Consider the following 144,179-nt stretch of genomic DNA (forward strand, 5'->3'; position numbering starts at 1 on the left):
GCAGCTCAGACGCCCGTCTCCACGCTATCATCAGGGTCTGATGGAGGAGATAGCTTTCACTGAGCTATCTGCAGTCGTGCGTGGCAATATGGGTGGAGTTGAGGAGGAGGAGGGTGGAGGGGTGTGTTCAAGGATGGCTAGACAGTTTGCAATCTGCTGTGAGAAACAGACAAGAAATATTCTATCAGCTGGTGTGCAGAAGACAGAATGGCACCAGCAAAGAGTCGGCCAGGCACAAAGCTGTCCAGAGGCGTAGGTCAACAATGTAGTCACCCGGCCTCCGGTGACATGCTATAACTCTGTCTCCATCATCAAGGTCAGGTTATTGTTTGTGTTGTCTGGGCTGAATCATGGCCAGTGCCACTACTTGTTGGTAGTGGACAAGCAGGTTTGGGTGGAGCCTGAGGCTTATGGCTTCTATCAGCTTTAGCCCACAGGCAAAGGCATGTTTATGAGGAAGGTAAATATGAGGTGCTCTAATTATTTAATTTTTTCTCTATTTTCTTAACCTCTGTCAATACCAAGGACTAGTTTGAGTACATATTATATTAGTCATTCATATATAATTGTCAGTGATATGTTATTTCAAAAAAACTGGTAGGAGACCCCGGGGAAGACCGAGGACACGCTGGAGGGATTATATCTCCCGGCTGGCCTTGGAACGCCTCGGGATCCCCCAGAATGAGCTGGAAAGTGTTGCGGGTGAGATGGAAGCCTGGGTCGGCCTGCTGAACCTGCTGCCACCGCGACCCGACCCCGGATAAGCGGCTGATAATGGATGGATGGATGGATGGATGTTATTTCAAAAAAACTAAAAACTAAAAAGGAACAGGTGAAATATGGAAAGGTGTGATGTATTCCGTCAGTCAGTTTCTAGACTGTGACATTTTCTTTGCCACACCAACCTAGGACAGGAAATAAACTTCCCAGCTGAATAGCTTCCCACTGAGACAGACTATTAACTGTGACTGATGAGATGTCTGAGTATGTTCAGGCACAGTGTTAAAATGCTGTGAATCAGCTAATTGCACTGATAATTATAATGGAGAATCAGAGAATGTCGTAAACCAACAGCGCCGTGTTCGTGCTTGGCAGAGCTGTAGGAATGCCAGCATGGGTTCACAATGAAAGAAAGGAAAACTCACAAAATTGTGATCATCTTTGTCGAGAGAGGTGACAAATACTGCCAGAAAGTGATTTCAATCTTTTTTTTCCATACATTTAGAGGTTGTCTTACTAGACATTATATATAGACTTCTAATGGGACTACTTTCAATGTATGACTACTTGTAATCCTTGTTTTGGTGTATACCTTTAGTTAGCGGTCCTCTATATGATTTTCAGAGCAGTAATTTAACAGCAAACAACTATTTGGTATAGTAATGTCTACCTGAGCAGAGAATGAAGTCACTCTTCCTCTCTGTTTGTTGCATTCTGAGCATCTTTGTGCTTTGTTTACGTGGCCACGCCTGCCTTTTAGCGCATGTTAGTGCATGTGAGTGTTAGCAGTTACAGCTGGTAACGCCATCCTTGTCTCGGAAGCTTCACCCTCCGGTTCCCCCTCAGGTAAACACTCTTAGCTCTGTCAGCATTGTTGCCATTGTTTTCAATGTTAGCGCTGTTTGCACTGTTAGAGCTGTTAGCACCGTTAGCTGCGAGCCGCCGACTCAGCCTCAGAGTTCAGAGCTGTGTGGAGGCAATTGATATGCTCAGAATTTTGTGTTGATGTCCATTACCTTACAAATACATCCAGAGCTTCCATAATAGAGTGTAGCTTTCTTCATTTACTATTTTATAGTTATGATCAAAAGCATACCATCAACCCCCCCTGTGAGGTTTACAAGTTCTTGAAGAATTCCAATGTCACTACACATATCTCATAACTTGACATTGAAGTGTTACTGCAGGAATCATTTGCATTTCCCATTGCATTTACATGAAAAATTAAACTATGCACACAATTCTGAATTCTGACTTGAAGCTTATGTATCAACAAAAAGACGCAGGACTGCTAAACTATAAGCACAATTATGTTATTTTCACTCAGATAGAAAGTCTAAATTATGCAGAACTGAAATATTGTGGATTGCCACAAACTAGCTCTATTTAAATGGCAAGCCAATTGTAATAACACCAACAGATTGGATATTCCACCCCATCATTTTACGTTTTTTTTATTATTAATCTCTCGTGACTATTAATTCCACCTTTGCCACTCCAAAACCACACACACATGGATGCTTTCACCTTTCACTACACTGTATAATTGAATGCATTATTGTAAGAGGATACTTTGTTGCTCTTCTGCCCCCCGACACGCATATTCTCATTGTCTCTCGGTGACAGTGGAAACAACACTGTTTGAGACATGTTTTATCAGTGGCAGGTTGTAGTGTGAGGCAGAGAAAGAAGAAAAACTTCCTTGTGAAAGTAGGAATGCAAAGTATTCCCCACAATGCCACACTACTGCAATTACTCCAGCATCTGGTGCCGGGCCAAGACAATGAGATGACAGCTTGTGGTGTTGAGGGGGAGAGCAGTTCAACTCCCATCACTCCTCTGTGTACTGTGGGCCCGCAGGAGACCTATCCACACAGTAACTTAGTTTCTCAGACCTCTACATGCCAGCCTGCTGTGTCCAAAAATCCACCTGGAATTCAGATCAATTGGTTTCAAAACATCATAACCTAATAAAAACGTGCCTTTCATTGCTATGGTTTGTTTTGAGCGACAGAGAGAAATGTCTTGCATGTCTGTGTTTCGTGTGAAGTGGGCATGTGCACATGAATGTGTCAGTATAAATGAACTGCTACAGCCGGATTGTCTCCCAGATATCCTCTCTCTCTCTCTCTCTCTCTCTCTCTCTCTCTCTCTCTCTCTCTCTCTCTCTCTTTCTCTGTTCTTTCTGCTCACCTTGCCAACTGATAGTTTTCACTCTCGCTTGGCAATTAACGGACACAGTCCTCCTCTATGAAAAGAGACAGAAAAGAAAAGAGGTGAGATTAGCCAGACTGGAGGGAGTGAGGGATGTGGGAAGGGAAGGGAGCTTGCTGCTGCCAGAGTGTCTGCCTCCCCAGGCCTTGTCCACTGCCGCCAAGGGCCGCCTGCCCTCCCGCCGCTGTTATCAGCTGGCTCAGCAGCGGCAAAGAAACGGCTAAACAAGGCACTGTTTATCTGTGCAGACTGTATTCACTGCACATCCCAGCTGCTGGGCTGCGGCACCACTCAAATCTGCTCGGCTCTGCAAAGAAAAGGCTGGCAGACCTGCTCTCAACAACAGTCTGCATGGAGGTGCCGCGGGTGCAGATCAATAGGCGACATATCCCAGCTCTGTCCGACGCTGCAGAACCAACAGCCCCACCTCTCCACCCCACACCTCCCCCAAAACCATCTCTTATCCACATCCACATGTCTGATTCAGAGAGACACATATGTGTCTCTCTGAATCAGACATGTTGCGCCACATCTATCTGGTGGTGCATTGCTTAAGAATGAGCTGAGCTTACCCTCAATTAAAATTAATGTGGCGGATTCTCTGCCACTGATTCAGCAGAATGTTGATTTTCATGGTTATCAATCACATCATTGATCAGATAAACAGATGAGCAGAAAATATTGCATCCTTTGAAAATTAATTGAAGTCAATCTGCCATTTGAATGGTGTACCATGATCCAGCATGGTAGTTTTGTTTGAAAATAGTGTAACATGGCTGAAGATGATTTATTTCAGACCTCACTTGGTAATTAAAACCATATTAAATACATACTTTCGGATTGCTAATGTAATGCATTGTCTACCAATTGATTTCAGAATGTATTGTCACATAAATAACCTAGATTTAAGGAAATTCATAATACAGTTAAACTATTTCTTTTTTAGATGCTCTGCCCGAACAAGTATCTCTGGCATAAATATAATTTGCCATTCTTTAACATAGAAAAGTGTTCCTACCAGTAGCAGAGGTGCTGGCCTGTAGCTGGCCCAGCACCCAGTGTAACATCAGGTAAACTGGTGCACTCTGCAGACATGCTGGAGTTAATCCTGATTTTTCAGAAACCATTAGTCTCACAGTACAGTGTCTAGGGCTGGCCCAGTGGGCTGGTCAGATATGCTGCATCTGTAAGCACTCTCACACACAAACACACAAAACTGTCCCACTCTTATCTGCGGGCCGAGGAGCCCTGACTCCAGCCTGTGCAGACAGTGCTATCTAACTGGGCCGTGTCTCTATATACACAAGGAAGTCACCCACTCCTCATGAAGAAATGAAATCTGTTTCAGACATCCTGGCCCTGAGCTAGGAAAAAAGGGAGAAACATATTTTGAAAGGCTACTTCAGCTTGATACTATAGTCACACACAAGCCTTTGTTGAAAATACAAAAACAAAACACTTTTGGCTTTAGGTATTTGAACAAATCCTTCTAATTCCTCTGAGCATGTTTAAGACAATGTCTTTGTTGTGGCTTATGGCACCTTGGCCTCTGTCCCAGGTCATTTATCTATAAAGCGTGATACGAACAGTTGCATTTACTTCAGACTTTTCCAAAGATGAGCTGGGTTAGCCTTTTCAAATGATTCTTCATAGCAGGGAAAGACATTGAAGTCCCTGTGTAGCGGTTGTGCTGCTGTTCAAGACTGAGACGGGCAGACTGACAGATAAGCAGAGCAGACAGCACAGTGCTGGAGGCGAGATGTCAGGAGTCAAAGGTCACAGGGAAGTGAGGATGGCTGACCTCTCAACAGGGCAAACTGTGGTGTTGACTTAACGTTGCCCAGACTCTGACGTGGTTCTCGCCCTCCCTTTTCGCTGACCTGTCCCAAGCGCTCACCACAGGAAAGATCAGCAAGATTCCCCGCAATAGCCCGCTGCGAGACCCAACACAGCGGGAGTTCTTCGACACTGATACCCCCGGGTTCCTTAGTGGCCGAATATGCTTATCAACACCACTTGATGAAACACGTGTTTTGGATTCCTGGAGAGTGTTTGGTGTTTCCATGTCAGTCAGCCTCATTACTGCAGGAGGTGTCACAGCTCCATTGCTATTAATTAAAAACCGATCAAAAATTCATCCTTTTGGCTATGATGGAGGAAAGAGACCACTAGTTTTGCGGTGGTGTATTTATTTACAAATAACAAAAAAAGTCTAACTTGAATATTTATCAGAACAGTCTGTAAAGTAAATATGTACTAAAAGGACAAGATCATATATTTTCATTAAGCACTTAGTCAAACTCAGTAAACATATGGCAGGATGAGAACTAGACACATGATTCAATTGGGGATTTTAGTTAGTTAGTGTTTACAAAGCAGACAAAACAGTTTAAGAGCCTTGGTGCATGACAAATTGATGATTATTCAAAATATTACTCACATTAGTGGTTTTTATGGTAATGAATCATTTTGTCGTTTAGTGCTATGCTTAGTATTAGTAGGCCTGGGCCTGTTCCCTGCCTCTGGTTAGATGTTACAGAGGCCCTTCACACACACACTTCAATCAGAATTCAGTGTAGAGGACAGGACGCCACAGATGGTGACAGGATGGCTGTCTGAAACCTGGACAAGATGCCGTCTATTATGTTGCCTGACTGAAACCATTGAGAGAATGTGTTGTGGGTTAATGTGCAGCTATCATCTTGTTTTTGGTAGATCATATAAATGGATCATGCTGACAGTGTTTGCACGCAAGTTCGATGTTGACTGAAAAAAAAACACTGTAGGAGTTATGCTGGTCTGCTATACCTGCAGACAAAATATTTAAAAAAAGATCATATAGGTGCATTTACCACGTTAGTAATAATCACATCTGTGGGGTTAATGCATGTTGGTTGATGTTTAAAGGTGCTAAACGTGAAATTGTTGCAACACAGTCTGAATGTCGAATATATTTTAATTAACAAAACAACCTCCAATACCTGCAGACTTTGAGCACTGTTGCTGCATAGACACCATTAATCACATTAATACTGATCATCCAGTTGCCTCCAGCGATAGCACCATGAAACCACAGCTGCCTCGCATCCCACACAGACTATTTCATCCTAAAACTTAACATAACTTCATCAAGGTCGGTCCTCTTACTTTGTGTCAGGCTGGTATCACTCAACATACTCAGTGCTTAAGTGTTAGCATTGCACCAGAGGAAAATATCTTCCTGAGACAAATTATTGTTTTTGTGTTCTCATCACACCAACGCCATTTAATGTGGATTATCAAATAAATCCTTCAGCAAAGCACTACTTTTTTTCTAAATTCTGTTTTTGATGGTTCAAGCCCAAGAGAATGTAAGATATGTATTCACATAACCAGTCAAATAAGCACTATGATGCGCTGTGTTTCCTATCTCTGCCTTTTTAGACTTACCAGACGTTTATTATTGACAGTGCTCTTAATCATTTCTCTCTGGATGTGGCCTGAGTGACGCAGCGGGTGTCTCTGGATCAGGCTACAGAGAGGAGGTGGAGGGCTTATGTTTACCACTGGTTTGGGAAATACTGGGCTGCAATCACTGGGAGAAAAGGTGGTTCTAATCTTTCTCTTTCTCTGTGTATCTCTCTCGTTCTTCTCCGCTCATTCTGCCTATTTTGCTTTCTCTCTGTAGGATGTAGAATCATCTCCCTCTCAAAAAGCCAAAGCTTTCCCTTGTCAGCTGTCGTGTGACTTGTTTCGAGTTTAGAAACAAAATGTCAACATTTTAAAGAGAGAAATGGACTTAAAGAAAGAAGTAAAGAGGAAAGAGGGTTCTGTGCAGAACTCGGCTCCAAGTTACTCATGAAACAACATCTGCAGCCGCACACCAGGCCAATGATAATGTTGTGTTTAAGCGATTATTGCTGTTTTCACAAGTGTCAATTTGAGATTATGATGTACTGCTCTTAACTATGAGTAACTATGTAGTAACTATGTTGTAAAAATAATCTGCTGTTATTTGCTGTTCTGCAGGGTCAGCATTGTGTGGACCACCGAACATGATGAAGTCCCTCCAGGGGCATATAACCACATATGTCTGGCAGCTGTCATTGTATGGTAAAAAGTTACATTCATACCATACTAAACCCACAGACAAAGATGGTGGATTAGTGGCTTCCAGGTTCTAGGGCCGGTTTAAAAGCTGTCCTTCATGCCGAATGATTGGAAAAATGCGTGGAAGAAGAAATCAGAGCGGCAGCAGTGAAGGAGGAATAAGAGTAGGGGAGAGAGAGGTAAAGGGATTGCGGTGGAAGGATTGCCCTAGAGAGGAAAGAGAGGGGGAATGCAGGATTAGAGGCTAAGAGCAGTGTGGAGAAAGGGATCAGAGACGGGGGGAGTGAAAAGAAAGAAAGAGACATAGCAGAGGGGAAGGCGTCTGTGCCCGCCAGCAGGCGATGGCTGTCAGTGGCAGGGCCTCTCTCCCAGCACCAGGGGCTCCAGGGCTGTGGCCACATAATGAAGGCTTGTTTGAGTTCACATTCAAACATCACAGAGTGCGCCTGGAAAAACAGTGCCCCACGGGCTACTTTTATTAACCCGGCTAGGATTCCCAGCCTTCAAACCTTTGCCAAAAGGCTTCCTTGCTTCTCATCCAGACACACACACACTGTCTGTCGGGTAAAAACGTTGTCATGTTTAACATGGAACCTACAGCAGTTTGGTTGTGACCCTGATGGCGAAGGAGACTCTTCTCTGTCTACTGGCTGTGAGAAAATTAGAAAAGCTCTTTTCACAAGCAAAGTTAATTTAGGATGGGAGTGTTGCACAAGATACGGTTTTGTGCAATTACACTTTTGGCTGTTTCTATCTCATGCAGAAGCTCATCCGACCGCTCTGCTGTTTGTCTTTTCCCTCTATACCTCTCTGTCATAACACACACACACAGGCCTGCTGAATGATGGCCCCGTGAGGTTCACTGGGGAGGATATTTGATAATAGGATTTGAAGCATGCTTGCAACAGATAGTAGTTTTGTGGTGAAGGAAAGAAGTATGTGATACTGCTTCTGTATGTAAATACAGAAGCCGTTTGTGACAACCAGATGCTTCTGGTTCTACTTTTTTGACAATAAGAGTAGACTACGTGTTTTTGGGAATAACAGTGGTGATCTTTACTCTGTCACAAGTATTTGGGCTTGTATTTGAAAACCACGGCTTTGTTTCTTTGACTTTTAATATTCATTTTGAATAATATTTCTCTCAGTCGGACACAGTAAAAAACACAACAAAAGAAATAGGAAGGTTTTGTTGTTAATTATTAACTTTGGAGTTGAGCTGTAATGCCATTTGGAATGCAGCATGGGATAGAAGTCCCCTACTTTTTTTCCCCAGGGCCCATCAGTCCTCTGGACTTGCACAAATCCCCTTAAAACCCCTGGAGTCACTGAGGGTGTATCAGGCCTCTGGATCTGCTGTGTGCAGGGCTGGGTGACGGGCTGTGGTCCGGAGCCAGCCAGGGGGAGAGGACAGCTACTGTGAGGGCGCCTGGAGAGCTGGGAGTCACTCAGCCACAGAAACCCTGTGTTTGTGTATGGAGCGCTGTGCTCTTATCTCCCGCCTGTACTGACGCCACACTCTTCCTGTTTCAAATCTTTACTGCTGATTTTCTCTTCATTTTTGACTCAGTCCCAGCCAGTTCTGTTGTTTTTGGTGTTCTTGTTCTTTTCAATGGAGATTAGATAGAGCTGCTGTGGCGACAGAGGAGACAGAAGCATTGCTGGTTTGAATGTACTTAACTGTGATAAGCAACAAACTGTTAACCTGTTTAAATGCTTTTAAACAATGTATCAATTACAATAAATCCCACAAAAAGCATCCACTCTGTTGTCTAATTTAATTTAGGAAAAAGAGAATCCCACATAAAGTTCAATGAACATGAAACACGTGTTACAGTTTTGCAATTACATTACAAAACCCTGTATCTGCACAACTACAATATATACAGCGGATCAAAGTACAACACGGAAGTAGCTCTGCAACATGTTCAGGAGAACACACTATTGCCTTCTTACTTCTTACTTGTTAAACATCAAGACTTGGTGAGTTGCCCTGAGCTTCAAACTATGACATCATTGTCTTCAAAGGAAGTTAAGTTTAGGCAAAAAAAACTATATTTGACACATTTTAACATTAAATTGTCTCATGACTCGCGTGACTACAGAGTCACATTTTTAACGACTGACTTGACAAAATAAGTCAAGGTTGACCTTTATTTTGAAACAGAACACAAACAAAAGTCTCCTGGGTGAAAGTCCTGTGTTTGTTTGACCCATCCCACCTGCCTTCTAAAGATATTGACTATATTACACCACATCAGTGGGTGTCCAATATTGACATGGGTAGGTTGACATTGAAGTTAGTTAAAAAGCCCGATGCGTTGCATACAAAAGGGTGTACCCTGTGTGAAACTTGACCAGTATTTGACGAGCAGGTAGTTTAATTAACATAGACAATCCACTCTGTATATATTGCCGATTCCTCTGTTCACTTCTAATGTTTAAAGATATAATGCTTGATGTGATTCAAAAATGTTATCATGTACGTAAGAAAAGATGTAGCAGACCTTCAGTTTGTAGAAAATCAAAACAGGTTATATTACATAATTGCCATTGAAAACAAGTATAGCAACTGTGGGAGGTGTCGATCGTTCTTCTCCTGCTTTACGAAATCAAATACAGCCATCTAAAATACATAAACACTGAAAGAGCTGCCTAACAGTCCCCTACTTGGTATTTGCAAGCGTCACCACCAGTCTTCCTCTCCGCTGTCTGGCCTGCCCAGCTGCCTGGATGGCCGATTTTGATGGCGCCAAGCACTCTGCAACTCTGCCGTAATCAGGAACAGCGAGGGGCAGTCTCTATCACAGAGAGTTTCTTTCCCTTTCCTTTGTTTTCCACAGATTTCCTTCCTCGTTTTCTTAGATATTCTCTCCCCACTGATGTAAGTCCAAACAGAGGCCTATTTAGAAAGTAAACAGATGAATGAGGGGAGGTTCTGAGCCTGGCGTCCATGGAGTCAGGCGCAGAGCGGAGACGTCTCGCTCCACCCGCCCTGTTCTGACACAGCCTGTAAATATACAGCATGACAAATGGCATGGCTCTGCGGCAGTCCCCCAACCAATCTCTGGCAAGCAGGCCTGATGCCGGAGAGACTAGCCGACAGGCCGTGTCTGATTCACTGTCACAAGAGACACATTGTTTATAGGACAGAGAGACACTGTAATACAAACACTAATACTCCTCGAGTGGGTGACACATTGGGAAAACCCTTGGTTTGTGGCTCCAGTGTTGCCCTCAAGGAGAACATTGCCACGAGAAGTTTGTTGCAACTCCTCATTGAAACGTGTGTTTTATACTGTCCCCAATCTTTTCCTGGCTCTCTCAAGATCTCTCCAGAGACCCGACTCTGGTTACACTAGGCACAGCTTGGCTGTTCATGTTTGGCTTCCACCAACATGTGTCTGTGTTTGAATATGATTGGGATCATGTTTTTTCACCATAAGCAAATTTATTTGCATGCTTCTCACTTCTTGGAATTATATTTTCTCAGGGGAAATCCCTCTGAGACCTCATATTAACAGATCGGCTATTCTTCCTTTATGTTTGTCTCACTTTTGGCAATAACCTTGGCTACCATGTCGGGCCAAGTTATGTGATAACCCCGAATAACTAAGTGAAAGGCCATACATAGGGAAAGTATTGAGATGTTGAGGGATCTGAACTGTTTTGGACTCAAGGTTTAGAGAAAGGAATGTCTTTGAGAAGGAGGGGGAGGGAAATAGTGTGGAGGCCCCTAGGGGAAAAAGCCCCGTTTGACCTCTAAGGATAGACCTGCGAACTGAAATGGCCACACTCTTTCCGGCTATGCTTTCTACCAGGATGTCCTTCCCTTCTCCAGGCCCACATCTACTGAAGCACCAGAGACGTGGAGCCACAGTGGGCCACCTATTGTGAGCGAGGGCTTACTAGCTGAGGTCACACAGGGAATCTGTGAGCGCCAGACTGGCAGGCGATTCACAGTTTCCTCCAAGATAGGAGATCAAGTAAATCAGAGTTAGGAGTTGTTGCCTTTAAGAGTCCTAATGACCACTGCTCCTTTCCCCACAGCACACAGCTATGTCTGGTGTGGAGCATTATGAAGATGGTATTTTGTGCTATCATCCGTTTTTCATCGACTGGCTCTCCTTTCAGCAAACATGATATCATCCTAGTATCATGGCTAACTTAATGCAGCCAGTATTAGTGTTGTGTTATGTAGCATTAGCATATAGACTGGAGCTCCATTAGTCATGCTGTGGACTTATGCCCCACATGGATACTGTGTTACCTCTTAAGAGGATCCATTTTTCACAGGCTGCTGAGGGCTTTAAAGACAAGAGACAAACCAATTGATTTTAATTTGTTGGCAGTGCCAGGGGATCCTGTTGGAATAGACACATGGAGATTCATCTCCCAAAGCACTAGTAATGACAAGACTGTAATGACAACTATGATCGGACAGAGCTGCTGCTGCTGGGACACTAGGAAACTGCTTAATTCTGACCACATTATATAGTATTATCCATATCCATAGATAAAACCTACATGAAGCCGGAAACAAACTATAAAACCTTCAGACGCCTTCTTAAAAAAATCACACATTTAATATTTGGAATTTGCAGTTTGCAATCATCTCACTACAGATTTACATCTTACCAGCTCAAATAACAGGATCATGCTTTGATTATTTAATTATTCGACACAGAAAATCAAACATATTTCAGGTTGAGGCAAGACACTAGACTAGTATGAAAGTTGTGGTGAAATGAATCCAATCTCTCAATTAACAACCCTGGATATCTGAGCACATCACAATAAACCACTGTCAGTGATGGCTACATGATTTTAACAAGCTGTAAAGACAAGACCTTTACTTTACTTCTCAGCAGAGGACTTAATTTAGAATAAATTCCATATACATATTATATCATATTTTTCCTCAAAGCATTTATTGTATGTTTCTTGCAATAATACTATACTTGTTATTAATTTGCCCTGGGACGTAGAATCACTTATCTGTAATGTGTAACTGTCCCGCAGGTACGTCAGGAATTTTCAAACTGTCAGTTTGCGTTTTCAACCATGTGTTCATTCTTAAGCTTAAAGGAATCACCAGGATCCTTCGTTAGCTTCCTCTGACACTGCCTCACTCTGAGGTTTGCACAGGTCCAGCTAGGATGCACTGGAGCTGTCTTCTTTTCAGTTCATGATTCAATGCCTCCTGGTCTCCTCTCTTATTGATTTACTTCATGAGGCCCGGCTGCGGAAGTGTAGCATCAGAAACGGTAATTACCTTTCATGTGTAGGGCCAAACAAGTGACTCTTACAAGTGACTCTTCAGTGAAGAACCACAGCCAGGGTAGTGCCTGGTCAGAGGGGAAAGTGTGCCCTCTGTGCACAAGTCAATCATCTTTGGGGAAAGACAGGCTTAAATCATGGCATCCAAAGAGAGATAGTGCAGGCTACATAATGAAAACAAGCTGCCTAATCCAGTTTACCGAATATTTGAGCTACATGTGGAAAATGGTGTGCAAGTATGGAACTGTCTGAATGTATCTGCCCCGTAAGGCTGCAGACGTTCACTGTGTCTTAGGTCACCAGCCAGGTCTGGGAGCTACATAGTGTGTGTCTCCTCTGGCCACAGCAGAGAGACAGAGCAGGTCTTACACTGTTATTGATAGTGAATTGGCCATAATCATTATCAGCTCTGTGGTACTGAGTGGCTCCCACTCTGTACAGGCGGCTCCATGTCTGACCTGTCTGTGGTGTGGCAAGGCTCTGCTCAGTGGGAGAACTAAATGGTGAGGCTTGGGGTCACTCAGTGTCTGCCGCCTCCCTTGAATCTGAATGCCATTAACAGCAATGGCTCTGATGACATGTTCTTCCTGAACTGGCCTTGCCTGCGCTGCTTTGCTTCAGCTAGAGGTGCATGTGGCCCCTGTTCTTCAGGCCCTTGTCTATTTTGGGAGGTCATTTGGAGCCGGACACTCCGTCTCCCCAACGCAGCCTGTCTCCTGATACTGCTATCAACTGCCGGCTTTTAACAGGGAGCCATGGCAATTTACTAGAGTGACGCCAAGCAAAGCTGTTATCAGGACCCCAACGCCAGATTAGCTGGTGGGTCTTCTAATGAGCATCCTTGAACAGGGAAATGGAGGGGGGGGGGGACTCACAGGGCGCAATAATAACACTATTATTCATGGTCCCGACAGAACAGGAAATACTCAGCAAAATGATCCATCTCATTCATTTGTTAAGTTTTTTTTCTTTGCTGCCTATGTAGAAGAATGATTACAGTTTTGGCAAAAATGTCCTTACTTCTCAATAAAACTAATATTTCTTCCTTTAGAATTACACAATCCATAATGTGTTTTTTTTCGACCTACCGTAAGAAATAATCCTGAGTTGCAGCTTTGTTTACATGCGTCCACAGCCAAAGTGGGTAAATACAAACGCTAGTTGAGAGACATAATCTCAAACTACAAGAATGTTCCATTTACTTTAGAAACGAATTGACAAAATGAAATAAATGGAAAAGCTATGCTAGAGCAAAGGTCACAGAGTATTACACCGTCAGCATTGGAGAAGGTGTGTTTTCCATTTTTGAGAGGAGCCACTGCTTGAGCTAAAAGACATGTGTCAATGGAGCTAAAAACTATGTTAAAAATAACCTTTAAACAGATATAAAGAAAGGCAGGTCTGACTAGGAGAAATAGTAAAACTCTTCCACAACTGAACTCTCCCAACGCTTCTTTTTGGTCCGCTGAGTTTGACAGTCAGATCTGGAGTGAATGACTCAACTCGCAAAACTAGTCTCTGCCGTTCAGTGTGGCGACTGAGTTTTAAACTGGACTCTGTGGCCTGCCCAACCCTGGTCTCTGTAAATTAAGTTAAAAATCATAAAACATGTCTGTGCAGGGGTGATGTCATACTTGGCATAGTGTTTCACTGTGGATTTTAGGAGGTTTAGATTTACTAGCATTTGGGAAACCTTAAAAAGTACAGTTGTTCACACTAAGTGCCTGTGCTCTCTGTACTGTTTCCCCAGCCCCCTCCGGATTTCATGCAATAAACTGCCACTGTTGAAGTTTGAAGAGGATTTAAGTTTGTTGTTCTCAAAACATCGTGCTTCCTTTTGTCAAGCTTAAACATGCATGGAAATATTGAGCGTATGAATATAAATGTTCTCGAGCATTTGCATGTGAATGTGTCAATGTGGGTGTGTTATATCTTCCTGAAGTGTGAAAATCTGCTAGCTGCCAGTTTGCTTTGGCTCGAGTACTCCTCTCTTGGAACAGTATTTTCATTTTTACTCTGCTCTATGGAGAGCCACGGGCTGGCCAACATGAAATTTATGAATGCATTAGGCACATTTAGACAGCTCAAACGAACTGAGTGCAAGTATGCAGCTAATTATAATTCTGTGGTAGTTATGTTTTATAATTGCAGTCAGCTCTTCTTTACTGTAGGCAAATTGCAGCACCATATAAAAAATATATAACATCAGCTATGGTTTAATACATTTCAGTGTGTGTGTGCAGTTAAGTGTTGGCTTGATGGAAGCTGCTTACAACAGGAAAGTCCCCTTTGGATAGGTCGGACCCGTGGGGCAAGATGGCGCCCACACATAAGAACCTGTGGCACCACTTGGAGATGACAGCCGGTGATTATGTTGCAAATTGACATAAAAGCATCCAACCAAATGGAGATTTTCCAAAACAATAATAAGAAGGGTGGGGGTTGTATTGGATCGAGACAGGGTGTGGCTTTCACCACAGGGCTTGTTACCTTTGCTCTTACGCACACCTATTTGGCAGCATGAAGGAATGTGATGGTGATTAAGATGAAATCACACATTGGAGACAATGCAATGAAATGTGTTTTAGTGTATAAAATGCAGTCTGACTACATCATTAAAAAATACTCCTCAGCTCCAAAGCTCTGCTGACATTCCCTGTTTAAGGAAGCCAAGTCAACGGGTAGAGGAGTGGGGGGGATGCGGACTATGGACAGGATTGTGTGCTGATCATGTTATGCTCATGTGGCTGGTCGTGACTCCATCCCCAGACTTTAATCTAAGTTTGTGTTTGTAGTCTTTGAGGTGTGGATTAGTGGGAGTGTTGAGTCAGGCCCAGGCGATGGCCCAGGAGGTCAGCCCGGAGAGAGGCCCACGTAAGCAGGCTCCAGTGCTGCTGAATGGGCCGATAATGGCCTGGATCAGAAGGAATGTGTTCATGGAGCCTTGCTACCGACAGCCGGCCCCTGGGGACACAAATTACTCTGACTGATACAAAAAGAAGATGACAAAAACACTGCCTCAGGCTCTGTCTCCCCGGACTCCTTGTCTCCAACACAGCTAAATGAATCAAATTGCCTCCAATTAAAGATTTAACTATGCTTCTTTCCCCTTGGCTCTTGCATTTTCTCTCAACTTTCAAGATATGAAACACTTTCCACTCTGGAGCAAAAAACAAACAATAGGTAAGCTTTTCAATGTTTACACAAGTATTATTGGAGTGTACATGTTGTATGCAACTGTTATATCACATGTTTTGTGCAAAGAAATGGTTATACGCCTTGGGAATTCTGGAAAGCAAATTTGAGCGAAACCGCACCTCTTTTACGTGCCTTTAACTCTTAAAACTGCCACTCACTCATAGTTTGAGCAATTTGGAAATTTTAATCACATTTCAATCTCAACAAAGCCTTGATCCTCAAGAGCCGTGTCAGTCAAGGGTCACTCTTGCCTCACACACTTTGATTATGTGTATTTCATTAGTTTTCCTTAGATTTCATTGAACTATTTATGTTGTTTGTCAGTTTATTCATAGAAAGTAAGAAAAGAGACCAAATCTCACCCGTGCGTTGCTTGAAAGAGACATTAAAATTATAATGTAAAATAAAACCGTTAACACAGTTGATAAATTGGGGAGCCAGAGAGCTGAGATCACATCCAAATAAACTACTAATTAATTAAGCCCATATTTCATAACCACAAATTGGCTCTGGGGTTGAGCATGTTCTGTTGTATGCCGGTTCCCTTAACCAAATGGAGCAGATGCACAGCTTCCATCACTGGTTAATGCTTGAAATGACAATGTTGACTATTTAACATCAGTTTCTTTATTGTAACTGCAGCATCACAATAGATAGTATGATATATTTCAACTGTCACATTTATTTTTGATCACATACTTGTGTATCAGACATTAAGTAACAATGCTAATGAGGTTTCAGCACTAATAATCAACTGCTACACAGAGCTAGTTTGTTCTTGATGTTGTCTTTGTCTGACCTGAGATTTACACTTAGGAAATGTAAAAATACATATATTTCTACTGGATTTGTAAGTGCAACAGTTTCTTTATTGTATCTCTCCGCCATGTTTAATGTGAGTTCCTTGCCCACTTTGTCTGAGCTGGACTGTTGGGAGCTGGGCTGGCGTGACCAGCGCATTATTACCCAGGGGTCTCCAGGGGTGCATGGGCCTGGACCTTCACAGGCAGAGGGGCAGGCCAGGGGACAGGCCTGTGTGAACAGCTGTGCCCTGTTTTAGATCTGCGTACTCAGTTACCTCTTACTCTTTGAAGAAGTCTTTCCTTACACACTTTCACACATGCAGCACACATTAGTAGAGTAGAGCTCGGATAGGACTCTAGGATGAAAAGTTCAAATGCCTAAACTTGATTTCTCAATTTAAAAAAGAGCCAGATGGGTTTTGGTGGCTTTTTTTGCACTTTTACAAATGAGGGATTTTCAAAGGTTCTTCAAAAAGAGCTTTGTTGAATCATTTGTGTCTGAAAAACTCCTTGAAAATGTGTCTCTTCGCTGCAACAGGAACAAATTGTGAATCCATATAGCGAACACTCGTCCAATTTAAAACCATAAAGTTCTTTGTAGAACGACAAATTGTTCTATATATAAACCATAGTGGTAGAATGAAACTCAAGATTTGGCATGTTGTGGTTATGTGGCATGCGCTGTAACCACTCGGCTCGCAGGGTGCTCAGGCAGCTCTGTTTTATTATGTGACAGTGCAATCAAATGCACGTCAGAAATCATATAAAGAGCATCAACTCTGTCTGAAGGCCACAAAATATTTCCTTTTTCAGAACTTCTGACAGCTCATCTTGAGTTCTGTGTATTTGATGATTCAGCAATTAAGTGGTGTCTGTTGTGCCAGTAAACGTGATTAATGATTCAGCAAAGTTTGTTGCTGAATTTTGTTTTAGATCAGACTATTATCATCGTCAATCAAGAGAGGTGCGACACAACAAGCCAAAACACGCTGATCAGCATGTCTCAACGAGTATATCGGGCATCTCCATCAGCCCTACCGTACTTAAACAAGCAGATTTACACAATTTAATAAGCAAGTTTGACAAGTTTATTTGTATAGCACATTTCAACAAGGCATTTCAAAGTGCTTCACATAAAACCATTTAAAAAAATCAAAACATAATGCAAAAGAAAACAAGATTTAAACAAAATTAAGAACATTCATTAAAACATTAAAAACAGTCAGTAAAAGGAAGGTGTAGTTATTGTATAATGGCCAATAATACATGTGGTTGTTAAAAAGGAGGAGTCAACAGATAGTTATAAAATGATTTGGATATACTTTTCCATTGAAAGTGATGAATGATTTCCATTTTCCATTACACGTCATCCACTCTTTTACAATGAGCACTACAGTACAAACTTTGCTTTGTTAGATCACTAACATTATAAAGCAGCCATTTGTTCAGGACCCTATACACAATCAGACCTACAATAATAACACATTGAAAGATAGGTTGCAACAGCAGCCTAGATACCTCCAAATTTACTAAGTGCATCCTTTCTTGTATTTTATTTTGTATTCTTTAAGAGAGCTAAATGTGTCTTTTTTTGGTTACCTCATCAGATATCCCTTCACTTTAATATTTATTCCAGAGAGTAAAACCAGATCTTGAGCAATTGTTCTGCAATCTGAAACCTAACATGGAGGTGTTAACTACCCTCCTCTTCCTGAATGATATTGTGTTGATTTACACCTGTAGATAATCTTATCCGGTGCTGAACCCCACACAAATATAGGCTAAAGCAGGATACATCACATTAAAAAGGTCATAATGAAGGTCAAAATGTTCTTGTGATTTTCACAAATGTACCCAGTTTATGCTGGTGTTCCTATGTAAAGCAATAAGTGTTGGAAAAAGGTTGATTTGTGTTGAGAAAGGAATACATTACATAAAGCTTGGATGGTTTGTCAGAAACGTTTTGCAGGGCGTCATATTCTGTTTTGACAATTTAGCTTTTAAGAGTCACTTTGACTATTTGTCAACCTATTCGCACAGTCAACTCACTGTAACAGTGACCGAGTCGAGACCCTCTGACCCCTTGTCACTGGATCATCCGTATGTAACTTATGCCACACCAGATTCAAAGCATCTAATATGTCTGCATGCTCCTGATGCTTTCAGACATTTGGCTCACGTGAAATCAGTTCCAGCAGCGGGAATAGCAGAGCAGAGCGCCTCTGTGACTTAGGAGCCGGCTGCGTTTTCCTTTGACTTAATTGAAAATTGCATGTCAATGATTTAAATGAAGCGGTGCTCTGTAATAACAGTTTTCTTTTCCTTGTCTGACATGTGATTGAGTTACAAAGGGGAATGCGTTTGCAACAGGTGCCTCTAACACAGTGCAGGCATGAGGGCCTCCATGTCCACCCTCAGTAACCTCCCTCTGCCCCAAAGCCTGAAGGCTGCCAGGGAAACCTGATTCCATTTCAGACACTGGCAAACGCTGCTGCTGCAGAGTCTCCACCGGTGCAACCCTGAAAGCTTCAGAGATGTCCTAAAGTGTGTGTGTGTGTGTGTGTGTGTGTGTGTGTGTGTGTGTGTGTGTGTGTGTGTGTGTGTGTGTGTGTTTCAGAACATCCGATATGATTCACATTATATATTTTAAAGCTTGTTGGTAATATGATCATGATTTTACTTTTTGGGTAACACATTCAATGACAATTATTGTAGCAGTTCAAGTTTAATATTTAGAGCTTCAATGAGTGTGTCATTTTAAAATTGCTTAAAATAATTTAAGGAATTACCTGTCTGAAATGAGTCTTATGGAGGTGGAACAATAACTTTGGCACATCATCAACAATTAAATAATTATATTTAAATCATGACAATATAGTTTTTTTACCGCCGACCTTCAAAGTAGTTTTCAGCCAATCAGCATTGCATACTCTTGCACTATTACTTCTTGGATCATGTTAATACATACTGGGCCATGGCATTGCATCACTGATTTCAAATCCAGGATATTTTAACTCTTACAAGGCCAAATTAAATGAAGCTGTTGACACTATTGTCCTATATGTTTAATGACAAAAGATAGGTAAGAATGTGACGAATATAAAAAAAAACAATTCTGTTTGTCTTCTGCAAAAATATACCAATAGCATTGAGTGCATGTTTGCCGACAATAGAGTCTGCTGTTTACCGTTTACCCTGATGGGACAAGAAACAGGAGATAAGGTGCAGACAGACTTCTGGAGACGTCAGTGAGGAAGAATTCATCTGTTGTGTCTCAAGTCTACACGAAGACCGCTCTGAAAGTGTGAAAGGCCAGAATTGTAATTTCTATATTTTGTCACCTAAAGCAGACTAGCTTTTGTCTGTTTGGTACTGTGCTGTTCCCATCATGTCACAGCATTACCATCAACTTCACAAAGGCCTTGTCAGGTTCTTCTCCTCCTTCAATACACACTTATAGTTTTGATAAACTTACTCACTTGTTTTTCTTTTGCTACTTTCTGCTACCTTCATGCTCCATGGCACTGAACAGCCATGCAGAACAAAAGTTGGTGATTCAAAACTAAACTACCAGGTCAACCTGTATGTTAGACAGAGCCGCGGCATTTTCTGTTTTATTTTTCACTGTAGTTAAGTGACAATCTATCCTGGTTATTTCTTTAATTCATGGTTTATCAAACAATGACTGTGGGACCCAAATATGGCAACACATTTTTGCATTATAGCTGCTGAGTGCATATTTACACAACTGACTATAAATAATGATTGGACAATTTTGGAGAACGTAAACCTATATTTTCTTCCAATTTGAAGTTCCCTCACCACTGCAGTCCTTGTCACCACTACTGTGTTACCCTGGGAGGATGTATCAGGTGGTGCAGTGGTCAGCAACTTCTGTGTTTGCATGTTCTCGACTGTGGGTTTTCTCCAACTTCTCCAGCTTCCTCGCACAGTCCAAAGACATGCAGGTTAGGTTCATTGGTGACTCTAAATTGCCTGTAGTTTTGAATATAAGCGTGGTTGTATGTCTCTTTGTGTCCGCCTTGTGATTGTGGGAGTGCGCTGCCTCGCCCAGAGTCAGCTGATCATCTCCAGCCCTCCTTGACCCTGTAAAGGATAAGCAGCTACAGATGATGTAAACAATCATGCTACCACCTTAATAAACATGCAGTTTGTTGTTCCCAGCAGCTTCTATACAGATGATTGCAGTCAACTTGGGAAGTTCTCAGTCGTGCCCAACTGATCAATCAATCGGACCGATATCAACAAATGTGCCACATGTATGTGTGAGATATTTGGGAGGTGTCTCCATTAGTTTGTCCATAAAAGAGAACTAGCAAGTGTATTTCTATAAAAAAAAAAAAAAAGTAAATGTATGATATGTAAATACAAAAGAAGAAGAATATCAGCCGATCAGATATTTCAAACACTCTAACTATATTGGACAAATTCAATTTGAAAGAGTAGTCAAATTTGTTGTGTTGTCTGGAAATGTTTTTTATAATAGCGTTGCTGTAGTTTGGTTTATTCACTTTGTCTAATTACATTTTCGGGCTCACACAAATTATGATCACTTTATTAATCTGATTCCTTTTAGGAAGTTACTTTACATGATATCTATATTGCCCTCCTGGTGTTGTAATAGTGGTGACTGTGGTCACTGTCCTACTTGAACATACTTTATATTTTCAGTTTGAGACCCCTGTCAATTGTGAGGTTAGCACAAGTCATGTACACTGCAAATACCCACAGTATAGTAACTTTTAAATGTTCAACTGGAAGCTAATGTCCCAGGTCTTTTATTTTGGAAAAGTCCTTCACTGAATTCACTGTATCTGAAATTGTATTGTTTTGTTTAATTTTTCTAAAGGCTGATCACTATACCATTCATAATCCTCATAAAAAAGTCCAAACTCTAATTTTACAAGTATCCACATCATATAATTTACCATTGATGCCCATGTTCCCTTATCCCCATTAAAATAAAATAAGAATGAACTGTGACTTTTTAGTGGGGCTATAAAAAAAGACACCAACACTCACGGATGAAAGTTTCTTAGTTGCTGTTTTTTTCTACTCATAACAATCACATCCTGCCGGCAGCGCAGATGTAAATAAGTTTTCGTAACTTTAACTTAAAACCTAGAGGTGGGTGTTTCGCCTTTAAGAGTTAAGAAACTTGAAACCTTGTTTGCGCAACAATCAGTGCAGCTCACAGCCGCCAAAGTGTCTAGACTAGCACATGATGGTAGTCAGCCAATGGCTCCACCGCTCTCCTCGGGGGCCCCGCGTGTGTGTGCGTGTGCGTGTGTGTGCGTGTGTGTGTGTGTGTGTGTGTGTGTGTGCGTGTGTGTGTGTGTGTGTGTGTGTGTGTGTGTGTGTGAGGAAGCGGGGAAAAAAAGAAAAAGCGAGAGAAACGGGGAGAAAGAAAGAGATCTGGGCTGCAGTTTGGTTTAGATCTGAGTACAGAAGCAGGAGCGCGACTCAGCCCCGGATTGTTCCTCTTCATGTAATTTCTCCTCGCGTGGATATTTTGCTGGGATTGTAAAAAAAAAAAAAAAAAAAAAAAAAAGCCCCCTGACAAGAAGACGACAAGGATCCTGATTTTTTTAGTGCATTTTCCTTGGGATTAAATCGCCTCGAAGTACCTCATGCTATTCGTGCCGGTGTAGAAAGTAGATCTGAGCTTGTTAAAAGTCCGAAACTGTTTCAGGCTGCGAGTTGCCGTCTTTGGCTGAAGGCTTCTTTCTGGCTTTGCATTATGTTTCCAAGTATATTATGTTATGTTATTATGTATTCTACCTTTTCCATGCGTTCGTAACAAACACATAAACAGTCAATTCCGCAGCGATCCTGGATAATAAGTCACACTTTCACCCGCTTGGTAATTTACAGCACAATCGGCTAAATGAATGCATTTTGATCGGAATGTTGCAGTGCATTTATTGCGCGATTCTGTTGTTGTAAATGCAACAAAATAGCCTTCCCTCTCATGTTGCGGGTTTGCCACAAATGCTCGTCAATTGGCTGTGCATGCATTGCACGGCATTTCACAGACATTAATGTTTTGCAACGACCGTAGAAGTATCTGTGATATTCGGATATCCGTACAAGAATAAAACCCTCATATCGATTTTCAAGTTGTCGTATGTTCAGGACGAAACGCTCAGGTCTTGTGCGGCGACTCTGGAGAAGCCGTTTGATCCCAGATAAAGAAGGGGAAGATGGAAATGGCACAACTAGTGAGGGCTGTAGGGACGATCTGTTCGGATACAACCCAGAGAAGATTCCCAAAAGGGAGCTCGCACCGATGACCCCTAGCGGGTCTCTTGTAGGGGACATAGGGGATGTGTGCACCCGGAGCCCCGTGGAGAGCAGCGGCGTGGGGGTCACGTCGGACCAAGATGGGGGTGCAGTGTGCGTCCAGGAGCAGGGGAGCCCCCGCTCCATACAGGACAGAGAATACAGGACAGTGACGTGCTGCTTATTCCAAGACCGGGACCACTCCGAGCTCAGGGGTCCAGAGACGGCTCATGGTGCCGCGGATCCAGGCTCGTGTCACTTCGTGCTGAGGAACCTTGGACCGCGGGATAGCGGCTCTCCTGAGGCGCAGGAGGCGATGCCGCGCACGGTGTTGGAGCAAGAACTGAAATCAGCCACATACTCTCTTTTAAAAAGGCTCAAGGAACGGGCGCTGGATGCCTTACTAGAGGCAGTGGAGTCCAGAGGAGGGATGCCGAGCGACTGTGTTATGATTCCCCGGACAGAGCTGAGGTTGGGCGGCCATGTGGCATCCCCACAGCTGCTCGTGTGTAAACTGTACCGCTGGTCCGACCTCCAGCACCCTGCCCAGCTCAAACCGCTCTGTGAGTGTAAGAGCTTTGGGGCTCTGGACAGTCCAGCAGTGTGCTGCAACCCCTATCACTACAGCCGGCTCTGTGGGCCAGGTAAGCACCTCACAGGCCTAGCTGGATGCCGCCACCAGGTAGTCCATTCAGACATCTGGGTCCATGTTGTTTGTTTTGTAGACTACCATCTTTACTTGTGGAAATGCCTATGTTCTGTAAACATACAAGTAAATGCTGCAGATACATAACAGTCAGGCCTATTTTGTTCATTTGCCAAATTATGTAACAAAAAACTGACTAAAAAGGTCATATTGATAGTTTTATAGCATAATCTAACTTTTCAAGATCGTAAAACTCTAAAGGGCTTGAAATATGCTCAGAGAAGAAGCCTTCCCAATCACCATGGTGTATTTGTGTGGTTGTGTTAGGCTTTCTTTCATATGGAGGGATAGAGAAAGGCTGGCCGTTTGATTAAATAGTTAATCATTACTCAAGTCATCCAAACGGCAAGGTGAACAATAATAAGATCCTTTAGAGCTGGGGCACATTTCACAAAACATAAATGAGTCAACTTTTATGCCAGTTTGATGTTATTGTTATGGCATTCTGATGTTATCTTGATTAAGTTTAGTATATTCAGCAACAATACCAAAACCATTGAAAAATATAGATTTGTTTTAATATGTTTGTCACTTTTTAAAGATTTGAGTTGCCTTGAAAGTCGTATTTGAACAGTTTGGTGTACACCAGAGCATCGCTCATACTAGCCTGCACAATCTGGGCCTTTCGATAAAGGATACTGTTAATATGGCTGCTGTCCGTACAGCTATTCTAGCATCAAGTCTTTAATGAATTCCATACAAACAGAAAGTACATGACATGTTTAATGCGTCAGTGCGATTGTCACGAAATACGCCTTTGGTTCTTACCTGTTTCTCGCAGGGCTTTTGAACAGGTAGGCTGAACTATCAACAGTGTATGACATGACAGGAAAGACTCACTCAGGGCTTTGAACCTGGTGGCTGAGATCAGTTTTGTTGTTGTGGTCGAGGATTGAGCTTCCCAATCAATGAGCTATCTATGGCAGAACTTCCCTGACCTATATTAAACAGATTCAGGTTTGGCAGGGGGCAAGTCTGTGATTTGGCAAACCTTAAACGCTGGGCCACTCGACCCCACTGACTCCAGAGAGGGAGAGGGGCACATACCCCATATTGGGACTAAGGCTCGTAGTAGACATATCTCACATGCGCTCATGCGTGGCCCGATGGAGCTGGTATTTCTTTCATACTATTCAAGAAGGGGGGGCTTTGAATCAAGACCTTAAACAGTGGATTTTACAGTGTGTGGAAATGAGGAAGCAAGAAATTTGGAATTATGTGGGACTAACATTCAATACATGAAATGTGTTTTAATCTAAAAATATTTTAATCCTTTGTAAAACACAACTCAATGCTTATATACAAGTAGTACTGAAGCATTTGACAACAATGTTAAATCTACCTGGGTTTGATTCTAGAATAATATGAAAGTAAACTACTTCTGTTATGGTCTTATGTAAACGTTTGTAAGGATAAAAACAATGTATAATGTGTTGCAGAGAGCTTGGATTGAAGTGGGCAAAAACTTTTTCCTTTTATTTAGCCAGGCATTATGCTTTTCGAGTGAGATCAGTTTCAAGTTGCGCACTAAAAGCCCTTTTGTCCTAAGGAGGTCCCCTCATGCTATTTAGGTGAAGGAGTGGTGATAATATACAGTTTGCATACTACTGGCGCCAGACTGACTAGCTGTGTATCTGAGTGACTGAGTTCAGATCCCAGCAATTACTGCCGCCACTCTTAAAGGACCCGCTGCTATTATGCTTCTCTCCTTCCCCTTTTCTCTGTAGGCGAGGTCACAGTGTGCTCGCAAAGTTTTCTTTCCTTTGTGCTTTCTTTCTTGTGCAAGTTATTCTCTCCATTTCTCCTCTTTTTATTGGATTTACATCTATGTGTTAAGTTAAGTTAAAAAGCAGAGATTTAATTTGATTCATCAAACTACTAACTCAAAGTTATAGTTAGTTAGTCTTTTTGCTAGTAGTATTCTGCTGGCTTTATTAGCTTTTTAATGACCTTATTAGCTTTTTATTGACCGTGTCTGTAGTGCAGACACAAAGCTGTGAGAGTTGAGATGTAGTTTGGTTTCTACTTTCAAATGGAAGTGAAAATATTGCAATAGTTGTAATAGGAAACAATTACAGTCATTATACTAACCAGCTTGGTCAGCCACTTTACATCAGAGGACTTTAACTTGTCAACCCTCAATTAATTTTTACAATATATTAATCAAAGTATGTGAACAGTGCTTGATACATTCTCTTCTTAGATCCTGAAACAGTTTTACCATTCTTTCTTATAAACAGCATTTCTTCCCTTTATTATCTTATTGACATGCATTGTTTTGTGTTACAGAGTCACCCCCACCTCCTTATTCGAGGCTTTCCCCTAATGAAGAACACAAGCCACTGGGTGAGTGACACACCTGAAGCTTAATGTTTCATCCTTATTGTTTCATCTGAATTATACTGTTAACATTGATCCTCAGATTTATGACTTGCAACCAGGTAGTTGTACAACGCTTTGATCTAGTGTGTTTTTCATTCATAATTACAGATATTAAGAACCGGCAAAGGACACAGACAGTCTTTTGTCCATGCCCTGGTTTAACAGGAAGAAAAATAAAAAAGGCAAAGTGGAACATGTTAATGGTTCTAATTGGGTAGTTACTGGCACACTGCATGGTAGTTTTAAGATGGAACCAAGGCCAGCATGTGGCATGATGTCAGCATGTCAGCCAGAGCCAATGTGGGTAGTATGTACTGGGGGCTGATGGGACTTTGGAGCCTGGCAGCTAGCTGGGCCTGCAAGCTGGATTACAGCTGAGGTTTCGGAGGGGGGTGTCATCAGGTAAAGGCCTGCTGGTGAAGTTGCCAGGTTATCCACTATGGGGTGAAGCCCAACGTGGTGATAATTGTTGGAATTTAATGCAAAATAAGAAAAAAATACCCAGAGGTAGCAATTTAATCTCTCGTGCTGATGGTGAGTGACAGATCAGACTAGCCGCAGATGCATAATTTCTGTTTTGTGTCCCCACAGATCTGTCAGACTCCACATTGTCTTACACTGAAACTGAGGCAGCCAGCTCACCAAATAACACACCAGGAGAATTCTCAGGTGGGTGTGTTTCTCCAACTTTCCCCAGTCTCCAAATAAGGAGTTTATATCAGAAATGTCTGATTAAAAATAATAATGATTACCATAAAGTTGTCCCAGAGGAGCCACTCTGTAAATACTGAAGTAGTTAGTCAAACAAGTTCATGTGTTTTTCTGTTGTGATGTACATTTTGTAAGAGGAGGGGGCATTTATTTTTTGGTTGGCACAGTATACATACTGTTTAGCTTTGGGTGGTCAAATGCTGTTTGCAGCAGAAGTATGGTTTGACACACACACACACACACACACACACACACACACACACACACACACACACACACACACACACACACACACACACATACATACACACACACACACACACACACACACACACATATATAAGTAAGTCATCAAACAGAAAATATAAACATCACTTGAAAAGGAGCTTCCCCTTTGCCATGTGAAAATATTATGTTGAGCACTATGTTTGATTAAAAGAGATGTCTGATGATGAAATCATCCACGTGATAAAGATCATTAGAACATGGATTATGGGCTTTGCTCTTTCCCTGAAGTATGATTTAAGTTGATAGATCGAGTATTAAAGCTCATAAGACAGATGTTCATTTGTAAGAGATAAGTGTCTTCCATGCTGATGTATTTGTATGTCTGCATATGACTTTAAATCAAAATAATACAGTCAATGAATCATCATATTATCACGAGAATAATACAAATAGCTACCATAACTTTGTTTAGTGCTGCATTATCCTAAAATGGTAACAAAATAAATATATGATTAGTTTAAAAAAGAAAAGAAAAATTAGGTATAATTCTTTCAGATTGCAATATAACAGTTCAGTACTCTCCTCTGCATAGCCTTTGAGTGTAACTGGATGAATATGCAAACTCATGAAAGTAATTTCATTTTGATGTTGCACTTTATTCCTTCTCATTAAGGGTTATTACAAATAGTTGGAGCTTTAAAGATAAAGGTTTCATTGTAAGTGGTGCAGAGGTTCAGTGGGGCGTGTGCGTTGGCCACAGAGCCGGCCTCCCCTCCTCTGTTTTTCTTTCAGAAATATTTGAGTGGGATCAAACTGTAATAAGATCCAAGCTCACTCAGAAACACACACAAGCACACATAGTTGTGCACATGCATGTGCGCATACACTCACACATACAACTCTACCAAGCCTGGCTGTAAGTGGGCTGCAGGGAGGGGTGGGTTCAGGGAAATGGAGTTTCTCCTGTGAATGGGGCCACACCAAAGGAAGCGAGTAGAAACAGTCCTGTCCTCTGATTTGAAATGAAACACTCCTTTCTCATGGCAGAGTGTAAGCATGCCTCCCCCTTCATACTAGGTCCGCAGCGAGCATGTAAAGTATCATGTCGATGGGGAGTCAGAGCCCTCATTTTGGGACTTGCAGGGAACAACATTTCCTGTTCAAGGGTCTGCCCTGGCTCAGAGGCCTGGAAACTGAGCAGTTGACATGGCTACCTGGTAGTGAAGTATTCAGCCAGCAAGGGCCCCCTCCTCCCCAGTACACATGCTGTCACCACCTCAGCATGGCTCGGCGACACTCCCTGAGTCAACAAATGAGGGGCTTGTCAGAGCGCGCACCACAATTCCTCAGAGACTGTGGTGAGGAGGGAGGATCGAGACCTGCTAGGCTTTGGTTTCTTCCAACTGTGTCGCTGCTCGTAAAGGCCGGGCCGGATCATGCTGCTTTGACTGGGACACACTCTGCCACTTGGACTTGGGAAGCAGAATGACCAGTGCTCTGCAGGGTGGTAGTTATTCGTGCTGCAAGCTAAATTGTATCGCCAGTGTGTCTCTGATTATGTTGCATTTCGACCGAATTATGGTTCTTTGGTTTGAGATACAAAAGAGTGTCCTTGTTGGGTGAAACAAACCATCTGTATCTTCTCAGTAAAACATATCTTGAATCAAGTATTTGCCAAGCATATTCCATCATAAGACCAAGAGCCCGAAGGCGTCCTTATGAAGCTCACTTAGTTCTGCTTTAACACGTAGGCATGTAATGCATATTGTCAAGTTATCCTGTGTTGACCTAGAGATGACTTTCTCTGTGAATCCCCCTGCACTTGGGTAGAGAGAGTGTATGTGTGTAACCAGAGTTGCATGGGATCCAGACTCCACCCCTCATGCAGGAACAAGTAAACATCTTAAAAAGCAAGTCTGGGGGGCACTTGGTGGATGGGTTGGGTGTAGTCAAATAATCAACACTTTACAACCCGAGGCTACAGAAATACCCACTGAGCATTCCTCTTTTATCAGATAAGCTTGTTCTTCCATATCCATCAACAAAATGAATATATATTCAGTGGAATTCAAAAAGTAATTCTTCCTCTGCTTTAGATTATTTAGTGCCACGTGAATATCAGATATGTCCTTGAATCAATACTTTATATATACAAATGAATGTTAGAGTTGCATTTAACTGCAGATACATTTATCTCATCCCTCTGGCTGATTCTTGCAGTTGTTAAAATGCTAAGATGTTCTTACTCAGGCATTCTTCAAAAGCTTCCCCCCATGTGCACATTATTGTATTACTTCTTAGTGTCACACCTCCAGTTACTGTGTGGTCATAGGCATTTGAACCATTCACAGTGTTTTATTTAAACATGGCTTTGTGGGGGAGAGACAGCCCCACCAGGCGCTCCGTGATATCTGTTTACGTCATGAGCAGACCCAGCTTGCATGCACCGTATACCTTAGCCCTGTGTGTGTGAGGGAATGTGCCTTTGCTGGTGCTACCCTCCCAGCCTGCCCGCACACCTGTTTCCTCACTGCCTGGGCCTTGTCGTGTGGACCTCAGAGTGAAGCCCTTTGAAGCAGGTCTCATTGCTTCCTGTATGACTGTCTGAGAGGGTGTTTTTCCCCTACACATTGAAACTATTATGTCAATCACATTGTCTCTGACATTAGGGGCTCTTTATGTTTGTCACTTCGTTTTAATGCTGCTCTCAATGTGAGGAGGCATGCCAAGATGTCTGCGTTGCTACTTAAGAATTTCAGTCATTGAGGATATGGTCATTTAAAGAGCAATAAGTGTCACCGTGTGTAGTGATTATCATATTCATAATGTGTATGTGCAATGGATGACGCAGGCCATCCTCTTCGCCGGATTAAGGCTGTTGTAAAATAATGGCTCCAGTTTGCCTACATTCTTCAGTCATCAGAGGTTGTGTCCTTAATCCACCCAATGGAATTTGTCAGCATAACACTGTGTGTACATACTCCTGTTGGTGTTAAAGTTGAGATCACCAATGTAAATGGAGGGGCTCCCTCAGATTTCCTGGGTGACCCAAAGGTGAACAAAAGACATGCGGAGTGACCTGAGTAATCATACTTTTCTTTTATTATCCTATTTTTTTCTCCTTCTCCTTCCTGAGAGGGTAGGAAAGTTGGACCGGAGGAGCGGAAAGATTGAAAGTTGTTAGACGTGGATAACACAGGCTGCTGTTGCGCTTACTGGAGGGAAGAGGGCAGGTAGTCAGGGTTCCCACACAGTAATCATACAGTGCCCTCCTCCGTCTGCCTGCCTGTCTCGGCAGGAAAGGCCAGCGCTGTCTCTCTGGATGTCTCGTCTGCAGACAGGCACTGTGTCAGGTCCACTTTGGTATTGACTGATTCTTCCAGGCAGAACAAAGCAGTTAGTAGATAGATGGGAAGGGCCTCATGTGAGTCACGCAACAGATTTATCAAGGAATTCACAGTGTTCAATGCGGAGGTGCTGGGACTGCGAAAACACATGTGTAAAGCTTCTGTATATACTGTATATTAAGTATTTATTTCTTCCTCAGGGTCCTCATATAAGTCCAGAGGCATACTGACATAAATTCACACACATGAGAAAAGCTAATTACATTGTGCAGTCAATACTAATCACAGCCTGTCCGTCTATGTCAGGAAGAGGCGCTAAGGATCAAACTATTCACTCTGTCTGTGCCAGCGACAGTGGAAATGCATGGAATAATAAATGCATGGTCTAATCAAGGCACGCGATGCCTCTCTTGGTTAAAGTAGATTTGACTGGACCTCTTCTAGTTGATCTGACTTTGAAGGCAAATTTTTCCACTTCTGCTCGGATCCAATTAAAAATAATATCTTCTGCATGCATCTGAAAACATTTGGGATAAATTGCACCTCTAATTTGGCTGTGGCTTAGAGGGAGTGCGGGTCGTGATCTCAATCAGAAGATCAGCGGTTCCACCAGGCCGCATGTCAAAGTGTCCTTGGGCGAGATACTGAATCCAAAATTGCGCCCAAAAGGTGTGCCATCTGTGTGTGAATGTGAATTAGTTTCGATCCTGATGAGCAAGTGGGATCTTGTATCGCAGCCTCTGCCATCAGTGTGAATGTCTGCGTGAATGTAGTCATGTAGCGTAAAGCACTTTGAGTGGTCGGACGACTAGAAAGGCACTATATAAATGAATTGTCTCGTTCTGGTTTTTCGTATTAGATCATCTATTCTGTTCATTAAAGTGGCCTTTGTATTTTATTGATGGCTCTTCTAAGTTGTGTCCTATTTGTTCTCCCCTGTGATGATGCTGGGTGACATAATGTAGTGCGCTGTGCAGATACAGTAATAATTTCCCACTGTGCAGACATCTAGTTGTCTTTATGTCGCAGCTGTACACTGACTCTGCACTGCTCAGACAGAGGTATGGCCCGACGGAGTGACAACTGCATCAGCATGCTAGCGATGTCCCCCTCCCCAACTTGAGGCATGATCCCCCTGCTCAGTCCCACTGACCCCAGAGTGAAGCAGCCTGGGCTCATCTCCCCCTGCAGCCTGGCACATGGCCTCAGATTTCCACCGCAGCCCTGAGCCTTCCCAGCGCCTGGCCGCCCACACTCCCTCAGGAGCCCCAATGCTCCAGGATACGGGATGTGGAAATAATGTGACTCGAGTGCTTCCACCCTGCCTCCCGAAATCAGGTTTTGCGGATTGTTTATTTGAGGGGAAGGAGGCCTCAGACAAACATCCTGTTTTAAAAAGCTGCCTGGGTTTTGTAGCAATGCAAGGCGGTGAATTGCCCCTTTGACAGGCGGAGACTGAGGAATGTTGAAGAGAAGGCCAGCATCTCGGGGGGGTATGAGGGGGCTCTCCTCACCCGTTCGTCATGTCCAGTTTGCAGAGTCCATTTTTAAGCTGGGGGCGGAGGGTTGTAGCTATACATCCTTGTGCTCTATTCTCTCTGTAGTGGTGTAGGGCCTGTACCTTCAGTCCTCGTCTCAAGTATCCGTTCCTGTCCTGGGAGGCTGGCTTCCGTTTCCCCTTACGTAACACACATACACAGAGAAAAGAGCCATTAATAAGTGTGATAAAGCCAATTTTTATTTTCCCTTTCTCAGCATTGTTAGACTGGTGGGTCAGAAATCCATTTCAACTTGTTTTGTCAGGGATTATGACATTGATGATCCTCAGATTCCTCTATGATCTAGATGAACTATTGGATCACTCATATAACATGTTTGTTGTTTGTTGTGTATAGAACGGTGTTGCGTGTTTGTATTTGTGTGACTGCAGTGTAGTTTGTTTCCTATCTGTCAAATTGCAACAAGATTTTCTGGCCATTTGATTTGGATCTTTTACTTTGTGTTTTCCCGCTTTTTAGTTATGACTTTAAGATGTGAACCAAGTCAAGATTAACAGCATTTCCAATAAACCTTTCCATAGTCTCATAGAGAAATCTCCTGAGTGTGTGACATCTGTATCAAGCAGCAGAAAATGAGCTTGAAGCAAGCATTCTAAATTGTCACACAGATGGAGAGTGGAGGTTGGAGTTGCCATTGTGTTGGGATTCCTTCACACAAAATTTGCTCTAAGAGTGGATTTTCAGTCAGAACTGGCAACACAGGTCCTAGAAGTGGTGAGGTAATGTGACCTCTATGTGCAGAGTGAAAGCCATGCTAATCTAAAGCAGTCCTTGGCGAGGCCTGAAACCCCTTACATGTCAACAGAAACTTGCCTGCTGAGCTTAATATTTATCTGTCTCTGCCTGGCAAGCCAGATTGGTGCCAGTGCTGCTGGGTGTTTGACTAACTTCTGAAGGGCTCACAGATAAAGATAAATCTATAGCCTCATACGTGACTATGAGTCTAAGCTCACAGTGCTGCGCTTGTCATTTGAATTTGCAGAGTGTACTGTGCTCAGGATAAGATGAACTATGTTTCATTTTAGGGCTTACCACACAGATAGAAATGACTGTTGGCAGAAATAACAGGAGGTGTGCTCAGGCTATAATTTCTGCCCCATACTCTACCTTAGCAAACAAAGTGAGTGAGCTAATCTTGTCGTGTGCTCAGGGAGGGCTGCTGTTACCATCTTCTCTTCCTTCACACCGCAGCGCAGCAGCAGCCTCCACCAATAGCTCCATTCATTCAGCTCAGGGCACAGAGTTACAGCAACAAATAAAGAGCGTGCGATGCCATTAAAAATGTATGGTATGTCCAACTGTTAGTTTAGTGTTTTAGTGTGCCTCTTCTCAAGGCTGAGAGGAGGAACAATACTCCATTTGAGCTGGCCACTGTAAATGTGCTAGCCTGGCAAGCAGTGGTGAAGGAGGTGCCAGTTGTGGATGCTGTTTTTATTTTCTGACCATTTTACCCACAATTATAAATCCAGACACTAGCCTTGGCCAGCTAGGATTTAGGCCTGTGGTCTGATTGCTGGCGAAAATAGATTTAAGATTTTTTTTTTCCTTCCTCCCAAGAGGAGCATTGACAGTTGTGTCTGAACCTATGGTGTCAGTATTTTTAAAACTCAGAATAGCCAGCGCATTCTTTGAGCCTCCAGAATGCTGTGTGTGGATTAACTGTAGGGGCCCATGTCATCCGACATCTCTACACAAACCTTTTACAGCCGGAGGGAAAGGATAGGAGGTCATTGTTGATGCGTTGAGGAGTAAACTCCCAGTGTATCAAGGCCTGTTCATTTTCTCTCTGCTGCATCTGTGCAAACTGAGAGGAGGAGATTAGATTTTTTGTTGTTATCTTTCTTTATCTTGAACTTGATCTGCTGGAGCTATATCTTCATTCCACTCCCTTGTCCTATGTGGGGCCAAGTTTGATAGACATCATTTGGAGCCTTTGAACTTGTTCCAGAAAGATGATTTAAATTTAAATTTGAGCAGAAAAAGTTTATTTTGAGTGCCGGTCCAGCAAAACACTCCTGATGATATAATGTGTACAATGGCTTAGTGCCCTGTTCTGACCAGGGCTTCCTGAGCATGTTCAAGTATGTATGTCCTCATGTTCTAAACAAAGCACAACTTAACAAGGCACATTGCAGTTTGAAATAAAGTTTTTGCAAGTAGTAGTTATTACAAGTCATAAACATGCTTATTTGAAAATTCTCAGTGATTTTCTTCCCCAGGGAAATGTTGTAATGTGTGCTTTACTTATCTTATATTTGTGTGCATTTCTGACGTCTTTGCTGTGTGGCTCAGCTTGTGCAGTCGGGCTGTCGCATTTCAGGGTACGGTTTAGATTAGAGGTCTGGCTGTAGCTTCCCCCTCTTCCCCTCTCTGTGACTGCCAGCACATAATTTACTTAATGAAATCCTGCCATTGCCTTTTGCTTCAAGATTTTTTGCAGATGTTGAAAGGGAAGGACTATGTGAATTATTGGAAATGTTCACTCCTGCATTTTTAATGAATGTCTTGCTTGTTGTGAACGGGCTGCCTTGTCGGAGATGGGGGAAACAGTTGTCTTTGTTTGGGGAGCTGGTGTCTGGATGCCCGTGGTGGAGCAGTGTGAGTTACAGCCCAGCAAGTGTTGTGATTGAAACAGAAACTCTGGTGCCACATTATCCTGACAGAACACATTCTCCTCACAGACTCTGATCCACTGGGCCGATCAATAGGAAACCATTGTTTGAACGGCAACTCTGTCCATTATAGCTGGTTCACCTCCCTGCCCGTTGGAAACAAAATACCTAGCTTTCGCCTTAAATTAGTCAGACTAATCTAACTCGTAATAATAGAGTCCCTTGTTATTGTTCATTTAAAACCAAGCTTTCAGCATATCTTGACTATATAGGCCAGCTAAAGTCAGTTCCCTCCCTCGGTGTAGGATCTTGCTTTTCGACTCTGAAGAAAAGTATTAATCAAATAAAAGTGTGTATGTAAAAGTGTCAGACCACACAGCCAACACTTCCCCTCTCATGTGACGTGGGATTTGGTGGGAATTTTTCCCCAAACAAGACACAGGAGAAAGAAACCAACCTTCTTAAAGCCCCCCCACCCTCCACAGTCCTAACCAGAGTAGGAAGTTAGGAGGCATAGCGAGGGGAGGAGGGGGAGTTTCAGGAATGTGCAGGGTCTCCTCTACTCAAACGCTCCAGCCTTCTTGGCTCGAACCTCACTCACAAACAAACAAACGCACACACACACAAACAGATAGGTTGTATGAGGAGGTGAAAGGGCACAGCCACCCAGCAGGATGTTCGCTGACTGTTTTGCTTTCTGTGCTCTCTCAGACTCCTCTGGGCTTTAACGCCGCCTGTAGATGACATTTACAAACATTCTCCACAGTTTTCACAGAGTTTTTACATGCCCTAGAGGACTCTCTTAGGCCTCACTTGCATCACCATCACCATCACCACTTGTGCTCTGTGTCTCTCACACTTCCTAGCTTTGGAGAAAACTTTGAGGAAATGAGCAGCACATTTTCTTCCCTCTTAAAAAAAAGTCTTCTCCCCTCAAACCAGTGGTCTCTTACTCACGCGCCCAGACGGCTCCTCCACATTAGCCTCCTTAGCTTCCTGTGCTTTTTACACCCTCTGTTGTTTATTGATTTGATTTATGGATTCTGTTAGTTATCTGCTATCAAGGGTACAGCACTTTTCCTCCCTCATGGGGTCATCCAGAAACAGAAACAGAGGGAAAGTGGAGAGGAAGTGGATGACAATGTAAAGCATTCCCATTGTGACCAGCCGGGCTTGGTGACTGGATTCAGTTTCTTAGGCTCCCACAGTGTTTTCTCCCAGCACATATCTCTTCCTCTCTTTCACGCTCTGTCTCTCTCTCTCTCTCTCTCAGCAGAGAAAGGCCAGACCTCAGGGAGAAAAATCCATAGACGTATAAGAGCAGCTCCAGTTAGCGTGTCTGTCTGATAAAGCCGACTTTGATGGCAGCGATAGCCCAGACGCCAGCATAAATGTGGCCTGCTCAGAGGTTGGAGTTGGCCAGTAGGAATTTCTGTCTACAGAATTAAAGCCATACCATACTCTGAACAGGAGGAGGCTTTTGCTTTATTCAACTTTGTTGTTTTAGTCGTAAAAGAAAGTAGGGGGTGCACAGGAATGCGCAATTTTTCCCCCTAAATTTTCACACACACACACACACACACACACACACACACACACACACACACACACACACACACACACACACAGTACTCTTGCCCCCCTCCTCACCACCAGCCCCCAGCCTCAGTTGATTGGTAGAGTCTAATAGCTGGAGGGGAATCTAATCCTTGGCACAGGATGAGAGACCCCCCCCCCACACACACCTCGCTGCTCTCCTCCCCTCAACTGCACTGCTTAAAGGGACTCGCAACAGTGTTTTCTTTTTCTTTCTTCCTCCTCAGCAAAGTTTTAGAGCAATGTCCCTATCCCGCTCTGGATTAGTATAATGGAGGTGGCCCTGGAGCTTGGTGGGGAGATGTTAGCACGGAGGGGAAGCTGTTGTTTGTCTGCTGTCCCTGACACTCGGCCTCCCATTCATCTCACTCCAAAGCTGCGGAGCTGTGTTTACCCCGGAGCAGCTCTTTTCTGCTTCTCCCGCCCCCGTCCTTTTCATGCTGTCTCTAAGAGCATTACTGGATGATCATCAAGGATTGCCATTGAAACTCTCAGGCCCCCATTTTTGTGTACTTAGTAGTAAGTATCCAGACTCGCCCTCGAGTGCAAGGAACTCATAGTTGGGCAATCTGCTTTTTTCCTATAATATGTAACCTACTGGAAAAGACTTGGGCAAGTTGTGTTTACCACAGGCATATTTAAGGCTTGTGTTAATGGCATGTTGGTTTTCTCTCATAACAGAGGAAAACAAAATTAATAGTAATAATCGTGAACAGTATTTGTCGTTGCTTTGGCCTGTGTCAATCGTAGTAGCTTAATATTATCATCTGTGGTGTACATTTATTCAAGTACTGTGCAAAAGTACAACTTTCAGGTACGTGTACTGTAAAACAATATTTTTCCATTTCATGCAACTTTTTAGTTACTAGTTACTTTTCAGATTAAGATTTCACTTCCACAATATTTGAGGATCTAATAAAAGATTATGCACTGGTATAGATTAAACCCAACATTGTAAAATATAATTCAAATTAGCTTCACCTCATGAACTAAAATAGTAAAAAGCTACTTTTATACAAATGTATCAGTAATAGTGATCCAAATAATATCATAGTATAACGCTCACATTTTGCCAAAAAATCTTACATACATTGACTGAAGTGACATTTTTGTTGCATGATTTTACGTAAATGATCTAAATTCTTCCTTCATCGCTGATTATCTTCATGCACTTTCACTTTCTATGCAGATTAATTATTTATGCTGAACCTAAACCGAAAGCTGAAATTTAAGTCTGTTTTGTAGACATTTGAGCGCGTTGCTGTTTGCTTTCTGAGTTCCAGTGAACTGATAAACGTCTGTGTTTGTTATCAGACCTGATGTCCTGCTTTTGATGCTCCGAATTCCTCCAATCAGACAGGGAAACAGAAAAATCAACATTTTCACATGGTTTCCATGGAGCTCATGCCTTGTTGTGGAAATCAAGCTCTGCACACCAAATGCTTTCTGTAGTTGGAGAAGCGTTCGTTAAAAAACTCTGTTTCCTGTGTGACTTTACTAAGACGTGTAGTACGTGCAGATTCAGGCGACCAAGGTTACTTTCAATTCACAGAACGTGTGAGAGGGCTTGTTACATTTTGAGTGTCGTAATCTGTTGACTTATTTCTTGACCCTTAAGGGAAAGCCAAAAAGAGACTTATCATCATTTACTTATCATATTGCTAACTGCTTTATTCCATGAAGCCGTTTGGTCCACAGATCTATGTATCTTCATTTTTTGGTTATGTAAGGCGTCAGATTTGATTAACTCCTTCTCCCGTTCAGCAGGAACTGGAAGTGCAACGGCCATACTGTGGCTGTCTCCATTGACTCGGAGACTGACACTAAGAGGAGAGGCTTTTGAGAATAAAATAACAATAATAACATACGCTACTATTCTAATGGGTAAACGAAGCTGTTAAAAGGTGGCAGGGTTAAATGGATGCAGAGCAGCAGTAATTGCTCCCAGCCCATCAGGCTCCGCCCTGAGCAGACTCTCTGAAAGCCCAACATGGAGTTGCAGAGAGTTGGATGCTTTTGCTGTGGTCGGAGGGGAGGAAGACACACGCCCTTCCTTCACCGCCTTTTAGGTTTGGTCATATAATGATAATTAAAGCTGGCCTCATGCTCTCATATATCAATTTGGAAAAAGTAGATAAACATATTCAGACACATCCGTAGAAACAAGGCTTCCTTCAAAATTGAAAAGACTGAGCATTTGACGCAGGGCAAGCAGTGGAGGCCATAGTTGCCGTGGTGATATTGTCCAAACAGTCTGCCGATGGTGATAGATCTGCTCTGTTAAAAAAGGTCCCGATGAGTTCTTTTCTCAGAGCCTTCATCTCAGCACTACCACTTAGCCAAAACACACAAGTTCAGGACAAAAACACAAACACGATGGCTGATGTTCATCTCTGTCCAAGCAGACACGTGTGCGCACAGGCACACATAGACGCTTAACACAACAGAGCAACAGGAAAAGGCCTGGCTCGTGGTGTGCTCATTGTCTTCTCTCAGGCTTAGCATTTGAGACATTTCTAACCTTTGTCCTGCTCATTCCTCTTTTGGGCCTTACTGACTACCTTTGTTCCAGGCTACGTGTGAAAACTAGACACTATTGACCAAATTGCTTTGGCTTTATTCTTCCCATCTAAAAAGGAGGAGACGGTAGCCATTTGGTCTTTTGTGTTTGCGTGCACAGTTCAAAGTACGTTTACCTTGATGTGTGGGCTCCATTTGATTTGAGACAATAGAGAGCCGTAAACAAGTTGAGGCTAAGGTCTTTGTGTGGCCGCGCCGCGCTGAAGTAAAAGCTGAGCTGAGTGGAGGAGCTGGAGTGTGGAATTCACTAATGGCACATGCATGTTGGGGCCCCTGAAGAGAGGGGGTCATTTCAGCCATCAGTGTGTGCGCAAACACACAGAGAGCCTGTCTGCAGCTTCCCCCACCCACACACATCCCCACTCACTCACTCTTTTCCTCCCCCTCCACAACACAGTGAGCCTTGAACCAGCAGCCGTTTTGTCTGTGCAAGTCTGGTCAACGTTTTTGCTAATCTTTGTATAAACTTTACCAGTGTGGGTCACTCAGCAGAAAGGTTTAGTTGGGTGGGAGGTGAGCGAGGCATTTGTTGCTGTGTGGATCTGCGATGCTACACCTTAAAGGCGTTTGTTAATGGGGCGGGCGGTCATTAAGCCCTGAGAGCAGAGAGACTGAAAGGAATGAGGCCACAGGCCCAGGCTTTAAATCCTCTGTGCCAATAGACCCTCTGAAGCAAAATAATGGCATCACTCTGTGTGTGAGTTAATGGGAGCTGATAGCATGAAGGCTGGGGGGTCAGCGGGTCACGGGCTTGTGCTAAGTTGTCAGGGAGCTGAATGCCGTCCCTGGGCCCACAGCAGGGGGAAGAGCTGGGTGAAGGGGGAGGGGGACCCCCTGCCTGGCCCTCTCCCGTCACCCCCACTCTTGTGGAATGTGAGGAAGACGAGGAAAGAGGAGAAAGAGGCACCCTCATTCTGGAGAAGTAAAGGGTGAAGAGACGGATGTGAGATCATGGGACTCTCTGTGCTTTTTCTTCCTCTTCCACCCGCCCCTCTCCTCGTACCACAGATTTTATGAGCGGTATAACTGTATGACAGCTTTGAGCAGTGTGGACTGAAGCAGCCTCTGAAAGCAGTCAACAGTGGTGTGTGCCTGTTCACTATAGTGAAGATAGAAGTCCACCCAGGGAGCAGTAACTCACTTTGGAGTGCTGAGGGCTGTCACTGGAAAGAGTTCACAGACTGCAGCCATGAAAACTGAATTAGCAAGCTGATTTACTGGACAGAGATGTTTAAGAATGAGGTGCCAACTTTGTTCCACTGCAAAAAGAAAACAGAATTTTTGTCTTCAGTAGTGTTTATTAAAATGCGCACAGGCAAAACACTGACTTTTCAAAAAGCAGACTTTTTATCCAGCCCAAACACACTACTGCAGGGGGTTATTTGCTCATTTTCAGTGGAAACACTGAGTCTAATCCTAAATTATTTTTGAGTAAGCATAATCTGTTTGGAAAGTGCATGTGTGAGAAGCAGTGACTGCCTCTGTGCTGCGTGGTCAGTGTTTAATCCTCACAGTGCCCTCTTGAGGCAGAGGAGGAAACTGCAGGTCTTCAGTTGGACTGACTTCACTACACTCCACCCCCAGGATATGTATAGTAGCCTGCGTGCGTGCATGCGTGCGTGCGTTGGACGGATGTGAATGCAGTGGTATTTATACAAGGCTTAGATTTCAATACAGTGCCTCCTTCAGTATTTATAGTGTGGCCATCTGCTCTGAACAATAAAAAGAGATAGTTAATCCCCTAAAACTTCAGCCTTCGTTTTTACTAGGCCTGTTTGCTTTTGTTTATGTTTCGTTTAATGACTGTCCCTGTCTCTTCTAGATGCCAGTATGTCGCCTGACGCCCCGAAGCAGAGCCACTGGTGTAATGTGGCGTACTGGGAGCACCGCACACGCGTGGGTCGCCTCTACACAGTGTACGAGCACTCAGTCAGCATCTTCTATGATCTACCTCAGGGCACGGGCTTCTGCCTGGGCCAGCTCAACCTGGAACACCGCAGCAGTACAGTTCAGCGCACGCAAGGCAAAATCGGCTACGGCATCCTACTCAGCAAAGAGCCGGACGGTGTTTGGGCGTATAACCGCAGTGAGCACCCCATATTTGTCAACTCCCCAACCCTGGACGTGCCTAACAGCAGAACTCTGGTGGTGCGGAAGGTGATGCCAGGCTACTCCATCAAGGTGTTTGACTATGAGCGTTCGTGTCTCCTGAGGCACACCATGGAGGTTGACCTCTTGGATGGACCCTATGACCCCAACAGTGTGCGCATCAGCTTTGCTAAGGGCTGGGGCCCCTGCTACTCAAGACAGTTCATCACCTCCTGTCCCTGCTGGCTGGAGATCCTCCTCAACAACCATAGATAACACAGACGGACCCCACAAACTATCCCAAATATCATCTACCTAGATTTAATATAAAGTTTTATATATTATATGAAATATATATTATACTTGTAAATACGGAGTCATTTTTACAATGTAATTATTTATGTATGGTGCAATGTGTATATGGACAAGAGGAAAAAAAACGGAAATGCACTTTGGCTTATATATATTATATATATAAATATATATAAAGATAAAGAATCTTTCAATACCAACTTGAGAAATTATACAGCAAAATTAGGATGAGCCTGGATTCGGTGTATAGTTTTCATATACTATTAATATCCAGACAAAAAGCTAACACCATTCACACATTGATAATAAAGGATTCGCATAATAATGATCTTTGTTTGGTCTGCATCATTAGCTCTTTGATTACCACACTGTCAATAGTCCTGATTTATTTTCATGATATCTGAACAAGTGTATTGATATCTTAAGGTCGGCAGTAGACTTAACCCCTACCTGTTGGGATTTGTCTAAAATGCCAACCATCCCATACGTCGGTACATCTTGTAATCATGTATTATACTGAAATAAGGTATATGTCCTTGTGTGGCATTTGACGTTTAGACCAAGGGTAAGGATCCTCTTTTCCCAATTAGCCAAGGAGCAAATAATGTAAAGAGGTGAACTTGTACTCACCTTTGCCAAGCAGAAAATGAGCTGTCATTTTACAGATTATTCAGAATGGTCATTGAGGAGAGGAGTGTGATGTCTCCACTAGTGGGTAAAAAAAAACAAAGTCGTTAACTGATTACATTTGTATTTCAGTAGCATCTATAGCATCATGTTCATAGCTAGCTTTTAAGACCAGCAAACTCAACTGATCCACATGTCCTTGAGGTCCCAAGGAGCCCCCGTATTGAGGACCAAGAAGAGATGGTGCAGTAGTGGACAGTGTAGGAGGAAATGATTAAACTACTTGGTCTCACCAGTTGGGTGATCGCTGCGAAGGTGTTTGTACTTCAGCACATTATCATTGGCCCGTGGTCGCAGGTCCCCGCAGCCAGCTCGTCTCACAATGGACGTTGTTATAACTGACCGGGGGATGCAGCACCCTGAATCCGCCACAGTGATACTGGAATGTGTGCAGAGAAACCAAGTTTTACAAGCCTACTGGAATCTTAAATACTTCAGCCAAGGTGGATGTGGTTTAGCTGGCTTCCTTCATAATTGCTGGTGTAGGGTTGTCAGATTGGCGGTGGTGGTAGTGAAGGGGGGTGGGGGGTTCAGAGATCTCTGCCAACATTCAGCAATAGAGGCATTCAGTAACACTCTGATTTAATGAGTGCTGAACTGTGCAGTTACAAGGAAATAGGTTTTTTAAAGTGGGCTCTAAAAGACATCAAGACTGTTAGATGAGCTTTTTTTGAAGTTTTAAAGGAATGTACTTTCAGCAGAGAGACACAATGTACAGAGGGGCTTTTTTTGTGACAGGTTGTCATATTTTGTGTTGAAAATACTACTTTCCAATCGTGCTCTGCTGAGTGCAGCGTCTATGTCCTTCTCCTCCTCCATAAAGGCTCAGACAGCCTCCTCCAGGCCTGCTGAATGTCTGGAGCCAAGACTGTGTAGAGTTCAAACAGCAGAGAGGAGTGGCTCCACTCCGCCTCTGTCTCTGCCTCCGCTCTCTTCCCTACAACTGGGGGCCATTATCCTGCTCCTTTGTGTCTCTGTTATGGGAAAAGGGCCCACATCACCACTGGAGAGGAACTGGCAGACAATTATATGGGGTGGCGAGGAGCTAAGACACATAGTGGGCAGATTACACAAGCCACCACAGAGGGTATGAGAGGGGGCCTAATTAGACAGAGCTGGGGAGGGGCAAAGCGACAACACACATCTACATCTACTAAAGCTGCATCTCTTGAGAGGCGCCTGCTCTGCTCCAGAGCTGGCATAGTTGTGGCAGGAGGACTTTGACTCTCAGCAAGATGAAGGAGAGAAAGGAAAAGCCATGTAAGCAACTTGGTGTGCTCCATGAGCTCAGGAATGGTATTGATTAGCAGGCTGCAGCCCTCAATAGTTTTCTGGAGAAGTCTGTGTTTCTCTCAGCCGCAAAACATAATAGCCGCCATTTTGTTCCTTTTTTTATTTTTATTCACTGAGCTGTAGTTGCAGCGCTGCATTGATTAGAAATGGATGTTCGCGAAAAAACAACTTAGTGGCTACTTTTCACAACAGCACAAACACAAAGTGCTGTCTTTACAGAGATGCTACTTGTGGATATATCTGAATTTGTGTTTCTGTGCACAGATGAGTCTCTCCGAGCATTGTATGTGGACAACTGCTTTTTAAAGCTCTGAGTTTCGAAACCCTGTTATTATGGCTTCTGTCCTGCCAAAGCCTCAGTACATTCCTCTGACTGTAGATTCTTGTCTGTAAGCCTCTCCTAAAGCCTAGTTCTTCATGTTCACAGTCGGCTACAAAGGACTACGGTCTGATAATTACAATCAAGTTAATAAGCTCATCGGTTCCCTTTTAACAAAAGGTGAGCACACCTGCAAAAGCATCCCTTGGTTCAATGTGAGAATAAATGGATGTGATAATGTCAACCAAAAGAGATTTCCCCCTTTCCTGTTTTGCTCATAAGATACCAGAGAGTTAAAACCGACACACAAGTCAGTGTGGAAGAGTTAGGAGGTCATTTGAGCCGGACAAATGTGGAACTACCGCAGCTTGCTACTATTCACTCTGTTTGATGACCCTGTTCTGCACATCTGGCCCCAGTAAAAAAACAGTGAGGTAATAGCACCTTTTGAAACGAAAGGAGATTACACAGAGCGCCCGAAACACTTCCATCTCTCTCTCTCTCATGAACACCAGCCTATGGAAGTCTTCTCACCTTTGCTGAGGGTGTTAATTACGGCTCCTTGCAGCTGCCATGCTCGCCACTTACTGGGCCTGCTGACACTTGCCAGTGCACAGGGGATCCACGCTCTCAGAGGGGATTATGGGCCGGCACGCAGAGCAAGCCAAGAAAGGGAGACTTTTCCTTTTGGGTGTTTTTCCACTTTAATAGGCTGAATGCAAGAGACGGATGAGAAGCGACGTGAGTGATGTGTCTTTGCTTTGTGGTTGCATGTGTCTTTGCCTGCACAGGTGTGTGTTTTGTCTATACAGCCGTCACAAGCACTTTGTTAATGCTTTGCTATGCCGATAAATCTTGCTTCCTAAGTGCCATTTTGGTTTTGTATCTCCCCGATGACAAACCGTGATTATGCTACTGTGCTGCAGGCCTCTAACTTAGCCTGGAAGAGACCACTGAGTAAGCATTTAGGCGTTTTTTCAGAGGCCAAAAGCAGCCTGGTCCTGATGCTCCTCCTCTTGATGCTCTCCCACCCTCCCTTCAGTAATTACAGGGTGCACAGGGGCCTCTCTGACGTACGAAAAGGATTTATTTTAGTGAGTTTCCACAGAGGTTAAAATAATGCCACAGTGTGAGCACACACACACACACACACACACACACACACACACACACACACACACACACACACACACACACACACACACACCCTCAGGCTAAATTCTGACAGCATTTATCAACAGCCTATTGCTGCCTCCCCTTGTCCAACTCAAATCATGAGAGCACAGTGGTCCTTATTGTCACATCCAGTGACGACGCTGTTTTAGGGATGTTTTAATTATCTGAATGATCTGAATAAGCATGTTCAATTAAAAACAAACAAAAAAGTCACGTAACTTCAAGATGTTCCGTGGAAAATGTTGTCAATTGGCATTTGTTTGCATTCTGCTTCGAAAGAGTAAATGGCTGAAGCGTTAAAGTATAGAGTGAAGTCTCACTCTACTTTAACACACTCACCCTGACTTAACAGAGGCGTCTCTTTTTTAAGTGCACACAAGCATGACGCCGGTCAATTTCTCAAGCTAAACTAGGATGTTTTTCCCCCTTAAAATCTGAATTCCTCTTTCAGTTAACCTGTGCCAAGGGACATGGCTTAATTCACTGACAGAAAAGCTAGAATTGCATTCTTAAATATTTTAAGTTTTCTTTCTTCTCTTTCTGCATTTGTAATTTCTCTAGTGAGAAGAAAAGATGTATTTGCTGAGTTCTCTGTGGTATTGTCTGAAAAATATCTATAATTTATACAGTCCTTTAATAGAGTTGCCTTATGGGCTATAATCAAGTCCTTCCCGCTCCTTCATTCTCAAATGTGAGGCAATAGCACATGAATGCAGTCTGCTGCAGCGCTGCTGGTTGTGGTTGTGCCTGCCTGTGGGTTTTTTTTTTCTTTTAAAGTGACTCATTGAGAGAACCAATCACAAATCAGTTTTACACTTTCTGCTAAGTAATACAAAATACATTCACTTAACACTGAGTCTCACATGTTTTGAGAAGTAATCCTATATATTAAAGTATGCCATGCTCGTTGATCGTGCCAAGAACTCAACAATTTATTTCCACAGGCCCAGTTTGTCCTTTTAGAAGTCTGACAGTTTCTTCTTTTTTTTCCGAGGGGCTGTAAAAGAGAAGACCATGGAACGCAGCCCCCTTTTTTTCTACAGGGCTCCTAATATGTTCCATATTGTGAGTTTAAATGGGGTGGATTCAGGAAATGCAGTCACACTGCTTTGCCTTCCAAGCTTCCAGTCTGAGGTTTGGCCTGCAGTGCCGGTGGTTCTGTGGACTGGGGCTGATTGGGCGGTTGGAGCAGTCGAGGCGGTTAGGTTTAGCCATGTGGGCTTTCTTCCTCCTCTCCTCAGGAGCTGAGATGTCCACGTCGCTGGTTCTGTTTGGTTGTGTTTTTCTGCCTGCAGTCGAGCCCCATCTCATTCTGGCCCACTCACACTTTGTTTGCCCACTGCAACTTTCTTTATTATGCAGAATTTCTTAAAGGAATAGATTAGGATTATGTAAAAATTCTTGCCAACAGTTAGATGACAAGCTACAACCAGTTAGCTTAGCTAAGCATAAAGACGGAAAAAAGACTGTCTGAAGACTGTCTGAAGACTGTCTGAAGAAATATAATCCTCCGACCAGCACCTCAAAAGCTCACAATTTGACACGTTATAGCTCCTGAAGTACATTCAGTGTGAGGTTGCCATGCAGCAGAAATAGTCCAGCATATAACCTCTCGAAACTTGTGTTTACACTTAGTTTATTTGTAACAAAATGTAACGTGTTAGGCAGGCTTTGTTCCTTTGGACAGAGCCAGACTAGCTGTTACCCCTGTTTCCAGTATTTATGCTAAACTAAGCTAATGGCTGCTGGACGTAGCTTCATATTGAATATACAGACATCACAGTTGTATCCATTTTCTGTCTGTAAGAAAACAAATAAGCATCTTTCCTAAAATTTGAAACTATTTCTTTAAACTTTTCTTTCTACTTTAAACCAGTCTCCAGTGTGTTGTGAGATCTTCATTAAAACGGTGCCGGCACTTTAAACCAGCCCTTCAGTTGTTGGAGATGACTTTATGTAGCAGTTTAAGTACTCTGCTGGGCAGTGTGAGGCCCAGCTATGAGCGCGTATCTCTGAGAAGAGTGAAGATGAGTGAGGAGGCTCAAATTCCAGCACAGAGGTCAGGTTTCGCATTCCTGGGGCACACACCACCGCCTGTCTCCACACTGACATACCTGCTGAGTGTATGAGTGCCAGCGAGGGGCTAGGAATGTGTGTGTGTGTGTGTGTGTGTGTGTGTGTGTGTGTGTGTGTGTGTGTGTGTGTGTGTACACATGCACGTGGTGGACTGTGTATTTTTTTCTCATTTAAACTAAATGTGTCAAAATGAACATATTGCATTCCATTGCAGATCAGCAAACGTACACACAAACATATCAAAGCAAACAATGGAGTGAGCTGTGGAAGGGGAAAAAGCACACAGATGTAGAGAGTTGGCTCACCAAATCAAACCAAGCACTCATTACTCCGCGCAAGCCATTCCCAATCAGCTCAGAGGGTGGGTGGGAGTCCAAACGAGCATTAAAAAAAGCAGGGCTCCTTCTAGTCTCAGTTGAACAGAGCGGATGCCCTTGAAACTCCAGGAATCCAGAGAGAGGAAACCGCTGCAGCTTTTAGCTGCTCGCGGTGCCTCCTGGGCTGCTGTGCTGCAGCATTTTATTTCAATGTAAAAGCCTTGCTAAACAAAACTGACTTGTCATTTTGTTCTGATTTTAATGAAAAGAGGGATATGAATACCAATCCAGCCGCATACAATGGTTTTCATTAACTTAACAATAGTGTTTATTTCACAGTCTCTGAACTGGGGCCCCATGAGGGAAAGTGAATCACTAATTAGATTTAAGTGCTGCTTTCTTTTTCACAAATATACATTGTAAGACAGCTTTGGTATAAACCTCAGAGTTCAGAGCTTCATGGATTGTTTCTTCATCCTCAGGCTTTAGCTGTAAGGACACATTTTTTCAATAATCAAACTACAAAATATGCACTGAAGCTTAGATAAGACCAACCCTGTGTAAAGGTTTTATGGGTTATGACATCGTCTTGGATGTTAAAAGCAGAATTTATGATGCTATCTCAATACAAAATGTATGTCAGTCTTGGCAACCCCAGAGCAGTGAAACTTTACACTCAATACTCACCTCTTTGCCAATACACTAATTTATTAGTTGTTTCATGGTAACAATATAGTACATTTGTATTGCGTTTGAATTTTAAACTCATGTTTGAGTTTGTCCAGGATGAGGGTTATCAAACAACAAAGTAGACTTCATCAAACTTCACAGAAATACAGAAACTTGGCCCAGAGGATGGACGTTCGATCGCGATTTGCGGTGCTTTAGCGGGTTCCCTTGAGAACAGAAGCATCGCCAGAGGGCTTCCCAGTCATCAAGAGCAGCCAGTGTTAATAACATGTCGTATTCCTCGAGGGCTGTGCAACATGATCTTCATCTAACATTCCTGGGCTTTTGTTTGTCTCCATTTCCATTGCGCTCCAGACACTACTGCTTCACTCGTCCCGTGCCATCCCATATGAGGCTGTTTAACATCTTAATATGCTGCTGTCTTTCATCTGGCTCCTGTTAAAGCCTTAACAGAAAGATTGTGAATGCTAACTACTGTCAGCACCTGGCTGTAAGAGAGCAGAGAAGAGGTGGAGAGAGGGAGAGGAGCAGACAGGAGACAGACGGGGGAATGGAGGATTTAGCAAAGTGTGGAGAGAGTGCGCATTGACTCAGCGGTGGAAGGAGTATTCAGATCATTTACCTATAAAAAAAAAGTCAAATAACATTTTAAAATACTCTGTTACAAGAGCAAGTATTCCATTCAAACCTGTGGGAAATTTTCTGAAATGACCTGGCAATTTAAACAAAATTATCTGAGGAGTTGGAAAATAAATCACTCTTTGGTAGAAGTTGTGAACTAACATCTGAATGGGCTCACATGGCTCGGAACCAATGGTTCAATCTATTAAATACACTGACGATATCATATACGATTGCTGTGTGTTTTTGAAACCTTTATCTGAAAAGAATCTTGGAACTACAACAGCTGTCAAATACATATATTGGAGTACAAAGCAGAATAAAACAGATATAGACAGATTGAGTATAAATACCTCATATTGTACTGTTATCATAAGTCCAGTATTGCGTAAATGTAATCTTCGCCACTTCATGTGCTGTGAGTCTTTTGTGAGTCAGTGCAGCATGTGGCTGCCTCTCCACCCCTACATGGATGTTTATGTTCCTCCTGCTGTAATTCATCATCGAGATCAAATATTTGAATGTATGACATGCGTTCATTTTCTGACAACTCTTCCGTCTGTGCTGCCATCTTTAACGGCTGCTACCTGTTAAGATGAAGGCTTGCTTGCTTTGTTATCGCTGCTGCTCTTGTCAGCTTGTTGCTGTGCACGATAGCACGGTTCGCACAGATTCCTCTGCAGATTTATGTGAACGCCCATCCCCTCGCCTGTGGCAGCAAGTACGCGTGGCGGCAGCCTGTCAGAGCTGACGGGTCTGATGATGTTCTTACAACCATTAACATGGCAAAGAATCGCTAATAGAAATGAGCCCCCAGCTACAAGAGCCAGGTCAGCTGCAGTACAGTAGGCCCCGCTGTATCAAACAACCGGGGATTTTGTTGTCTTTAGGATGCTAACATGCAGCACACAGACCAACGCAATCACTGAGCACATGTACTCTCTCCACTGGCATTCCTCTAATTGCTTCTGTCTTTTTTTCCTTTGGCCTGTATGAACAAAATGAAGCAATCCAGGGGAATTTATATAAATGCTGTAATAACTGCCCACAGGGCTATTCAAAATCAGGATTATAGCAGGCGCCTTGCAAGCAGAAAGAAAAAGAAAATCCTCATTACACTTGCTTCTGCTTTCTTCCTGAATGGCCGGCATGCTGCAGCTTGTCACTTCAGCTCGGAAAGTGTTCAGACTTATCTGCTTCGCCGTCGTTCATTCCTCCCGTGCCCCAGAACAGGCTGCTGATTGAAGGAGGCCTGCATCTGTCTGAATTACATGTTTGTGAGGGATGTAATGAAATTCATATTCGCATGTCCCACAGGGCTCTGGTGTGAAAGATCAGTTCTTCTCCAGGAATCCAAAGCAACAGTCTTGAACTCTCCTGCCAAGCTCTCACTGTCAGGTAGAGGGTAAAAACTGGTTTATTTTTACTGGCATGCACACGTTTTGGGGCACAACCAGGCATCTGCTAGTATTTCAGGTCTTTGGCACGGCCTCAGTCGGTGAGGTACAGTATCAGGGGATTTCTTCCCTCTGGCGATGGCTCCAGTCCAGGCTAAGAGGCCTGTCCACGTCTAAAGAGAGGCCCCCTGTGTCAATGTGATTGCTGTGTGAGAACACAAGAGAATAGGCAGGTGGTTGTTATAGCAAGACAAACTAGAGACTAAGGCTGATCACACTTACTACATGAGGAGTCAAAGAGCTGTTTTATTTTGTTTTGACTGGACAAATATTTGTGAGTCCATTATGAGGTTACACCTACAGACATGGGTTTAGGAGACAGTAGGAGTTTGTTTTCATCCTTTTCATCTTTCCCTCACGGCTCCCCCTCTTCCCTCCCTACTCTAACGCCCCCCCTCAGCAGAGTTTTTAATATCAAAGTACGCTGTCTGACAGGGGTAAGTCTCAAACAAGGGCTCTTTTGTTGGGTCTCTCTCCAACCGGCCAGGAACGACAAGAACTTGTCAACCTTTGTTCAGTTAGAAAAGAAGATGAAGAGAGGGGGAAAAGCGTCGGGACAGAATTGGCTCTTCTACAATGTACAAGAGATTATTTTGGCGTCTGGCATTGGGTATGAAACTGAATAACTTAATTTCAGCTTATTACGAAGCAGACATACTGTAGATATGAAAACACTATTCATTTTTTAGATTCTCCATATATTTAATATCATCACAGTATAACAGAGACACAATTTCTCCGTCTCTGTGGGAGAAGGGGACGGCTGTTGTGACTTTGCCAGAAAACAGAACGACAACTACAGCCAGGATGAATATAATTATTTGTCAGTAATCAGTTTGCCTAGTATTTACCCTAATGTCTTGTCATCTGATACTGAGGCTATATATGTATACCCAGCAGTGGTGGAGAGTAAAGTATAAAAGAATTGCATCCTTACATGTTGTTGGCGAACAAGGCATTATGCTTTTGTTGTAGCCTGTCAGTAGCTGGTAGAGCTGAAAGAGGCGCAGAAGTCTAGTTTTCTCTCAGACCACTAGAATTACAATATACTAAAAGGTTATTATGGATTTCTTTTGCCCAATGATGCCAAAAATAAACTGCCTATAATCCAGCTTTAAATACAGGATCTGTTTAATTCCACCTTATTGGCGACCTCGTCCTACTTCTGAATTAACCAAAGAATTTGGTGCCATTGCTTTGGAAAAAATGAAATGCCTTCGGCTCATGTGATAGCACAGTACTTGTATGCTTCTGTTTGCGATGGGAAAGACCTCGTAGCGGCTTTGATGAGCCGCCTGCAGATCGTCATGCTGATTTAAGAACTGATATTTAGTCTGTTCCCACAGATGAAGTCACGTCTGTGAGGGTGATCATTTGATCTGGAGGCTGAATTGGTGCATTCTTTTAAGTCACTCTATCTGATCATTGGCCTGCCATGTCACCACACCAGAATGCATTGAGCTCATGTTAGTAACATGGGTCCTGTGAGAATTGTTATGAGCTGGATATCAGTGCTATTCTTGCATGGAACACACCTTCAAACAAACCAGGATTTGCACTGAGCCATGATGTTCTTCCCATGTTATGTGTAAACTTAGTTTGACCTCTGTCCACAAAGAACGTCCCTAAGAGTTGTGGTTCAGGTTGTAGGTATGAAAATGTATGTTTACAGTGAGCTGTAATGTACACCAGCGGAGAAGGAGGAGGGAGTGCTTGTGGCTGGTGGCCAGCTGAGGCCCCAGATGTGCAGCGTTGTTTGGGCCGTGTCCTGTGTTGTAAGTGTGTAGTGTGGAGTCAGCTACCGGACACACACTGAGGGATCTGGGCAGCAGATGACGGCTCGCTGTTCCCAGCATGTAAGATAAACTGGTCGCTATTAAGGATTTACAATATGAAAATGTTAACAAAAAGAAATCCTTGGTTACTGAGAAAGGAAAACGTGTGCGTGAAGAAAACATACAGTAAAACGATAATGTGGGACATTAACTGCCCTTATTTTGAAATGAGTAACATATTGATTTGAACTTCCATTTGATAAGGTTAAGTCCAATATCATTTCATTTTCTAATGAATATATTTGCATGTGATTTTATGATGAACATGGTTGTTTTCTTAAGAGGATCAGATAGATAGCTTTGTTGGAGAGAAATGTAGTCACACTATGACTATTTTACCCCATAATGATCGTGTACAAGGGCAAGTAAATGTATCATGTGCCACCCACATTAATTATTTATTGGGGACACTATCATTCATTTGGAGTTGTGATGAATTTAAGTCCAATATTCAATCTCTCTTAGCTCGGTTTCTGACCCCACCAACTCCTGAGGGAAATAGATTTCTCATTAGCAACGAAATTCTCCACCATGTTCACCAGCTGGTTGCTGACTTTGTCCGCCTGCTGTTTGGTGCTGAGCAGGTTGTGCAAAGTGTTTATCTTTATTTTTCTAGCATGCTCCTTCTAATGTCTTTTTGTCAGCAAAAAGGAATTCATCTCTAGTTGTCTCCTTTGTAGTGGTCGATCCTCTTTTGACATCTTGTAAAGAGCCCTTCACTAAGGCTTTGATCCTGATAGTCAGTTAATATCTGTAATATTGTGACTGTTACACTGTTCTATGTATCTCCTCTTTCACTATTTTCAGGTTTTCCTTTTCTGTCTCCCACAGCATGAATCTGAGTTTGTCCTCCTCTTGCCTTGGTTTTCCCTTTTTCCATGCAATCATCGAGATGGCTATCTCTTCCCACACTGACATGTGAACAGAGAGAAGCAGCAGCAGAGGTAATGCTTGTCTACCTTCCCACCAACTTGTTTGCGTTCCACCTTACGCTGTGCACGGTGAATGAGACCTTACTATTTTGAGACACTTTAGGAGGGAAAATACTCCACCCAGAAGTTATGTAATTCAAAATCATTTTAAAAAATGGCATATTTCCTTTGTGGGCTTTTCAAGAATGGCCAACGCTCCTCAAGGCCCACGTGTGGAGTCCATGAAGGGTTTGTTGGACAGGCACGAGAACACACAGCTCGGGGAGAGAGTGGAAGTGTTCTGTCATGGTTGAACATGGACGTCTGGTGGTGATTAGAGACCATTTGTTTCTGTCAGAGCACAAAGCTTCAGCCTTCTCTCCGCATGATAGATGAATTAGTGGAAGTGAACTGGATAAAAGGAAAAAAGAGGGACACACTCATCAATGAAATACTTTGACACTGAGACGTTCGGTGATTACCTGCACTGGAATGTGTTTGTGCGATCGGCCAGATCAAATTTAAGAAAATCTGTTTCTCCTGCCTGTGTGTGTGTTCTGTGCTCTCACGGACCAAATTTTCCATTCGCATTTCAAGCCCTTGTATCCAAACTTGTCCTCTTCTCATTCTACCCCCTTGTTGTTTCCTTCGCTCTCACGCACACTCACACGCATGCACTCACGCACATACATAATAAACATACTAGTTGATGACCTGGCTAATGCTTGTTCCTTGTCTAAAGAGCAGAGATAAAGACAGAGAGGAAAGTGGCGAGTGGTGCAGTAGAACCCCCCCCCCCCCCCTCCCTCCCTCCCTCCCCCTCCTGTCCTCCCCAAGGGGATCGGATGTTCTCAGCCGTTATAAGCAAGCAAAGCCAGCGGCCGGCAGACCGTCTGGCTCCAGAGCAGCCCGGGCACACAGACAATGCCAGACCTTCTGTCATGAGGTTTGCTTTCACTGAGGTCAGCTAAACAAGCCTCTAGGCCCTAAACACAGCCATGTGTACACGCACACGTCCATCCTCGCACACACAAATGCACATCTGAACACACTCAAGATAATTTACTTCATTTCTTACCTCGGTAACCGTGTCACTCTCTTGTTTGTGTTGTCTGTGCCTGTGTCTTCCCTACATTCGACGACCTTGCTCTCCTTCTCAAAATCAAGCCGCCGTTTGACCGGCTCACTGTGCCAACATCGACATGCTGAATGTTGTATCAGTTGAATTTACACTGTACGTTACTTCACATTTATCACAACGTCACCAGCAACTGTCAGAGTGAGCTGCAGTAACTGATATTAAACCTTGTGGCATGTATCAGTTGAGAGTACATTTTGCTAGTATTGATGGTGTCTTGTCGACCCCATTAACATATATGTAGACGCCAACTATTACGATATCATGCAATCCAGTGGTGAAATGTAATAAAGTGAGTATTCATTTTTCATACTTCTACTGGACAGCATTTTAGAAGGAAATGAAGTACTCCACTGCATGTACAGTTATTACTTTTTATGATTTTAAAAGCAACAACAAAATAAAAAAAATATTTAGCAAAATATAAAACGATGCCCCGTTATATAATATTAGCTTCAATTGCCACCAGCTACAACATACATATACTGCTTACATAGTAATACAGTATTTATAATCCAAAATTACTGAGAGTCACTTTTTTTCAAAAGAACAAAACTGCTGTTTAAATCATAGATCATTTCCATATTTATGGAATAGTTGTATTGGATTAGATACATTCTTATCTGGGTACTCAGTGCAAGTGAGCTATGATATGTGGAAAACCAATGCCAGTCTTTCTCAAATGATCTAAAAACATTTAGGGTTATACATGCTAACATACTAGGCCTCCTTTCTCCTGGTATGCATAATGTTATATTGCAGTATCAAAATATATCATGTCTGACCGTATCATTAATATCCTGTATCATCTTGTTTCAGCTCTTCATTGACATCCTAATATGTTTCCACTTAGTGAAATATTATAACCTATACTCCATATTTTGTATGACTGCACTGTTCCATCATATGGACATATTCTAGATGTTTTTAGGCAATTTATACATATATTCCCCAAATTCTGTAAGACCGATTTGGTATCTGTATAAACTTCCGGTAAAATTGTAACATAAAGTTAAGTGCAAGCAACTTTGTTGCAACTGTGTTTGTAGTAGTGCCCTCCTTTCTGTGAGAAGGGATAGCCGGACAGGAGAGAATGGATGCTGGATGGATCTGGTCTCTTGAGTTTGGGGATGCGCCAAACTGCCTGCACTCAGGAGAGCAGAGTAACTTTTGTGAGTGAGTTATTCCAGCTGAGGCTTCTTTGTAGCCTGCTGCAGCTGTTTTTGATTTCACAGTCCAACCCCCTCCTCTCTCCCAGCTAGCATCTCCCCCTTCAAACTCCCTCCCTCCATTACCACCCCTGTACCACCTCACTGATACTCACTCACGTTTACTCTCATGTTAAAATAGCGGCACACACCACAACAGGTGTTTACACTCGCTCGCCTGTCCACACAGGTTTCAGGGTGATTTATGAGGGACGAGAGGAAATTAAGCATGAAGGATTACATTGTGTTTAAGACACTGGTAGGACCTGCAGAGTGTGTGGTGTAAGAGGCGGCTGGCCTGCAAATGTGAGTTCTCCTATAGACTGGTTCACCCTTGACAATTCGGAGTACTGAACACTTAAACACTTAGAAACACACAGTGACATGCACCTTTTTAAAAGGAAGAGACAATGAAGCAATGAAGCACACAAAGATGTTTGTGATGTCAAGTAAGACATTCTAATATAAAGATGATGTTATATTTTATTTGGAGAAAGAAAACTGCTTGGCAATTATTTAGTGAATTAAAAGAATGTCTGGATTTTTATCAGACTTTTTCTATCTCTTGTACTTTTTGGGCTTCCAATCCAAGTTTCTCGTCTGTGAAAGGCACTCAGGCATCTCAGAGCAAGAACAAAAACTGTAGCAATTAACAATGCACAAGGCTGATAATGTGTGTAGTCGATAAAGAACACTGAACATAAGACAACATGATTGGACCAAGAGGAACAAACAACCCTGTCACACTAGGCTGCTGTCTCTAGTAAAGTAAATAACAGCTTCATGCTCTAAAATGTTACCTTTTTATCCTCCCTCCCCTTTTATTGCTCCCACCCTGCTTTCTTGTCCATCCTTGACTCCTATACCTCCTTCTCTTCCTTCTCACCCACCGCTGTTTTTATCACTCTCTCTCTCTCTCTCTCTCTCTCTCTCTCTCTCTCTCTCTCTCTCTCTCTCTCTCTCTCTGAATGAGCTGCCCTTGGATTACTGGGGCTTTTGGAGGTCTATCAGAAACATGTGTGGAGGGTTGGAGAAGGCTGATGGGAAGTCCTTCGTCAAGCGGCTCACCCTCATTTCTACCAAAGAGCCTAAGCCAGTGGGGAAGAAAAACTCTCAGCGAGTTCAAAGACAGAAACCTATTGGCTTTTTACAGGATATTATTTCCATTGAATGGATAAACAGGAAAAAACGTCTCACCCGAAAACCACTCTATAAAATACAGGAGCCAGTTGGAAACCTGGATCATTCACCCTCTTCTCAGGCGTTCAGGCTTTTAGTCTATTACTCTCCTGCCCTCTGTCTCTGTCTGACGACTCTTTATGTGTTTGACTACTATAATACGATATAATAACATAATGTTGGGATTATCATATGTGATCATGAATGATTTTATTAAAACATCCCAGTGAATGTCAGAAAAAGATGCAACATAATCAGGATGTCATTGTGCAGTCTGCTGATTGTAAACGTCTCATCAGATCAATGTCAATAAGTGACAATAATAGAGGCAGCCAATGAAGGAAATCACACTTTAAATTCACTTTTTTGGAAATGATTCAAACACGTGCTACATTGCCACCTTGTGGACTCTTATTGTATTGAGGGCACAAACTTGCAATACGATTGTTTGGGTCTCGAATGCCAGTTCTGGTGTAGCAAAAGTGACTGGAAGCTGTCAACCTTGTTCTCGTAATATTTCTGCAAGTAATTTCAGGAACTGCAGATTAAACATGTCGCAAAATAACTGCATTTGTATTTATCCATTTCTGCTTCAGTTGACAGTGTGCAAACAGTGAGGTCATATGCAACAAAGATTAAAGGTCTAACCAAAGAACTCCATCACTTCTCGTCTATGTGGTGTAAATTCATCAGTTACTGTAAGTGTGCAATAAAAGTGTAAAACCAAGTCTTTGTGCTCAGGAGCAATCACAGAGGAATGCTGCTGAAACAGGAAAATGTCTTCCCGGTCTCTCATACAGCTACCGAGCAGAGACTGTGTTCCCTGAGAATAGGCCAGAGAGGGAATGGAAAAATCCACGGCATTTAGGTAAAGCCATGTCATAAAGGCAGCACTAATGAGCCGGAGGTTTTAAGAGAGGGAGAGGAGGAGGAGGCGGGAGGAAATGGTTTACATATGGATTTGAAAGAGCACAGGCATCACAGCTATGTTGTGTATTTAATGAAGCAAAGTAATCCTGGTGCACATGTCTCTCTCCCTGCTGCTGCTGCTGCTCGACCACTTTTCTTCTGCATTCTCTTCTGTTTTTGAAACTTTTACACACATGCATTTGTTGGAAAAAAGTAGGTTAGTTAATATTCTGGATTTTTTGGGTCATTTTGTTGGCATTCAAAATGTTCCTTTCTTGTATACAATTAGACTGTATCTCCCTTTCCTCAGCACTCAAACAAATATGTTGTGTATCGAATGGATTGACCAGAGGCAACGTGAAAATGCATAATAGATAAGTAGACGATTGCTGAGGACTACAAAAAGACTGATTGTTTTCTTTTCCTGAGGCCACATTAAATCATCTTCTTAGCAACATTAAACTTTGATCCCATTACAAGGACAACACTATCGTTGTTTTATTTAGTGATGGTACTGTAGTACAGAGAAGAAGACTAAACCCATAGACATTATAGATGTTTCAAGATGTTTTAGAATAACCTTCAAAGTTTTAATCTTTTGGTGAACTTGCCAATCTCCTTAAATCCGATATATGACATTCATTATATTCGAAGACCATACTAGTGGATTTGATTGTAATAGGTCATTCACTGCAGGTCTCATATTTTGTAAATCTGTTAAAATCTTAGATTTGTTGCAAACTGCATTCGTTGTGTCGATCACAATGAACACAGCAGCCCTTAAGTCATTCAATTTAGTTGAATTATTGTTGAAAGTGTAGTATTTTCAAATCGATCTGCACTTAAACTGCATTAACGTGAAAGTATAATGTAACATTGAGACAATGTAACTGTTTAGACGTTTTTGTTGATTTGATTGTATTACCATATTTCAACCTTTTTAAAAGATACAAATAAAACTCCTTCAAACTAAATATTTAAATTGAATGGACTTTTTTTGTTTGTTCATTTCACAGTAACTTTATAACCTCTTGTGAATGTCTTAAACTTTATTGTACACCCAGACAGTGGAAAGATGATCTCATAAAAAATATCTTCTCAGGCTTGATCAAGATCAAGTGACTTAAGTGTTGTTTTTGTGTAATTACATTTTACTGGCACCCCCTCCATGTCACAGACATTCTTCACTTTGACCACTGAATTAAAACTGAAGAGGTGATTTGGTTGTGTGTGGGAGTTTTTTTAAAGACATTATTTTATGTGACACATTAAGGCAGTTTGGTCTTAATCCCCCCCTTCAGACTTAATCCCCTTTTATCCTCCACATCTGTGACTTCTCATATGCCGTTGTTGAGTCCAAGACATAGTCCAAATGTCCATTTGACAAAAAAAGGAAAGAAGAAAAACCATTATTGCCTCAGCTGTGGCCTTATATCCAACCCGTATTGTCATGTCACTGCCCTTGCTACATCACTCTCATTAAGGCCCTGTGGTTCAAACCCCATCTGGATTGAATAGTGGATGGACACAATTGGGTTGGCTACAGCAAAGGACACAGATGATGCAAACAAGGGTTACCTAAACACAACAGCTGAGGGACAGGACGGGTCTCTCCTGTCATCGCCCAATTCTGAAGAATGTGTTTATCTACTTCCCTAAAGCATGGCCTCCTGTTGCAGGTCATTCTGCTCAGAAATGACAGCCGGAAGGTTGGTCGCTTGTTGAAGGTCACAATATTAGGAATATGGGTTGGAAATGTAAAATGCATCTCTGCAACAATATCTGCAGTATTATACAGATGCATGTCAGTATATACACCACTTTCCTTATGAAACAAATACTTCTCTCTGAATATTTCAATATATTTCTTGGAAGATCAGAAAATCATAGAAAAATACACAATAAAAATAAAAGGTTTGATGCTTATTGAATATCCCAGAATCAGTCATTTTAGTGAGGTTTCAAACAACTAACCTGCCTAACCTGCCATGTATAACTGAAAAACAGCATTTCTAAAAATGTTTTGCAAAGATTACAATTGTTAATACACTCTTACTAATGAAAACCCATTTTCAGGATACAGTAAGAGAGATCAGAAAGTTTACAATTGCTCACATACTAATACTAATGAGAACACATTTTAGAGAGACACCAAAAATAGTGATGAGTCCAATAAGAGCTCTCCATTGCCTGCAGCTCTCTGAAATAAGCAAGTTTTAATGTTCAAGAGTAATGCTTAATTATCCATACATGGCCATTTACAAGCATATTGCCACAGGGCTCCGGCTTCACAACATTCCCCAATCTAATAGAAGATAGCATTATTGCGTGCAGTCAGAATTATTCACTGCATTACCCACGATTCATAGCATGTATTAACGCAAGCAATTTCATGCATATGGATACAGTGAGTCTTAGCAGGGGAGCTCCTGATTGCTCTGAAACTAATTTCACAATCATTAGTTTTGGTGGTGGTGTGAGTGACAGAGTGTATTTAGATCTCAGAAATGACAAGTTCCACAAGCTTTGGTGAGAAGTTGTAAAAATAAAAGCCTGATCAGTGTGAAGCTCTGTGTTTAAATTGTGCAGTGACTGTTCTGCAATCTGCTTTGATCTGCTTTCTTTTCCAGATACAACAAAGAACAAACAAATGATAAATAATCAGAATTATCTTTATCACTTATGATATTAATGTCCACCCATAAAAAAGTCAGAGAAGAGGAGATCCTTTGTAAATTCAGGGCCAAGTGCTTTAGGTTCAGGCCAACAGAATTTTAGCCTGGAGGTGAAATTAATGAATCATGGCTAAGTGCTGCATTCCATCCATATGTAAGATGAGGAGATATTTTGCAAAGCCTCTAAATCAACTTAATGCTGTTATGGGCCATTGTTCACAATAAACATGTAAATTGTGTTTATGGAATAGCGTATTAATTTAATGGCACTGATTCACAAATAAATTATAATCACAGTGAGTCCTTACAAATGCAAACACACACACACACACACACACACACACACACACACACACACACACACACACACACACACACACACACACACACACACACACACACACACACACACACACAAAGAGAATGTATTTTTTCACATAGTCCAAACTAAGAAAATATATTTTCATTTTATAATCAGACTTTTTCACATTTTGACTTGACTGGAAAAATCCGAGGTGTTACTGATACCATTATTGAGTTTGTTCTATTCAAGTGTCCTAATACACTTTTTTTTTACTCCATCACTGGTTTCTTTGAAGATTTAGATAAATAATGCTAAACATAAACTATCAACAAATCAAATATTATATATTATTATAGATTGGGATGTAGATAAATCTACAGTAAAGTAAAGTGATGCATCAATAACGAGAATGTAATACTATTATCATGAAATGATCTATTCTGTATAATGAATCACTTTAATGGTACTAAAAGGCCTATTGAAGATAATCTTCCTTTAGATATTTAATTGGCTGATTGGTAGACAGACAGACATACAGACATGATATAATAGAATAGAATAGATGTAGATAGCTAGCTAGCCAGCTAGCTAGCTAACTAGATAGACAGACACACAGACAGACAGACAGACAGACAGACAGACAGATAGATCGATAGATAGATAGATAGATAGATAGATAGATAGATAGATAGATAGATAGATAGATAGATAGATAGATAGATAGATATGAAGGAAGGAAGGAAAGAAGGAAGGAAGGAAGGAAGGAAGGAAGGATCTAATCAAATCTAAAAAGGAAGGAAGGAACCAGTCTGGTGTCTTGGTGTATGAAATTATGTAGTAATAGCGTTTAGCCACTAGGTGGTGTGTGTGTGATATGTTATCTATCTTGCAGATACTTGTATTTTAGCCAGTGTAACATCTTATGAATGTCAATCATGGATTGATGTGATGAATCAAACCTACATGCCACAGATTTACTTGTACCTTTGCTAAGTATATCAATTATGTTCTAGATAATAATGTAAAATCAGTGCAGAAGAACACTAAATGTTATATTCTTAAGGCCCTGTTTCTAATAAGGCAACCTTCATAAAAGGTTTAAGTCACAACTAATGACATTGTTATTGGTTAATAAATAATTTACTAATGCTTTATAGATCCTTTAGAAGTAAATCATATAGAAAACGGTTGTTGTGAAAAATCAATTTGGTTAATGATGAGCATTGTCTTGTAATAATACATTTGGAGATGTTGGGAATCCATTAATAAAATGTAATATTACATTGATTCTCACTCTCTAATAAGCGGCCTTATCAGCATTTGTAAATGTTACTGTTTTAAATAAATCCATCAGCCACAACCAATATATGCAGGTGAGAAGAATAAGGGAGCACACATGCAGGCACTGAGACAAACACAAGAGAAAAAAAGAGGATGACGTGAAAGTGTATCGCATCCATGGGTCTGAAGCCAGAGGGAAGAGGTTTTGAGGGTGCTTTGGTTCAAGCTATGGAGGGAGAAAGGAGGGAGGTCACTCGTACCACAGATGTGGAGGTGCCACTGTCTGGGGAGAGATTGATGGCTGCGAGCAAGAGATAACAGCTTGCAGTGTGAAGGGAGATTAAAAAGGAGGCAGAGATTGCAGGGAGAACCGGACCCCACCTGTTTGGGACTACAGAACAGCCACGTCTGATTCTCACACACTGCAATTAGCTGCTGAGGCAATTACAGGTTTGTGGAGCTTCGATTTTTTTTAATCATACAATTGTGTAAGCTATTATTTATCCTACAAAAATGACATGACAGCAGAACTCTAACTGGATGAATACTTGCATCAAATTCTTAATCAATTTAAAGCATTATATAAGAATGTAGTGGTCTTATAACACTTAAAATGTCACTACAATTTGCCCATATGGACACACAAAAGGTATACTTACTCTAATTGCTACTCCATCCTTCTCTAAGTATTGTTGTGACAGCAGCCCAGCCGATCAGGCCCCTGCACCTCATCCTGCTTGTTTCCCACGTAGCCCCTGAGTGGTCAATCACAATGCCATTGTTATCCATCAGATTGTCTGCAGTCATTACTTATTCACAGCCGTCGTGCCTTTTGTCCAAAATTATTCTTCACTCTTTCCCTAAGACCTTCTCCTGCCTGCTGCGGCCCATCTGCCCCCGTGTCTGACACGTACACAAGCCGCCCACCCCCCCCTCTCTCGCTCTCTCTCACACACACACACACACACACACACACACACACACACACACATACACACACACACACACACACACACACACATACACACACACACACACACACACGCAGAAACTCTTCACGCCAGCTGTCCAGCTCGTGTCCCCCGGCAGTAAAAGGTGCCAGCCATGAAGCAGAGTACACAGGAAAGACAGCTCTCCAGCCTTTTTCCAATACCAAATACACTTTTAACATTACCATTTTAGCATTAATCTTATTTGAACAGTATATGATCAAGATAAACCCTACTTGGTTAAGAGTTATATGCAACAACTTAGACCCTGCACTGTCAGTTGACTGACAAACGCAGTATGTTTTATTTATACATATGCATGACATCAATAAAGTGCATTAAGTTGAATTGAACACCTACAATGCTGCCTATACTTGTAAGCCCTTCAGTGTTCATCTATGAATATGACTAATTAGACTGACTGATTAGGGCATACTTTTGGACACACATACCACCTGACTGTTCAACAAAGAGCCATGAAGTGTCCTTTAATATTATTTGTAGGTGCCACTGCCAAGATAGCTATACTATTTATTTAAGGAGGAAGTAGGAGCCCATGCCAAATACTTGGTTAAAAATAGACAGCAGTCATTGATGGAGGTTATAAATAGAGAGAAGGAAAGGGGGCTGGTTCTAGATGGGGATATTTATAGCACAGGCACACTGCTGTTTACTGGAGGCAGCAGCCATGGGGTGCCCTTATAATAACACCATTAAACCCCAAATAGGCTACAACTGAATGCAAAGTCACCTCCCTCGTCCATTTCTGGAAAGATGCATCAGTGGTGAAATCAAATCACTTTTATGAGGGGATGAAAGGGATTACTCTTAAGGGGTCTTCTATTCATGGACACAGTAAATGCAAGTGTTGGATCACTTTTCGGTGATGGCATATCTCTGATTACAACATTTTTTCCATCTATTGCTTTTTGAGTTTGACTTAAGTTTAATTGATGCATACAACAGGGTTTGAATCATTGACACTGAAAACCCGCCAGCATAATGAAAACCGAGTTAAGAAGACACATTCTCTTTTGGAGGCTCATTCCTGCTACTCTTCATCTCTTCCTGCATTGGTGTACTCATCTCTTCCGATAAAACTGTCCAGCCACTCTTCCAACCTGATTGTCCTCGCTACACTTAGAATCTGGATTCAATTTCGTCGTCACTTTAAATTCCAAACCGTTTCCTCTATGGGTCCGATTAGTAAAAATCATCTATTCTCACCGTCTGTAGTGGATAAAACTTTTTCACAGTGGGCAAAAAAAGGACGGATGTGCTTCAGGGATCTTTATGACGATGACCACTTCTCTAGCTTTGACTCTCTTTGTAAGAGATATGACCTGGACCGTTCAAATCTTTTCAGATATTTTCAGGTCCGCCACTTTGTAAGGAAGCACTTCCAGTCATACACTGTAACAAGATTACTGTAGAATTTACAGTAAATTGCTGACAGCAATTAGCAAGTAAGTAGCTGCATTATATTTTACAGTATGCTTACTGCAAAATTAATCATAGTACCTATGGAAAACTGTAGTCATTTTTACAGTAATAATCCAGTACCGTCATTGTTATAACAGAACTATATACTAATACTGTACTTGTCATCACAGTAACCATGTACAGTTTACAGCAAATCCTAGATTACTGCAACATGCATCACTGCATTCATTTTAATACTGTAAATGAATACTGTAAAATAATTACATACTGTAAAATGAAGACACAGTTTTTTTTCAACAAGTCATTTATTTTAATATTTCAACATTTAAAAAAAAACATTTACATTTTGTTTTTAGTTTGTAAAAAAAATTGTTTTGTAAACAACAACATTTTTTATGGTATTCTTGAACATACAACATTTTAAATGTTCCTTTTTCTTAAAGTTACTATGATAATTTAAACACGTTTTAAGGTAATTTGACAGTAAACAGTAAAATTCAAGGACTGGAAGCAATAAAATATGCAGGTCAATGGGGAAATGTATAAAAACAATTTGAACTGAAACAAGTAATTGTAGTACAATAAAAAGTCCATGACTGACTTTACTGTATTGAACTGAATCCTCTTCCTGGACGGTCGTCTTCTCCATGAACTGGAGTCTCTTCATGAACTGGAATCTCTTCCTGGGTAGCAGTCCTCTTCCCTGCAGTGGAAGGACAGAGAGGCATTGGTTACCGATTCCCATTCGAAATACCACAATATGTTTCTACTATGACGATGTCAGCCTATGTGGTGTTTGTCTGGTACTGGGATCTTACCAACATGATGAGCCTTGAGGCTCAGTAGAGACACCTGGGCCTCAACATCAGCCTGGTGGAGGTTTCCTGCAACACAAAATAAACAAACAATAGTACCGTCCGTATTTATTAGGAGAGACATGAAATAATATCTATTATTAAGAATATTTATTTATCAAATAAAGGTGTATTTAGGGGGAACAACTTTCTATATGGGGCTGTGAACAAGTGTTTGTGTGTGTGTGTGTGTGTGTGTGCGTGCGTGCGTGTGTGAGAGAGAGAGGGGGGATATGATCAGCAATTGTATATGTTCAAATGTCTAGTGTGGAGGATATCATAAGGTTTTGAGGCAATCAGATGTAAAACACAATATGTATGATTGATTAAAGTTGCATATCGGTCGGATTAGACCCGAACACGACAGGAGGGTTAAGCTAGCAGCAACATATCAACGTTATACCAGCTGGTGCAGTCTGCCCTGTTGAGTTAGCTCAGAAAACACACGCCATGTTGTGCTGTGTAAAAGTCTGACCTGTTGGGTAGTTCTGGTTCACCTTCAGTGGTGCTCGGTAACGTTAGCAAGAGAGAACAGAGTCAAAACTTCTCCATGGAGCTAGCCTTAGCTAACGCGCAGCAACACACACACACATATACGACGACGGCGTCACACATAAACGATTCTAATTAATTTACACGTTACACTAAACGCATGCCATGTATCAACTATATGAAGCCAAATGATTTAACGTTATATCACAATATAAAGTGCAAATACTATATTTTGGTAATATTAGTAACACTAACGTTAGCTTACTAGTGCAGTAAAGTGTCCCTGCTTCCCTCTTAAAGTCATGTAGCGTTACACGTGACTTTACTTGAGAAGACTGTGCTGTCATTGTGCTGTAATTAATGTACAGTTGCAAATAGCTGGCAAAAAGGAAATATGAAGGAATAATAATGAGCTTTGTTACCTTGCTGTTGCTGAAGTTGAAGTGAGGACTCTGGTCAGAAATGTTGTAGCTCTTGCTCCAAAATGTTGAGAAGCCTCTCCTTCCTCTCCTCATCAGAGAAGCAAGTGTCCATCGGCACACAACGTTATAGTCGACTGTCATCTTTTGTGTAACACAACGGAGGAAATACAATGTCACTTCCCCCCTCTGTCTGAGTGACAGCTAAACCTAACGTCTGTGTTGAAAATAATGTTAAAACGAATTATGGTGTATTCCTGCTCAAAATTGCTGTATTGTGATTCACAGCAACAGTTATTACTGTATTGTGAGTTACAGCAACATTTATGTACAGTAAGATTCACCAGGAAATGAATTTTGACCATGATGCATTGCAGATCTACAGTAACATGCTGTATAGGAGTTATACAGTAAGAATATGGCCAGTATACAGTAATATTACTGTGAAAACTACAGAAACTTGTTACAGTGTACCCTGACCTCCTTTGCAAAACACTTTGGGAAAGCCTACTAGACACGCATCCAACTCAGAAGGGGCTGATCTCTAAAGTTTATAACCAGATCATAACGACAATAGATACCTTTTCTACAATCAAAGCCAAATGGGAAAGTGAGTTGAATGCAAACTTGACAGAGAATTGGTGGGTGGGTGTACTGAGGAGGGTGAACACATCCACGTCCTGTGCCAGACTTGGTCTTATTCAGTTCAAGGTGGTCCATAGGATGCACTTTAGTAATAGCAGACTAGCTAAAATGTTCCCAGACCATGATGCAGCATGTAACCGTTGTGACTATCCTCAAGTAGATTTACCACACATGTTTTGGGCATGTCCTAAACTTGAACAGTTCTGGTGCTATGTTTTTAATATCTTATCTATAGTTTTAGGGATCAAGCTACAACCGTGCCCTCTTCTGGCAATCTTTGGTACCCCTGCCAAACCTATCCTATATAGTACCAAAGACAATTATATCATTGCTTTTACTACTCTTCTGGCTCGTCGCAGAATACTGCTTGCTTGGAAGTCTCCAGGTCCACCATCTCAGTCTGCCTGGTTTAAGGATGTAATGTTTTTCCTGAGTCTTGAAATGTTATGGTTGTTATGTGTTATGTGTTATGGTTAATTATTTTTCCTTATTTTAAATTGTTTAATTTATTGTTATTTTTTATTTATTAGTTGTATTTCTTCTCATTTCTCACTTTACGTTGTCTGTTTACTCTACCTTCCTGTCACTTCATGCAGTACTACTGCAAACAGAACAACACACACTAAAAAAAAAAAAAAAAAATCTTGTTCGCTGATCCCTGTCGCTATATTGTGCACATTCTCTAATAAAGTATATTACAAAACAAGAAGACACATTCTTATTAGAAAATGTAAACATAGGCCTACTGCATCTGAATTGATAATAATACATTTTTTTTTACCAAAACCCAGTGGCGTAAATGTAGTTCAGAGAATGCTTGTATAACTGCATTATAGTTTAGTTGATTTACTGTTCAATTGTTTGACCCTGAATTTGAAAAGCCTTAAAGTCTTGACAATTAGTTGTTTTTACCCGTAGTTAACGATGTTTAAACTAGTGGTGGCATTGTATTGTGTAGATAAAATAGAGTTTTGTGTTCTTGACACACAGCTGATGCAGGTGGAAGACAGACCAGCTGACTGAGGAGCAGGAGGAGGGGCAGGAAAGCAGCCGGGCTGGCGGAGGAGCTGCTCCGGAGTTAACCTGCGACGCGAGCCGCCGCCGCTGCTTCAGTCCCCGGCAGCGACCAGCCACTCTTCTGTCCGGGAGTTTATCTCGCTAAGCTAACTAGCTAACTTAGTTGTTTTCATAGCAACGGCAACACTGTAATGTTAGCAATTCTGGAAATTAAATCGGTGTACTGTCGCAAGTAGCTAGCCGGTGAGCTGATTTTTAAAACATGTCTATATTGCCGTTCACACCTCCAATCGTGAAGAGGCTTCTCGGCTGGAAGAAGGGAGAGCAGAACGGGCAGGAGGAGAAATGGTGCGAGAAGGCGGTCAAAAGTCTCGTGAAGAAGTTGAAGAAGACGGGACAGTTGGACGAGTTGGAGAAAGCCATCACAACACAAAACGTGAACACGAAATGCATCAACATCCCCAGGTAACGACATGCACCGCGAACCGGGCTGCCTCGGGAGTTCGCTCATGTTAAAATGCGTAAGGCTGACGGCAGCTAACGGGAGCTAAGTAGCTTGCTAGTTAATTGAGCTAATATTATAAGTGCCTTACTTCAGCGAAGCACTTTTCTCTGTTATTTTTTTTTTTCGTTAACAGCGACGGATTCATTACCAAATCCATTGGTGGGGATGTGACATATGTGATATCATGCATGGGGTTTTTAATTGCATTTGTAGTTAGCTTTAGCGGCTACATTTAATGCAGTCCTACATGGTGAAGCTAACGTTAACGAGCAAACTGCTTTTCAGCTAACATATTTATTATGTTGTGTAAATATTCAACAGACAGTTGGCATTGTATCACTCTCAAATACCGAAAACGCTCCATGGCAAACTATGTTATGTTTAAGGTGGTGGAGTTAGTGTTGTGAATGTAAGTTAATACATTTTGTTGCGATTCTGCCCATCAACACATACACATGTAAGCAGATTGTGTCACACAGTGGTAGTTGGCACAGCTAGCAGGACCGGGTAGACCAGCGCGCACCTATACAATTTAAGCAGCATCGTTGTGTAGTTAGCGTTTCTGCAATGCCTGAGCAACTTTTTAAAGGAATGTCTCAGCACGTTTCACCTGCTGACACGGTAGCCGCCTGCGGTACATTCAGTGCTGCATAAACAAGTGTCCACAGTTCACACGTGTGATGGAGAGCAGAAGGGGTGGTGTAGGGAAACGACCTTCTGACTCACAAGGGATGTTTAGACTACAGTGTGTGTACTCTGGGAGAGCTGGATAAGGGCTCGGTTTGGGATCCCCATACATCGAGACCAGTAACGTTGCTGCTATATGAGGTCGTGTTTTCTGGGGTGTGCTGCAGAGCTGTGCACCATACTGTTGTATTCTCAGTAGTCTGAATGAGTCACAAATGTCGATCAAATGTTTTCACTTGGGTGGATGTTGAACCAAAGTAGTGTGCAGTTCAGGCACCTCACCCTTTCCCATTTTCTTTTAGATTTTGTTTTGTGTCTCTCTACCCTTTGGCCCTACATAGAGTGAATAAGGCAAGCACAGATCACGGATCTGCTGGTGATGGGCAGTGTAAAAGAAGCGAGAATATATCCTCAGTGACTTCTTTAATTGTTAAGCATCCTTTTTACATTTTTTTTTTTTCTTCCCCAAGGAATATTAAATCATCAAATTAAACTGAGAGTCCCTCATCATGGTGTGTGGATGTTAACCTACATTAAAAAGCTGTTCTCAGTTCTTGGGAACTCCGGGCTCTAGGGAGGTCGTGGGCCACTGTTTGGATTGTGGTTCAATATCTGTGGGTTTAGAGACTGTAGGTTTACAGAATAACAGCTGTCTTACTATCTGTTGGGGATGCAGAGATTCAGTGTGTGTGGTATGCATAGTGAAAATGCTAGGCTACCAAGATCCCCTCTAAACAGGGTTGTTACCATTCTTCATGTGCTTCTACATATGTAGGCACTGGGCAGTACACACTTATTTATTGTGTAACGCCATGGAAAGTGCTGGCTGATGTTAGTACTGAGACCAAACTCTTAAATTGTTGTTTCTTCTGGGGAATAAGAGTGTTGCCTTGACTACGGATAATATTATGAACCAGACATGATGGAGTTTGATGTTCCGACATATGTAGAATGTACGCAACAAGTATAAAGCAGAACTAGTGGTTATTTCCATGGTGGATGGCGGAAACGGTAACTGTTTTTACGGAGATAAGCCATACGCCCTTTCAGGCGCGAGTAACATTCACGGTGCGTTTGGTGTGCACGCAGTATTATTGTTGAGCGAGTAAACTGACGCGAGTAAACTGACGCGAGTAAACTGACGCGAGTAACGCGTTGCGAATATTCACAACCCATTTGGCGTGAACGCAGCATTACACTTCACAGTAACATATTCTTTTTGTGCCTCGGTCACACGGCTCTCTTATTACATTACATTTCATTTAGCTGATGCTTTTATCCAAAGCGACTTACAATAAGTGCATTCAACCATGAGTACAAACTCAGAACAACAAGAATCAAGAAAGTACAATTTCTTCAATAAAGTCAAACTACAAAGTGCTCTCAGTAAGTGCCATTTAAGTTAACTTCATAGGTTCACATCTAACATGTGATACACATGTTAGATCTCGGAGATAAGCCCTGATACAGGACTATCCAATTAACCAGCTCTCCTTCAATGGGTCCGAATCTCCGATTTGGAGATCTGTTTAAGCTGGTGGTCGAGAAAACTCGCCTGGCTTGCTCACTGCTGACGTCAACCCCGCTTACACTCCCAACTTCACTAGACCGGGAGGCCCTCTTGGCCGAATGCAATGCAGCTATCAGTCGAGACTGTTAATGACAGCTTTCTTCTAATGGACCTAGGCTGTTGGTCAGGTGTCAGGATAGGTTTTGGTAGCTAGAAAATATATCGGCTTCCAGGGACTGTTTGTGTACTACAAACTAGATTAACTATTAAGAACTCTTATTGTTGTTAGGGACACAGTAGTACTTAGCTTTTTAAAACCATGGATACACTTCACTACGTTTCTATGATAAACTCTCAGGACTACTTGCTTTAAATGCAGTTTAGATATTTATTGCAAGATTATTAGCAGGGGCATAGCAATAGCTTAATTGTTTACTTCACTTGATTACATTACAGACTGATCATAACGTTAATCTCCTACTGAGCCGAGGCTGGGTGAAAAGTTCTTTTGGTGGAATAAATCCCTTTTGGTGGTTTAGGAGGAAATGACCTGCCTGGCCTTGGCGGGACACCCAACTCCTCCTGCTGGGACGAAGAAGTCCCTTCATAATTAAACCCCCACTTCGCGTGTTTGATCTACAATAGACAACGTTGCCTTACATCACTTAGACCAAAGACTTTGTAGCTAGCCTTTTGTTTGTTTTCCAAAATTAGTTTCTGGAGTTTAGGGTCATTATGAGATGGTTCAGCCAGCTGAGTTTCCTAACCAGTTCTATTCTGTCGGTAGGACTAAGGGATAGGTTGGTATAAAATATGTTCAGTCATGCTTTTATTATTTTGATAACAGTAATTGAAAAATCATTAAAAGGCATGTACGTATCAGTAACAAGGAAATATATTGAAGGTCGTATCTTATCATTTGACAGAGCATAGAGCAAAGCAACTTGTTGATTGACGAAATTAAAGCTGCATATACCACTACAGTCTTTTTGGTGGTGTCTTTCAGATCTTTAGATGGCCGTCTCCAGGTCTCCCACAGAAAAGGTCTTCCTCATGTCATCTACTGTCGCTTGTGGCGCTGGCCAGACCTGCAGTCCCACCATGAGCTGAGAGCTGTTGACCACTGTGAATTTGCCTTCCACACCAAGAAGGATGAAGTCTGCGTCAACCCCTACCACTACCAGAGGGTGGAGACGCCAAGTGAGTTTCGTTAATTGCTACGTGATCCAAATTACTGTATTTAGAATAATGCTTTTGCCACACTTTATACTGAACTGGTCATTTAATGAAAGCATCTGTGTGTCTCCAGTTTTGCCTCCTGTCCTGGTACCACGGCATACAGATATCCCTGCTGAGTTTCCACCTTTGGATGACTACAGTCCATCAATCCCTGAGAACACTAACTTTCCTGCTGGCATTGAGCCCCAGAGTAACTATATTCCTGGTGAGAAACTTGGGGAACTTGACTGTATGAAAATGCTGGGTGAATTTATATTCCTGCCTCCAATGTTCGAGATTGGCCTTGATTTCACTTTCTTTTGAAAAAGCTGTAAAGCATTAATTAATTTACAAAAACTTGTTTCAGCAATTGAAAACATGTCAAACCTTTTGAAGTGATGAAATTAGGAGTGTGTTTGTGTCTGTATGTTCTAGAAACTCCACCACCAGGGTATCTGAGTGAGGATGGTGAGACAAATGATCACCAGCTCAACCACAGCATGGACACAGGTAAGTCACATAAAAGTGCACACAATTAAAGCCCATACTAATCTAATTATGCCTTATCTGGATCATGAATCAAACTTCTATTACCGTTCTATTTCAGGTTCACCCAGCTTGTCACCCAATCCTGTGTCACCCGCAAACAGTAATCTTGGTAAGCAAAACTAAAGGGGTGAATTTGACTTACAGAGAATATAATTTATAATGTGCACTTATCTGGTTGGTAGTAATGACATTATGTAAGGTATAATACTGCCTCACTTTTCCCCACCAAACTGGCATATGGTATCAAATTACATCTGTCATTAATGAACTATTTTACACATTTTTCTGGTGTGTGTGTATATATATATATATATATATATATATATATGAAAATCACTTCCTTGTTTACTCATTCACTTGCGCTCTAATAGGAGGATAGCTTTAATCTGCAGCAGCACTGTATTATACATGTTATCTGTATAATTGATCTCTTTTGTCTTTGCTGATGGACATGAACAAATCCATTCAATTAATACAACCCAATATCACAAATTTGTTAGAAGGGGTTTTACAACCGCGTGTGCGTATGAGAGAGACAGATGCAGAGAGACAGACGCAGAGAGGCAGAGAGACGGGCGCAGAGAGACAGATACAGAGAGACAGATGAGTAACATACAGGAGCAGTGTCCTATGTCTGTGAGGGTCTGCCTTAGGGCAGTAACGGAGTAAGTGTGGCATGAATGGAGTCTTTGTCTTTGGTCTGTCCTTGTGTGGAAAGGCCAGTAACAGACAGCTCAAGGTAATGCAATAATGATAATAATATCCGGTTGCCAGGTTATTCTATCTATGTGGAAAGCCACCAGGAGGTCATTGTTAAAACAATAAATATGTACCGGTACGTCATGTCTTGGCCATTCCTGGCTGGGGCCATGAGGGTTGTGGGAAAGAACTTTTGAAGATAAATCAAAGGGAAACTTTATCGGCGGAGTGCATCATCATAATCAAATGGTTGTTTGAGACAACAAAGCGGTACCTGCTCCCATGATTTTCTTAATGCTTTTCTAATTGGCCAAACCAAAACTTGGATCTCAGCTAATGTCTCTCCATCTAACCCCCACCCTGTGCTCACACAGACTTACAACCTGTGACATACTGCGAGTCTGCCTTCTGGTGCTCGATCTCCTACTATGAGCTGAACCAACGTGTAGGAGAGACCTTCCATGCCTCCCAGCCCTCCCTCACTGTAGACGGATTCACAGACCCATCCAACTCTGAACGCTTCTGTTTGGGCTTGCTGTCCAATGTCAACCGCAACTCTGCAGTAGAGCTCACACGCAGACACATAGGTACTCGTTTAATTTCACAGAGGCCTCATAAGCTCTGATCTAACTTGAACTTTTATATTTGCACTTGACATAATCAGCAGGTAGCTGAGTGCCAATCTTCTCTTTACCCTTTCCAGGACGGGGCGTGAGGTTGTACTACATTGGAGGAGAGGTGTTCGCAGAGTGTCTCAGTGACAGTGCCATCTTTGTCCAGAGTCCTAACTGCAACCAGCGCTATGGCTGGCATCCTGCCACTGTCTGCAAAATACCTCCAGGTTAGCATGAGAGGATACCCACAAACACATGATGCCATCAGGGGCAAAATGACCAGCACATAACTGACATCTAACGCTCTATTGATACTGAAATCTATTTTGTTCTCAGTGCTACTCCGGATAATAATACATCTCTTTTTGCAGGCTGCAACCTAAAGATCTTCAACAACCAGGAGTTTGCTGCTTTGCTGGCCCAGTCAGTCAACCAGGGCTTTGAGGCCGTTTACCAACTCACCAGAATGTGCACCATTCGCATGAGTTTTGTCAAGGGTTGGGGAGCCGAGTACAGGTAAATTAATACATTTCAAACAAACTAAGACAATTAGAATCCTATCACAAGTATATTAATGCATTATATTTGTTTCTGACATGGACATGTTATTGACTGAATTTGTGTTTATATCAATAACAGTTTAAGGCTTAAAAGTGACAACAAGTATATGGCATTGGAGGTCAACAACTTCATAGTCAAATGATTGTGCTAGTGTAAGTTACGAAGATATATAAGATATATATATATATATATATATATATATATATATATATATATATATATATATACATATACGTATACGTCTCTACGTACCACTATATATATATATATGTATATATATACGTATATATATACGTATATATATATATATATATATATATATATATATATATATATATATATATATATATATATATATATATATATATATATATATATATATATATGAATATATATATACACATATATATATGTGTGTATATATATATATATATATATATATATATATATGTATATATATATATATATGTATATGTATATATATATATATGAATATATATATACACATATATATATGTGTGTATATATATATATATATATATATATATATATGTATATATATATATATATGTATATGTATATATATATATATATGTATATATATATATATATGTATATGTATATATATATGTATATGTATATATATATATATATGTATATATATATATATATATATATATATATATATATATATATATATATATATATATATATATATATATGTGTATATATATATTCATTCATTCTAGTCTGAGCAAAGGCAGCAATGGAACATTAATCTGTTTACAGCCAAGACCAGACATGCTGTCTACCTTTTACTTATTTGTGTACAAAGCATCAATTGTTAAGTGTTCAAGTAGCTGCTTATATTTCAGCTTTTCGAGGTGCTGCTGTTGCCTTGGTCCCAGTCGGTTTAAAGTTATCAGTAAACTTTTGGTTTTAAGGGTTCATCACTCTTGTTTTCCTTGAGCCTGTTGCACGGCACACATTTAGAACACAAATGTGTAATATACCTGTGTGCTTCAAAATTAAGAATATATGTGAAAGGACTTTGGTGTTTATGGTCGGGATCATTTACTTCAGTTTTGGTGCTGAAAAAAATGAAGGGGTGCTGTGCACAGACGGTAGCAAACTTGAAAAGGAGAAAGAGGGTTATTGGAGGAGGGTGCTGCTGTGAGTCGGCAAGAGAGGGTTGAGTAACAGAGGAAGAATGCAGCAGGCATGCATTCGTGAGGGGGACATGGAGTGGGAGGTGAACACATTTCAGACACCTTTTGCGAAGGGGATTCCCACTGGTGTTATATTTCTGGCACCAAACTCCTTGGAGGAAAACATCTCTGATTTAAAAAAAAAAAAAAAAAAAAAAAAAAAAAAAAAAAACTTGAATGACTTCAGAAATGGCCTGGTGAGTTGGTTTACATGTTGGTGCTAATTCAACTAAGACAAGCAGACTGTATATTTTGCATCGACTATAATCAAGAGCGAAATCCTCACTTAAACTTGGGAGGGACCCGATATACAAGGATGTAGTGGGATCATATGTGACTTTAATGAAGTTAAATTAATAATGACCCAATGCAATTTTAAATGTGTACATATGATGTAGTGTGAAAAGCTCTCAGTAATGACGAACTGTGTTGCCCCTCTACTTTTCTGTACCCTGCAGACGTCAAACAGTGACCAGCACCCCCTGCTGGATAGAACTGCATCTCAATGGCCCTTTGCAGTGGCTCGACAAGGTTCTCACACAGATGGGCTCTCCCAGCATCCACTGCTCCAGTGTGTCCTAGGAGCAGCACATGCTTCCCAGAAAACCCCCTTCACATCCACATAGACACAAACACATATCCACAAACCCCATAGGAAAATGTCACGCATCCCTCAGTGATAATAAGGAAGGAGACACTATTCATCAAATCAGAAAATCACTCTCGTCCCTCGCAGTCTCTAACATTTCACCTCACATCTATAGCATTTTCCTCAGTACCATTTTGTGTCTCCATTTAATTGCTATTTTGGGACTTTTACATTGTCAGCCACAGGGTATTTGCAATAGGTTTAAAGACTAACCACATTTTCTTTATTATTCATTAAGACATGTCTTTTTCCCCAAGTTGAAGTTATGGCACAGTTTCAGCTTGGTCACCTCTTAACATGTTTCAAAAAATTTTTGATTCTATGAATTAGGTACAATATATGCTATCATCACTGGTGTTTCAGTGTCCCAGTACCACTCTTTGTAACCACTGAGTTAGGAGGCTTATTTATCAATTGAACCAGAAATTAAGATGAAAAATGTCATTCTGAGTAGTGATTAAATAGAATATATTTAATTAATATCTTAAGTACAACGTACTTTGCCCATATTAATTTATCTGTATGAATTAAAGTGTCAATTATCTGATTGATCATGTAGTTGGTATTTTAACTATTTTAAACAAAATATAAAAATTAACACCTGTTTCTTGAGAAGAACCCTTGTATGAAAACTATTTTGCTCAGTGAAAGAGACATTTTCTAAGTTATTTTTGCATATTGTCCTGCATGGGAATATATATTTTTTATTGCCTCAATGATTGTACATAAATATTTATAGCTTGTGATTCTCGTAGTCTTGCAGTGCTTGAAACAGTGGACCCAACTGACCTCTGGCATGAGTAGATTCACAAAAATACTTTGCATTAATTACCCAAGACTTGGCCTGCTTAAATGCAGGCTTTTCTAATGTGGGTCAACTTAAGTGTGAATTATTGTACCAGCCATTACTATTATAGGGACAAAGTATGACAGACAGTACAAACGATCCTAGTGAACTTGTTGAATTTAGGCACCCATCTGACTATAGTTTGAAGGGTACTCACTAGCAGCAACCATGGCAGTGGCTCAACCATCGATGGCATATTGAGCAAAAAGAAATGCAAATCGTCACATATTACCGATAGTACACACTACTCCTTGTGGGTATATGATGCACTTCAATTTACTGTGTTGATCAGTGTAATGCTTTAGTTCTAGTGGTAATTGCTTGTCTAGTTAATTCTGTATATTACATGTACATTGCTACAATATAAGGCATGTGTAATATGCTCGCTGTCCTTGGTCACTGTCTATGAAACCACCATGTTTATCCTGCACTTACATAAGATCAAGTCACGATGTAATCTATTTCAAACATTACACGGTGCTGAACTTAAATACTGTGTACTACAGTGTGTAAGGTATAGTTGGTAGTTCTGTATCAGTACTTGTGTTCCTTGATGTTCTTAGTTGGTAGTTTTCTGTTCCAAGTCTTATGTACATGTTTTTTTCCATGTAGCCCAATAGTTGTTCTCAAATGACCATTGTTTTGTTATCTGTGAAAATGTAAGGAATTGCAACAGAGTAAAATTATTTCAAGTCATTATTTTTTTTTAAACCATGACTCATTCATATACGGTGACAGGAAAAGTAGAAATCCCAATACATGAATGCAGTCCAATATTACTGCCTTGTAATAAATGCTACCATTGTAAAACTGCAATGTGATTCAATCCAAAGGCAACTTGACGTTGTAGTGGTATTTTGCTAGATGGTATATTGTAAGCTGTTTTTTTTTACATTTCAACTCCTCCACAAAAGGAGAGACAACATATTTTACATTACACTTTTCAGTATAATGTTGTCCAATACAGCACCGCAACTGATCATTTTATTAATTGCAGAGGTTTTCCGTTGCAGTTTACAGGGGTTTCTATTTTTCTGGTCTGCATACTTCTCTTAAGCCCTAGATGACCTCTACGTACCCATGTAGTGTGTTCACAACAAATGCACCAGTCACACAAAGGAGCATAAAAAGTTAAATCACAAGTCTTTATGTTGATTCAACAGAATGTTTAACGTCTTACAACTCATAGAAGGATAAGGCACACTGTCACTTAAAATATATGCGACAATTGTACCTCAGGGACATATACTTAAATTAAAGCCCAAATAATTGTATTTGTTTTTGTTGAGGTTCACTCACTAGCAGAGAGAGGGATCCAGAGGAGCACTAATCTCCCCAATCAAAACACTCAACTGCTTCTCGCTATACACCAGTATTTAAATCATTTTTTTATTTTAAGAATCAAATATGTCGAAATATAACTATGCCTACAGTGCCATCTGTAAGCAACGCCACTTTCCAGGTGAAAGATGCAAGTCCAAGGGCGCTGGATCTTGTGGGAGCCCCAGGAAAAGAGGAGGACCAGGAGAAAAGAGACTGAGTCACAGGTATATGCTTTTAGCTTTCCTCTCCCGATGATAACCCGTCGATCTCATCATCATCACCACCAATGGCCGTCCAAAACGCTTTTGCTACCTGGAAAGTAGATTGTGTAAATACTCGATACTAGACTTAAACATGTTTACTTACAATGTATTGAGCCAAACAAGGAGGTGAGGTGAGATTGTGAAGATAATATTGTGATACACTGCTCAAAACAATTTTGTGATTATTGATAATATTATTTTTTTAGATAAAAAGCAGATAAAGATGAGAATGAACATGTCCTATTCCTACAGTTGCTTACTTTCTCTGCATGAACCTTTCTCTGCTCATGAGGTAATGAAGAAGCTTTGTCTGTAGGTTGAAAATCAAAAAAAAAAAAGCATCATAAATGTCATCAGCTGTAAAAGTATTTGACCTCTACACCAACAATGAAAGCAAGATATAAACTTACATCGTTTAGGTTTAAAAAACACAGTTTTCGCCAACAAAGTTGTGCGTTTCCTTTTCATTCCCCAATTACCTTTCATTTCTTTTAATTTGCTGAAGAGACGTTCAAAGTTATCCACATCTACATCTCCAGCCGTGAGATTAGCGAGTTCCTGAATGTCCAAATCAGTCATCGCATCTGAGTGAATGAACACAAGTGAACATTAAATGTCGCCTCCAGTCATCAAGAGTCATATTTTGGGTGAACATACTTAATCCGTTATTTTGTCAGGGGTTGTTCACTTACCAACAACTGTGCCTCCCTGTGTGTCTGTGTTTGCACTACTTTCTGTATGGTTAGTCTCCTCAGTAACACGCGACTCCTCGACTGGCAAACTGGAAGACTGCTACAGAAAAAGAGCTTGGGTTAGCATACCTCATCAAACACTGGCACATTTAAAATCATATTTAATTGAAAACTAATCGATGATACACAAGAATGAACTCATCGAAAAACAAAACTATGAATTAAATTATGATTTAGGGAAGTGACTACATTGCCACTGACCTGGGGATCTTGACAGCTTCGAGGGTTGTTGTGTCTGGCGGCAACCAAACTGCTCATTAAACCTAAGCCCTGGTTGTGACCTATCAGATAGAGATATACACAGAGCTTACTTAAATAGGTGAAAATGCAATAGGTAATTGTATTAGTGATGTAATCTCCTTGAGTACCTTTTAAAGTGCTATACAAATACACTACTATCATTATTATTATTATCATCATCATCATCATCTCACCATCCTTCATCTCTACACTGGACCACACATTGGCATTGAGAGCCTGGACAATTCTCTTTACTCCTGTGGATTCTGGAAAGTCATCTGGTAAGGCAACAAAGATGGTGTGAATGAGTACAAAACAATGCATAATATAAAGAACTAGAAAACAAATGCATGCAGTGTCATTTGAATTCCTGCTGTCTGTAAAACGTACCATCCTCATCTGGCACGTCCTGTGGACTAAGCTCCACCAGCTCAAAGGCATGAGCCAAACACCACTGTTGTGCTTCATGTCGGGTGACCCCTTGAAAACAAATTACAATTCAGATGTCATACAGTACCCTTAAATATCGTAGTCAAGCGCTTTCTGCAATCTAACAGCCATTGAGAGCTGGGGAACTAACCATTTTCAGAGACTCTTTCACACACCAGAATGAGCACCTCTGGACCAAGATCTTCCACCACTGATACCCAAGGAAGTAGCTTTTCCAGACCGTCCTTCTGCAAACACCATGGGCATACATCACAAATTACACATGTATCACAAGATATACTGTTGAGATTCTCAAACTACAGCATGTTCTTAAGTCACGTACCACTGAACTGTCAAAATATGCGATGAAAGCCTGCATGGACTGGGCGATCTCCGATGACATATGAAAGGTGCTTGGCACAACGCATAGCCTGACATCCGCTGTATAATATTTGTTGTTGATGGTCCATGGATACCAGGCTACTGTTTCTTCTCGTTTGTCCGGCTCGGGCAAAGTCTTCGAACTGAGGATCTCTGGGGCAAGAACATATTTGAATTAAACCACACATACAGGAGAGACCTTACGTTAGACTAAGTTGTGACCACCGGGGCTAGCTGCTGAAATAAGAAGCAAGTAGCCTCCATCGGCCTTACCTATGCAGTTGTTGTACCTGCCCCACAAAAACAATCAATCACTAACTAGCTTGACAACCTCGGACAGTTTATAGTTATCGACCTGTATTAACAGGTCGATATCAAATGTCACCTGCTGTGCTAAGAGAAAGTTAGCTTTGTTCAGCGTTAGCCTGGTTGCCAAATCCTGGATGTGAAGCTCAGCTACACTTACGTTTGATCAGCTCTTCTTCTTTAAAACCACCGTCACAGCTTGTGATGACTACGCATGGAATAGGCATCTCCGTGTCTTCTTCTTCTGTAGTTGACATTTTTTTTAATAATAAATAGGACGAGCTTCTTCACCTGCTAGCTTGACGTGACGTTGATAACCTTTCAACTCTGACTGAGCCGCTGCGACAGCCTCTTCCGGTGCAACGTCGGTTACTATGAGGCTGAAGAATCAGGGCTCAGGGCTTAATTAATAACGCCTTTAGATACATGCATGTGCGTTTATATTAGGTAATATATTCTCGTAATATAAATACTAAAATGCCACTCGTGTATATACTTAGACTTTGTGAATACGTCAACACCGACATTCAATGCGCTTCCTGTACTGAAGCCTTTCAGTGTAAAGGGGGTTTTGATGCCCTGAATTCCTCTTTCAGGCAAATTGCAAAGCATCTTCCCAAAAACCCCACCAATACATTATTAATGCACGCTAACGTTAATGGCGAGAGTAAGATTACATTTGCGCCATAGTTGGAGTTTTTCCCTGCCTTTTGAAACAAAAGTTGGCCAGTGGTGGTTTTTACAACAGGTATAGGCGGACTGTCCGACAGTTCGTACTCGGGGCAAATTTAACTCCCAAAGTTTGCTTCTCGTCGTCATGGTTGCGAGTACTGTGTGAAGACGTTTGATTGACGTGTCGCTGACTTGTTTGGTTAGCTATAGAAGTTCACATTAGTTCATTATAATATTGTGACACATGTTGTTGTATTATTATTGTGTATTATTATTAACCCAATATAACATGTCTGACCCACTTAAACACGAAGATACGTTGGGAGCAGTTTTATTTCAGGTAATGTTGTCTACCTCAGTTAATAACCTATTTTACTAGAGAATATAGTGAGCTAACCTTGGTAAGACTAGCTAACTATAGCTAGCTAACGCTAGTTTTTGCGGATAGCTCAAGTAAACAAGTTGACTAAATTATGAGCACAGTGCAGACAATAACTAAAATGTTTAATACACTTTTAACATACATTTTTAAACCTCGAATACATTTAGATAAACCAATACCCAAGAACAAGTCTCAAGCTTGGCTATTTTTAGGCAATATTTCTACATTATGTACATCAATGAACTGTATTTTACAGGTTCAAGAGGATTTGAAACAACTCAAATGTTCTCTTGAGAGTGTCAATGAGAGGGGGACAATACTGGACATTCAAGCCTTGGACGCGGCCATTGGCAAGACAGAGAGAAGCATCAGGGTGAGGATGCTTCATGCAGAATAAGCACTGATACCCGTACTATTGAATGCATGTGTGTATATATATATATATATATATATATATATATATATATATATATATATATATATATATATATATATATATACAAATCTACACACACACACATCTATAAAATATGCAGTATCTACTGTATACAGTTAGTAGTGTTTAAATATTTTGTATTATTTTTGTATTATTCTATATAATTATTATTCAATATATTTGTGTTCATTGTAAATAGAAGCATGCAGATGATTATCTGAACACACTGACTAAGCAGCTGCTGGTCCTTCCAAGAATTGAAGACTTCCAGAAGAAGAAACAGATTCCCAAATGGTAAGTAAGGAGAAGCTTACATGTGTTGTTTACTGTATAGTAATTTACAGTGGGAACACTTATATCCCACCATCTCGTTGTTAGAACTCTTAAGAAGTATCTTCAGAATTGCATACATTATAGTGATGTGTATTGTGAGACTGAAATAGAGACATCACACAGGAAACCTTCCCTGGAGAGTATCCAAGATGTGCGTCCACAAAGGGAAGACATTCCACCTGGGGAAAAGGTAGATCATTAATTTTGTTCAGAAGTGAAAACTCCTTTATTTACTTAGTATTATAGAGTAGTTAGGTAAGTTTGAAATCCAACTATTCTGTTGTATTGCACATTAAGGCAAGACAAACCAAATTAGATATGGTGTGGTAGAGCAGCACAAGAGACAAAAATATAACACAACAAACTTGTCTGCTCAGCATTCATACAGTAAATTGTTGATATTAACTAACTCAAGTTTTGAAACTTTTCCTTTATCTGTTTTGATCAGCACAAGTTAGCGTTAACCAAGCGTTTGTTGAGTAATCCTGCTCATCCAAACAACAGAGCTATTATGCACCAGAAATTTGGGATATCACTCCCTGATGTTCACAAGAGGAGGACAAATACAGTAAGTAATCTGACTATGAATCTAGACTAATCTACTTTAAGCTTTAAATTAGGACTATAACATTTAAATGCCATGCATATTATCCATAGAAACAACACTTTACAGTTGTGTTTGATTAAGTTTCAAAATACAGTATATTTTGTTAGCCACCAGTATCATGATAAGTATTGTAAGGACTTTCATGTCAATACCTTATTATGATGCAAAGTGTACTCTTGGTGGGTTTACAGTAAATGCTATGAATTTAAAAATGCTACTTCACTCAGTCCTGCCCTGGAGCATTTCAGGCTCTTGGTGGAATCAAGGTGATAGTTTATTCTTTTCATAATAATGTACTCTACTGTGTTGCTAAATTGAGTTGTATAAATAACAACCATGGAGTGGGTGACAGTTGATTCAGTTGTGGCTTTGTAAAATTGAACACACAGGATAATTTTTACTTTTTATAGTTGCAGAAATTAGTCTACATCTGGTATTTTGGCTTTCTTAGTTATGGAGCAGATATCCTTTTTCACTTCAGTTTTACTGCTGGAAAGGACTATAATAAACTATAATAATAAACTATAATCAGAATAATATCATGTCCTCCAGCTAATTTCTTTCCACAGTGAGATCGATCTAGAGCAGAATGGATTCCTGTGTCTTGAGTCTTTGTTGATATTAATTGTAACATACAGCGCATGCCTCAGGAAAGATTTGATTATAATGCATTACAAGATTCTGCTACAACTAAGATAAATTGGATATCATTGCTGCTTTCCTTGATGCTTACTCCCTTAATCCCTAGAATAGACACATCATGCTGGAGTAAAGTGTGATGGTCCAGGTCTGCATTAATAGATGCTTCAAATATCATGCTTAGAGAGACAGTGACATAAAGGTCACTTGGCTCAATGATGACAGCTAGCACTTGTCACAGCAAACAAATTAATCTTTGCAAAGGTCGGCATTAGTTTTAGATATGTTTTACTCACTTTTTTTTCCAATATGTTTTCGGTAATCTATACTTGACATGAGAAATAGCAGCCAAGACTGTCACTCTGATATAGGAGAGATGGAAGTGCTGGCTGCAGAAAGCGGAAAGCAGCAGATTGCAGCACATCAGCATTCTTCTAAAGAAACAGGCGCCTGATTGCTGTGCTATGGGCTGCTGGTTTACAGCTGTCTCAGGACAGAAGTAGGTACCTGGTCCAGCATGCCAATAAGACAGCCGTAGCTTCCCCAACTGCTAACTACTGGCTCTCTGCCTGCTGCCTCCTCCTGCCTGCAACTCAGGCCAGCTCTTCTCCACTTCATACCCATGCCAGGAAATGAGCTTTTGCATTTTAGCAATTTTAGAAAAAGGTGCCACCTTTTCCCAACCCCATATGAAACAGATGTGTGCCTTTGAGGGGATATTCTCCCAGCACCTGGCTACTACCTGTGGTCTGTCAGAGAGCTCAGTGGTCTGAGGAGAACGAAGGAGAGGACATTAGGTGACAAGTCTAGAGGATCAGCACAGCACAAAACTTTGTGTTTTATGAGTAATGACACATTTTAAACTGTTGATATGAAACTAGGCCATCCATTATACTTCTGATTTTATTACGGAATTGCTTAAAGGTTAAGATAACCTTTAATCTTGGATACCGTGATTAATTGATGTAGAGTTAGATGGGTTACAGGACGGTTTACAACTTTGCCAGTGCCAGCTTTATCCCTTTCTAAATTCTTAATGAATACAGAAAATCTATTGTTTGTAATTATGTAGCTATCCCAGTTCTCTCCTTTATAATTATTCTGCAAGAACGTTATTTTTTTTTCTTACATCACCAAGCTGGCAAGTGTCTGATTAATGGCTGGTTACCTCCTACACGTACAACATTATCTCTCGAAAAGAAAAAACATTCAATTCAAACATGCTCAAGCTTTAAACCTGTAACTGTTTCATTTAGTTAGATGTAGATAGGGCCGGGCTTCCTTAGCTGTTGGCAACAACTTTTTAGTGCCAGGGTCTGGTAGCTTTGCTTTTATTTTATTTAGACAAGATGTACAACTTCTGATCTTAAAAAAATGTTCTGTTCAGACAAAACATCGCAGAATAATAACCGGCCCTGTGGAGAGTCTTCCAGTCACAAAGGGCCGTAATAGCTTGGCAATGCCTGAAGAAACCATGGGGACAGGTAAAAATACATTGTATCACCTCAGCACCAACACCTTACCTCTGATATATGTATGCATAGACAAATGCTCATTGAGTGTGCATGTCAGGTAAGTTGTTGTTTGTGGAATTTTGACCTTATATTCAGCAGGAAATTGCTAACTATAATTTACTTTTGTACATTCACTAAGTGAGGTTTTTTCAGAATTATTGTCTTGTATTTTGTCGGAAAACTTTCACGAACAAGGACAGAAACAACATTATTAATGTTGTTCCTTTATTTTCTGTTTTTATCAGTGCCAAAAACAAGTTTGGTTCAAATGTCAATCCAGCACAAGGCTGCCTGTCTTCACTCCAGAGAGGATTCATGTTCATCTTCAAAGACAGGTCTGCTCAGTGACTCTGGTGTAGTAGGGACAGCTGCCACTTGATTTGACATTGATGACTGTTTCCACTGATTGATCACTGATAGAGTAAAGTTGAGCCTGTCTATTTGTGACTGATAGGCTTGAAGTCCAGGTGGCACAAGCAGCTGAAGTGGGAAACAGAACCTGGATCCACCTGTGAAAGAATAGGCAGGGAAGGCACACCCATCTGGGCCACCAAGACTCCGCCTCCCTCCACAACCTCCAAGAGCATGAGCCACAGGCGTATGATGCAAGCCACCAACAGTCTTATCCCTGAAAACCCTCATGTAAGATCACTGTAATAGTTTTAAATATATGTTATATTAAATATAGAGAGAAGGTGAACAAATATACTATTTAAACTATTATTATTAAAGTCTAGGTTTCCCTGTGTTCTGTAGATTCTACCTGTGCAAGTTCCAGGAAATATCAGCAAATACGACTTTACCATCTTAATGGGACGGACCAACCCAATGGCGACAGATTTCTGTCACTTCAAGCAGAGCTTTAGTTTGTGCTGGAGCAGTGTGGTAGATGCTCTGGAGGCCCTGGAAAAGCTGCTTAGGGACTTTGCTGTGCCTCGAGCCAAAGTGAGCGGGGAACGGCTAGTAGAGTTAAGCCATGTTTGGGAAAGTGGTTGGTCAAAAGCTCCTCCGGTGACTGGCTTCCTCTCAGTGCTTGAAAACTGGGAAGAGGTATTGAGTCTGGTCTTACGCCCGGGTCAGCGCTACAAGGGAGAGGGAGGCATTGAGGCAGCTGCCATCCACATCCAGTCCCGCTGGAGGCGCTACTTAGCCCGGACAGCCTACCTGCGCCACTGCCAGCGCAAGTGGGCGGTAGGCATCATCGCTGTCTCATGGTTGATGCACACTCAGATGCGTCATGTCAGGAACAACCTGCAGGCCCGGCGTTTCAGACAACTGGAGAATTTCCGCAGCAGAGCGCAGGTGATGTTGCTTATAATCATTGTGTGATTTATCTCTCGCTCCCTCTCTCTTACTTAATATTGCTTGCTTACGTTTTCAAAGCGCACCATTGCCTCTCTTTTTTTCCCAATTTCTCAAAATTAGAGTAAAACTTTATTTGATGACAGTATTTTACAATACCATTATCATTTAAAATCTGTGTTTGAGTATTTACCGCTCTGACTAAATAACTGTAAAAGCAAGGACAGAAATGGACATTAATCATGGTATGTAACTTAAACTCAAATGTGCTGCTTTAGTACTTCTGGTTTGAGTAACAGAAACACAGAACAGCAAAGGGGAACAGTGTGCCAGATGAATAGAGTAGAACAGAAAAGATCAAGACAAAAACAAAACATCAGAGGAGTTAGATGAACAGAGGCAACAGCGAGATAGAGGAATAAAGTCAAACTGCAAGAAGAAAAATGGAGAAACAGTGATTATGAGGGCTAGAGATCAATGGCAAAAGGTACCCAATATATTAAAATGGTCAATTACAGTACATATAACAGTAACTAAATATATAATAACATGCTATAAATATTATATATTGTTTAACTATTTAAATTTAAAAAGTGTGTTGTAGTGATTTTAGTTTTTGAAATCAAAACAGATTGTAGAGGGAAATGATTGTGAAGGTAGTTGAGTTAGACACGTGGAGCTATTGGTTGGAATTGGATATTTCTAAAACATGGAGCATATACAAACTCTTTTAATTTAATGCAACAAAATCTTACTTAAGACATTCAACGATTTTCTGGGGCCTCGTTGAGCCATGAAGAACATTTACTACATTAGATTACTGCAAAAATTACTAACTTCTTTCTGCCATAGTAGAACCATGCAATCCAAAACTCAAAAGATAAAGATCTTCTATTTAGCTCTTCAAGAGAGCAGTATGACAGCAGAGTTTTCCAAGATGCATAATGTTCTGTACATTTTCCCTATTCAGCATAGATGTCATGTCTGTGCTGTCATCTGGGTTGAACATCTTTTAGACTGCTGACACAATATTAATTAGTGCCTACAAGTTCATTTAGTTTTAATATCGCTGTGGGTGTATACATGCACTAAATGTATGTTCTCACTCTTTAAGCATTCATACCCTGTTAATTAAGCCTGCTAATCTTCCCCTGGCAGTAGCATCATGTACCTTGCTGATTGAATTAATTGTGAGAAGATAATTCTAAAGTAAACGCTTAATTTAATTAAGGTGGTATTTTATGCTTGGTTTGCTTCTGTTAGCCCAGAGAGAGATTGGCTTGATGTGTTTTAGCTATGCAATGATGATTTGTGTGTGTGTGTGTGTGTGTGTGTGTGTGTGTGTGTGTGTGTGTGTGTGTGTGTGTGTGTGTGTGTGCGCATGCATGCGTTTTTACGTGTGTGTGGGTGTGTGTATGTGTACGCATCCAAGCAGCCCCTCTCTGATCACTCCTTTTCTCCATCCCCAGCATCTGGCAGCCAACTGGAAACACATCCAGTCCTCCAAGAGGACCATTATCCACATCCCTTCATTAGGTAGCTTTCTCTGCCTGCTGCACACACACACACACACACACACACACACACACACACACACACACACACACACACACACACACACACACACACACACACAGCCACAGATCCCTGTCTCACCACTCTGCTGCCCCAGTCTGTGGCCCTGGTGGAGGCACTCTGTCTCGTTCAAATGACTCTCTGCAGGAAAGCACTCACAGGGTGATGACAGTCTCCATGCCAGGGAACTGAACAATTTAGTTTCTATCACCATTTAATTTGCAGATTAAGCAAATGAAAAGCCATTTTGTTGAATATTTGCAAGAGGTCTTATTTTAATGCTTTATAAAAAAAATAAACACAAAAGAGGAAGAGGCTTTTGTGATTTTGCACTAGACAGTGTGCAAGCTATGATCCCTTCTTGATCTAAGTTCACCATGGCACTCACATTTAGACTGTAATCAGGCATGTGCATTGTAAATCATTGAGTGATTGTCTGAAATTATTAAGCCTAATTACTAGCAGATGGAATGCTTTATTTGCACTTGGGGTGGCTGCAGAGAGTGCTGTGTGAGGAAGGATAATTAGAAAGTTGAACCCCATTGTTGTTAATTAGCATGAATCCAATCATTTAATTACCTTGATTCAGTTGAGAATTCTCTCTCAGGCAGAAATCCAGACAGACATAAAGTACAATCGTGGCAGCACCACTGGAAGTAGCTCAATGGTGACTGGACATGGTGCAACAGGATGCCCAGCACACTGCACCTGCTAGTTATTAGGCTAAATTAATCATCCGATTGCCCTACTGTGTGATTAGACGTAACTACTTATCCCCCAAGTCTAGTAGAGTACACATGAGAGTAGTTGTACAGAGCTACACATTTTATATAGCCAGTTAGATATGATGTTGTATGTTAGATACAATGTTGTGCAGACCTTTGTGACCTTGTTCTGACAGGATACTCTCAGAGCCGGCGTATGAACTTGAAGAGATATGACATCCTACAGAACATCCAAATAAGCAGACTGTGTGATATCAGAGGTAGGAGCTTTTCTTACAACCTCACTCACTGCCATAACGTATATTAATGCTCTCTGTGTGCTTTATTGTAAACATATGATTTCCTCATTGCCTTTGTGTGTTTTAAGATAAAAATGTGGAGGTGATCTACGTATGTCCACGACATTTCGGAGAGGACATTTTGCACTATTACACCAGCCTCCTGAATTGTGATGGAGCTCCAGACGAGGATGACACCAGGCCCACTCCGGCCTCATTCTCCTCGGTCAGACGCTTCATCATCCTCACACCTGAGGCTATTGATTATTTCCCAGTAAGATAAATCACGTTTACATTTTGTGCACAAACAACTTTGAAGAAACAAACCTGACAATGCATTCCCTTCTTAGAATTTACTGTAGAGCAATCAATTGTATTGTACTGTAGAGGTGCCCCGAGCATCTGTAGTTTGTGAATTCTCCTCTAGAGGGTACTAGAGGAGATTGTTATTTTACACTGTGTTTAAAATGTTTCATTCCTTTTTACAGCTTTTGAAATTATACATCTTTGTTATTTCAAAGTAAACACACTAGAACTATATTAAGTTATACTTAATTAAAAAACATGTAATGGACTCGAGCTGGCGTTCAGTAAATAATACAATTCCATATTAATTGGTTTATTATCAGTTTATTCTATCTAACTGCTGCATTTCAAATTTAATTTAAAAAATCAGAATAGTTTTGATTACCTCAATACAATAAAATGAAGATGTTATTGTATTGTCTTTTCACATCCAGCCATTCTATCCATCTTTTCTATTATTTTGCACTAGATTAAATGTGCAACATGACGTGGTCTTCTTCATTTCTGTCTATTGATTTTCCTGCTGTTTTGTTGTTAAACTGTGCCAGACGTGTTGCTGAGATGAATCACTGCTACCCATGGCTGCCAGCGCATTCTGCCACTGACAGAAGGGATAATTCCATGTGGATCAAATAAATACAGATGTGAAGTAATTAGTTATATTCCCAAGGAGCTCATTGCTAGCACACATTAAAGATGTGAAGGATAGGGGAGGCAGCTTTTATCAATTCAACCTGCTGGAATACAGGAGAGGTTAAAGCCCTGCTGGCTATTACAATAATAGATCTGTTGTGTGTACACAGTGATAAATCAGGTCAAGAAACAACCCTTGGAAGACACACTAAGAACTCTTAGCTGCAGCACAAATCCTTTCCCCTGTCTTTTCTTCCAGACCCGTAACATGTGCCTATCCTCGCTGCTAAAGTACAGTCCACGCACCCTGAAACGCATCAAGCACCTGATCCAGGGGAAGCAGGCCTATATTGTGGGGGGGGTGGCACATGTGGATGACCTGGCAGTGGCGGATGAGCTAGGAGTGCCAATCCTGGCTCCAGAACCGGCTATTGCACAGCTCTACAGCACCAAATCTGGAGGGAAGAGGGTCTTCACCGCGGCAGAGGTTGACGTACCCCCTGGTCAAGGAGACATCTGCACGATAAGCCAGGTCAGAGATCAAAACACAAATTCACAGACAGCATTTCAGCATGAGGTATTTTATCAGTGCCAGTACAGAACACATTTTCACTGTTATTTCTAAAGATTTATGTTATTTTGTTTGTAATTCACATGTCTCTCTCTTGGTATAGCTTCATGAAACACTGGCTAGACTCATGACTCAAAACATTCATGTGCAGCGCTGGCTCTTCAAGATGGACTCTGAGCATGGAGGCCGTGGCACAGCATACTGTGACACGTGCCATCTCAGCTGCTATAACTGGGCTCTAGAGGAACGCTATCGTTGCGGTCATGAGCTATGGAACTCAAAATGGATTCAGGTAAAGATGTCACTCAGAGGATTATGTGTCATAAACTATAAAACCACTTCTTAGAGGACATCTTATAAACTTATTTGTATGCAATTTTGTATTGAATTAGCTTGAATTTTGGTTTTAGTTCCAATATTACTTCTCCCTAAATTGATGTTTTTTACTATTACGCTCCCCCCAAAGCACTGGTTTTAGAAAAGTGCAATGCAAAACAACTTTATTGCTATTATTATTACACTCATACCAATGAGGGATCGGCCATTTAAAGTTAGCATGGTAACTAGATACATAACAGGTAACATTACAGTAACAGCGTGATATTAAAATGGAGATTGTGATCCTTGTTGTGTTAAAGCTAAAAAAACACTTTTTGAAGCTAAAAAGGGTTAGATTCACTTCTATCATTGAAAGAAGGTCACAGTGGGGTCAGAGAGATGTCAGCATTTATGCCAGAGTGGGCGTTTTATCAGAACAGTCGCAATGCTGGTCCCTGTAGTACAGTATTTTGAGCATCGCCCCCAGAGTCACAGAACATTAAATCAATAGATAACATATCTGTTTATACACACAGCCATTATCCATTCTCTGAGGCACACACGTCAACTAGTGCCGATGTGTTGGGGCGAACAGCAGCCTGTCCAATGGTACTAATGCCCTAACTCACCTGGCAGTGACAATTACATTACAGACATTTTGGTCAACAGAGCACTTCTCTCACATGTGTATATATTTTTAGAAAACGTTTGTGCAGATTATTGTCACATAGATTCACAGCTAAATTAATTTGTATTACAAAAGCCTTGAAAGTATATTGAACTAGAAATTACTCGTCTAAACATTTGAATTCTTTAGTTGCAGCTGGTGTTGATGCTTTTATTTACCTCTAGCATCACGACACTGAACTTTCTGTCTCATAACTGTTGACTTCATAACAATCACTGAGGTCTGGGTCATTTGTAAAGAGAACATTTGAATACAAGTACCGTGTGAAGTGTTAAAAGTGTGACATTGTAATTATTCTATAAATTACATCTTACATTTGCTTTCCCCTCAAAAAATAAATTCAGATTTAGTCGCAGACCTATTCAAACAAATAAAATACAGTTAATCATTTACAAACCATGCATTTGGTACAGATGCAATCTGTACACAGCTTCTGAGCCCCTGGCTCTGATTTCTCATATGCTTACAAAGTAGCCTTTGATTTTCTGTCATGTGTTAATTACCGTATTTTGCCATTTAACTGGGAGCTTTGTGTAAACTAATTACAGGCTAATGATTGTGGGCTTGGAGCACAACGATTTTACTTTTTATTCCATTTGAAAGAACAGCAGTCATCTCAAGCTTCTTACGGCTCACTCTGTTTTGTTCCTATTAGCTCGTTCTTTGATTCATATTGTATTTGCAGTGCAGGGCTGTAATTGTTGTGGCATTGGTGCTGTTAATTATGGAAGAGAGTGGCTGAGCCACAGCCAAGGTCCATAATGGTGGCTGAGGCAGCACAGGAAAGTAAATGGGGTTTGTTTCACCAGCTGGGGTCCCATGGTGAGGGAAGAGTGCCGAGGCCCCTAGTGTAGGCCAACAGCCTCGGGGCTTCTGGGCCATATGGACACAACACTTTAACTGGCCTTTATTCTACACCTTGCTCTTTTAATCAAAGCAAAGCCCACATCCTGTGCTCCTCATTGCATGATTCTTTTCTTATGACGTTGTTTGCCCCTAAAATGTATTAGCCCCTTAATGTATGACATCGTCCCAGTACTTTTGTATTTGTGTATATTGAAGATAGCAACAATGTTGAGGACTAGATAGAAACATATGAATATTTTATATCAGTGTATCTCTTCACAGGAGAAATTGTAGATGGATGTTTAAACATGGCAGTTTATTTTGAGATATAACTCTCATTAACTTGCCACTTTGCAGAAAAGAAGTAGACCTAATTGCAATGGCAATGACAGCTAGTGAAGAGGATAGATACTGAATAGTTGCATTTAAGCATTTAAGCAATTGATGCTTAGAGCTATGTTTTGGAAAATAGTAGCTATTCAATTAATTATTGATGCAACACAAATGACCAAATGAAGCGTTTTAAATATTAATTCATAATTACCAAGAATAACACCAAGATCATTGGTCACCAAAAACAAAACAAATAAGTGATGATTAAAGTGCATATTATAATGTAATATGTTTTACAAGTCAGAGGAACGTGTCATACCCTTTATAATCCCTGGACAAGTAGAGAGGGGTTAGATTGTGTACTTAGCCTCAGTCTACACAGACTGTGTGCATACTTTTGTAATTATTGCTTGTTCTGAAGGGCTCAGCATGAAGAAGCCTGACTCACAAGACTGCCATGTGGTCTTTCAGAATAAAACCAACAATCAGAACCCTTCTGGCTATGTAAAAGAAAGCATAAAAGGGTGCACCAACAAGAGGGAGGAGGGTTTCACATCCACACTTTAGAGAAGCTTCCGCAGAGGTCTAGGAGATGGTGTGTTTCTCTGAATATCGTGAGGCCCACAGCCTCCAGGACAATGTTTCGCCTTCAGAAAGCCCCCAGGCCTCTTTTAGCATTTACACAGAGAGTTAAAGACATGTAGATCTTCACCCATGCAACGCCTGAAGGGGGCCACACACATTTAAGCGCTCACACAGCTTGCACATGGATCATTAGGCACAAGAGGGTAAAAATTACACCTAATAGCGTCAACAGATGGAGTTTTTCTTTATGCCACACTGTGTACAAACAGATCTTGAGCAACACCTTATTTAGGTAAAGTTTGTCAACTAAATGGTTCATTTGATAATCACTACCACTGAAGAGGTACAGGAACATTTTGTACAGATGTTTTCCGTCTAAATATTGTGCAGTCTGTGATTGCATGGAAGAGTTTGAGTATATCATGTTCAGCCTTCACATATTAACCTGAATTTACCTTGTTGTATTTGTGTTTTCCATTGCACTGAGGGTCAGAAGTGCTTTTGGTGCATTTTTTTAAGCAGAGGAAATTGTTCTGCCCTTGTACAAATATATTAAATTAGACCAGGGACTAGGAGAATGTGAACAAGAGAGTAACTTAATGTTTAATTTAATATTACAAATTGCATTTGTAGTAGGTTGTATGTAGTAGATTGAAGTTGTAGCTTCGGTGGGACAATGCGACAGAAAATAAATATTCATACAAAATGTGTCACTAGTCAGATGATATCCCTCTATTCCAGAGACGAACTGTAGCTTCTCAGTTGTTTCACCATGTAATGGAGAGATGAAATAGCAATCAAAGAGGCAGGTTAACATCTATTTTATTTATGACCAGATTGCTTGGCTTTATGTGGACACCAAGCAAAGCCTGAATCCTATCACAGAGTACTGTACGCAGTTTAAGTCCAAGTAATTTATTGCAAACTACCTCTCTTTCTTTTCTTCCTGTCCTGCTGTTTCTGTGAACTGCATAGGCAAAGTCCTGGGGTGAGCTTGCTCTTCCGTTAAAAATGACAACCGTTGCTTTACACTTTTTGCCGCACCATTGTGTGCTTTATGGTTTGTATAGGGGGAATCACCGAGTAGCATTTGACCTCGCCTCTTACAGTACTTGACTATGAGGATGGCTGTTACATGACTGGAATATCAACAGCATTATCTCCAGTGAAGCCAGACAGCGTGCACTCAAAACAAAGTAACGCTCTGGATGGAACGATGAAACAACAAAGACATTATTTTCCATTCAGACTTTCAGGGAGGTTTCACACGTTTTATTGTGTATGACCGAATTAAATTCCTGCCTAATGGTCATATGCAGACAATATTACATACAGAACCCTGTATTTAAAACAAGACCCAGCACTTGGACTTGTCATGCACTCAACACAGCATTCAATTGTAGTTTTCTCACAAAATGTCTATATATATAGTGTATATGTATATATCTTTATATATATATATATATATATAGATATATATATATCTATATATATATATATATATATATATATATATATATATATATATATATATATATATAGATAGATAGATGGTATATAATGAGTCGTTACTTTGACTTTATCACAGCATTGTCAGAGGAAACGGTGTACTTGAGTTGCCAAACTGTTTAGGAGACACCTAAAACAAAAGTTAGAAATTAACAGCATAATTAAGTGGTGAAACCATTATGGCATTTCCCAGTTACAGAAACAAGAGGGATATCGATCCCAGTCAAGCCCTGATTGATCCCCAGATAGATGGGGTTAGCTTAGGCATTCATCAGCTGCCCAGTGGAGAGAGTTGTTATTGAGGGCAGGTGCTGTCTCTGTGGCTCTGAGTTAAAGCCATTAGACTCCTGAGGCCTTCTGATAATAGGCTGTCACTCACAGATAGACCCTCCCGCAGTATCCATCAGACACTCAAACAGAAATTGAAGCAGCCACCAAAGGTCTCGAGGATAACAAGCAGTCACTGGAGTCATCCGGATAACACAAGGGCATTTCCAATAATCTAGTCGACACCTAGAGGGCTTTGATAATGGGACAAAATAAAGCAGCCAGGTCTTGTATGTGACTTGTGTTTGACAAAATATAATGTCCTTCAGACTTATCATCACCTAATTTTCAGTAGATCCCTAATGCATGCACCTTAACTCTCTTTCTGCAGGAGTCTGTACTGCTCAGATATTTAGATGAAGTCCCAGATTGGCTTGCTCGTTACGCCCAGCCTGCCAAAACCTCCTGCTATCCCAACTGGGCCTGCTACCTGAAGACCTTCCTCAGGCATGGTCAGATTCCTATTGTCAGGCTCTGAAGGCTTTTTTACGTGCAAATACAACCTTTTGGAATATGCTAACAGTAATGTCTATGTCCTCCCTAGTTCCCAGATGTTACCTATGTGACCTGACAAGTTTAATAAATGTTATGCTACTTTTTTGACGATTAAACAAAGAGGTTCAGATGCTGTATTATCGGTAACATGTTGTTGTCTGTACTGTAGCCATGCCTCTGCTCTCACTGTGTGCCCAGGCGGTGTGTTGGAGGCCTACCCCCCTTCCGAAAGTGTCACCTGTCTGACAGTGGATCTGCTGCTGGAGCCTGGGGGTGAGGTGACCATGCTGTCCTGTGGAGATCAGCTTCAGGGCTCCTGTCAACTGGAAGCTATAGGCTCCACTGTTCCTCAGACCTCTGTACACCAAGAGACCTTGCAAGCCATCTGCATGCGTGTGGGCCAAGCCTGTCTACAGCGCCTTATCGTGGGCTATGTCTCTGTAGACCTGGCTACCTTTCTGAACCGCAACACCATGGAGCAAAAGGTGAGCTCAGGCTACTACAATAGATATGATCTGAGCTGTTGCAGCATGCGGTGTCCAAGCTCTCTATTTCACCATCGTGGTGGAAGAAATACTTTTTAAAGCCGGGTCAGGGATCCATAGGAGCAGATACGTGTCTCCTCTACTGCTCCCCTGGGATTTAGAAAACAGGCAAGGCAAACAGTGGGCACAGGGACCAAATGTGTCACAAGGCCATCTAATAAACTGTCAGGTCTTATCGTGTCGATACACTGATTCCACCATTTAAGGCTTGCCCTTTAACCTCGCAGTGCCGAGAAATTCAGAGGCACCTATCTTTCAGACAATAGGTCATTCTAAAGTGATTTGGCAGCTTCATAGGGATGCCCTGTCAGTGTTTAACCCCTCGCTGCTTACCTGCAGTGCGCTGCTGAAATTTGTCTCGTTATTATAGCGATGCACCATCGAAGCCTTATCTCATTTGTCAGGATTAAGTTTGGTTGAAACCTTCTTGATTTATGATATTGGAAATGGGCTGGTTTATGATGGTTTAACCTCTGCTCCTAACATGTGGCTACATTGACTGCTTATTGATCCAGAGCTGTAAAATGAAACGCTTTGTTTATATTATGGTCTATAAAATATTAAACCTGCAAAAGAGTGGAGAATGCACTAGAGCTACTTTACAGTTTTACAAAAGGGTATACAAAAGGACACTGATTGTGTTTTTTTCTTACATTAAAAATACATCAGATAGTAATGTATCTTCCTCTTATTCAGGACATTTCAATGCATCTCTTCTATTTCTTTATTTTGTCTTTACTGTTGAAGTGTTATTTGTGTGTGCATTTAAAATGTATTCTCTGTATAAGAAATGTATTTGGAATTGACATTAGCTAAGGGCATGCTTGCCACTAGAGGGTAGTCTCTTATGGATTAGATGTTAACTCACAGTGTGAGCAAAGCAGTGTTCAGACAATGCATTTTTGTAATCTCAAATACATACATCTACATGTATAATAATATAAATAATAATTTTATTTTAGTGCATTAGTATTATACATTTCTTTACGATTTAAAATACAGATTGTTTTTGTCAGTAATCTTTACATGGACTCTGGATTTTATCACATTATAATAATTCAAACGTAAGAAAATATATATTTATCTCACAGTATTTCTTCCATTTTAGGATTTCATTTAACCCCTTATTTGTCATTTTAGTGACACTAAAATCTGAAAATGTACCATTTCTCAACTGAACTGAACCTGCTCTTTTCTTTAACTTGATATAATGACAGCCTTAAAATTAATTTTCAATTTCAATGTTGACCCAAAATTGAATGGGATTCACTGACAGCATAATTAAGAACAGACTATAAACAGCATGAGCTTCAATAGAGGGAACATTAAAGACAGATTCTTAACCATCTCCCCGCACACAGAGGAGACAGGGGAGAGCCACATGGGCAAACCTGTCTGGATTTAAACATCAATTTAGATTCAAACCTGTTGCTAAAAGCTGCCTACTTTATTTGATGGGAAGAAGTGGGTCACATATGTTTGCCCTTGCAGTCTTTCCTCACATTGTGGAACGGTGGGGCCCCAGCTGCAGCATCAGGGTTTTTAATGAAAATGCAAGGCAATAGAAAACAGGTACAATCCAGGCTTACATTTCCCACGGCTTTGTTAAGAGTGACAATGAGACATTGGAGTAAGATTTTTAGTGAGTCGAATGAATGGCGGGGTTGAGTGTGTCCATCACTCAGGCCCAGGCCAACCTGATGCATAGAGACTAGTGTCGGTCCAGTGGTAGCTAAAGGTGGCTGAGTGCAGAACATACTGCTGAACTTTTACTAAACATGAACATCTTGCAAGTGTTTAGTAGATGTGTAGTGTTTAAAAACACAATTTTGAGTATTTCTTCAATTGGAAATATTTGTGGGTATTCCAACAGCCCCTTTCAAATTCATACATTATAATAGTTTTTAACTTAATTACCTGAAGTGAGGTATGAATATTTGTTTCCCCAGCAACAATCATAATAATTGATTAATAGTTTTGATTATTTATTAAAAATAAATGTATCATGTTGCAGCTCCTCAGAAGTGAAGATGTTTCTTATTTTTACTTATCTTATGTCATTGTAAAACTGCATATCTTTGGGTTTTGGACTGTCGGTTGGACAAAACAAGAATTTGAAGAAAATAGAAACTTGAAAAATGTGAAAGCCTTTTCTGCCATCTTCTGACTTTTCATAAAAAAATGGTTAATAGAGAAACTAATTGGGAGATTAATCAATGATGAACATTGAAGTTCGTTGCAGCCCTAGACTATGAACTATGATTCACAACATATTTGAATTTAATAAAACATGTAATGTGGCTTATAGGAGAATCACTGTACTTGGTAAGATATCCGTGTGTTAGTGGAGATAAAATGCTCAGGTTCCAGAGATTGCAGGGTTCAGACAGGCAGCGATTTGCATTCAGTGGCAGGAGCGTTTACTTTGACAAATAGGAACAGCAAAGGGAGGCAGCCGACTGCCACTTAGTTATTAACAACTCCTTCACTGGTGATTTATTTGCCACTTTTGAAGAGAGGGCATAGCTATTAGGTTATTATTGGGGAAATTAGCCCTGTTTAAGCAGAAGGCTATGACCATACCTGACCCCTTAATATACTTATAATGATGCCATTTACTATACATATCTGAACTTAGCTTCTCATCAGACCTGTGCCAAACCAACTAGCCCAAGGCAAACTGAGTACAAATACGCAGAGAAGGATCTACTTTGTGCACATGTCATTCCACAACTGAATTACCTAAATCTGTCGAGCGCACACCATTAACCGCACTCCATTCCTTTCCCCTGCCTCTCAACATGGATAACACTGTAGGGATTAAAAGGTACTGACCCCTCTCTTTTTAAGGATTGGTGGGTGAAATACTTTGATGTTCCATTCTTGTGACTAAATTGGAATTTAAGTTTATATTGTCTGTTTTTCTCTGCTGTAACACAGGGTTCACAATGTCTTGTTTGCAGGTGTGGGCTATTGATCTGGACCTCACATACAGTGAACAGCTGGCCATGACTCAGATGCTTCTGATGATGACTGGAGGAACGCTGAATTGCCACACAGGCTGTTTAGAAGTGCCAATGCCAATCCAAGAAAAATGCTGTGAACACCCGATTGCAGCCAAAGTACCATTTTATATATGCTTATGAGGACATTTTTAATAATTTAAAATGTTTCTAAAATGGGAGAAAGTCGATTTAAAATGCTAGACATTTGAAGTTGTATACTTTTACAGTGAAAGAAAGAAACCGCCAGTTCTAAAGCAAGCTGAGACTTACGAGAATAGTATTGTACCACTACAGTAATCACAAAGATAGATCAGTGTTTTCCCTCTTTATTTTTGTTAAATACAACTAAATAATGTAATTACGCACTGAGCTCAATTGGTGTTTAGGCTGTGAATTCGTTATCATTTTCATAGATGAGCCTAAATAATCAACACATTAATAATTCATAACATTTTCATTATGCATGTGTATGCATGCTTGAACACCTCATCAACCTGGTGCCAGGCCTTAAACAATAGAGTCCTTTTATTAGCAGTATGCCTGAGTTTACGCTTGTTAATCTGCGGCTTGTATTTTTTCTTATCAAACATTCATTTAGTCGCTATATAGCCTGGTGCTTCAGTACAGCAGTTGAGCCACCGCAGTGGTTAATGGTTTTAACAGTGGCCATCATTAGTGGCCCGCATATTACAAACACAATTAAATCCCTGTTGGACACTTTTATTGTTGTGTGAGGGTCCTGTGTTTGACAACGGCAAGCACACACCCATCTCAGCGAGTTATGGGCTATCTCCTGAGCTCATAGAGGCTTAGGCCTGCTCTTTTGTCTCCCAAAGGTGCTTGAGAAGCAGGAACATTTTTATCCTCTTGAGCCCTGCCACTTTTAAGTAATCAACCTCTCTAGTGTTACTTATGACACTCGAATGCTCAGAACCCCTCTGTTATGGTGATATGTATTGTGCGTTGAGTAGTCCTTCAGTGCATTTGGTGGTGCTTTTGTCTCAAATTGAATGCAAATATTTGCAGACCTGAAACTGTGGTTTCTTTGATTGGCATCGTACAATTAAGCTCATCTTGTATTTGGCATGTCTTCTAAACATTAATTGTTCCTCCCTGCAGTTAATTAAGAAAGGCCCAACAGTTTACCACATGTTCCCTACACTCATCATGTTTACTAATCACACACACTCCCCAACCTCAACAGTGACCCTAAGGACATGTGTATGGATGGGGTTCAGCCATATCTACTCCACCCATTTTACACACACCACCTATTATACTTTAACTCCAAATGTAAATACATGAAATGCTTTTGTCTTGTTTTAGATTCAGGAAGACTAATGGCAATAATCATAATGAAATTATCAGTCTCTTTCGTGGTTTCATGCTCTCTTTTTTTTCTTCTTTTTTTTCTTCTTTTTTTTACAGCCTCCTGTGGTTAATCGTTATGCAGTTATTGGGAGCCACTTGTTTCACTCAAACCTTTCCATGTTGTACCATAATGTGTTCTTCATGGTGTGCAAGGCTCATGGCATAGGATTTAACATGAAGGTAAACACTTTCATAGCATCCTTACATCTTGTCCATTTTGCTGCTTACATTGATTTAAAGGGTAAACCAATTTTACACCTCAAAGTCTGTTTACAGGTCTTGGGGACTTCTACTGCTAATGGGAAAAGAGGGAGCTGCACAAAGTTTGAATAGTTGCCTCGAGTGATAATTTAATAATGTATCTCGAAGGATAACTTAGATGCTGATAGCATAACACATGGAGCTAACTGCCAAGTTGCAGTATGGGTAAAGTAGGTAGGATCCAGGTTTTAGCAAGGAAGAAGAATGTATGGAATATTAAAGGAGATTTGTTTTTGTTCTGCCCTATTGATATTGATCTGAAACTGTAGAGTCTGACAATGTTAAACGAGTGGAGTACTCTTTTAATCTGTGATGATGGAGCGCTGCTTTTGACTGTGTGTTTGTGCTTCTTAATTTTCAGAGAAAGCAAGGAACAGTTTTTGCTGTTTACGACAGCAGTGAGCGTTGCACCATTGGAATGATGTGAGTATTCCTTACTGCATCAAAGCCATATACATACAGTATTAATCGCCAGGAGAAGGAATTCTGAGCACATTTAAGTTTGTTTTACCGAGCTTTTCAAAAGCACAAGCACATGAAAAATCAGTAGCGAATAAGCTGGATGAGAGCCGTGTCCAGAGTGAGATTAAAGACAATTATTTTAGAGGATTAGGATGCCACCTCTGGCTTTGTAAATGTTACAAACTCTACAAGTTGTTAAGCAGAGGGTTATTTAACATATTTGTCACTCAAATCCTTTAGCTGTAACAGTTAAATCAAGCTGTGCTCATCCCCCTAAAGAGTGAAGATGTTGTCTGCTGAGAGTTTCATTTAACCACCACCATCAGATGAACAAGGTGATTGTTTCTTAGCTGGCAACATGGGGACTGTTAGTAAACTCGTTTGTTTGGGGTGTCGTTAATAGAACAGTCTCTGAAGATCTCCAGGGAGCTCTGGTGACCTTTGCTCGGAATCTGTCAGTCATTCATCAGGAAATATCGCCCTCTAAAATGCAAGGAGAAACCAATTTTAAGGTACCATGTTAATGACTTAACGATCCCTCCTCATCTATATCATGAAACTTGCATCTTCAGTCAGCTTGAATAATTTGGAGAAGTAAATATTGTATATTTTCAAATTAAAGATTACATAATAATGAGTAGTAATTTAACTTATTTTGTCTTTTATTTTTTGAAGGAGCTGATCAAGAACATAGAAGATGGACTGCAGATGACTGTTAAGAACAAGGTGCGATCTGTGGAGGATAAACCAGTTGCTTAAGACAGCTGTGAATATGCAAACCCTGGAGATAAATCAATGTTGATCAAACACAGAGCTGAATAAATTCCTCAAAAAACATTATCAGAATCTGCATGAACCTTATAATAAATGGTTTTGAAATGTGTTTTAACGGCTTTAATATGCTTAAATATTGGAGAGTGAAAGCTTTTAAGGACACACAGTAAACCATGCCCAATGTAATTCCACTGGTTAATGAGTCGGCTTCATTCATGAATTTATTAATCATTCATTCATTCAAGTTATATAAAGCCATTTTATTTTGTGTTGGAAATTGCAGATTATGCTTGAACTAGTGTGTCATCAAATAAATATAGTGTTTATGCACTGCATATTATTTTGTTTATAGATCAGTATGTTGAGTATTTATACATAATGTATTCTCCGTTGAAGAGGAACAACCGCGCGGCGCTGCGTTTGCAAACCGGAAGCTTTAGCAGGAGCACCAGGTCAGAGCAGACGGCAAACACTCACTCAGCGCATCAAACAGAGAAGCGCTCTTCACTTTTCTCTTATTGTCAACACGAGTCGTGCGTGTTGTTCAGCATGTGTATCCGGACGTGTCGCTCTGTGCAGATGTGTCTTTAGCAGAATGACCGTCCTTTAGCTTACAAGCAGGGACTGTCTTGTTCGCTAACTTCAGCTCACGTTAGTTGCTCGTGTGAACTGTGCCCTTGTGCCACTGCTGTTACGGACGTTTATATACAGCATGTTGTTGTACGTCAGATGATTTTAAATGTCGGTAGATATCATCTATGGCTAGTCGGAGCTCTGTCTGGGAGTAGTTTGCAGGTGATTAAATAAAAATAAAAACAGCAGGAAAGGTGAACACAAGTCATGAAGTTTTTTTTTAGGAAGATGCACAGCATCTTTCTGAAGATCGTCCTGTTTCCGAGCACATTTGGCAGGACAGGCCCGCGGGCAGCCGCCTCAGAGGTGCTGACCTGCCACCTGCTGCAGCGTGAGCTCCCGCCGTGGACGTCATACTGTGTCCGCTACAGCTCCGTTCACAATGACCAGTTTGGACTGTCCAACTTTAATTGGAGAGTCCAGGGATCCAACTACCAAATACTGAGAACAGGCTGCTTCCCCTTTATAAAATACCACTGTACCAAAACGCCTCCACAGAACCTGGACTTTGAGGACAGATTTTTCACCATGTTGAAAGTTCTTAATCTGGGTCAGTAATTATAGTTTATGCACTTCTTTATTGCTATCAAATACAGAATCTCTTTTAACACTACCATATAATTACTGTGTCCTTTTCCTGCAGGCATCCCTTGTTTGGCTTATGGCATTGGCTGCTGGATGGTGGTGGGAGCAACAGAAACAGTGCAGACAAGTGTTGGACCTGTCACAGTCTATTTCGCCTACAAAGAAGAAGGCAGCGCACAGTACTAAACCATGATTACAACTATTTTGAGTGTATTTTCAAGAAACTTTTGTCTGCCAAGCTGCTGTTTTTAAAACAGTTCAACTGTTCTGGTGGACACATTGACTGAAGGGCCGTCTTATGTCACTGGTGCTCTTATTGTTTCACTGCACTGTTTCATTTGTGTTTCATTATTTAAGATTGAAGAGTTGCAGTGGAGGAGTCAGCAATGCATGGTATTACACTGACACACAATACTTACAGTGTTTGTTCGGAAAGCTGACTTTCCATTAACATTTAATGGGAACTTTAGGATTTCTCAAAGAATGGACTGTTTGACACTACACTTTTTCCTGGATGTTTGCAAAGCGATGTTCGGGAACGTTTTTGCCTCCAGTGCACATGTCTTCAGAGTCAATCATTGTAAAAGTATGTTTTTTGCAACAAATATTAAAGGGTGTAAAATGACTGCGATGATTTGGCTGTAATGGTTTTCTTGCCACATGGACTTACACCTGTGCTTACGGGTCAGCAAGCTTCTCAAGACTCTTGAATAATAAATAGTTGTAAATAAAGTAATTTTCTTAAATATTAACGCGATACCAAGTGTAATAATCTATTTCACCCTATCATGTCTTTTGCTTCATTTTGTGTAACAGGATTGTAAATAACCCTGGCTCATTTATTTAAAGGTAAATTAGTGATCACTATGCATGCAACAGATAGTCAATAGTGTTAGAGAAAACCCAGTGACAAGACAGGTCTGATGAAATAGGTTTTAATTACCAAAGTGTGGCCTTTGTATAGAAACATCTGCATCCCTTCCTTCGGGCCTTCACTGGACTTTGATTTCTGGTAATGTGCTTTGCTGACAGGGCACACTTACCTCTGCTGCAGTCCTGCTCCCTCTGAGATGCAGGTTGACAAACTGCCATATTGATTTCTTCACTCCTCAGCATCTCCTACTAATAGCATTTATCAGGGACCTCATTTTTATGTCCTTGGCCTCTTCATTTTTAGCAACAATGAAACCGAACAAATAATTTCTTGTTATACATGTAAATCAATGCACCTTCTGACCTTCTTTGCACTTGAAGGCTACGATATCGGCCCACATGCTGTCCACGATGTACCGCCTCATCACGAGTGTCCTGTTTGGTGAAACGAGCTCATCCTATGGAAGATTATTTACAAGGTAATTTAATCCATTATTTAAAAAATGATATATCAAAATGTGTTAAATGTTCCTTCCTCGTGGTCTTATAGTGGGAGTCTCCATTCATGTTTAGATCTGGCCAACACTTATACAAGCACGACCATTACCTCTTTTCCTCCCAAAAAGTAAGACAACTGGTTTGTTTTGCTCAAGCACACTAATAACTGAATGAGATATTAAACTAATATTTAAGGTCCCTGGATGAACAGTAATCTGCATATTTGTATAGGCAAAGTAACTGTTGTTGTGTAAAAGAAATCCAACCCTCATGCCGAATTCATGGGCAAAATCCTCTTAAACAGTGTGATGACACCACACTATCTCTTAATCATACTAATTGCTTTGAACACGGAACATTTAGACACACTTATGGAAATCTGATCCATAGTATCAGGCTGCACTTAAATCCCCCTCCTTTCATTTCCAACCTTTCATCAGGACTGGAAATGTGCATGGGGAATGCTCAGGCAACCATGTCTTAATTACTCATTGACCCTTTGACCCACAAGCTGCATTGATACACCGTACAGCCAGACACAATTGCGTGGGGTTGCAACTGACTACAGCTTTGTGTGCTGCTTTTACAGGATGATGTGAGTCAGTGAAATCTAAACTGTGGAGCATGTGAGTACATTGTATTTGCTTTCAGGGTTTCACCTTTGAGTCACTCTAAACTACAGGGGAGGGCACCCCTTCAGCTCCAGCAGAGGCTTAGCATTACACATCGAACCTCAGTCAACACATGTGCAGGTTTAGGGTATCTGGCAAATGAGCTGCTGTAAATTACAAAAATATATCCGCATTTGGTGCGAGATTGATGCCTTTCAATAGCCGTGGTAGTCTAGTCCTGTATTGAAGGGTCTAAATTACCCAACACACATCTAATCTGGTAATGAACAAAGAATTAATGCCTGTTTGGCAAGTTTAATTGCATGCGAAAGCTGGTAATAAGTTTTGTCAAGGTGAAATCTTTAAATACTTGTACTGTTTAGAATTTAGGTAAGTAAAGCAAAACAAGTGCTGAAATTGAGTGTAGTGTTGCTGTAAATTGTTAATGTTCAACAGTGAAATTGCTAATCAACTTGCAGAGAGTTGTAATTATCTTCTAATTAGCTAATAAATTCTCTGTTTCTTCAGAGCAAAAAAAAAAAGAAATGGCACAAACCATCTTCATCTTCTTGAAATTGTTGATGGAGACGATTCTTAAATCAATTATTTCGCAGGAAAGTCAAAGCAGTTATTTCTGTCATATAGATATATGGCTTGGCAGAAACAATTATTGTGTGAACAAACCCCTGCAGCTAATATTGGCGAGGTTATCATTATTAAGCCTCTGGATCGGCCACCAGTATCGTCTCCTACTTGCTCCACGAGCAGCAGGGTACCAGAGCCATCACTCAGATCACTTTAAGGACCACACTTGGAATTACATCTTAATGCAGAGGTGTCAGCCAACATTGTCACAATATTCACAGTGAAATGGCACTTTTTGAATTACAATGTGACAGGGCATACATAAAGCTCATTACTTTTCTACTATAAACCTCTCCAGTTGCATATATGCACACTTTGATCAGCTTTGAAAGGGTATTACTTAAGCAGAGTAAGAGTCCTCTATGTTTGTTATAGTTAAAAGATATTTTCATTGGTTAATAATTGCTGACCTTTGGTCATTAACACTTGAATCACTACCTTTTCTATATCTTTTGGAGGGGTGATAGCGCACTGAAGCTGTTAAAAATCTATTATGGTGTATTTCTTCACCCAAGGGATGACAAGGGGCACCATGATTCTTTTCTGTACATCCTCCTCTTCTTTATCTTTATGACATGTTTTAGACATGTTTTTGTATGTGTGTGTGTTGGGGGAAGGGGAAGTATTGAAACGCTGTGCCTGCTGTGCCAATCAGCGTTGCCAAAGCTACTGTCAGTGGGTGGCTGAAATGTCTGTCAGTCATCTATTCTGGCTTTTCCAGCTCAAGACCACTCCCAGCTGACATTACGACTAAGTTGCAGTAAATACAAATTCTGGACAATTTTGTCTAGGTTCCTCATATTTTACTTCACATTTAAAGATAAACATGCAAATGTTGTATTCTTAGAGTGGATCCAAATGTATATAGTTTAATAAATCATTGTCATTGCTTTGTCTGTGTTTAGTTGATGCCCTTGAGCTTGTGCACTTAACTTCATGCCCAAATCCATTTTTTCTTCCCGTTCAAGTTGATTATTGTTATGTTTTTCTTTCTCGTTGATGATGTGGCTTCATGTTCACTTCATTCATACTCAATGCTTACTCTGTTGACATTAAGAGAGTAATGGATTTTAATAGTTTCTCCACGACTTATCGGGAGAGTTAAATGAACTATCCATTTTTATTATATATTATGCAGTATTTAAAGTTTCAGCTCATTAAAAAACAGACGCCCTCCACATCCCCCAGGCTGTCTTTTACCCCCCACCAGCATGCAGTCAGGCTCCTCTAGCCACGGGCTCTGCTTGATCTGTTTTTCCTAAGTCAAAATTGAAATACTCAGAAATATTTATTTATTTGCTTATGCCTTTTTATTTCACTAAAGAACAGCCTAATGTCTCTGTGGCTTAAACAAGCGACATCAGTGGATCAGAAAAAGGGCATTGTGCATGGTTTTGTTTGATTGATATGATTTGTTATACGGAATGTATGTTTTATCATTTGGTTCAAGATAAAATATCTGGTATAGAAAAATACTGCATGTGCCTAAATGTTGCACCAGAGGCCCCTTGTGTTTTTGATCGCCCTGCTTCTTACTTGCACAATAAGGAGCAACCAACTCAATGCCAGACTGGGGATTTACATTAAATACACTGATACTGATGCTGCATACAAACATAGAAATGGAATAAATCAATTTTGTTCGGGGAAATGCTTCACATACTTTTTGATGCAGCGCGATCTCCAATCTTTCTGCAAATGAGCTGCAGCCCCTTGTAATGGTTTCTGCTCCTCGTGGGAGGCTGGTGTCTCAGAAAAGCTGCTGATTGAGGGAGAAATGCAATACAGGTGTAAAGCAGACTTGATAGGGGTCTTACTCGAGGGTTATGCATTTCAACAGTGATATACATACTGTTACATATTTATCAAAGAATATTGGATTTGCTGGGTTGACTGTTTCTGGCCTGCAGAGATTTGTAAGTTTCTGCTGGAGTGTTGTTAATTCTGGCGGAGAGGGTGGCTATTATGTTGAATTAATAGGAATTAAGGGTTTAAATTGGTTAAGTAAGCACTTCATTAATCGTGAGTGGATTGCTGCGTGTGAGAGGTTTATAGGTGCTGTAGTGCTTAGATGGAAGAAAAGGAGGGAGTTCAGAATTAAAAAGCTGGGTGGTGCTCAGTAGATGTAGACAAGAACTCCCAAAGAAACAACATAATGTAGAGCTGATACGATTTGTCGATTAACTGGTTAGGCCATTGACAGAAACATTATTTGCATCTTTTTTATAAAAGATTAATCATTTCAGTCATTTAGTTAGGAAAAAAAACAGTGAGAAAAATGCAAAACATTCACAGTTTCTAGCTTTTCAAATGAGAACGTTGCTGCTTCTCTTTGTCATATATCAAAATAAACTAAATACTTTTGTTCAGACAAACAAGACATTTCAATATGTCTCCTTGGGCTAGGAAGTTATGATAAAACACATTTTAACATTTCAAAACTATTCAACCAAATAACCGTCAGTTTAATCAATAATGAAATAAACATAAGCTGCAGCCATATTATAATGCACTCTACATGTTATAGCAAATGTTCATTAATGTATCTATTTTCCAATGTGACTTTGATACGCAATGTGAAAATAAAACTCCAGCGAGAGGTGCTTTTAAAGTCCTTGCTGACTGCATATCTACAGTATAACATGCTGATGGTGCATTGTACTTAAGTTACAACTTCTGTACCTCAGGGTCTTTTGGATAGTATTTTCCAAGTTTTACTGCAAGACACAGACTGAATATGTGATTCAAGGCTTCCTTTGAATGCTGAAACCTTTAAGCATAGATAATTGTTCAATAATGTAATTGTTTGCCCTCAGTCTGGACACGGCAAGAGCTGCTGTAAGTGAAGTCATGGCATGGGTCAGTTGGAAGCGTCTGCCTCACTTGATGTGGCTCCCCCAGCAGAGGTGGACTAATTGAGGTGTGTTTTTATCTGGGCTTGCTAATGATGATGAGGGTGCTGGAGAAGTAGACTGTCCCCTTAGGCTGAGGAATAGCATGACTTAGCCAACCTTCTGTACTTATTGTCCAACAAAGGGGGAATTCACTTAATGCAGTGCTTCAGAAAAGTGGATAATTGTGGCCACAATCAATAAAGTAGCAGAGCGGAAAATGAACGGTATGCGCAGTGTCGCGGTGTTGTAGAGATTTGACGGAAATCGAAAGGAGCGAGGATCTTGTATTTTTGTGTCCGTTTCAGCCAAGTCATCAAATGAGAAGTCTATCCCAGTTTATTCACACAATATACCAGCAGGTTAAAGCCAGACATGTTTACTTTGTGTGTGTGTAGCTGTGACTACAACCACGTGTGAGTTTGTGTATATATGATCGAGGGGGTAGGTTTGGTTGGATGAGCCACATTGTTCCTGTGCGGCCTAGTGACATCGCTGGAGGGCAGAGAGGGATGGAACCTGAGAGGGGTGACAGTGATAAATAGCCCTTTTAATAACAGCTGCCCCACTTGGCCAGCTAGTCCCAGTCAGTGTCCTCTGTGTATTTATGCCTATGTTTATTTATGCATCCATAGCATGCAGGAAATCACCACCGCAGGGGTACAATCATTCTTTTTTTGTGGTGGGGGGGGGATTGCATCGGTTTAACTTTGGGATGGGGGTAAGCGAGCTCATCTTAAACCGAGCAGATATTCATTTAACCCTCAGGTTGATCTGTTGGTATGTTTATGCTGAAATGTTCATATATCTGAGAGAGGAGTCTCGCTATGATACTTAAAACATAATCAAAAGTCCTGAAAAACAAGAAAGGATTATGCTTTAATGTGCATGTCACAGTTTGGGATCTCACTGCAGTGCTAGCAATGCCATTGAAGTCCATAGAGAAGAAGATTTGTATGCGTTAATGAATCCAGCGATATATTTTCTCCAGTTTCTGAGGGCAGATTCAGTGTTCTAACTACCATGTATATTTTCTTAAGGACCTGGATATGCTATTACTTTGTAGTATAATGGCTTGTCTGATGCTCTGTGCTGCCTTCAATCTGCATGGCTTTTACATTTTTAGTTCATTGTTGCTGCTTGACTAAAGTCAAAAACCTTTTGTCTGCTGAAATATGACCTCAGGCCCCGGCCTGTGAATAGGGAGAGGGGAGGTTGTAGATCAGAAGTGTCAAAGCTACTTCCCGGAGGGCGATGTCGGCGCTGTTCACACTCAAACCAGTTCCCTCACTTTAATTGGTTCAATTAGTTAAGTATCCATATACATTATTGTGTATGCATTTTTCATGACTCTTCTTAACGCTCTGTTTAAACAGAACATCTTCCGGCTATGATTTGCCATTTGGATGAATGTCAAGGAGACTAAATGATTGCACTAATTGAGTAATTAAAAGCAGATGTTGGAGCAAGAGCCAACAGCATACACTTTAAACACTTTGCCCTCCAGAAAGCCGACAGTGTTTTTGACACCCCTGTTATGTATGGTTATCCCAGAGGTGCCTCTGTAATAGTTACAGTTTCACCCTTGTGATTATTCAGTTGAAGTCTTTGCTATTGAACCACAATGTTGTTTTTATGCTATTTTGACCATGGGAAATGGTCTGGAAAAGAAAAGCCCATCATACAGCCTAATAGCCAGACTCAGTGGTGCACAGATTCAACACAAGCTCTAGACAGGCAAAGCATGGTATCTCCTCACTTGCCCTATCACTCTTGCCTCCCGCTGTCCTCTGCTGGGACACGAGTGGCCTGTACGAGACTTTTTTGAGGGAGATGCCGCTATGTTGAAGGTAATTAACATTGGAAATGTGCCAGTAATGAGAACCAGGTTGCCATCAAATCGCAAAGGAACAGGGTGTATTTCAATGGTTTTGACAGCTGTGGTGATTGGAGCATTGCTCGAAGGCTTTACAAAGTGCAGATCAATAAGTAACAATTTTCCTATTAAAGAAAAAATATTTGGACATTGCACTAAGATAGCTTGTGGCTATTTCACTTCACACCAGCTAAGGAGTAAAGGTCTCTTGTTGAAGGATGGTTTGTGTAATTGTGTCTTTACTGAGGTGTTATTTGCTTTTCTTTCATTCTTGTATTCAGCAATAATTTAATAACCCCATCCCCCTTGAACTTAGATTGCACGTTATTTATTCAAAACATTTTACCTGAATGTTGTTTTCTTTTCTTTTTTTTTCTCAAAAATGCTCTGAAGTCACTCAAACCACAAATCTTCAGTCTTGTCCAGCAGCTGGTGCTAGAACATATGTTATTGTCCTTGTGAATGCCTCCATTGTCTGTACTGTACATACATTTTGACTGAAACATTTCTCATCTGATTTAATTGTACCTGACTATCTATCACAGTTTGCGTTTGAAATGGACAGCACCTAATATATCTAACATGTCACCTTACAGTTGTATCATCGCTTCTCCGAAAAATGTGAGAAAAAGGAACAAAGTTTCTCATTATCAATGACACTCTAAGATGCTAAAACCTGTTGATTTCCTTTGTTTTACATACTTTTAAATTGAATATATTTCAAGTGATTAGTCAATTGATTAATTGGTAATAAGAATAGTTGTTTCTTACAGCCCCATTAATAAATAATATTTTTCCCGCACTACAACAAGAGAAACAAGCACCTCAAATACAATGATAGCATGTTCTGTATGCTAAAAAAGGACCAACGTTTAACGCCAGCTCATGGGTCAAAGGGATTGCCTACACATTTGAAAATGAGTGGTCCTAAAAACATATTTCAAAATGTAGAGTGCAGTTTACTTGGTGACCTTACACTACCCTTTGTGTGACAAGACAAAACATATAGTGGTAATCACATATTTTCAAGGACTTCTGAGACAAAACACTTATCAGAGCATTTTCAATTCAACCTTAACTGTCTTCCCTTTTTGGCCGTTTCACCTGTAAAAAAGAAAATACCATAAAGAGAAACTAATAATTACCTACTTCATACAGATGCAGTCAGGATATTCAAAAACAGTGGAGGGAGTTGATGACAAATCTTGTTTTAATAAATCTCTTGGCCTCTAGCGTGGCTAATGAACTTAGTAATTACTCATCACTGGTTGGAAGAGTTTAGCCCGGGTGAGATGAAAGCAGTGGCTGCTGGGAGCCACAGGAATTGCACAACAGGCAACAATCAACACAGTGTCTGCACAACAATCAATCAAAACTGTCGGGCCCTTAACAGTCAGAGTAATTTGCTGATGTTTTTCAGAAATGAGTACACCTTGTAGAATGTAGCTAAGATCGCTTTCCCAAACACCTTGCAGCACAATACTTTTAAACCAATGAGATTTGTGTCACATGATTTATGACAGTGCATATATAAAAAAGCTTATTTTTAAGATAAATAACTGTTTCATGAGCTCAAATCACTCCTCTTAAGCCTGGAGTCACTTCCTCTTACAACACAATGTTCTGTGTCGTTGAATGTTAACATTTTGGTACAGTTGTTTGTGGGGCAGTGGTATAGCTGTTTTTCACTTCTAGTCACACCTTCACACACACACCCACACACACACATATATATATATATATAAACATACATATACTGTATACATACATACACACATATACACATATATACATAAACATACATACAAACATATATATACATATATATGTTTGTATGTATGTTTATACATTATATATATATATATATATATATAATATCAGTCTATATCTGTCTGTCTGTCTACAGGACACACTATTGAACATTTAAATATAAATTGTCGTGTTTTACTGAACATTTGTTAAACCACAGTGATATTTAAATACGAGTCAGAGCAGGGTGGTGAGTAATACTGGACTATTCACAGATGCTCCTTTCTGCAGAGCTCTAAATCATGTTTCTTAATTCCCAGAGCCACATCTCAATCATACTCCTTGCTAATTTGAGAGTCACCCTCATTTCATTTTAAACGATTCATTTTTGGCAAATTTGTAAATGGCCCCGATGTGTTCTACAATTTAGTCAATTACTGTTTCAGCCAGCAGGACTCCGGGGACCAGGAACATACATCGCCTGGAGGTACCATCTCAATAATTGTTTCAGAAAAGTTGGGAATGGATTGCTAACGCTCTGTTCCACTTATTGAAATGTCAATTGGAGCCAAGACCCTTTTACTTCTCTTCTCAGTCTTTCTCAGTACACTATGACTGCCTCACTTTTCATTCCCTGTCTGAGTCCTAACCATAGAAGATTACAACTGCACTTTCATAACATCTAATCCAAAACAGTATGATTATTGTTCTCACCGAGATTATTTCTGCATGTAGGAACTCAATTGAGCAGTAATGGTTGAGCTTCTTTGGTGTTTCTTTAAATATAATCCATGACTTTCAGTTTGTAATTTGACAAATTAAAATGTAACAGATCATTTGAACTCTACTGTATACTGAAATGGTAATTAATTATTAATTAGCTGGATAAAATTAAGAGACGATGATAATCCAAATTAGGTTTTAATGGGTACTAATTAAGAAAATAATCCTTCTTTAAGGAACCAAACAGCATGACCTGCAGACCCCAATTAATGAAGTTATTATTAGCGGTTTCCCTGTGTTTGGCTAAACTGGATCTTGTTCATTTGAAGGCAAAATATGTTTAAAAGAAAACCTGTAACAATGTGCTACTGTTTGTTTAGCCACAAGGTCCCACAATCATCCTCTGTGCCAATTAACCTGAGAGGAGTCTGTTGGTGCAACGCTATTTAATTAGAGCGGGGAGGTGACATGATGCTGTGGGGAAGCCCTTTAGGTGAGCACAAGATAGTACTTAGCTGTTATCTGCTGCCTTTGTTCCCTCATGTGCGCAGCCAAACATGAGGACTTTCATCGTGAATTGTTCAAGTAGAGTCATCTCAGTCATCCACACAGTAGGATGCAGGTCATGCTTTAAACATCAATCAGAAGGGCAGCTTTAAACATAGTTCCTTCCACAGTGTATATTAGAGTCACTGTTAATAACAGAGAATAAAAGCGTGTGCTATACCGTGGGTCAGCTGCACGAGTCTGCTCTGATTACTGGATGGGTAATTCTGTACTTCTGTGCGTAAGACCTTCAGCTCTATAATTAACTTTTTCCTGCACCCATCAGGCTCCATTCCTCACTTGATGTGTCCATAGTGACTGTTACATGCAACCGGCTTGCCATTCAGTATGTATTAAGCTGTCAGAGTGGGCTGCTCTCCCAAGCCGCCTGTCTTCACTGAACAGCCCAGCCTATTAACTTCTATTGACTGTGACACACATGTCCCTCCAAAATGAGCGGTTCCGTATTGATTTTTCCTGAGAGCTGCTCACTTCCCCCTTTTCATGCCGCCAAGGGTGAGATCTTTATCCTGACTAATTGTATATGTTCATTGTATCAGAGTAGTGTTGTGCGTTTGCTATTTTATACCCATGAACCTCTTCTGCTCTCCCCCTCCTGCGTATCATGGCTACTTGTGTGCGGCCAAGTCTCGATGAGACAATTAAAAGGCCTGACTCCCCCGTGTCCCCTGGTTCACGGCGGTCAAATGGAGCTGCAGACCTTCCACACGCCCCTTGCAGCTTAATACAGCACACGACATGAGACATGACAGCCAGCTCTTCTCCCCCCACTAACACACTGACTCCCAATCAATGAACCTGAATAGAAGGGTGCCATATCCTCTCAGTGTCGCGCTCTCTAACTGCTACAGCCAAAATGAACTCTGACAGCATGTATCGATGTCATATCAAGCTCCACCATTGAGAGAAAAATGATTATCTGCTGGTGAAATCAGTTATTGACATGCTGTGTAATAGCTTCCCTTTCCCAAGGGATTTATTGATACAGTTTATGGGATATAAATATTTATCTAATATGTGTCTGAAATAGATTTGTCTGGTTTAGGTACACAGTGCGTGTGGCGGGTCTATGGTTAGCCCACAGAGGGCTATCAATGCCTCACTCTCTCTCTTCTGCCACTCAACCATGACTCTGCCTTTCCTTTAGTTGGATACTGTTTTTACAAGCAGCATGAAATTACTTTGGCTGTTGCGACTCTGTCTTGAAGTCAATAGTAAAACATGTTGTAATTACATTTTATGGCCTCTCACTCTAGAAAATCAAAATGGCTTTACTGCAGCCATCATATTGTAAATGCATGTAGACGTGCTACTTGTCTCACCATCAGTGGAAGAGGTACTCAAACCCTTTACACAAGTAAGATGAGAAATACCATAAAGAAATGTTATTACAGCTAATATGTGTAATAGTCCTGCACTTCATTTACATAAAGTTACATGTGATGACTTTTTCATAGTGAAATGCAATCTTTTTTTGTTTTACCATTTATTGTTTTGTCATACAATAGAATTTAAGATAAAAATGCACTGCCTGAAGACTGAACTTGTCATTTTTACACTTGGTCAATTAAAACATTGACCCAACTAGTGATTTAATAAGTCGTGCAAATGCAGCTATGGAATGAAAATGTTTTATTAGTGCTCGGATTATCTACCATCATCTTTTGATGAGTACATTCTCAACTGCCACAGCTATTTGCTGCTTTTTGTCAACAGCCAAGAGAGTATTTACTCTTTTCTTATAAAACAGCTTTTAACCAGAGGTGTTTGACCAGAGACCGCAAACTCACCCGAGACACCTTTGCTATTGTGATACCCTCTTGTGTGTGGTGTAAAGAAATGAAAGCAACTCTTCTGGTCCATTAATGCCTGTTTTGTTTTCAAAATGTCTGTCCCGGTAGCTGTTATCAAAATCATATGAAACAACTCTAACCAAACAAATTTGTCACACGATTGTCTGTCAGCTTCTTCTCCCGGGTGTTATGGTTTTATTGGACAGAATGTGTTATATTGATCTTCCTCCTCTTGTTGCAGCTGAACTTGTGGTGACCTGCTTTGTTGCTCAGATGTTGAAAGGTGGTACGATTTGTCCCTGGTATTTCAATCATCCGGCATGACCTTTGATAGTTACATCTCATTTCTGTAACAGATCGAAAAAATGGTTGTCGGCTCAATACTAAGGCAAAAGAAAACTAAAAAGCAGATCATTCAGATTTCAGATCACAATGTTGGAGGAAACACATAACGTGCCGTCTTATTGTATGATATTGATTTTTGCAGACAGGCACATGGCACACTGACTTTTTCTCCTCGATGATGCACGACTGCGGCCTTGTGAACATGACAGGCAGTCTCAGGTCAAATACCTCTGTCTCCCATCCTCCGCTGTGTCTCTATTACAGTCGGTGGGCTCTTTGGCTGACTTATTGACCAGCTCTCATGCTCGTTACTCAACAGAGGAGTAGTTTGCTGTGATTGATACCATGACTACTCTAAGACCGCTTTTAGCCCCCCTCCTCTCTCCTCTCCAAATCCTATCTGCAGTTTTAAAGCCATGAGTGGGTTTCATTAATGGTCTCTCCTGTTTATGACACCATAATTAGAGTTGAGGAAAGGCACCTAACTACCACGGTTCCACCATACTGAGAAAGTCAATAATGCAAGCCCAACAACTTCTCACACAATTGAGCCCCGTGGAAAATCCATATGCTCTGCTGCTCTATGTCTTTATGGTGCTGTTTTAGAAGAAGCCACCTGATTTGTTAGTGTTTTGTCTTCCACTTTTAACTAATCCCACAGAATTGATTAGTAACAACGGCAATATCATTTAGCTTCCAGCAGTCTCCACACAATAAATGTTGTGTGGGATGTATTCTCGTGCTGCCAGTGTGCGACACTGTGTTTAGCGTGCGAGGCCGAGCCTTGTGGCCATTTACCTGCTTTATAATTTGTTTTGTGCTCCACCTCATGTACATGCAGCGACTCCTGTAAAAACCCAACCAGGCTGACCGCTACGCCTGGGTTATTTGTGTGCAGCAGGTCATGGGGGATATTACATTAGATTGCTTTCCCAGAAAATAATTCTGCCAGGTGGTCTATTGGGCTTTTCTCCGTGTATCTGTCAGGCAGGATCGCATGCAGTTACACAGAGAAAGAGAACTGTTTGAATACACACAAATACACCCTGTTTTTTTGTGTGTTTTTTTTACTCACCCATCTGTCTTTTTAATTAAAACAACAACAAGAAACAGCTAAGGGAGTACTTGTGCTTGCAAAATAATATGTAGTTTTGCAGGCTCCACCTTTGATGATGAAATAAATATGTTTATTTTACAAGCTAGTTTCAATTGAACATTTTATCAGTGTTAACGTAAATTCAATCATTCAGGAACCACACTGCCACTTAAAATTATTTCCCAGTCTGGCACCTGTGTCAAGCTCTTGAGGTATGTTCTTTGTTTTCTCTATCACAGGTTAGTGTGAGGCAACAGCTTTTAGGGAGGTGGCGTTGAACAGAATAGTCTGTGTGATATTTAAGTGCTCAGCAGATGGTGTTCTTTTCAACTAAAGACAAGTCAGATTTTATTTATTTATAGCCCAATATTGCAAAGCATGCCTCAAAGGGCCTTGCAAAAAAAGAGAGATGTTAACAGTGGCCATGTAATGCAAACAAGTTTTGAATTAAGATAAGATTATTTTCTTGATGCCGTTGAGCTGGGACGTGTCAGTTTTTGTCGCACAGCTCCTTCTTTTCTGGGGTCACGACTGTCATCTGATGGGTGCTTTAGAAAGCACCATGAATAGTTGATGTCAGAGCGTTCGCTGCAGCCCAGACTTGAATGTAAATAAGATGCAGGTGACTGGGACAACATCTCAAGGATCAGGCTCACTACAGCTCTGTTACATATGGCTTTGCTATTTGCACATGTTGTGTTGGCTCTAGAGAAACCAGACAGCTGCATTCAGACCAAAAAAATTCATCCCTTGCATTTGAATGAAGAAGAGGGCTCCGGCAAAGCAAACGCAGTGTCGTATGACAAAAAAGTGTCACCAGGCTAAAGTTTTTCTGCATTGTGACTCCATCAGGCGAGGCACATACATGCAAACACATTCCTGGTAGATGACATAGTCATGTGAATGGTGTGATATGTTTACCGTGTTATTGTTGTGAGGAAAATAATTAATCTCCCCCCGTAATAACTTTCCAAAGTTTAAAATACTGTCTCGTACTATTATAAAGCCATGTGCACTGTTATTTGCATCTGAAAAGCTTTCAAACTCACAGATCTGTTACTCAAACTGGACCTCCTGGATCAAATTTCAGGTCTCACCGGTGTCTGTAGTTGTCTGACCGCCTACTAACAGAGCCACTGTACTCACAGTGGTGCTTTAAGCTGCAGTCTAGCATGCTAACATACTCACAATATTAACATGGTGATGTTTTGCTGGTAATGTTTACAATATTCACCAATCAAAGTTGATAGCATTTGCTAGTTACCTCTAAACACATGTTAAATTGTGAGCCAGTTTTGCAGATATTTGGTCATGAACTCAAAATTCTAAGATAATTATTGATGAAGAAGTCAGTCTAATGCATCCTCTGGTGACCGTGAATGTCTTCAACTAATTTCATTGCAATCCATCTAATAGTTTCTGCGCAAGGCTAAAAAATGTTAAAAATAATTCCTCGTTAAAAATGCTAATCACGCACCGGCAAGTTTTACCTTATAGGTAGCTCGCTCATTGCATTATGAAGCGGTGTTAATGAGGCCAGGAAAACATGTTGAGATGACAGCAGTCTAATGACTTCCATGACAGTATACAGGCACTGGTGTAATCACAACTAAATGTCAGACACCATAAGGCCTGGTGCATAATGGCTCCAGATTGATATCACCCTCTTGCTTTAATTAAGAACAGCATTTTTTGCTTAAAAGGTATTGATTGTAGTTAGGAGAAGCAAGCCATCAAACTAAGAAGTGAAGAGAGGACCCTGGAGTCATACCAGAAGGTTGATATGCTCTGAGAAACAAAAGACATGCAACCTCGAGCTGTTTGCATACATTGCTGTGTCTTCCTTAAGACGAAGGTAGAGGTTAAGTAAGCACTGTAGCCGTCAGGGTTGGGTTGATTATCAATTATGATAGTTACCACAGGTGCAGACGTTGGCATTAATCAAAGCATTCCGTCAGGAACCTGTGAAGCATTTATCTGAGTAACTGAATCCCCCAGAGTGAGGTGCGTCACTGACTTTGACGACCAGGAGATGAAGCGGTGCACGTAGCAAGATAGTAGATAGTTATATATCATGAATAAACCAGGCCTCTGAGACAGGAGCGACAGGAGGCCTAGCTACACAGAGCTAGGATGGGACGTTTCCCCCCGCAGTCCCCACACCCTCTGGCGAGCCTTCCAGTGAGATTAAATGTTATCTCCAACATGTGCTTCTGTAAACGTAAACCAAACTTAGCTCATATCAGTTCACCCTTGACTGGAAACCTAACCTCGGTGACTGAATGAACCGGTATCATAATTAAATCATCAGCGCTTCGCTTTTACTGTGCCTGCAACCCTAACCACCGCAGGAGAGGGGTAAGAGGAGCGTGGCTCTGCCGGCCGGTGATGACAGAGTAATCGTGAGCTGAGAGCCTTTCTGAATGGTCTAGCATGGCAGGAGCTGGTGAGGCAACAGCCACCCACCTAACACCCGCTTAGACCTTATCTGGATATCTGTGCTATCGCTCTCTTAGTTACTCCTACATTACCCTTACTTACCGCGCTCCTTTTAAACATTGTTCATTACCTTTGAGAGGGATGGTGCAAATATAGTTATTAACCTGCAGATTACCTTCACATTCTTAAACCTATATAAGCCTTTATATTGCCATCAGATAGTGAACAATCTTAAATCCCCAAACTCCAGAACACAGCGCTGTTCCTGGAGACTCACAGATATGTCTCCTCTATGTTACTCTAATGTCTAGTGGCTTGTTGCACTGCATGGGTAATGACTGTGGAGCTATCAGAGCTTATCCTGTTGAACAGAGGATATTAAGGGGGGTAGTTACAAAGGCCAGACTTTAATTTGACCTCTGCCTGCCCTCTACTCTGGTGAGGTGGCTCGGAGAAGCATTCGGGTGGTTTGGGCAGTTGGTGATGAATGACTGTATTTGGTGGGCAGATTGTTACAGTTCCAGACTAATTAAGGGGTCAACACAAAGAGCAAATGTGGTAATTGAGTGACTTGTGTGTGGCTATGGAGCTTAACACAGCTCTTTTGACCCTCTAGCCTGTATACCATGGAGTCAACAACAGAGCACGCTCCCACCTCCTGTTTTTATTGTGCTATCCAACTGATATTAATATCTTCTTTATTGGTGATGTTTACACAATTCTTCAGTCTGAGCAATACAGTAGATCTGCAAGTGCATTTTTTCATGAGCATAACTCTTTAAAAGCAGTCTGCAGTACAATGATTCACTGTCCTTGATATTGTTGAACGTTTAAATCAATGATCAAACTACATAAATGACCAGAATGTAGTGCTATATATTCTGTTTCCATTAATACAGACAGACTACACACACAATATGTCTGAAATGTACTCTGTTTGTACATCTTCTCAATCTTATAGTGTTAATGTGCTGCTATTCGCCTGATTGCGCTGTTTAGTACCTTGCTTAATAATTCATCAATCCAGTTCCCTTGCTCCCCTCTTACCTTAGAAACAGAGCTGCAACTAACGATTATTTTCATTATCGGTTAATCTGCCAGTATTTTCCTCTAATAATCGCTGAATCGTTTGGTCTATAAAACATCAGGAAATGTTTTTCATGATTTCCCAAAGGCAAAAGTGCCTCCTACTTTGTCTAACTATGTAGCGTTTCTGGCTACTTTTCCTACTTCCTAGGTGCACCGAAAACGGATAAAGTCTGTCGAGGTAAAAACACCAACAATCGTTGTAGTATTAAGAAAAACTTGAGACCATCGCAGGTGAGGATGACCCTGATGAAGGCTACAAGCCAGAACATATACGACATGTTTTGCTCTGTTGTCCAACCAACCAATCTAAAGCTTAAAGGTATTAGCTTTTTAATCATATAAAACACAGAAGAGAAGGTGGAACCAGACAATTATTGGCATTTTCGTTTGAAAAATTATGTAAATGTTTACTGTATTGTCAAAATAGTTGGTGATACATTTTCTGTCAATCTAATTATTTTAACTCCACCATGAATAAATATTTTTTTCTGCGGTGATCAAAAGACTGTGAGAGATTTTGAAAGGGTTCACGTTGACAGGTTCCTTCTTCTGTTTTGTAAAACGGAAGTTCATAATAATACTAATAATTATACAAACAGTGTATTCAGTGGGTGACCAAACAGGTTTTACTGATATAATAGGTTTTATCTGTTGAGATATTTTGTCTGAGCCATCACACTGGTGTTATTTTTCCAAAGTAGATCCTTGGTGGACACAGTGTGCCCTGTGTTATTTGATGCAGCTTAATGGATCTGTTGGCCTCCGCATTTGCTTTGCTCCTGAAACATGTGCTCAGCTGAGACTTGAGCAGAACGCCATCCATTTACACCTAATGGCCATCGCCTTTGAATGTGGTGAGTTGTGAACAATAGTGTGTGTGTGTGTGTGTGTGTGTGTGTGTGTGTGTGTGTGTGTGTGTGAGAAAAGCTACAAGGACAAATGCATTCTGCATTTAATGAGTGTGGGCAAAAGGGAACCTGGGTAGTTAAAACTAAGAGTTGGCGAGACTATTTTGTCCCTTGTTACCTGACTCTTCTGTTGCACCTTTAAACTGCAACATGCCACTAAACTACTCTGATGGTCTCACAGGACAGATGTAGAGGCTGCAGCCCTGTGTGAATGCGATTGATGGACCACATTAAACTCTGAGCTTCATCCTGCTTAAATGCTTTTGCACTCTAAATCTTTTCTGCTATATCACTGTGGGAAGACCACACACTGTGGGAGATTTATCTATGAGATTGTTGGATCGTCACTGTATATTCGGTTGATAAGTGGGATAGCGATCATCGCCAACGTATGTGTTTGTGTGTATTTATGTTATTGAGCGCATCGGTGGAAGCAAAGATGAGATTTCTTTGTTTACCCCGGCACATCCTCCCGATGGTCTGTTTAAATGTCCACCATTCTCCGATAACACTCCTTGCTCCTGTCTGGGATGGGATTTTAATGCACAAAAATGTGGATGTTTTAATTACCATTTGCAAGAAAAAGACAGAAGCTTCATTGATATGCTGCCGCTGATAAGGCAAGAGCTTGGCAGCGAGACAATGGCGGAGGCCACCAGGGGCTCGCCAGCAACCAGGGACACGGGACCGTCCTGCCTCCTCCGTCAATGCAGACGACCAACAAAAGCGGCCTGTCATTCACCGCACACGAGCGTTTTTAATTAATTTTCAGTTGGCTCTCCTCGGAGTGCTTGTGTGGTGACGTTGACCCTCAGATCTGCTTCATGAATGTAGCTTTCTCCTCAGCCCTGGCTGTCACAAGGTCAGCAGTGCAGGCTCCCTGAGCCGGAGCACCTTTTCTTTACTACTGGACTCAAGAGGCTGTGACCCTTGTCCTTACAAAGATGGTGCATATGTTTGAGAGTATGTATATGATGGAGGTCAGTCAGAAAAATGGCAGTTTGATTGGACTTATATGAGAGCATGCTAAACATGATGAAGAGTATTGATTCTGAATATCAAGGCTTTGCGTAGTATTCAGTAGTACGAGAGCCTTATTTTGTCAGTTGCCATTGTAATTGTCTTTATCATGGCTGTATCAGTTATTGACAAAACTGTCAAAACCAATAACCTATTAAGCTTTAGAAGGATGGAATATATTGTCACATCCTCAAGTTGCATTAACACGCCACAGTGAAGAGTTTAGTGCCGCGCTCGCGCTACGCATGAGTACAAATCTGGGCGTCCTGCAGATAAGCCGGATCAGAGTTGATCAAATTGCTGTTGTCTTAAAGCCATTCTGATTTGGATTAATCCACAGGAGTGGTCACACCCGCTTGGCCGGTAAATCTAAAGGTCCTTATGTTTCCACCTGCCCTTTGTGATCTGCCGGGGAGGATGAAAGGAAGTGGGACTTTTTTTGTTAAATGTGTCAACTGTGTTCAAAGGGGCTTTTTAAATAAGTGCCCTTGACCTTAGGTTGAATTCTTAGGTTTATCCCGGTCTTCATGTTACCCCTCTTTTCTCCGTAGGGAGCTACATTTAATCTGATTCACTAATGGCTATGAAGTTATTAGAAATGAGGGTTTTGAGTGACTGCAGAGCTGTCCTCGAAACTTTGTCATCATGCAGGTTGCTCTTCTTCTTGGCTTTCAAGCAGGATATTAGACATGTGGTTAGTTATCTGCTCACTTAAATCTCACTGATGGATTTAATAAAAAAGAAAATTCAAAGGAAATATCCACTGGAAATGTTTTTGGCCTAAAACCAACTTTAATCCAGTTCTTAGAAAAAATAAATAAAACATTGGAGGTAAAATTTTGGCTAATCTAGGATGGCATTATTTCAGTGATCTTTTGAATCTGGCCCTTGTGGCCGGGTAAGATGTCCTCTAGTCTCTAAAAGCATTAGATCTAATGGTGGACCATTTTGCTCACAATTAATAGAGCTCCCCAAGAGACCAGGAGCCTATAGACTTGTGGAAATACTGTAGCAGCCTTCAGGCAGCTGGCTCGATGTGGCTTTCTTCCCCGTCACTCACATTTGTCGTAATGGCACGAGAGCCTCACTGGCTATTCCCCAATGCTGTGTGTATGCATGAGTGTGTGTGAGCCCACTGCCCCAAGCATGTCTCATTTCAAAGTGCTGTCACTCCCTGCTTCCTGGCATCTATTAACACCCACCATTATCATGCTAATCTACATTGTATGATTACATAAAGTAATTTATGCACAGTTCTATTCCATGGCTGCGCAGGGATGCATGCGTCTATTGTTGAATGTTTTAAAAAGAACATTTTATGATCATCAGGTTCCTTTTGTTGTCTCTTCCTCATTGAATCTCGTCTGTTTGGCTTACTTATACTTTTCACACTTGTCTTCTTACTTTCTCAACAAAATCCGATAAAGCTCTCGCAAAGATCTGAACGCATCTGCCTACTTAGAAAATAATCGTCAATTGAGCCATGCTGCTTTGTTCATGAGGAGACGATGAGTTGAGATCACTTTCCTCACAGTCCTCCTTAGCTCCATATCGGAAATGGTAAAAATCTGTTTTGTGTTGAAAGCAGAGGGCAAGAGATGAGCTCTCTTCCTCATTTATTCACAGCTAGTGGAGTAATTAGGAATGCAGAGGGCTGTTAAATTAAAACTGAATTGCACTTATTAACATTTTAACTACCAACCCCACCCTCTTTAGACACTAAACAAGGACAGTTTCAGCTCTAATATGCCTGAAGAATCCCGCAGAGGGGACTCTTTATGTATCTCTAAAACAAAGACGTTCTTTAAAGTAAGATCTCCCTTTTGTTTAAACAACCAGGCATTTAACATTCAGTGTAATATGCCAGGGCTTCCTCCATGCTGTCAGGAGACGCACCGCCAGAGCTTTTCAAACTCTTTGCTTAATGGAACACTATTTGTGGTCAGATTGGAAAGCTAATGGTGGTCCCTTTGAGGGTAACTCTCCAAATTAAATAGCATGGATTCACATCTGTCAGACAAAACCAGGAGGCTCTTTGTAATCAATGACCCAAACCAAGAGAGGCTCCATGGGGGGCGCCTCTGCTATGATGGCAGCAAGCATAAGGAGCCACCAGGGATGCAAGCAGCTCACCTGCACAAACAGCCACTGTGCTGGGCTTGTGGAGCAGGCTCGAACCTGCGAGGGAGCACCAGCAGGGTTAATGTACATTTATAGAACAGGTCAAACTACTTAGGCCAGGCACTGATTTATAATGCAGGAGTGCAATGTGACTAAACTGTAAAGGGAATTCTTGTTTTTCTGTGCAAACATTGCCGTTGGTGTTGTGTTAAAATGTTGAACCCCATTAATTTTATCACTCCCCCTCTCTTGTTTCTCTACGTCTTTAAATTTTGTTTGGAGGAGAGACTAGCAAGGCCTCCCGCTGTTCTGGAGAATTTCCTCTCGTTGTTAATTTTCCCTGCTCCATATGGCGCCACAGACACTTCACCTGCAGGCTGTAGCAGGCCGTGCGGCAGCCAGCAGACATCCTCGGGCTCAGGCTGTCATTTACACAGGCCTGTGCATCTGTCTGAGCAGAACAGAGCACAACAGAACAGAGACAGCTCTTCCCTTCACCTCACAGCCTGAGTCCGGCACCATCCGCCTGACAAAAATCAGATGCTATTTCTGAAATATGGCAAAATGTAAAGGCAGTGGCAGGTTAAGACAAGCCCTTCATGCAAAAGGCTCACGTCCTCACTACCAGTTTGGAAAAGTCGAGCTGGAACGTAGCCAGAGACATCATGCCAAATGTGCATGTGTGTGTGTCTGTCAGTCTGTATTTGAGCAGGTGCTAGCTTGTGTGCACACAAGTGCATGTGTGCGTATGTGTTTTCAGGAGGCTTGGAGTTAGCCTATGGCAGAGCCATGGAAGAGAGGGTTTCATCCTGGCTTGTCATTGATTAGAGAAGGGTCTTTAATTCCATCCCACCCCATGTTGTGATTCATTTGCATTCTGTGTCAGGAGGTAATGGAGTTTTGCTCTCCGGTTTGCTGTAAAAATCTTGAAGATGCGGTCTAATGTGCATATGCAGCCGCTAGCAAAGAGCTTTCTGATTTATTATGTCTCTTGTGTTAGCTAATTTTTCCCCTTCTTCCTTGTGTTGGGGTAGGACTTTGTGCATTCAAATGCAGAGTGGAGAGGTGCAAACACTGACTCCCAAGATATTTGTCATGATCTTCTACAAACTAGATTTACGTTCAAAACATTTGTAGTGTTCTGTTCATCTTACCTTTTGTGTTCAGCAAACATATTATTTGGTGTATTATTTAGACAAATTATTTGAGTTCTGAGCATTGTGTACAACTGGATAGTCTTTATACTAACATCGCCTGTGAGCACTCAGAGTCCCTTGTCATTCCGGCGCGTGCCCTTATTTTTCATGAATCTTAAAAGATTCCTGCTCACAGAGGTCTGATTTTCCCATTATGTCTGAAATGAGATATGAGGTTAGGGGAAGCTACTGATGGGGCTGGATTGGCTGTGGGTTTGTGACTCGGGTTGGTTTTCTGAGCAAAGTTGGGAAAATGTGGTGATAAAATTTGTCAACCTCTGGGGGAGGCCATGTTCAGGGTCACGGCTAAATCTGTGCGCCGCGAGCAAAAGGCTAGCCCATAATTCCAGCACAGACGAGCAGAGAGCTGACCTCAGTACAGCTGAGGCCAAGCTGCACTGATTTCTGCCCACCTGCAGGATCGTCAGTGGGATAACAATGAAGGCGAGGAGACAGACGGGTCTCTCTCTCTCTCTCTCTCTCTCTCTCTCTCTCTCTCTCTCTCTCTCTCTCTCTCTCTCTCCTTTTCTTCTTGGCCTGAATGTCCTTGCACACTGACCGTCTCCCTGCTTTTCTTCATTCCTCCTCAAAAGAATTGCTTTTGAAGTAACAAATGGAATGTTATAAGCATTCTTACAAATACTTAATTAAGTATGTCAAATATATGCCAAATAAATGTCAAATACATAATTAAATGGATATTTCAAATGACAAGAATTGCACTCTTACAGTTGCTATCCATTTTCATACGCTATTCATATTCTATTATTTTAAAGTGTTGCATCAACATGCAATCGTGTTAATACATCTTACCTATTGTGAGTCATGGCTCATTCAACTGATAAATATGTAAATTAAAATGTTTTATTTTGATAGCCAACATTAATCTCATTTGGATGTCTTAAGCCAAATTAAATGAGAAAGTGTATCACATAGCAGTTTGGAAAGTGTGCCGTGAATTCATCACTGAATTAAAAAGGAAATGAGCAGGGAGCAGAACTTGCTCTTTTTTTTATTACAAATGTTAATGAAAAATGTTATTGACTTGAACAAATGGAGAATACACCTGGAAATGTATATTAAAACCCCCTTCCAATTTCTCTCTCTGCGTAGTTTGCAATTATAGTTATTTCAGCAATAGTGGGGGAATTAATTTTGCGTGCAGACTGATAATGTTACCAGTGTAAGAAGAATGGATATTGCGTTGGATAGGGGGTCTCTAGGTATTTACAAGAAGTAGAGAGAGCAAAGCTTTATTTAATTGAAAGAATTAATCAATAACAGCTGTAGCCCTTTGTCAGAGAAGGCCTTGCAAAATGAGCAAGTAATTTACTGTGGACAATCCGAGGCCCAGTGGATAGCTGATTGAAGGAGCGTAGACCATCAAGTAGAGCTGGATGCAGGTATTTTAGGAACTTAACAAACAACGAGGACAAGCGCTTCTTGTGGACGGTTGCAGGGACCAAATTAACTTTCTTTTCTCCTTACCAGACGATGACAGACACACTGGATGTTTCTTCTCACTAATGCATAAATCCAATAAGAACTTTCAACATGTTCTTTCCATTTTCAAGCAATCCTTTTTGATGGAGCCATGAACGGTAAACCTACAATGTTTGTGAAGGTTTCAAAAGTTTGTAAAGTGACTTTTTTTGTAATACATATATATATATATATATATATATATATATATATATATATATATATATATATATATATATATATATATATATATATATATATACGTATATATATATATATATATATATATATATATATATATATATATATATATATACGTATATATATATATATATATACGTATATATACGTATATATATATATATATTTGTAACTTTGCAGAAACTCTATTTCTCTCTGAAGAGAAGCTCCTCAACTGTGCATCAGTAGAGATGAAATTGGCTTTTCCTCACTAGTTACATCTTACAATCTAGTTTTTCATTGCTGCTGGATGTTGGTAAATGTTTTCTTAGATTTCACTTATGCACCATTGCTCTCACGCCATCACCGAGATTTATTTTTTTTTCCTTCTTTTTTTAAATCAATCTTTAAGGTATATTGGTCTCTGTGCACACTGGCAGCCATCCCAGTATGTAAATTCATGTGCTAATTCACAACATGATTTCATTTCAACTTCCAAGCAAATGAGATTTTAATTGAAAATGAGATCTTCCATAGAGTCTCTCACTGGAGATGTGCAGCAGGGGAATGATACTTTTCACAGATTGTTTTAAAAGACAAGGACCCTTTTTTCTCTTCTTCCAAGCCATTTACAAAAAGATTGTATGTCTCTCAGCCCGCCGTTTCCACTGCAGGTTAGTGAAAATGCTCTGTGAAATTAACATTGTGCTTCAGCTCCTCTTCGATATGAAGAGGGGGCTATTAACATTTGTGTATTTGCATTATGTTCATGTTGTTAACACAGGCCCACAGATTGCCACCAGTGGTGCAGTAATTTTGTCTTGCTGATCATAAAGTGTCCGAGTGGGTCATTTTGATTATGACATGCTAATTACATATTGCCTTTCCTCTCTGTGTATTCTTCCTCCCCAAACTCAGCGAATCCTATAGCCTTTAATAGTCCGCTTTTATGAGTTGGTGGAAAGAAAATAAAAGATCTCTGCCTATGTTCCTGTCGGCTATGTAGCACGCATGCTTCACTGCTTCCCTTTAAACTTCCTAAATTGTGTTTCACAATAAATAGATGCCCAAGCCTTTAACTGCCAGTATTAGATTAGATACCATTAGATGTAATAGAAAATTCTCTCCTTGTAATATTTTCATAAGAGTTTGAGGCGTTTGATTAATCTGACTACATTTTTTTGCATTAATGATTTTTTTTCCTTTCCACTCTGCTGTAAAGACATTGTATACAGGCTAATGCTGTTTTCTCTCTCCTCACTCTCATTCATCCTCAGCCGTTATTGCAATGCATTGTTGATGAGGTGAGTCGGCGTCTTATGTGCTTTCACTCCTAAAGTCATTCCTAATGGAGTGGAAACCTTATATTTTGTTTCCTAATGAAGCACAGGAGTGGCAGACAGCTCCGCTTGGGCTGTCCTATGGCTGCCTGCAGGTTGAAGCCACCGGCCCGAGCCTAGCTGCTCTGAGGGAGCCAGCAGGGGATGTTGGGCCACGGCAGCAGACAGTTTACACATGAACTTATAGGTTGAGAAAATCAAAAAATGGCGAATGGTAGAGGATGTATTCACGATATGCAGTAAAGCAATACAACCGTATAAATATGCTTTATAAGTTCAAAGGTCTTCATACATTGTTTTACCTCAGAAGAAAATATTTTCCGAAATATGTATTTAAGGGTACAGTGTGTAACATTTTGGGATTTATTGGAAGATATTGAATTTATTATGAACAACTATGTTTTCATTAGTGTGTACACATCTGACAATAAGAATTGTGTTTTTTCGTTACCTTAGAATGAGCCGTTTATATCTACATACAGAGCGGGTCCTCTTCACAGAGCTGGCTGCCATGTTTCTACAGTAGCCCAGAACGGACAAACTAGATAGGGTCATTCAGGTGTTAGTGTTTTTGCGTTGGCCAGTATAAATCTCCTACGCACTTGAGCAACACATTTTCAGTCCCAACTCTTCAGATACTGACTTCAGGTCAGTGTCCCGAAGCTTACACTATGACCCTCTGCGTGAGCCATCCAGCCTGCGTGGACTATTTTGTACTTAAACTATGTCAGTTGCTCTGCGCGTCTAATAATGACGCAGGTGAGTCTTAATGGAAATTAATGGAAAGCGCGGGGGGGCGTTATCAGACGCCATGGGGCGTTGACCAAGAGTCGGTATTTGACGAGTTGTGAGTGAGACCAGGTTGGCTTAGCACAGAAGTGAGTTTCAGTTGGTGGCAATCTGCAACCTTAGCCTACAAAGAAATTATTTGACCAGCACTTCTAAAACTTTAAGCCTGGCTGTTTTCATTCTTTTTGCTAAACTAAGCTCCCTGGCTGTTGTAGCTTCATATTTAATGGACAGAGATGCAAGTTGTATCAATCTTAGTGCATTCAAATTATTTTTTTATTTGCAATGTAGTGGAGTAAAACGTGGGGTATAATAAAATAAATGATAAGTACTCAAGTAAGTATCTCAGTAATCTGTCAAGTATAGTACTTGAGTAAATGTACTTATTCCACTACTGAAAAAGGGCCAGCAGTTGTCTTTTTTGTTCTGCCAGAATAAAAAAGCTGTCATAAAAATATGTCTCTGGAGCTGTAACCAGTCTAACTATCACAGTGCTGTATTCTGACTAAAATTATAAGCTTTTCATCAGCAGAAAAGGGGAGGATTTGATGGCCTTGTTCACTGAAGTGATATTTCTGTGCACCGAGAGTCCATTGTAAACTATCTGAGCTATTCTGAGCTGAGGTTTCACAGCAAGGTCACTTTTAAAACAAAATGTCTCCTCCGCTATCTAGGTCACAGCACATTCTGTTACTTTCTCCGAAACTTCCTTCCTGCCACGGCTTATAATTAAACACGAACAATTATCCCAAATTTAATGGGATTTCAGAACCAGGCTTTTATTTAAGAGGTAATGAATAATATTTTAATTGCATATGTAACTGTGAGATCGAAATGTGCTTCTCTCATCACGTGTAATTACTACACTACATTTTTCTACTGTGATACTTTGAGAATGCGATCAATAGCTTTTTTCCTGTATTTTTAAGGTCACTGTGTAACGGTTACTAATTGTGAAATCATCAAGTAGGGGAGGGGAGGAGGCATAAGTACACTTTCAACATATGGACAGTGTCCTATTGTTTATTGATGTCTGTAATTAATGATATAATGCATGCCACTGAAGTAGTTTGACCTCTGAACCGATCATTATTCAGAGTGTAGCGGCATCAATCAAGCTATGCTTTTCTCAGATCTATTTCTGTGCACCCCCTGAGGGACAGACAAGGCACCCACTGTATCCTCATTTGTATTCAGCTGACCAAGGCCGTAGTATGAATGATTTAGAAGTCCGTCTCAGACATGGACTATGAGAAGCAGTAATACAAGATTTTACAAGCTGCTGCTGAAGTTCATAAAGATTGCAGCTTCTACTTCTCCGCCTCAAACTCCAAAAAAAAGTAATTTTCTTTATAGGACCGTGGTGTATTTACTGCTGCTTTTCCTCTCAATTCCACCACAGAAACAACATGTATTTACTCGTCTTTGGGAGATGTATCCAGTAATGACAGGCTCAGTGGTGTTATCCACCCTCTCCGCATCATAATGACCATAATGTCTGCCTTTTGGATGGAGTGCTGGCCAGATTGTTCAGGCGATCTGGAAGTAGCGACATGCATCACTGCCCAGCCTGCGGTTTAGAGGTGGTGTTGATGTCCCACTCCACCAAGCATCCCAGGCTCTCCTCGGGACGGGTGTATTAGAATAAGTCATTTCATTGTTAATTTAAATGGCTTAATACATCACTCTAAGGTAACAGAGTGATGTGTGAGCAGCAGAGGGAGAGAGAATGAGAAGGAGAGGGAGAGAGATGCCATGGGGTGTTTCTTTAATATCAAATGAAATTGAATCCTGCATTACCTCACTTGTGCCGTTTCTCAAGCAGCTCCCAGGCTATTAATGGAAAGCTGGAACAGGATTGGTTCAGTCTTTCAGTTCTTTAATTTCACCGCAGCTCCCAAATGTTAGGTCTTTGTCTCATTGCTGATCCCTGGCTGATCTATGGTGTTGTCTTTATCCCGCCTCCAGTCCACTGTGGCTGTGTGTTGTGTTATTGGGTCAGGTGAATCTATCAAGGACGGAGAGTTGAGCAGTTCACACACCAGGGGGATAATTACGGGGTGATTGGTTTCCTCGCGCTCTCTGCTCCCACTATCTTTGTCTCCTCTGTTAGCCTCGCCCTTACATAAACGCACACAGCATGTCTGGCACTGGAAGTCGACCAAAAAGCTGCTCAGTCCCAGGACCTCTTACCGGTTCAATCTCTGGGGCTCCTCTTTTAAACAGCTGTGTTTGTTTAATAGAAAACATGTGCACCATTGTTTACAGATGTTTGTGGATTTATTTACACCAGCTGATTGACTGGAACTCAGGAGACAGCTCACTTTATTTCTCCGCCACCACATCTACTGCTATTATTAACCTAACCTCTTGAATAATTCATCACAGTTACCTTCTAATCTCACACCTTTTCTGTCTTATTCGGCCCTGAATCCTCTCATCTGCATGTCCTTTCTGGGTCATAATGATACACTCTCACAAGCTGCTGGTCAAGTTCATATCGAGGGAACACAAGTTTAATTAATTACTGTGTTAAACTAGTTCCAGTTGTGTCCCTTTAAAGGACTCGTTGACATTTTGGGAAACACCCACATTCGCTCTCTTGTTGAAAGTTAGTTATGAAGAGCAATGCCACTCTCTCGTCTGACATTAAGATGTGAAGCTACAGCCAGGACTCTATCAATTTATCTTAGCTTAGCATGAAGACTGGAAACAGTTACCCTGGCTTTGTCCAATAGAAATTCAATCCACCTACAGCATTTGGGGGCTTACGTTGAGGCGGAATAATTCATGGCCCGGAGCAGCAGTGACTTTTCCCTCATTAAGCCACAAAATGTAATTTGTATTCTTTGGTCTTTGTACGGGCAACAAACAAACAAGGTGCTGTTTCCCCCTGCTTCCAGTTGGGATTCTCTCACCAGATTGCTACAACTTGCAAGGCGAAGTTCACGTATCCGACGAAGACAGCTAAAGGTAGACTTGTTTTGGTTGCCTTGCTCGTTTGTAGCTAAGTTAATACGCAACATCAATACCGTCGCTGAAAAACATTTTAACTGAACAGCTGAGAAACAAATCTGAAACAACTTGTCAATCAACCTGCTGTGTAAAAATGTGTATGTGAAAATTGTGAAAAACAAACAGAATTGTAGTAAGCCAACCTCACTCCAAAATATATATTCTTCATTAATAACTGTAGGCCTACTATGCAAACATATTTTCTAATGAGTCCGGTTTTGAAAGATCTTCTATAATACACTTATATTATCACACAATGTCCCTAAAATGCTTTAATTAATTTATTTGTCACCTGCAAAAGTCTCAAACTCTATTCAGAATATCTGTCTGGAAAACCGTAATCTTCAAATATGAATTCCAACTGATATATCCTTCATGACATAAAAAATTCATTGCCAAACTCAAAGCCATTGTGGTCAACATAACACGCTGATGATGTATTTTTAATGTTTAAAGGAAGTTGTTTTGTGTCTGTACTGCTAAACATGCTAGCAGATTGGCTGGTCACATGACCCTCACTTTGCAGGTCGTAGTGGTCCTTCAAGAGTTTCTAGTCCTTGTGCTTAGCCAAGTAAACGTGCTGCTGGCTGTAGTTTCACATTTAAAGTGTACACACAAGAAAGCCTATTTTACTATTTTTTTTAAATGTTGAGCTATTCCGTTAAATTTGTACTTACATGTTGGGTACAACTCATATTTCCGGGGTGTTTGCTTTTGAAAGTTTATAACCTTAGAAGGGCAGTTTTTTGTTTTGTTTTGGAGGGGGGCTTTTACTTGTTTATAAGGTAAGAGTTCCCCCAATCCCTGGTGTTGACAAGTATATTACACAACTTCTCACCTGCATGTGATCTTGATGGAAATCTCTGGTCCTCTGTTCACACACAGAGAGAGCAGAGACCCAGCTATTTGCACTTCCTGACTTTGAGAGCTGTCAGCAGAGCAACAGTACTTTCAGTACTCTGGACAGTTCCTCCAGAGGAACCTGCAGAATGTTCAAACCGGAGGCTCTCACCTCAACCCAAAGTCTGACAGGGGACCCCAACACTGAGTCCAACACTGAGATGAGCCTCTTGCAGACTATGGTGTGTACGTCTGTGCGTGTGTGCATGTGTGTGCATGTGTGTGCATGTGTGATGAGTCCACTGAGTCGACCAGCCCTTCCCCCACATACACGTCTCATCCACCCAGAGCCATTCTATCTGTATGGAAATTTGTGCTCCACAGCTGGAATCCCACAAAGCACTGTCATCTACTAATAGTTATTATCTCTTTGGCCTGCTCCCTCACAAAAACCCTGCAATACACGCACATCGCATCTTTATGGTAATGCCCTACAATATAGCCCCCAGCCATGGTGCATAGACCTTTGTTATCATTACGATAATTCCCATTCTCACTTGACTCCTCATTACACCACTGAAACTGCTCGGTGTTGGATATAGACAAATTCTTGCATCTTTCTTTATTACACTGTAGCATACAGTGTTGATACACAAAACTTAAACTTTCTAAATAAACATAGTGAGGCAGTTGGTATAATGACAATTAAGCATAAGAGTTGTCATGTCGGATAAGCAGTAGAGGGGCCTGTGTGCGTATTCTGCAGATTGGTTGTAAATATCACTATAAGTTGTTTTCACACAACTCTGTGGTCTTCATTAATAATTCCAAGCAAACTGAAATTACAAACTCACAAAATGAGTTGACCATGGACTTTGAGGTGAGAATATTTGTGAACGACTGTTTCCAAGGTCTAGGATGGATTTAAAATCGTAACAAAATTAGTTTTGTGCGAAAGGTTTAGTCTGATTTATCGCAGTGTGAAGCAAAATGCATTTTTATTATTTTCTTTTCAACACAGATAAATTAGGATGTTGAAATCTGGCTTATGTTAAACGCATACTTTGCATTACCCTGCATATTGCATATTTGCTCTTGTGACATGTGCATTTTACTTTTTTATTTATAGTTATATTTTTTTATTTGGAATTTGTATAGTCTATATTTATGTTTTCTAAATCATATTCTTCACATTTTATTTCACTACACAAATTACTTGAATCTTTCCAGTGTAAAATGGCCTCTTCTTCTCTGATGAATATGGAGTGCAATGTCATAAGAGGCTGAATTAGCGAGAGGTTTTCTTGTCTGGTTGTCCACAATCAAATAGACCGGAGAGCAGGTGATTTACTATATATATATATATATATATATATATATATATATATATATATATATATATATATATATATATATATGCCGCGATGAGCTTAGGGTCAGCTCTATGTAAGAAGCAAAGTACAGAGAGACACAGACCTCGCTGTGGCTGCTCGTGTCCTTGCGTCTCTTCATGAATGCCCACACAAGGCCTCTGGATTGACACAAAAAAGTAATTGCGGAGTGATTGGCACAGCTTGTCCCGTGCAGTCTGCGTCCCGCACTTGAAGGCTCTCCTCGGAGCACCCTCATTGTCACACAGCCTTTTAGCACCTTTGTTCCTACCTTCCCATAGGACCTCACAGCTCACCATTGGCAGATGAGTCCCTGTCTGTGACAAAAGGGTCCTCGCGCTCAGCCTCATTTGATGCAGGGATGAACCCCCCCCCCCCTCACACACACACACACACACACACACACACCACCTCCTGCGAGAAGAAATGTTCCGTTTAGCGGTGGAGGAGGTGGGGGTCAGGACCCCGGGGTGGGCTTTTTGGAAACAAATAAACATCAGAGCAGGAGAGGAGTGATGTCTTGTTTACACATTAGCAACCATTTAGCAAGTCTCACTGTTTTCACAGCGTCTCTCCGGTGGCCTTTTAAACAGCTGATCTTTCTCTTTTGTTTGTCTTTGCAGCTCAGAATCCAGTCAGAATCAACACTGTGGTCAACAATAGATGATTTGAACAGTCTGAGTTGATCTTGATTAGGATCTGTGCTGCTAAAACCGACACTAGGCCGGTTAGAATAAGTCGTGTATTATATCACGGTTCTAATAAATAACTGTGACTCATCCAGAATAATTAGCCAGCAGCACTTTTCCCTGTGATTGCCATTAAACAGTGTTTCACATTTTGCTCTGCTCTTACCCTTCCACTGTTTATTTTTTATGATACGCAATCAGGCAAACACACACACACACACACACACACACACACACACACACACACACACACACACACACACACACACACACAAACAGCATCTTGCTAATGCCATCTAATGAGGTGATGACCAACCACTTGTTATAATTGCTTCAGTCTCCTTTTAATTTTCAAGCTTATTAATCATATGTAGAGTTATTTAAGAATGCATAAATTAATCTTAGATTAAAAAGCCTATCAAAGCCTCAAAACAATTAAAGAGTAAGGTAAGATTTCCCCTGGGCTGGCACTTTTATTTTAATAGAGTGTTCAGGTGATTATCATAGTTTGATGCAGCACTGTGATTAATGCAGACACACTTTTAAATGAGCTGTTCTCCCTTGCAGAAAAAAAGGTAGAAAATGCATAAGCCTTCTGATGACCTTATGACTTCTTGGGTTACTTTTCTCATTTATTTGCCCCCTCATACTACACCTATTCCTATTGTGAATGAGTTTCTGAATGTTACTTTTAGTTTAAAAATATGGATTTCATATAATGTGTTGAATTGTAAGGGTCTATTTACAATCTCTTTAGATGGACTGACATTTTAAATCATTCCAGTTGGAGTGTTTTACACTGAAGCTTTGAATTCATCTGAGAGCAAAAAATACTTTGACTTCAGATGCTTGATGACAATCAATGTTTACCAGGATTTACACGTTCAATAATCGATAGATAAGCAGATGGAGATATAGCTGCTTGATTTGAATTTGCTCTTTTGATGTGCAGACCCGCCTCAAGTCGGATCACAGTCTGTTCATTTACATGGACTTTTACTCTTAAGCAAAAATGGATTTTCATATATTCACACTGAATATTTGAAAGATTTGGTTCTAAAACGTGTGTAATCCCAAAGGCAAATAGAAAGCGAAATTATTTTTTCATGATATTATTTCTTCTCCAGCAAAAATAACAAATTACATTTTAAGCAAAGTCGTAAAGGTTTCACATTTTCCTTTTTTAATACGATTTGCCAACTTTTTTTTTATTGGTCGGCGAATAACAGTTAAATTGTTAATTACCATTTCGATTTACATTTAGTATCTTAACTGTTTTACGATCAAATTATAGTTTTATTAGACCAGACGAATTGTTGTTATTTTGAAATTAACCAATCGCTTGTAGCTTTCGCTGCCTGTATTCAAATGAACAATAACCTCCTCTCTTGAAATAAGTGAATAACGATGAACACATTGTCATTACTGCTGTCCGCTTCTGTCCCGCTGAAGTCCACCGGACCAAAAGCAACGTGTCCTGTTTCCTTCATCAATCTTACATCAGCGCTTGTCGCCGCGCGCGTGCTGCCAAATTACAATTCACCCAAAGCTTTATTGACTTTAAAAAGTTAAACGCCCGTCGCTTATGGCGCGAGGCGATCCGCATTGTTCCTCTGTCTGATCTTTTTTTTTTTTTCGGCTCGCAGAAAAGCAAACAAAGCGCAGTTCGCAGAGAGTGACCTTTGGAGCAGCTGCTTGTTGTCAAAACGCATGTAGGCGAAGTGTTGCTTGTGAACGATGAATCCGTGGGAACGCAGCACGTGTTGAAGGCCTGCACGCCGTATATTCATCAGCGGGCCCGGACTCCACGCGCACGACAACGTGCCGGTGCCTCCCTGCTGTTTTTAGCGGCATGTCGAATCCCACTGCAGCCTCCTCCGTGCAGAATAGTTTGTTTTCCCCAACAGGAAAACACAAAATCATGTGGTCGAATACTCTGCAGAGTAATTGCAGATTAATTTTCATGTTTTCTTTTTGAATTTGCAACATATGTATACGCATAGGCTGCATTAAGCAACATGTTTAGTTAAGATGTTGTTTGATAATTATAGACATTCATAAACATATGTGACCTGCAGCAAGACCAAACACTCAAACCGAACCATCTTCATTGGTCATGAATCCATAGTTAATGCAGACTGCCTGTGTGAGTGGGAGTGCACTTGATTGCTGTGTGTGTCGTAGAGGGGGCTGTACTACAGTCTGCCATGTGGACACTGCTGCTGCTGCTGCTCGCGCAACACAAACCATCCGCGCGCACCCACATCGGAGCAGAGTGAGGGCACGGCAGTGAGCAGGAGGGAGGCGGTGTTGCACGGACAAGTGCGTCCCACTCCTAAAGCAAACATATTTGACATCCTCCAACAGACTTCTCATCGCATCCGACTTTCACCTGATCTCCGCTTTCTCATTTACGACGGAGGGGAGGTGCGCGGACATTGAAGGTGAGTTTTGGAAAACTGATTTCGACGGTAGTAGAGTCTGTGTTCGAGACATGACTTTAATGCATCTATTAGATTTTTTTAAATATATCACGCTCACTCTGTTGAAATTATAACATGCAATTTGTCCAAATTTAAAACTGCTGTGAAAAAAGGCGGAAGTTGCAGGCAAATATAAGTGGAGTTTTAAGTGAAGGGACATAATCAACATCAACCCATGTCACAAACATATTGTTTAATAACAAGCCGCTTTGATTTTTACTTTGGTCCCAAAGATTTAAATAAATTCGAGTTCATGCAATTTTCTCAAAATTGAGGCCTGTCATTTCTTTTGCCATGTTTAGCAGCTTATGAAATGATGAGCTAAAAGGCTTCATTACCGGGTTCTTATAAAGTTTTACTTGATTCTGTTAAAATATGGCCAAATCTCACGTATTAATGACGAACGTCGTCTGCAGCTTCCAGGCCTCAAAGGATGGACTCCATACCTGCGGGACGAGACTCCAGCTCTTCGCCAAGCTCCAAACAAGAACTTTCCTACCCGAGCCCCAAGAACATGAAGCCCAACCAGGTCGGCCAGACGGTGCTGTACGGAATACCGATAGTGTCTTTGGTGATAGATGGCCAGGAGAGACTTTGCCTTGCCCAGATATCTAACACACTGTTGAAGACTTACAGCTATAACGAGATACACAACCGGCGTGTGGCACTGGGAATCACCTGCGTCCAGTGCACTCCTGTCCAGCTGGAGATCCTGCGGAGAGCCGGTGCGATGCCAATCTCCTCCAGGCGTTGCGGGATGATCACTAAACGCGAGGCCGAGAGACTATGCAAATCCTTCCTAGGAGCTCATGCGCCGCCCAAACTTCCAGAAAATTTTTCCTTTGACGTTTCCCACGAATGCGCCTGGGGGAGTCGAGGCAACTTCATCCCGGCCAGATACAACAGCTCCAGGGCCAAGTGCATCAAGTGCTCCTATTGCAACATGTATTTTTCTCCGAATAAATTCATATTTCATTCGCATCGCACGCCAGAGTCCAAGTACACTCAGCCAGACGCAGCTAATTTTAATTCTTGGAGGAGGCATCTCAAATTATCAGATAAAGGAAGCCAGACAGATATACTCCACGCATGGGAAGACGTGAAGGCCATGTTCAATGGGGGCAGTCGCAAGAGGACGCTGCCAGGCAGCGGGTCAGAGTCCGGCTCTTCCTTCAAATCACATGGGCACAGCCGTCCCAGAGAGTCACCTGATATACCTGCGAAGATTAGCAGCTGCGAGGACAACCGGGGCGGCATGACGAGCACACGCAGCTACCCGGTCATCCCCGTGCCCAGTAAAGGCTTCGGGATGCTGCAGAAGATCCCACCGCCGCTCTTCCCTCACCCGTACGGGTTCCCAGCGTTCGGCCTGTGCCAGAAGAAGGACGACGGCGTGCTGGGAGAGCAGAGCAAAGCGGGCCTTCCGGGTGTCCTGTGGCCTGGTACCAAGGACAGCGCCTATCACTCCTTCCCCATGTTCTGGCCCGCGGCGGGCGCACTGCCCCTGCCTCCGTACCCACAGACTCAGCACAAACCCCTACCGGAGCTGCTGTGTCCTCCGAGACAGACCGACATGGACATATCTGAGCACAGCGACCGGAGCACCAACACGTCCAAAGACAGCATGGTGGAAAACGACCGGTGCTCCAGCACTCAGTCGACGCGTAATGAAGATGACAAGTCGGGGGACGAGGCGAGGCCGCTGGAGGGGATGACCCTCGCGCCCCGGAAAATCAGCTACGTGTCCGCGTTCAGACCCGTTATTAAAGACGCCGACTGCATCGCCAAGCTGTACGGCAACAGGGGCGCTTATAACGGGTGTCGCTCCGGCTATTTATCGCCGGATTTTTTGAGCGAGAGCTCAAGCTACCGGTCCATGTCCCCCTGCGTGGACAGCGAGGGCGAGCCGGACGTGGACGTGGAGACAAATAAGACACCAGAGGAGGAAGAGGACTCCCGGCCTCTGTCCTCGGTGTGTCCTCGGACTCCCCCAGGCTTGGCTCGCAGCGTTTCACCAAACAACTCTGACTCCAAGAGCCTGCAGGAGAGCAGTGTGGTTGATTCCCAGAAAATGAGCCTCCACGTGGCCCAGTCCTCTGACAGAGAACTGCAGAAGAAGCAGTTATCAGAGACCCACATAGCTGCGTCTTTCACTGAAGTGAGTGACTTATAAGTGAGACACATGGCGATAATAAGATGTAATATATTTCTCGAAGGTTTTCTGCAAATGGGTTTCTTTCCTTGGCTTGTGTGTGTTTTTTAAAACAGATATCTATGTGATCTTGTGGAAAAATGTGTCTTTTATGTTAAAACAGTGTAACAGCAGCAACAAACAGCATGTCCACAACATTTAGAAAAGAAAAGAAAAAAACATAAATCAATCTTTTAAATAAAAATGTACACACTGCAATTTAGAGTATATTATTTAATTTTCTTTTGTATTAATTCTAATTATTTTTGGCAAACGTCTAGCAATTTTAAGAGTTGAAAGAAGTGGTGATTCTGTCTTCTTTAGGTGTACACACCGGAGAGGGGTGAGCTGCAACAAAGGAGTCCGTATCAGTTCAGACCTGCGAATTACAAGACTGGAGTACTTACAACAAATGGTTAGACTTCTTTCTGTTTCTGTGAAACGTTTCGCTGTTAAAAAAGAAAGAAAGAAAGAAAGAAAGAAAATAAAGGTTAAAATTGCATCGATTTATTTTCTCTTAAGATGATAGTGCAAGTAAAGAAGAGCCGTCTTCCACAGTGGAGGAGATCGAAACGAAATCTTTTAATGAACAAAGCAGTGATGAGAACCAGCGAGAGCCGGATGAGGGTAAGTTACACCGAGGTCAGCGAGTTGGCTTTTCTCTGTTATGAGCTGTACGTTTTAAGAAATAGGCTTTGGGTCTTCTTTTTGCAGATAGGGGAATATCATTTATTTTCTGTGTATTCAGGCGAGGACGCGCCAGCTAGAGCTCTGCCAACACAAAGAGCCATAGAAAGTCTGGCAAAAGGTAAGACGATGTCTTACCTTTAGATAAATGATTTAAAGATAACAAGCTTCTTTTAAAAAAAATATTAATATGAATACAAAATTCTAGTAATTATTATTATTATTGATTTTAATAATAGTATTAGTGTTAGTATCTAATAAAACGTATAATTAGTTTTCTTTCTCTGTTTTGCCTTAAGGCATTCGTCCCCAAAAACATAAAAGGCGATTTTTTTTTTACTACAGGCCCAGGAAGACCTGCTCTGAATAGTCAATGTAAATTATGGTGGTGTCCTCATCACTGTCATTAAAAAGAGAATCCTGCTGTACCTCTTCTCCTCCTCCAACGTCCTCTATTTTTGTCTGCTTTTTAGAGGAACTACAGAAGCAGCTGTTAGAGCAAGTTGAGCTGAGGAAAAAGCTGGAACGTGAATTTCAAAACTTGAAAGGTAAGCTAAATTCTGCAGCCGTGCTTTTCCACTATTTGGGCTTTTATCACCACAGCAGTGATTTGACCGACAGAGACTCAAAAGTATTTCTGGAGAATGTTAAGTGTTGCTCTCCTGTCATGTTTGTGAGTCGGGCCAAAACATGAACCCATGGCCAAACCAGTGGCATACATGCTCCTTTCTGCGGAGCAAAACAATCTGTTAAAGGGCAACATTCTCCCAAAAATACTAAGTGGTTCAGGGACACGCTGTCCTGGAAAGAGATGCTTTCAAACCCCTTTTAATCTGATTTGAGGGGATTATTTCATGCAGCAATTATTAACCTTCAAACCAAAAACATTCCTGCATCTTTAGAAAATAGTTGGAGAACTATTTTACTCAATTTCAACAACAGAAACAAGGTTATATAACTTGTTTAAAATAGATCTGGACACACAGAAAATTTAAAAAGAAAGGGAAATGTGAAAACAGTAACTGCATTGATATTAAACTGCTTTGAATGGAAACAAAATGAAAAACAAATCAAAATTCAAGAATATCTGCATTTGTATACATAAAAACTCAACACAGTGCTGTAGATAGAGCTCTTAATTCTTAATATAGAAGTGTATCCACTTCCAGAAGAAGCAAAAAAGAGTGCTTTATGAATCTCAGGTGAATTGTAGGACAGAACACTGACATTCTGACTGCTCCAGTATTTTAAAACTGACAGTAACTTCGAAACACTTTCTCTCCAAAATGCTTGAAATTGTCTCACCCACTCCACTCTTTTCACATTCTGTTTTCCTAGAAAGCTATTTGAGAATCTCATTAAAATGGAGAATGGATGTGATGCATAGCACATAACTATTTTATCAGAACAGCAGGGGGGAAATCCACAAAGATGTCTATAGTTTATTTATTTCTGCAAAATCTCAGATCTACAGAAAGTGAAAAACAAATAACTCTGTTATGTTGTAAAGGTAACAAGTCTTTCTCAAAGTGGTGACGGCAGCCCTGCAATGCAGTTCAGCCTTCATCATCTTTGATTATATAAATATTATACACCGAACAATAGGATACTGATGATTTTACCAGAAGAATATCTCAAATATGACCTGTTGTGTATTGTTGGAAAATATACGTATTTTGTCTCACCTTGGTGCAACATCATATGTGTCAAAGTGAAGAAGACTGTCTTAGAAATTAATTAAAAGCTATAAAATCCAATTTGATTCTTTACAAATTCATATCAAACGCTTTAAGATGGATTTGAAGGTTCTGGATATAATCATTTGATCACTTTCTAACAAATGAGATATCAGTTTCCAGTCATGCCTAATTTAAAGCTGTATGATGGATTTAACATGAATATGTAAATCGTCCTATTCTTCATGCATTCATTGGAGTATTTGGACCAAGCTCTTGGAGTTTGATAAACACAAAACATAATAGTCACAAGACAATGCAACTGGTTTCAGGCAACACACTGTAAATTCCTCTGTTCTACATTTATTCTCTCTTTTACACTCTTAATGGCCAGAAGGTGGGTTAGGATCAAGTCATAGTCTGCAAACAAGATACAATTAAAATACTAACGAAAGCATGTCGATTACAACATCAGCACAAATGTCTCAACTGGTCATGGACATTATTAGATTTGTCAGAGGTCGTTTACTTTGAATCAAAGAGAATTTGAGTATAGGCAAATTGACATTTACAAACTGTTTTTACACTTTATTATAATTTATTAAACTCTCATTGTTGCATTTGTTTCAATATATTCTGACACCGAGCAATGAGGTTTTCCAGTTAGATTATTCTAAACTGAATTATCTACAAAAAAACTAATTTATTATCTCCACTTTAAAAAATATATGCAAGTATGTCCACACCATAGCATGACGTGTGCTTAATTGTAGCCCACTATGTGTTTCTCGCTTTATCTTGAGAACAGCGCCCTCAAGAGGCTGGTGCATCTCCGGAACGGACCTCTTATCATGTTATTAATATCCTATAATCAAGAATCTATTGAGGACTGTATCCAGTGACCTCCTACTCCTTGTGTTTTTGTATGTTCATTTGAACACACTATTTATGACAAATGTCAGAACAACATTTGTGTAAATTACATATAAATTAACGCCGTGTGTGTGTGTGGGGGGGGCTTTTATGGATGATTGTGGTATTGTTGTTGTTTTAATGGCGGCTCATCGCATTACTGACTCAAATCTGCTATTTGTTTCTCAGATAATTTTCAGGATCAAATGAAAAGGGAACTTTCCTATCGAGAAGGGATGGTTCAGCAGCTTCACATCGTCAGAGGTGAGAGAAATAAAGCAGAGGGAGCGGATACAGCAGCGTGGATTCACAGATTTACTGTGGCATGTTTACCGACGTGATTGATGACGGACTATATGCACGAAAAGCTCTGTTTGGATGTCAAGGATTTGCGTGGGTTGTCTAGCTTCCATTTGATACGCAAATCACTTGCACTTATGTGGAAAACACTTCTGATTTATTTCACATTTGACCTGTAATCAATTTGTTAAGTTCCACTTAAATAATTAACCCACATTACTATATTAAATAGGAAGGAATTACTGTATAACGTAATGGACATCTCAAATAAAGATGACATTTCCTCCCAGATGTTAATTGATGTGCACCTGCGTCTTCATGTCGCGCTTATCCGGTCTCTAGTCGCTAAAATCAGTGAAATAGCAGCCAGTACGGCAGATTATATTTCTGAAGCCAGAGGCTCATAGACAGACAATTACCAGACTCATTTTTGGAGCATGACCCTCAATCAATTGATCGTGTAACTGTGTTTGACTCAAAATGCCTAATTCAAATACTTCAATTGTGTGTCGTAGCTTGATATATTTTTCCATTAGACGATTTACTATCGCATGCACGTACACTATTGATTGTTTGATCTCCTTCTTCATAGAAGCTCACGACGCTTTACACCATTTTTCGTGTAAGATGTTGACTCCTCGCCACTGCAGCGGATCCTGCTCCTTCAAATCTCCTCTGCTACCGCCCTGAATCAGATTATTACACATTTATATTAGAAGGAAACAAAGGATACATACAGCTCCTGTCAAACCATGGACAATTTAAGAGTAATCAAGTTAAAAGAAGACTAACTTGTAATTGTAATATTATAAAATGTGTATCCCCACCCTCACTATGTATGTCACCATACAGTTTAATTTGTTTTCCTGAAATGATGCCATTGATGATGTTTATTATTTGTGGCAAAGTGCAATGACAATGTATGTATCTTGTATTAGTTATAGGTTGTTATTTCGTTGTTGTTTTTTTGTCAATAATAGCAGCTTTGACGAGCCAATTCATTGATCCTTATCAGCCTACTACTTTTGCTGTGTTCTTCTTTGCAGGCTTCCTTTGAATACAATGCACTTTAAACAAATGATGGGAATTACCATAAACACCTTGTGCATTGAACTATACGCCCATACAATATAATTATTTGTAGCGGTCAACTTTGTCTCTGAAGACTTACAAAACACTGTAGTAGGCTGAATAAGGTCACATGCGACCTTGAAAGTAGCGATTCAGAGAAACCTATTTGTTCATGTAGCCTAATATTTGTTTTCATCGCTAATAAATATATTAATTTATTAAAAGAAATGTGGATTCTTACCCTCAGTGCATAATTCCCTTTCTTGAGTTGAATTTAAATAATGTTACCCATTTATCTCAGGAGAAGCAAATGATTTGCTCTGCCTTTGAATTTATGTGAAACGTTCATCTTTGTGTGTTGAATTATGAGGTTATTTGTTTAGTGGCAAAAACAAGAAGTTATGAGAAAACACTTTAATTTAAGTTGTCTCTTCTATGCCATTGGTCAATACGAAAAGACTGCAGCTAATGACCATTTCCGCTGTTTGATAGATATTTATTTGATCCATTGATTATACTGTAGATTGTTAAAACTGTATGTAATGTCAAGAATAGAGAAATAGTCAACACAAGTTCAGA

General features: G+C 40.9%; 6 protein-coding genes across 8 annotated transcripts; 5 read left to right on the top strand and 1 right to left on the bottom strand.

The window, feature by feature from the left end:
* Positions 1-21,758: 21,758 nt before the first annotated feature.
* Positions 21,759-41,045, top strand: smad6b (SMAD family member 6b). The gene is made up of 4 exons (XM_079223065.1): positions 21,759-23,251; positions 25,603-25,659; positions 26,287-26,364; positions 40,151-41,045. Exons 1-4 carry the CDS (start codon positions 22,453-22,455, stop codon positions 40,690-40,692), a joined length of 1,476 nt encoding a protein of 491 aa, XP_079079191.1. The 5' UTR covers positions 21,759-22,452; the 3' UTR covers positions 40,693-41,045.
* A 25,880-nt stretch (positions 41,046-66,925) lies between these two features.
* Positions 66,926-74,873, top strand: smad3b (SMAD family member 3b; the record flags this gene model as incomplete). 2 transcript variants are annotated; one of them, XM_079223671.1, is made up of 9 exons in its annotated part: positions 66,926-67,128; positions 70,372-70,565; positions 70,675-70,809; positions 71,019-71,093; positions 71,191-71,241; positions 72,206-72,418; positions 72,535-72,672; positions 72,817-72,961; positions 74,673-74,873. In XM_079223671.1, 9 exons carry the CDS (start codon positions 66,926-66,928, stop codon positions 74,794-74,796), a joined length of 1,278 nt encoding a protein of 425 aa, XP_079079797.1. In that variant the 3' UTR covers positions 74,797-74,873. The 2 variants fall into 2 exon arrangements, with proteins under 2 accessions (XP_079079797.1, XP_079079798.1); XM_079223672.1 differs by lacking the exon at positions 72,535-72,672.
* A 1,985-nt stretch (positions 74,874-76,858) lies between these two features.
* aagab (alpha and gamma adaptin binding protein) lies at positions 76,859-79,686 on the bottom strand. Of its 2 annotated transcripts, none has more exons than XM_079223674.1 (10): positions 79,565-79,686; positions 79,061-79,251; positions 78,869-78,965; positions 78,679-78,768; positions 78,483-78,566; positions 78,250-78,329; positions 77,989-78,085; positions 77,776-77,880; positions 77,557-77,606; positions 76,859-77,345 (listed from the first exon to the last, which is right to left on the bottom strand). In XM_079223674.1, the coding sequence occupies exons 1-10, from the start codon at positions 79,659-79,661 to the stop codon at positions 77,268-77,270; spliced, it is 969 nt and encodes a 322-aa protein (XP_079079800.1). In that variant the 5' UTR covers positions 79,662-79,686; the 3' UTR covers positions 76,859-77,267. The 2 variants fall into 2 exon arrangements, with proteins under 2 accessions (XP_079079800.1, XP_079079799.1); XM_079223673.1 differs by having other exon boundaries at positions 77,989-78,088.
* A 535-nt stretch (positions 79,687-80,221) lies between these two features.
* Positions 80,222-100,881, top strand: iqch (IQ motif containing H; the record flags this gene model as incomplete). Its single annotated transcript, XM_079223340.1, has 18 exons — positions 80,222-80,231; positions 81,338-81,417; positions 81,676-81,795; positions 83,861-83,957; positions 84,442-84,629; positions 84,744-85,289; positions 86,759-86,825; positions 87,766-87,849; positions 87,957-88,141; positions 89,066-89,338; positions 89,481-89,669; positions 94,315-94,435; positions 94,677-94,963; positions 97,987-98,145; positions 99,457-99,579; positions 100,022-100,083; positions 100,526-100,634; positions 100,798-100,881. 18 exons carry the CDS (start codon positions 80,222-80,224, stop codon positions 100,879-100,881), a joined length of 2,784 nt encoding a protein of 927 aa, XP_079079466.1.
* An 855-nt stretch (positions 100,882-101,736) lies between these two features.
* On the top strand, positions 101,737-102,680 carry cUnh15orf61 (chromosome Un C15orf61 homolog; the record flags this gene model as incomplete). The annotated part of the gene is made up of 2 exons (XM_079223782.1): positions 101,737-102,079; positions 102,173-102,680. 2 exons carry the CDS (start codon positions 101,737-101,739, stop codon positions 102,298-102,300), a joined length of 471 nt encoding a protein of 156 aa, XP_079079908.1. The 3' UTR covers positions 102,301-102,680.
* Positions 102,681-137,196: 34,516 nt separating this feature from the next.
* Positions 137,197-143,219, top strand: skor1b (SKI family transcriptional corepressor 1b; the record flags this gene model as incomplete). The annotated part of the gene is made up of 7 exons (XM_079224326.1): positions 137,197-138,921; positions 139,279-139,369; positions 139,477-139,581; positions 139,703-139,762; positions 140,115-140,189; positions 142,419-142,493; positions 143,122-143,219. The coding sequence occupies 7 exons, from the start codon at positions 137,197-137,199 to the stop codon at positions 143,217-143,219; spliced, it is 2,229 nt and encodes a 742-aa protein (XP_079080452.1).
* Positions 143,220-144,179: the final 960 nt, after the last annotated feature.

Source organism: Taurulus bubalis (genome assembly GCF_910589615.1).
Source record: "Taurulus bubalis genome assembly, chromosome: 9".
NCBI lineage: Eukaryota > Metazoa > Chordata > Actinopteri > Perciformes > Cottidae > Taurulus > Taurulus bubalis.

What these genes read in the sequence shown, in the direction of transcription:
- aagab (XM_079223673.1), bottom strand. Translation starts at nt 79,661, where the DNA reads ATGTCAACTACAGAAGAAGAAGACACGGAGATGCCTATTCCATGCGTA. An exon ending in TGAAAGAGTCTCTGAAAATG is followed by an intron (nt 78,769 to 78,868) that starts GTTAGTTCCCCA and finishes TTTGTTTTCAAG; the next exon opens with GGGTCACCCGACATGAAGCA. An exon ending in GAAAGGTTCATGCAGAGAAA is followed by an intron (nt 77,346 to 77,556) that starts GTAAGCAACTGT and finishes TCTACTTTCCAG; the next exon opens with GTAGCAAAAGCGTTTTGGAC.
- smad6b (XM_079223065.1), top strand. Translation starts at nt 22,453, where the DNA reads ATGTTCAGGACGAAACGCTCAGGTCTTGTGCGGCGACTCTGGAGAAGC. An exon ending in CAGCCGGCTCTGTGGGCCAG is followed by an intron (nt 23,252 to 25,602) that starts GTAAGCACCTCA and finishes TTTGTGTTACAG; the next exon opens with AGTCACCCCCACCTCCTTAT. An exon ending in CACACCAGGAGAATTCTCAG is followed by an intron (nt 26,365 to 40,150) that starts GTGGGTGTGTTT and finishes TGTCTCTTCTAG; the next exon opens with ATGCCAGTATGTCGCCTGAC.